This window comes from Mesoplodon densirostris, chromosome 20, assembly GCF_025265405.1.
Source record: "Mesoplodon densirostris isolate mMesDen1 chromosome 20, mMesDen1 primary haplotype, whole genome shotgun sequence".
NCBI lineage: Eukaryota > Metazoa > Chordata > Mammalia > Artiodactyla > Ziphiidae > Mesoplodon > Mesoplodon densirostris.
The window spans coordinates 20,095,090-20,239,268 of record NC_082680.1 but is presented as its reverse complement, the minus strand read 5'-3'; the positions used below and the strand labels follow the sequence as shown (position 1 = coordinate 20,239,268).

Sequence of the window (144,179 nt, the reverse complement as noted above, 5' to 3'; positions counted from 1 at the left end):
GAGGTGATGGATACGTTTATGGCATGGTTGTGGTGATGGTTTCATGGGTGTATACATATCTCCAAACTGATCAAGTTGTATACATTAAATATGTACAACTTTTTGTAAGTCAACTATATTTCAAAAAAGTGGTTTTAAAAAATGTTAAGTTTGAGTTTTAAAATCTTAATTAAATTTACTAATTTGTTGATGTTTTGGTAATAGAGGTATTTTGCTTGGGGTCATTTAGGAATAAACCAGGGTTTAGAGAAAGAAGTGGGTAAACTCTTTCAAAGGAGTTTTACTGTTTTCCTTCTTCCAAACTTTGTTTACCTAAAGAAGTAAAAGTAGGTAGGAAAGCCTAGGTTGTATGGGGCAAGGAGAGGTGAGGAACGGAGTGTGGAGTGAAAACCCTGGGGAAGTCCATTGGGTCTTTATCGGCCATTGGCTCACTTGACATTATAGAAGAATAGAGCCCTTCAGGAAGTACAGATAAAGACATGTGTAGTCTAAACCAGAATCTGGACCACAGACTGATGAAGAGAGGGCAGAGGTGACCTTCAAGGGGCTTTTCTTTTGAAGTGGCCAGTGAAGCTGCTTCGTCTGGGGATGGCTCTCTTGAGCTTCTTATTTGTTTTGGGGGGGCATGGTTTAGCAGTATAAAGGGATTTCTAGAAGCATTGACTTCTGTCCTAACCTACATGTTTATGAGAATTTTCTCTGGGAAGTCTTAGCCCTCGATGTATACTTACCCTTGCTTTAATGAAGCATCAGTTGCAGAATATATTTATACTTCCTAAGCTTCATCACTTACATTCACATATAGACTCAGTAGAGAACATTAGGCAACACTGTTATCAAACAGGTAAGATGGCGTTGATTTGTTATACATCTAATCAACAACGATGTAAAAAAGAATTTGAGAATATTTTTCTTGGTGGTGGTGGATGGATTAGCAATGAACGTTCACTGTTGTCAGGATTAAGTGCAAACCCTTCCTCCAAAAGGTCCTACCATAGATGCTTTAGATCTTTGTCTCAGATCAATAACTATGCGATTGTAGCATACATCTAAATGAGACCTTTACGTTTGTAAGAGAATCACCAATTTTACAGGGAACTTTAAAAAATACCTTAAGTTTGTAGTCATTCAGTTGATTGAATGCACAAACTATTTGCCAAGAGGGTTTGGGGTCTTGCTTATATAGAAGCGAGCAAGCAAATTCCCTGCGCTCATGGAACTTACCACTGACTGCTTAGTAATACAACTACACTGGTGGAAAAGCGCACCTTTTCAGTTTTCCTCAGGAAACTTGTACCTCAAGGGTGCCCAACACAATTGGCACATACACAGAAAATTAGTCCTTCATTGCCCAAACAATAGTGCAGAACTGCCTCCTGTTGAAAAGTCTAAACTTGTTTCTAATTGGCATTGGATGTAGGAAAAGTTTTTCTTTGTTGATCTCACATCCCTCTTTGGAAGTCTTTTCCTTAGAATCTGGAATCTATCCTGAACTTAAGTATCAACTGTAATTCCATAAAAGCTTCAGGGACAGATCCTTCTGGAGCTATTACATTTTTAAAGTGATTTTTCAGACAACGACAACAAAAATTTTTTAAACCTATGTATCAAAATCACAAGAAATAAAGTAAGACAATCTTTTTTTTTTTTTTTTTTTTTCCGGTACGTGGGCCTCTCGCTGTTGTGGCCTCTCCCATTGCGGAGCACAGGCTCCGGACGCGCAGGCTCAGCGGCCATGGCTCACGGGCCCAGCCACTCTGCGGCATGTGGGATCCTCCCGGACCGGGGCACGAACCCGTGTCTCCTGCATCGGCAGGTGGACTCTCAACCACTGTGCCACCAGGGAAGCCCTAAGACAATCTTTTGATGGGCAGTTTGTGGTTGATATTTTTGGTTTAAGGACCTGCCTTAGTTAATTTATCATCAAATAGCTCCAAATTAGCAGGAACCTTCTCCAATGTTCACTTTGTTTTGATGTTCCTGAGTCTATAACATCAAATCAATAAATTTTTTGTACCCGTGGCATGTTTGAATGCCCTTAAAGTGCCCTTCGCATTTTTCAAAGGCTGGTAGAAACTCCAGCCAGGTAACAAAAATAAGCTAATGACATTTCATTCTAATTAACAATGAACGTGTTCTTTAATGTTCAAATGGCTGGAAATCAGCTGGGTGTCTCTAAGCAGCTCTGTGTATAAAGGCTGGGCTTATGTGTCTGGGGGTGAACTGGCAGATCTGCTCATCGGGACTGGCCTCCGCTGATGTGCCTCAGGTACTCCTCATCGACCCTTCCCTCTCCTCAAGTTTGCCCTTAGAAACTTCATTGAATATTAGGATTTAATAAAAACTTTGGGTAAAAAACATTCTAAGCAGGATGTCTCTTTAGCATTTCAATTCAAGATTATTTATCAACAGTAATTTCTATTTTTGTAAATGTGAGATCATGTGAGTTTATAAGACAGAGTTGTCTATTTATTACAGTGAGATTCTTCGTGTTCTCCCATGACAAGAAGAGGCAAAAGGCTAATAATTTATTTGTTCACTCCCTGTATTTACTTTGAGAACAGTAATGCTTCCAGCACTGATTCATGTGTGTCAAAGTGATTTCTGTTAAATATTTACGTGTTATGTACACAGAAGCGTCAATTTTCAGAGTACGAGTAATCTACTAAAATAAAGATATATTGATATTTTTATAATGCAAATCCCATGAATCCACATTAATTAAAACAAAAACCAGACTGAATTAAGATGTTTCAGTTTTAGGAAAAGTTTAAATGAAGCCAGCCTCATTACTGCCACACATATATGCCTTAGAGAAATACAACTATTACTGGTCAAAGTCTTGAGATTATGTAGTTAAATAAACAGGTAGGAATGAGCTAGAGTCAAAATCCATCCAGAATATGAAAATAATTCAAGAAAAATAATCTAAAATAAGGTGTTAGCATTTCAAATCCTGCTTTGAAAATGTATGTTCTCTCACAGTCAAAAATACATTTTATCAAAGCTATAGTAGCTTTAAGCTTGTGCACACCTCATCCCAGAAAATCATGCGTTGTAAAATGTAGAATCTTCAGATTTTTCGTAATTCAATGATTTTCAAGTGGATGGTATTTTTAACATTTATAAGTATTGTTTGGGACTCTTAAAACTTCACACAAAACCATTTTATTTCGTTGTTTGGATTCCTTGGAAGGCTTCATGAACTGAAATGTATGTGATACCTGGCACTGTATTAGGTTAGCACATCTCAAAGTTGTATTTATGCTAAATGTGAACTTGCATAGCTATTTATACATATTTCCCTATGTGGCAGAAGAAAAGACAGCATAGGCTTTAGATAAGTATTGATATCTTGACAGGAATAGAGTGTACTGCTCCATTCCCTTTGGATGTAAACCCTAGCAATTCCCTTGAATCAGCATATCTACAAATCCATGTTCGCCCGAATAAAATTGGTGGCTCAGGACTCACTTTCTACTCAGAGTACTTGCCTTTTCAGTACTAGAGGGTGGACTGCAATCACGGCCTCAAGTTTCCACCTTGCGCTGTCTCCCTGCCCTTTGTCAGGTTGCTTTGCAGTTCCTCCCACTAAAGGGTTAGAAAGTACTTTTTCAGCCTGTAATTCTGAGTTCAACTCTGTGACTTGCTTTGTCCGCTGGAGTCAGGTGGAAGTGGCAGCAGGTCTGTCCTGAGCCCAGGACTAGAGATCTAGAGTGCTTCTACTTGCTCTTCTGCTTCTGCCATCACTTTAGGGACCCGTCTGGGCTGGTCTGCTGGAGGCTGAGAAGTACCTGAGGCACATCAGTGGAGGCCAGTCCCGATGAGCAGATCTACCAGCTCACCCCCAGACACATAATCCCAGCCTTTATACACAGAGCTGCTTAGAGACACCCAGCTGATTTCCAGCCATTTGAACATTAAATGCTCATTGTTATATGCTACTGAGATTTTGCGTTTTGTTGTTTCACTGCAAAAATTAACTACTACAGCCTGATAGGAAAATTCATTCCATTGGAAGCAGGAAATGCAGTGGTTTTTCAAAACAGAGCCCTTCCACCTCTTGTCAGAATCATTTTAGTGTGCATTTTGGAATGTAGATGCCTAGGTTACATCTCAGACCCACTGAGTCAGAATCCTTGGGAAGAGGTATATGAAAATAGAAATATAACCCACTAATGGTCATATAAAAGTCATGATGTCTTCTTACAACCATAGACAGATTTACTGGCAAAAACACATAAGGCAGATGAATTAGGTCCTGGGCTAAAATTTGCAGTGATCTAAGTTTCTTGATACCTTTATATTATAAGAAAGTTATTTTCAGTCTTTTTTTTCCTGCATAAAAAGGGTGTGGTGAGTTCTAGCTTTTATAACCATACATATAACCTGAAGATAGTCTTAGATAAATTTACGTTTTGTTTTCTTTTTTCTTCTGGGATCCATAAAAACCATTTGGATCAAGTAACTGAAGAGTCTAGAAATAGATCTACAGGTATACAGCAAAATCCAAATGATTAAACAATATCTTTAGAAATATATCTCTATCAGCTGTATTTTTTTTCTCTCTGTGGTCTTTCACTTTTAGGTCAGTTATTTCCAATCAATTTTGAAAATAGTCTCCAACATCTCTGGGCTTATATCCTGCTTGTTTAGTAATCTCAGTAAATATATGGATCTTCTTTTCCTATTTCACCAAAAGTTGTAGGGATAATGCTTACTGTTCAAATTTAAATCAAATGATCATTCCTTATACCTGCTGGCTAAAAGGATGGAATAACTTATTGGCCAGGCATGCATCACATTCCCACTCTTTGGAGATATGGGATAGGTTGGATCCCATCAATACCGTATGGATTAAAAGTGAGGTGGATGAGGTTAACCAAAAGAAAATCAAGCTGTTATACCAGAAACTGAGGGAATACATAAAAGGAGATGAAAAACAACAGGTGTCAACCATAATTTAATGAATTCATTATTCATAGCTTTCTCAATAAACTTTAAGGGCATATGTTTTTTTAAAGCCTCATATATGATTACTTTGGGGGAGGGCATAAGGAAAAGCACAAAAATATTATGAAGTTGAGTCAAGCCCTAGGGATACTCACTATCAATACAAAATTTGATTCAGTTAAAAACTGACACAATATTCCTAACCTCAAAGGAAGCTTATCAAGCATGTATTAGAGAAAATTCTCTTTTTTAAGACACAATGAAAATAACCTATTTGGAATATAAAACTATCCTGGTACATGAATACTCTGAATTTGTAACATGGACTTAAAATACAATAATCTATACCACCAAAATATCAATTTTAGCGAAAACAAAATAAGGATGTATTTAAGGATTAGATTTAAATTTGTTCCTGTGGTTACATATTACAGATGTTTACATTTATTACTTACTTGTTTATAAATACAGATTTGTAATTAACTGAGAAATTTGTTCTTTACATTTCACTCTATATTTATGGCTATGTGTGCCAAACTTGCCTTCCTAGAATACTATGTAATTCTTTTGTTCCACAAGGCAGTAACATCCACCAGATGGTATAAGTACATAAAGCCCAGATGTCAATATTTTCAAAACTTCATTTTTAATGAGTGGAGATGAACATGAACATGCATTACATGATGGTTAGTGTTCAATATTATTCACATTCTGGGTGGAAAGCTGAGAATGTTCTCTACTATTACACTTGCTGTCCATTTAAAATCATGGAAAATGAGGTAGGATAGTATATAGGTAAAATCTTTTTGCCTGAAATGTATTAAGGATCATTGTAAATATTGAATTAAGGTATAAAAAGTCATCTGCAGAAGTGCAACAGTAAGATGACATTAGTTAACAGAAACATGTGGAAACATTTGGGAGCCTCAACATAAGACTTCACGGGATGCCACTTGAAAAAATAAAAGTTAATGTGATGACGAGGAAGATAAATTCAGGAGATGACAGTCTTGTTCTAGTATGCCCTAACATGAAAACAAACGGGGAATTTTGTGAAGTTCTAGGCAATAAGCACTACATGGAAAAATGACAAATAGGAATTCACCCAGAAAATAGCAGCTGTGTCATATGGGGAATGCTTATTACAAATGGAAATATTTAAGTTGGAGCAAAGAAGATTTAGAAGAGACAAAGCACTGTCACAAGCCTGCCATATGGAAGAATCTGTGAAAATAATGGAAGGCAAATTTCCCATTAACATAAACTATAACATCTTAACATTCATGTTGATTCAAAATGGAACTTTTCTTGGAGGGTTGTAAGTTTCCAGCACTAGGGATGTTCATGCAGACCTGGAACTGTAAAGTCAGATAGCAGGTGTTCTTTAATATTTTTGGAATGAATAAGTGAAGAGAGGGAAGATAATTTAAATTTATTGAGCACCTACTTTTTTTTCCTGTCTAAAAAACGGTCATATAATTTATTCAGTAATCCCTTCCACTGCAAATATAACCTTCATTTTACTGATTAGAAAATTGATGCCCATTGGCTAACTTAACAAAGATCACAAATAAATGGAGACCCAGAATTCCTCCAGTGATCTTTCTGGCTCTAATCTATGCATGCTCTATCTAGTTTTTTTTTTGTTTGTTTTTTTAAGAATCAAGGTTGTATAATCCATTGGTTCATATCAATAATATTGGGGTAGAGGCTGATGCAATGCAGATACATGAGCATGTTACAAAATATTTGATACGTGTGAATAGACAAAACTACCTATCATGAAGCTTTTTTTCTGCTGAGGCAAGACAGAAAACAAAGCAAGATTATTTTAGATAGTGCTAAGCACTATAAAGAAAATGTAAATGTAGATTGGTAAATGGAGGATACCTTTACATAGGTGGTCAGGTAAGACCTCTTTGAAGAGGTGAAATATACCTGAAACCTAAGTGATGAAAAAGAGTCTGGTGTGCAGGCAGCCACAGAGAAAGAGTTCCAGGTTGAAGTAACAGAAAGCCATGAGGCGGGCATGAGCTGCAAAAAAATCTCTATTATTAAAACTTGGCAAATAAGAGAGGTAATTCATGGCATGATGTCACAGAGAAAGTCAGACACCAGATAGACCTTCTGGTCTATGCCAAGGTGTCTGAATACTATTCTGTGTCCAGTGGAAAGCCTTACCTGATGTGGGTCACATGCTAAAATTTGGGGAGGATATTTTTGAGATTGACAAGAGTAGAAACAAAGAAATCAACAAAAATATTTCAGAAGAATGAGAAAATAGTGGAGGCTAACAGTGGAAATGGAGATAAATGGATGGTTTCCAGCTTATAAAGCCAACTTTACTGAAGTATAAGTTACATAAAATAAAATACACACATTTGAAGTTTTCTGAGTTTTGACACATATATGTACTCTCAGCTACATTTTTGAGGGAACAAAATCAGGAAATAGTAAAATCTCTTGTGTAATAAAAAATACAATTTTTAAAATAAAAATGAAGTCTTAGAAAATAAATTGAGGTTAAACTTCCAGAGTGTAGGACAAATAGACTAGATATATTGACTGAAAAGATGAGGCAAAGAGGATCATTGTGCTTTAAAATATTTTAAAAAGTGAAGAATATAACTGATATAAAATGATATTCCATACGGTTTTAGATAACTTTGAAAGGAAGAAAATCCAGGCAACATTAGTCTCATCTGCAGCACTAATTATTCACAGACAATGCAACAGTGCCTTGAAAACTCTGAGGAGAAAATTTATTCCAGCCTGGAATTCTATACCCAACCAAACAACTAATCAAATATGAGAGTAAAATAAAGTCATTTTCAGATATGCGTAATCTCATAAAATTTCCTTTCTACATACCATTTCTTTTTGAGAATGACCTTTAGAAAAACATGGAAAAAAATATGGGATTCAGGGAATAGTAGATCCAACCCAAAGTAATAACAAAGGGACTTTTGAGATGGTCAGTTAGGTTGTAGGCCCGGAAAACCAGAATGAGAAGAGTTAATGGAGTTATTTGGGACTGGCCTCTCTGGGAGAAAATGGGTAGTCTAAAATACGATTGAAATTTTAGAAAAACTTGAGAATATGATTAAGATGAGTACAGATTTAAAATATTTTTTGTTGTTGTTAAACTCCACTAATCGACCCATTTCAGAGATTAACTAGACACAACAGAATATAATTATTACCAACTCTGCTGATATAACAGTTAAATGCATAGTTGACATTATATGTGGAAGGGATAGGAGAGTGGAAGGAAAGGTAGGAGTGAGAAGTTCTTTATTTCACAAAGCGAGAAGTGACACTGTCACTAATGGATCAAGAATAAATGGGACCAAGCTCTTAGATAGCCTCATCCACCAGAGGGCAGACAGTGGAAGCAAGAAGAACTACAATCCTGTAGCCTGCGGAACAAAAACCACATTCACAGAAAGATAGACAAGATGAAAAGGCAGAGGGCTATGTACCAGATGAAGGAACAAGATAAAACCCCAGGAAAAAACTAAATGAAGTGGAGATAGGCAACCTTCCATAAAAAGAATTCAGAATAATGATAGTGAAGATGATCCAGGACCTTGGAAAAAGAATGAAGGCAAAGATCGAGAAGATGCAAGAAATATTTAACAAAGGCCTAGACGAATTAAAGAACAAACAAACAGAGATGAACAATACAATAACTGAAATGAAAAATACACTAGAGGGAATCAATAGCAGAATAACCGAGGCAGAAGAACGGATAAGTGACCTGGAAGACAGAATGGTGGAATTCACTGCTGTGGAACAGAATTAAGAAAAAAGAATGAAAAGAAATGAAGACAGCCTAAGAGACCTCTGGGACAACATTAAATGCAACAACATTTGCATTATAGGTGTCCCAAAAGGAGAAGAGAGAGAGAGAAAGGACCCGAGAAAATATTTGAAGAGATTATAGTCAAGAACTTCCCTAACATGGGAAAGGAAATAGCCACCCAAGTTCAGGAAGCACAGAGAGTCCCATACAGGATAAACCCAAGGAGAAACACGCTTAGACACATAGTAATCAAATTGGCAAAAATTAAAGACAAAGAAAAATTATTGAAAGCAGCTAGGGAAAAATGACAAATAACATACAAGGGGACTCCCATAAGGTTAACAACTGATTTCTCAGCAGAAACTCTACAAGTCAAAAGGGAGTGGCATGACATATTTAAAGTGATGACAGGGAAGAACCTACAACCAAGATTACTCTACCTGGAAAGGATCTCATTCAGATTCTATGGAGAAATCAAAAGCTTTACAGACAAGCAAAAGCTAAGAGAATTCATCACCTCCAAACCAGCTCTACAACAAATGCTAAAGGAACTTCTCTAAGTGGGAAACACAAGAGAAGAAAATGACCTACAAAAACAAACCCAAAACAATTAAGAAAATTGTCATAGGAACATACAGATCGATAATTACCTTAACCATGAATGGATTAAATGTTCCAAGCAAAACACACAGGCTCGCTGAATGGATACGAAAACAAGACCCATCTATATGCTGTCTACAAGAGACCCATTTCAGACCTAAGGACACATACAGACTGAAACTGAGGGGATGGAAAAAAATATTCCATTCAAATGGAAATCAAAAGAAAGTTGGAGTAGCAATACTCATATCAGATAAAATAGATTTTAATCTTTTTTTTTTTTTTTTTTTTTTTTTTTGCGGTATGCGGGCCTCTCACTGTTGTGGCCTCCCCCGTTGCGGAGCACAGGCTCCGGACGCGCAGGCTCCGGACGCGCAGGCTCAGTGGCCATGGCTCACGGGCCCAGCCGCTCCGCGGCATATGGGATCCTCCCAGACCGGGGCACGAACCCGTATCCCCTGCATCGGCAGGCGGACTCTCAACCACTTGCGCCACCAGGGAGGCCCAAAATAGATTTTAAAATAAAGAATGTTACAAGAGACAAGGAAGAACACAACATAATGATCAAAGGATCAATCCAAGAAGATATAACAATTATAAATATATATGCACCCAACATAGGAGCACCACAATACATAAGGCAACTTCTAACAGCTATAAAAGAGGAAATAGACAGTAACACAGTAATAGTGGGGGACTATTGTAACACCTCACTTACACCAATGGACAGATCAGCCAAACAGGAAATTAATAAGGAAACACAAGCTTTAAATGACACAATAGACCAGATAGATTTAATTGATATTTATAGGACATTCCATCCAAAGACAGCAGATTAACCTTTCTTCTCAAGTGCACATGGAACATTCTCCAGGATAGATCACACCTTGGGTCATAAATCAAACCTCAGTAAATTTAAGAACACTGAAATCATATCAAGCATCTTTTCTGACCACAATGCTATGAGATTAGAAATGAATTACAGTAAAAAAAAAAACGTAAAAAACACAAACACATGGAGGCTAAATAATACATTACTAAATAACCAAGAGATCACTGAATAAATCAAAGAGGAAATCAAAAAATACCTAGAGACAAATGACAATGAAAACACGATGATCCAAAACTTATGGGAAGCAGCAAAAGCAGTTCTAAGAGGGAAGTTTATAGCAATACAGTCCTACTTCAAGAAGCAACAAACATCTCAAATAAACAAGCTAACCTTACACCTAAAGGAACTAGAGAAGGAAGAACAAACAAAACCCAAAGTTAGGAGAAGGACAGAAATCATAAAGATCAGAGCAGAAATAAATGAAATAGAAACAAAGAAAACAATAGCAAAGATCAATAAAACTAAAAGCTGGTTCTTTGAGAAGATAAACAAAATTGATAAACCACTAGCCAGACTCATCAAGAAAAAGAGGGAGAGGATTCAAATCAATAAAATTAGAAATGAAAAAGGAGAAGTTACAACAGACACCGCAGAAATATAAAGCATCCTAAGAGACTACTACAAGCAACTCTATGCCAGTAAAATGGACAACCTGGAAGAAATGGACAAATTCTTAGAAAGGTATAACCTTCCAAGACTGAACCAGGAAGAAATAGAAAATATGAACAGACTGATCACAGTAATGAAATTTAAACTGTGATTAAAAATCTTCCAACAAACAAAATCCAGGACCAGATGGCTTCAGAGGTGAATTCTATCGAACACTTAGAGAAGAGCTAACACCCACCCTTATCAAACTCTTCCAAAACATTGCAGAGGAAGGAACACTCCCAAACTCATTCTATGAGGCCATCACCCTGATACCAAAACCAGAGATACTACAAAAAAAGAAAATTACAGACCAATATCACTGTTGAATATAGATGCAAAAATCCTCAAGAAAATACTAGCAAACAGAATCCGACAATACATTAAAAGGATCATACACCATGATCAAGTGGGATTTATCCCAGGGATGCAAGGATTCTTCAGTATACACAAATCAATCAATGTGATACACCATATTAACAAATCGAAGGATAAAAACCATATGATCAGCTCAATAGATGCAGAAAAAGCTTTTGACAAAATTCAACACCCATTTATGATAAAAACTCTCCAGAAAGTGGGCATAGAGGGAACCTACCTTGACATAATAAAGGCCATATATGACAAACCCACAGCAAACATCATTCTCAATGGTGAAAAACTGGAAACATATCCTCTAAGATCAGGAACAAGAGAAGGATGTCCACTCTCACCACTATAGTTCAACATAGTTTTGGAAGTCCTAGCCACGGCAATCAGAGAAGAAAAAGAAATAATAGGAATACAAATAGGAAAAGAAGAAGTAAAACTGTCACTGTTTGCAGGTGACATGATACTATACATAGAGAATCCTAAAGATGCTACCAGAAAACTACTAGAGCTAATCAATGAATTTGGTAAAGGTGCAGGATACAAAATTAATGCACAGAAATCTCTGGCATTCCTATACACTAATGATGAAAAATCTGAAAGAGAAATTAAGGAAACACTCCTATTTACCACTGCAACAAAAAGAATAAAAAACCTAGGGATAAACGTACCAAGGGAGACAAAAGATCTGTATGCAGAAAACTATAAAGACACTGCTGAAAGAAATTAAAGATGATACAAACAGATGGAGAGATATACCATGTTCTTGGATTGGAAGAATCGATATTTTGAAAATGATTATACTACCCAAAGCAATCTACAGATTCAGTGCAATCCCTATCGAATTACCAATGACATTTTTTACAGAACTAGAACAAAAAAATCTTAAAATTTGTATGGAGACAGAAAAAAACCCTAATAGCTAAAGTGGTCTTGGGGGAAAAAAACGGAGCTGGAGGAATCAGACTCCCTGACTACAGAGTGTACTACAAAGCTACAGTAATAAAGACAGTATGGTACTGGCACAAAAACAGAAATATAGATCAATGGAACAGGATAGAAAGCCCAGAGATAAATCCACGCACCTATGGTAAACTAATATATGACAAAGGAGGCAAGGATATACAATGGAGAAAAGACAGTCTGTTCAATAAGTGGTGCTGGGAAAACTGGACAGCTACATGTAAAAGAATGAAATTAGAACACTCCCTAACACCATACACAAAAATAAACTCAAAATGGACTAGAGACCTAAATGTAACACCAGACACTATAAAACTCTTAGAGGAAAACATAGGAAGAACACTCTTTGACATAAATCACGGCAAGATCTTTTTTGATCCACCTCCTAGAGTAAGGGAAATAAAAACAAAAACAAACAAATGGGACCTAATAAAACTGAAAAGCTTTTGCACAGCAAAGGAAACTACAAACAAGACGAAAAGACAACCCTCAGAATGGGAGAAAATATTTGCAAATGAATCAATGGACAAAGGATTAATCTCCAAAATATATAAACAGCTCATGCAGCTCAATATTAAAAAAACAAACAACCTAATCCAAAAATGGGCAGAAGACCTAAATAGACATTTCTCCAAAGAAGACATACAGATGGCCAAGAAGCACATGAAAAGCTGCTCAACATCACTAATAGAGAAATGCAAATCAAAACTACAATGAGGTATCACCTCACAGCAGTTAGAATGGGCATCATCAGAAAATCTACAAACAACAAATGCTGGAGAGGGTGTGGAGAAAAGGGAACCCTCTTGCACTGTTGGTGGGAATGTAAATTGATACAGCCACTATGGAGAACAGTATGGAGGTTCCTCAAAAACCTAAAAAATAGAATTACCATATGACCTAGCAATCCCACTACTGGGCATATACCCAGAAAAAAACATAATTCAAAAAGGCACATGCACCCCAATGTTCATTGCAGCACTGTTTACAATAGCCAGGACATGGAAGCAACCTAAATACCCATCAACAGACGAATGGATAAAGAAGATGTGGTATATATATACAATGGAATATTACTCAGCCATAAAAAGAAATGAAATTGGGTCATTTGTAGAGACATGGATCGATCTAGAGACTGTCATACAGAGTGAAGTAAGTCAGAAAGAGAAAAAAACAAATATATATTAACACATATATGTGGAACCTAGAAAAATGGTACAGATGAACCGGTTTGCAGGGCAGAAATTGAGACACAGATGTAGAGAACAAACGTATGGACACCAAGGGGTGAAAGTGGCGGGGGAGGGGTGGTGGTGTGATGAATTGGGAGATTGGGATTGACATATATACACTAATATGTATAAAATGGATAACTAATAAGAACCTGTTGTATAAAAAAATAAATTAAATAAAATTCAAAAATAAAACACACACAAAATAAATAAAAAGAATAATTGGTTTAAATTGATTATTTAAAGTGGAAACAGTAACCAGGGAAGCATCTATAAGCAATGAAATCACTATTGGAAGGAAAGAGCAGGAAAAATAAAGGTTAAGTGAGTTGAATTCTCCCCTCTCCTGTCAGAAATTCAATAAACAATGTCTATAGTCAATAAATTAAAAACATCAATATAAATACATGATTCAGAAATGAAGAGATAATCACCAGAAGAATTGAGAACAGCAAATGATTTTTTTCTCTGAAAGCAGAAACAGAGAAAAATAGTGATTAGGATGATAATGGTTGTTTTTAATCCTAAATTTTTCAGAAATATTTGAGTTTTTAAACTATGTGTATGTTTCATGGATTTCTTGGGTAAACATTAAAAAGGTCTGTTATTGCTAATTAGTAATAGAATTTCTGAAACATTAGATATGTTGAAAAACTTTTAATTGTTATGATACTGCTTTTCTTAATATATCTACCAAATATGTCCATCCAGTAACTACTTCTCAGTAATATTAAAAAAATGAATGTGATAAAAAATATATCTGTATCCCAATAGGTAGAAATGGATACATTTCATTACCTTTGAAGTAAAAAGCAATAGATTTAGAATTGATAAAAGAAAAACACTGTGATAATTTTCTGGAGTATGCCTCAGTTGATAATTATTTATCTTATTTGTGTACCTTCTTTCTCATTGCTAGGCAATTGAGATATTTATACAGTTACATCACAGCTTTTTATTATTATGTGCTGGAAACTGATAATAAAATGAGAGCTCATCTTGCTCACTAAACTCAATTGAGAACAATTTTAGTAAAAAAAAAAATTGGAAGAATTAAGGAAGCAACCAGCCAAGTACTAATAAAAATCAGATGCACTATAAATTGCACAAGATCTGAATATAATCTGTTCTTTGTTAACATCAAATAATTATTCAGTAGCATGAGGTTTCAATTCACTATATATTAGGGATATTCAATAGTTGTTAGTGATAAATCACATAGCAGCATAAATTAAGGGTACTAATCAATTATGTTTGATGTGTTGCCATTTCTTGATGTCAGATTATCTATTAACCTCTGAATGGTTTTTAATTGAAATAACTTGTACAAATGTTAAAAGAATATCATCTTTATTATTCCGGGTTATTTGTAGCAATATGTTCATAAGGTTGGCAGTCTTTATATTCTGGAGCACTAATATTGCACAAACTGGATTGTCATGTTCTTATTTCTTGGCTAATTATAGCTTCCATTGCATGTGACTGTGAAGCATGAGCTTGAAAGCAATCCAAGAACTTATACATCTCCGAGGGACCACAGAAAGGAAAAAGCAGACTCTGACAAGAGATATTCACTTTTTTTTTAAAAAAAGTAGATTTTTGTTAAATTTTTACTTTGATCCAGTTTCCAGACATTTAAAACAAGCCCTGGAATCAGGATGCTAAACTTTGAAATTGATTTTGGTTACTTTGCCTTGGGTATGAAATTGATTTTGGTTACTTTGCCTTGGGTAGGTCCTTATGAAATCCAGAATCCTAAGGTTGATTTCTTCTTTATTGTATCTCCCTTGTTTATTTCTCTGACTTGTCACACAATTTCCATTTTTGATCTACACAGTTATACAGATCTGGAATAATTTTCTTAATGGCCAACTACAAAATACATACCACCCAGTATTCACTCAAAGGTACTTTCTGATTAAGTTATCCTTTTGGTTTATTGTCCCATGTTTAATATAACCCACTTGTATTACGTAGGAGATAATTGTATATGACCCCCCCCAAATTTGCAAATGTCACATAACCATCTGGTGATGGTTGGGGTGTGGAGAAAGGAATGGAGAATTCTAGGAAGTTGGCTTAGACCAAATTTATTAACTGCCTTCTGTGTCTCTTTCAGTTAAGTTGTTTCAAATTCCCAATTTGTGTGTGTTGGGGAGAAGCACAATTTGGAGTAATACCCATTAGAGCCGATTTTTGTGGATGATGTTGCCTTTCCCACATAGCTACATACTAGTAACCTCCAAATCAGAAGATATGTAGAAGAAGAAAACATTGAGAATTGGGAAAGAAGAAGGAAGAGGAGGGGGAGGGGAAATGATATATGTGAATGAAGATAACCTGCTTAAATTATCAAAGCAGGTTAAAGCAACCACCTGAGAGTGCATTTAGTTCCTGAAATCCTTAGAGATTATCCTTAGAAGTTAATTCTTTGCCTGAAGATCAAGCTGTTCCTTCACACGATTTTCCCCCATGTATGACACGCATGATTGTAACTTAGAATGTGTTGCCAGTATGTGGGTTAATGGGGAGGTGTGCCCAAAGCACTTGGACTCAATTTTTAAAATGTTTAGAACCTAGTCTTTAAAAGGTTAAATTACTGCTCCTATGGGGCATCCTTTTGCTGGCACCACCTGAGAGAGTTGCTGGATTTTCCCAGGTCTTGCAGGAGGACGTGCTCCCTGGCTTTGTCTAGGCCGAGAAGATCTGCAGTCAGCTACCCTTCCCAGCAGAAACCAAGCTGGTCACCAACACCTGTATACCTGTAACACTTTATGTACTTGGGAGATCTTACTATGTTATTCTTAAAATTTCATTTCCACTTGGTAATTAATCTCAATTTTTGAAACTTCCTGGAATGAATTATTTTTTCAAGCCTTTTGGACATAGGAGATTCCTGTGAAACTACTATACTGTTAAATTTTGGCAAAGATGGACTATGTATGGTATGACCCTTTCCACTAAGTAATGGATTTGGATTTCATCTAGAAGAGGAATGAGGTACAGGAGATAATTACCATCTCAGTCAGTTAAAAAGGTGTGACTAGAGATCTTATTTGAACACAGGAAAATAGATGGCACTTCTCTACTTAGCCAAATGATTGAACTTTATCAGGCAAGCACACAACTTCCAGTTGAAAGGTGGGTGAAAGAAAAACCCCAAATGAAACAGTCAACTAATCTGTTCTTTAGTCTCCAAAATGCTTTGACTCTGCCATAATTTTTTAAATACATTATTGGCCTGATTATTTTTGGTAGAGTAGAAAATAGGTTTTAACATAGCAGTGGGACTTTTTTCAACCACAGCAGTTCTTTTCTCTGTTTTTTAATTGTAAAAATTAAATCATACCATAAAAAGCTCAATTATCCATAATGCCAGAATTCTAACAAGGCTATTCCAATTTTGCCTATTCATTTCTTATCTTTGGCAGGAGCTTTTAGTGGGCACAGAAACAGGGCTTAAATCCTTTTCAGCCTGATACAACAAAGGGTGTTTGAAAAGGGAAATCAAGAGGAAAAAAGAGTGAAAGGTTTGCTGTTTCCAGCAGGGCAATCTTCCCCAAAATAATTCCTTCTGGCCTCATATCAAAGGGACTAGATAAGCAATTCCTCCCACCATCCTGGGAAAAGTACAGAGCAGACCGATTTTGCAATCCACTCAGAAAAGGCTATGGGAAATATGAGATTTGAAATGTGGTCAAGGTGAGTCTGTGAAGGGTCATTCATTAATTCATTCATTCACTGATGCAAACTTTTACCGAGAACCTGCTATGTGGTGTACTTTGTACTATGCACCGGGAATACAGAGGTGAATAAAACACTGTTTCTGGCCACGCAGAGTTCATAGTTATTTGGAAGATTCTGATGTGTGCAAAGAGGTAAGTAACAAAACCACGTGGTGAGGTTGTAACACAAGTATGAACAAGTTTGGTGGGAGCCAGGAAAGTGGACAACTCAGTTCGATTATGGAACTTAGGAAATTAAACAGAAAAACTGGTACCTAGCTCCTGAAGAATGAATGGAGATTGCACAGTCACAGGTAAGATGATGGAGGATGTTATTCAGGAAGATTAGATCCTGGGTGGCAACTTGGCAGGGCTCACAATGAAAATGAGAAAGAGACACAATAACAGCTACCATTTAGTTTCTACTGTATCAAACCCCATGTGTGTATTACTTTACATGCATTAATTTTCACCACAACTGTTTCAAGTTAGATATTATTATCCCCATTTTACTAATAAGGAAACCAAACTCAGAAAGGTTAAGTAACTAGCTTAAGGTCAAAAAGGATTCAAATACACATTTGTCTGGTGCTCTGTGACCACTGAACTCATTCAGTCCAGCTATGCAGTTTTTAGACTGTCAGAAAACCTAAAATCTGTCTTGGGTAGCCAAATTGAAAAATAACCTTGAGAATGGACATACAGCTTTTATTGAAAAGAAGAGAATGCAAACACAAAAATACAACTCAGAGCTGAGTGAGTCCAAGAGTGGTCAAATCAGTGACTTTCAGAATCCATTGAAGTCAGGTAAACTATCCACAGCTGGTCAATGTGGGCTCAAAGTCAGCCTTCCATTTTGAACTTGCTGGTTAGGTCGAATCTACCCTTTTTGTTTGTTTGTTTTTCAGTCTGCTGAGAGATAAGTTATATAGACAGAGGTTGTATACCTGGCATTTTAATTCAATAGGATTTGCTTGACAGGGTCTATTGTAAATAGAGCCTATAGTGCCTACGATTATAATTTTAATGAAACGTTGCCATCTAGAGGCAACTTAGCTGATGTAGCATTGCCAAAGCAAGATTTGGACTTGGGGTAGATATTTCGAAGTCAGATGTTAAATAAAATAAATTAAAAATATATACTTTAAGGACATTATTGTTCTTAACATACACCAGACAAATTGCCTGTAGACATTGCTAATCACTCTTTAAATTCACTATTAGCAAAAGGATTAAATATATTTAAAATATTTAAAATTTATTAACTTGTTTTCTTTCTTTTTAAAAATATTCATTTTATGACTTGTGTTGTCTTTTTCCTAAGATTAGTACTCCACATGTTTAGGAGAATCAATTCTGTATTTGTTAAGCAAAGGAAAATATTTATAGAACATTTTTCAATTACCCAGTTAGTGGCTGTGTTCCAAAGATTGTTTAAGCGCTTATAGGCACAGACTTCTTTTTGCAGAGACGGCTATTCTAAATGGGAAGTCAGAGGCCAATTTATTTACCATACAATTGTGTGGAAATACTGGATATTTCTCATGGGGAGAAAGGAATACCATCTTGATGCATAGATAGTATACAAAAGGGCGTGGGGGAGGCACTGAATGAGAAATGGGTTTTAATTTTAACATCAAATCTAGTATTTGACCTTGTATTTGTCCAAAACGTCATTCTCCTTTCTCTCACCGCTTTGAGGCTAAAGTTAGATTTTCTTTTCTTGCTTTATATCCAGTCCTCATTGCTTATCTAGAACCTTGGCTCCAGGGGACTTGAGATCCAACTCCCCACTCTCATCTTCTTCCACCTTAGTAATTTTGAGCTCATCATTTCTCCATACTCTCTCCCTAACATCTCTCAAGGTGATTCTTTTTTTTTTTTTTTTTTTTGCGGTACGCGGGCCTCTCACTGTTGTGGCCTCTCCCGTTGCGGAGCACAGGCTCCGGACGTGCAGGCTCAGCGGCTATGGCTCACGGGCCCATCCGCTCCTCGGCATGTGGGATCTTCCCGGACCGGGGCACGAACCCGTGTCCCCTGCATCGGCAGGCGGACTCTCAACCACTGCGCCACCAGGGAAGCCCTCTCAAGGTGATTCTTGAAGAATGATTCTTACAAGGAGTAGCGCTGTGCAGGAGGACAGGGCACATATCCAAATCTTTGAGTGAGGATCTTCAGTTGAATGTGAATAGTTCCATCTCCTTCTGCCAAGTTGATATGATAACCAGAAAGCTAAAATTCATTGTCATCACTAATTAATTCATTTATCCCTTCATCCATTCACTCACACAGCACTCATGCATTCAGCATCTATTACATGCCAGACATTATCTGAGTACTAAATATGACAGCAGGGATTCTTACCCTCATTAATCTTACAATTTAGTATTACTGATCACTAGTGAAATATCTTCCCCTCCCAATGTCCCTCTAATGTCTTCCTTGTTCTTTCATCTAATTAATCTCTTTTTCCTTGAACATGTGAGACCATGAGTGGAGATCTCCAGTCTATTCAAAAGATTCAGTCTACGCAAGAGGGAAGAGATATGGAGATATATGTATATGTATAGCTGATTCACTTTGTTATAAAGCAGAAACTAACACACCATTGTAATGCAATTATACTTTAGTAAAGATGTTAAAAAAAAAAAGCTTCAGTCTAGGCCCATAAGATTTGGCTAGACACCTTTTAGTGAGGATGTGTGGGAAACCTGGAGCGTCTTTTTAAAATGGCAGCTCTATCCCAGTCTACTCTGCCAGCATCTTTACAAGATCTGGACCGTTTCCCTTAGTCACTTCAGTTTGTAGTCAAATGCTTGGATTCTTCAGGAAACGACAACCTTGTATTCCTAAATTCTCAGCTGCTTGTTCCATGTCCTTATTAAATATCTGACTCAAGACTGGTTTTCCTGGTATGAATAGCTCTTCCAAGAAGTAAGAGAATAGCCACCTCAGTTTTGATAACGCTGTGATTCTCACTACCTGACCTCCTGCCTCAGCGATTTTAGGGGATAAATACCAGAAAAATTGATGGGATTTCCATCTGCCCCACAATTCTCTACAGCTTGCAGTCAGATTTAATTATTTGCTCCATGACAAATATGACATGCCTTTATCAGGAAAACTTGACACATGGGAGGAAAGGCTTTTGGTTCCCAAGCTACACGAATGTCATTTAATGAATATAAGAACTGAGTGGGAAAAAATATCCCTCAGAGAAAATGATCACTAAACTCTTAGATCTCTACCACCCCAAACTCTCCAAAGCAGGAAAGAGAGGCAAGAGGTTCTTTGGAATGAAATGAGCACACAAGCAATCTGAGATTTGACAAGAGTAGAATGCTCTTGTTGAGGGTACTACTTATCTTGCAGGGAATGAATAGAACTTCATGGAAGTTCTACTATCTATATAGTAGAGAGGGGAAGAAAGGGAGGGTGGAGTAAAGTAACAGCCTAATGGGGGTGTTTCACTTTGCTGGGCTGCTTTTTTCTACCCAGTAATTCAGGGAACTGATTCATTCCATTTATGGGTCCCCCAATGCCTCCGTTCCAGTAGACTTTTGTTTTCTAGTGGAAGAAGGGGAAAAACAGAATGGAGAAATCTCACCATCTTCCTAACGGCCTTAGCCTGGAAGTGACCAACATCACTTCTGCTCATAATCTATCAGTGAGTACTTGTCAGTTGGCTACACCTGGTTCCAAGGCCTCTGGAAGGGAAAGCACACATTTTTAGAGAACAGCTAGTTGAGTCTTTGAGGCAGGAGAAACTATATACTACTACACAATGTTAATGCTTTAAGAAATAATTTCAGTGTTTTCATGGTGGTCTGAAAATCATTCCCTTATAAGCAACTCTTAAATTATGTTGCAGTCACAGGATCAAGTGTTTGTTCTTCTCAGATATTCAGAAAGTACAATGTCATTGATTGTAAACAAGTACCAGTTTGGGAATTATTAAACAATATAACTGAGCAAAGTAGCCATCATTTATTGTTTACAACACGTTTGTGACTCTGAAACACACATGAAATAATAGTCACTCTGCAGCTTAAAACCTCAGAGATATTTCATCTCAGCAAAACATCTAAGCTACTTTCAGGGACTAACACCACATGATCTAGTCCTTACCCACAGTTCCAACTTTTCTCACTCCGTGTCCCACTGACTCACCGCATGTTTGTCATGCTAGCTTTCTTTTCTGCCTTCAGTCAGTTCAGGAGAATTACAATGTCAGGACCTTTGCTGCTCCTTGTTCTTGTCCATTTCTCCTCCCAGATTTGAGCAAGGCTCTCTTTTTCTCAACATTATGGTTTACCTCAAATATCACTTATTCAGGAAGCCTACTTGGCTGCTTTATACTATCTCATTGGTTCCCTCACTACCTCATCTTCTCTAGTTACATATTTACCTTCTGATTTCTTTAGGGAAGACATTGTTCTCTGTTCACTGCTATTTCTTAAGCATATAGGATATAGGTAGCTGGCATATAGTGGGCACTTGATAAATATTAGACTAAATATGATATAAAGTTTCTTAATATCTTAAATATGATATGATTTTTCCTTGGTTTAATAATTCAAAGAAAAGGTTTGGGGTTAAAAAGGCATACACAAATTATTAGATAATTTTCATTTCTGAGACTAAGAAGAAATCATTATGAAGTCTAGACAAGTTAGGCACAGGTTGGCTTTTAAGGGTATATGTATGTGCAGGAGGGGCACCTTTCTAAAAGACTATTATGTTCAGTGCTTATGTACATGATCTCATTTAATAATCAAAGCAACTACCTGAGGAATGTACAATGATGGTCATTTTCTAGAGGAGGAAATTCAGACTCATTTAGTTTAGCAGGTTTTCAGTTTATTCAGGGCATAAATCAATTGAGCTGGAATCCAAACCCAAATCTTCTGGTTCTACAGCCCCTGCTCTTTCTACTGAGGCACTTCTTTAATCAGCAACCTCCATATTCAGAAACACCTCTTCACAATAGCATCACTTCCATGAAACACATTTATTAAATTTTATGGTAAGAAAAATTGGGTCACTTAAGAATGAATGAGTCAGCTAATCTACCAAAACACCAAGCTAATGGAATTATTGGAGATATGGAAAATACAGTGAATCTTCCAGTTCCAGGTTGGAAGTCTAATACCATCAGCATAATCTAGATTTTTAAAAAGGTTAGCATTAAGAAAGAGTGCCACCCTGTGCTAATTTTTACACCAGGGGCGCTGCTGCCTTCTCAGAAAGGATTTATGAAAGTGTGCTGATGCAATTGCATTTTGTCCGTTGAATATCTTTGAAATTTGTAGACCCACAAAATAACATTCTATTGAAGATGAAGAAAACCACAGTCTTGGAGTATTAGTCATAATTAGGATTCCCTCAGATTTCAGGGCAATAGAAACCTGAACTGTACCTCAGTATGTATTCATTATTTTCTGCTTTAACTTACGGGAAGGTAAAGCAGATAAGTTTTACATCTATGTCTTATCTACTGTTTGAAAATGTTGGAATACAGGTGGAAACTTTAGGAAGAGTGTTGGGATGAAAAAGAGAATGACAGTCGACATGGAGGCCTCATCCCCACTGCTGATTCTCTTTCTTTCCCAGATCAAGAACCATGGCATGAGCCTCATATTGAATAGAAATAAAATCTAATCACAAAATGACATTCTCATTTATTAAAGCAAGCTTCAGGATTTTTCTCAAATCCAACCAAGAATTAGTGTTCAAGTTTTTTTTTTTTTTTGCGGTATGCGGGCCTCTCACTGTTGTGGCCTCCCCCGCTGCGGAGCACAGGCTCCGGACGCGCAGGCTCCGGACGCGCAGGCTCCGGACGCGCAGGCTCAGCGGCCATGGCTCACGGGCCCAGCCGCTCCGCGGCATATGGGATCCTCCCAGACCGGGGCACGAACCCGTATCCCCTGCATCGGCAGGCGGACTCTCAACCACTTGCACCACCAGGGAGGCCCTAGTGTTCAAGTTTGAAATGAGTTATTAGATGCTTAGGCTAATCTCCCCTTATAGAAATGAACACTGGCATTTATCCAGTAATACTCTTTCTTTTGTCGTGGAAAAGTTGGAATTATCTAATTATGACTGTTGTCCATTATTAAATAAGATGTGCTCAGATCTGTGAACATCATTTCCAGGATTGTAAATAATGTTGGGAAGGGGAAATCAGTATACTTAAGAAGCTCCTGCTCTAAGCTTCTTTGTCTGCAAATTATTTCGGCTTGTTTTATGGCTGTCTAAAGAAAATTCTACCTACTAAGTGCCTCAAATTAGTGTGTGATTAGATGTCTCCATTTAACCTGCCTTAAGGTGAGAGTAATGGATGACACCTTGTACTTCATATTTCTGCTTTAGAGAAGGTAATAAAAGGAACCAGAAAAATTTCTCTTTGAAGCAGTTACCTTATTTCACACAAAAAACTTAGCTGTTGTCTATACCAACTCTTTTTACCAGCTCCCATGACTAAGTCAGCCTTGGAAACATGGGGGTCCTCAAGAAAGAAGAGCCCCACCCTAGGTGGAGTCCTGGAGGCTGTGTAGGCAACACCAGCATCCCTCCTGACATTACATTGACAGAGATTAACTGATCACTTTCCTGGTGTCCTGAAATTTCCAACCCATTGTGATGCAAACAAGCTAAGTTAGACCTGGTCTATTACAAAGACATGGTACCCAGTTTTGGTTGGCCCTAGGTTGGAAGAAAAATTGATTTCCTCATTAGCAATTAGAGATGCTGCCATACTAATTTGCCTGAAGTAATGAACTTCACATAATTTAATTGAATTTCTGCTTTGTGCTCTGAGCTGCGTGCCTCACGATGGGGGTGAACCAAGCATGATCCCCACCTTGCTATTTACAGTCTAGCGGGCATATGAGACCAAAAAAAAAAAAAAGATAAAAAGAAGTTTAAAGAGGAAAAGAGTAAAGTGAAGTAAACACACACCTACACACACACAAATAAACAAAACCCCGGAAGGAAGGATACTGTCCTCGCTGTGATTGAAGAGAAACCTGGGACAAGATAAGGCTGGAGAAATAAACATGGGTCAGATCACACAGGCTTAGGGCTCTAATGCCAAAACATACAGGCACTGTGTATCATCCAAATAAAATGAACATTTGTACACCTGCTGTGTGACAATCTCATTAAAGACTCACAATAACTCTATTTTCTAATGCTCAGTTTTGTAGATGAGAAGTAGGATTTAAGAGGCTTAAATCCTACTTAAGAGGATTAAATGCTCAACTTTCACCAGAAAATGTGTGGTAAAAGGTGGTGAAGAATCCAGTTCTCCGTGCTCCTTTTTAGGTGACTTTAACATAAAATAGTAAAATATTTATCTGCCAAACATTTTACACACACACATCAAATAAATACGTTTAAGAATCAAAGCAGTTAAAATATTTCTGTGGGCTGTGGATAACAAGTTCAAATGTGAGCAGTAGAGTGCGTAATCAGTGTTTAGGACTGAATCTAACACCAAGTGAAAGTCTGTCCAATTGTATATGCATCTCCTTTTCGTGTTCCTCAGTCCTTCAGCATTTCTTGCCTCCTCCATCTTCATTGCCTTTTCCCTGTGCTCCCTTCTAATTTGCCTTTATCCTTCCTTTATTCTTTTCTTTCCTGTCCTCTCAACTAGGTGAGAATATTGGTGGTACGCATTGCTTACTAATGCATTATTTAAAAAACATTATAATCTACAGCTCTCGTGCACAAACAAGTAAGCAAAACTACTGGAATAGATCCAGCAAATGAATGGGTGGATTGGGAATAGCTCAGTGTTTTGGAGTCAGAAGACCAACCTTTGAGCCCAGTTTCTGGACTGAACTTTTGCAAAGCATGAGAAATTCAGCTTTCCTACCTGTATGATGAAGATAACTTTTGACCTTTTAAACTCGTAGGGTCATTGTAAGGACCAATTTGGATATTGGAAGTGGAAGTGATGTGTCACTAGTGATAAGCTATTAAAAAATACTACTACTTTCACTGTAGGTGCTTAGATGCTTTGTCTGACCCATTTCCTATTGTTACTACTCTTTTGCAAGGCTTTTAAATGAACATTTAAGACATTGAAGCACATAATACCTAATGATATATTGGCCAAAATCGTCCTTATATCATGAAAGACTGACGTTTGTGAAGTGGATTTTTCATTTGGGAAGGAGACAGTCCTTTGCTGACTTTAAACAGCTTGGCACCGTTAGGCAGTTCACTTTTCCTGGAGTGTTGTTATTGCGCCATCTGCTGGAACTTGAGGAGGTTGACACTAAAGACTTAAAGGAGCCTATCAAAGATGAACATAGACAAACATGATTAAATTCCTGTGAGCTACGAATAACTATAAGCTTTGTTTGAAATAATAACTCATTTCCTTCGTATACTATGGTATACCCATGTAACAAAATACTATGTGGTATTTAAAACAATGAAATGACTCTGAAATGAAAGTAGTTCTAAGATTTATTAGAAAATCTAAGAGAAAAGTGCAGAACAGTGTGTTTTATTGTATTATTGCTTTAATTCAAATATAGATTTTGTATGTAAATGAATATACTTGAATAATTTTGATAGAAGGTATTATACATGTTGACATTTTAACTCTTAACAGTGTTTACTTTGGAGGAAACTTCTGGGTGGAGGTATGGCTTCATTACTTTTAAAACAATCCCTGTCTATATTGTTTGAATCTCTATCTTGTACATATATTACTTTCCTCTTATTTTACTTTTTTTTTTTTTTTTTTTTTTTTTTTTGGCGGTACGGGTGCCTCTCACTGTGGTGGCCTCTCCCGTTGCGGAGCACAGGCTCCGGACGCGCAGGCTCAGCGGCTATGGCTCATGGGCCCAGCCGCTCCGCGGCATGTGGGATCTTCCCAAACCGGGGCACGAACCCATGTCCCCTGCATCGGCAGGCAGACTCTCAACCACTGCGCCACCAGGGAAGCCCCCTCTTATTTTACTTTATTTCTAATAAAATAATTGGGGTTATCTGTATAGTGAGAGTTTAGAGCCATTTGTTTCATTTTTATGTTTGCCTATGCCTGAAAATTGAGTTAATAGAAGTGTTCTTTTTTAACTCCTTGCTTTATGCCTCTATAACATTTTGTCTATATTTGTTTTATAGCAATTATATTAATTTGGTTCTAGCATAGTTACTATAACAATACATCCTAACATTTTCAGAACAAACATGGTTTCAAATATTCTGGCCTTTTGTCTCCAGTAATTACTCTTGTACTTTTTAGACTGTGAAGTCTCTTTTTTTAAATTGTAGTAAATAGCTCATTGTAACAGACTTTGCTACTAGTTGTGTGAACTTTAGAAAAATTACTTAATGTCTAGGTGTCTTGATTTCTTATCTGTATAAGGAAGATAATGCCATCTATCTTAAAGGTGTTTATGAAGCTTATAGAGCAGGAAACAGGTAGAAAATACCCAATATTCACGGTTGTTGAGACTGCATATATGTGTAAGTGTTATGTGTGTGTATGTTGTGTGTATCTGTCAACCTCACTACTAGTTTGAAAACTCTTGGAAGGCTCAGATGTCTTATTTATCCTCAAATCCTCAGAAGCTAGCAGAGTGAGTGCCTTATGTATTAGTAATAACAACTCTTTTTAAATTCACTTCCTAAGAGTTTATGAGAGAATTACCAAAAAAAAAAAAAAATCTAAGCATAAAGAGAAACTAGGATGTGAACCTGACCCTTCACAAAATTTGAATTTTTGACTCTGGGTATTTTTCTACCTAGGTCATCTTTCAACCTAAAGTTTTATTTGTTTGTTTATTTATTTATCTAAATGATTGTTATAATCCTTCCAATGTGATTTATTGGAAGGTTTTATCGTGTGTGTATATTATTACCTTCCCTACCTATAAACAACAGGGCTTTGCATGCATGAACTTTGTATTTGAATGCAAAAGTTCCCACCAGTTATTGATGTTGCAATGTAACTAGGTGTTGTCTTTCAGGACAGGGCCTGGTTTACTTACCTTTACATCTCCAGCATCTAGCATAGTGATCAGAATTGAAGTACTCCATTAGTGGGTAATTATAAGTACAACCACTTGTACTTTCAGTAAGTTTTATAAAACTCCCATTTTCAAAGAGAAATCAAATCAACTTGGAAGGAGGGGGCATAAAAGAGGTCATGAGAAAATAAAGCAAGAACGGAGTCAGCAATAGCCTATGAATCAGGGAACAAAATGCTAAAAGTAAAAGAGGAAAAATCTTTGTATCAAACACATTAAAAATATATATGTGGGCTGTAACTTGAAATATATTTAGGCATTATTATGATACAATCAGTGGCTCTGGGAAGTAATGTTAAGAGTGCACTTACCAAATAAACAAAAAACACTTTAAACAGTGTTTTTGAGATAGCTGACATATAATGTGCTACACACTTTTGAGGTATACAATCTGATACATTTTGACATACCCGTACACCCAGGAAATCACCATCAAAATCAAGATGGTGAACATATCATCATCTCCAAAAGTTCCCTCATGCTTTTGTGTAATCTTTCCCTCGTCCCCCTCCCCAAACCCTCCCATTGCCCCAGGCAACCATGGTAGGGTTTTCGTCACTATAGCTTAGCTTGCATGGCCTAGGTTTATATATTGTATATATATGGAACTATTCAATGTGGACTCTTTTTTTTTTGTCTTCCTTCTTTCATTCAAAGTGCTTATTTTTAAATGCATCCATGTTGTTATATATATCAATAGTTCGTTCCTTTTGATTGCTGATGAATAGTGCATTGTGTGGACATACCATTTTGCTCATCCATTCCCCCCTCCATGGACTTTTGGGTAGTTTCCAGTTTTTAACTATGGCATATAAGAACATTCATAGATGATCACACTCTTTTTGTATTAAATGAATAATTATCTTTGGCTCCAATAGAAACATGTATCTATAAAATTACTTTAGATTATTTACTTGCAAATGATAAATTATCTTTGATTCTCAATGTAAGAGTTATCCTTTCTCATTTATGCCATCCCTGCTACCAGATTAATCATCCTTAAAATGCTACTGACTTGCTTAAAAAGCTTTGATGGCTCCACACCACCTGGGTGTGACTCGATAACATTTTAGGTAGTAAGATATGTTTTCTTCTCTCTGCTCTGTGTAATTTTCCTCCCCACTACCAATTCCCTCATTGCAAGAAGGTAACCAAAGCTTCCTTTGCCCTCTGCTTTAGGAGATTTTATGTTGTGGAATCAAAAAGAGAAGTTGCTAGGCAAACTAAATACAGTATCCAAGTTTTCCAAACTTCTGCATATTGAGGGAATTTTATGGACAATAATTCCAGAAGGGATGGGTTGGAGGCAAGGATTGTTTGGTTGGAGATCTGAGATAGTTGGACCTGGAGATATTTGGAGACCTTACTTAGCCTAGACATCAGATGAGACTTCTGTGGGTCTTGTGAATATCTGAGTACAACTACCTGATTTCCTGCAGAGTCTTTCATGACTATCCTTCTAGTGTTGCTGAAAGACACCAAAGAAGACTGATGAAGACCTGGGGCCTTGGGAACAACAGCAGAAGGCTTCAAGGCCAAGGTTGCCAAAGAAGCATGAACAAGAGGCATATTATGGACGACTATTGAAGAAAGATGTATGGGGTTATTTCCTCTAACGTTTATGACCAGTTAAAACACCTAAAAGTAGAAGTTGGAATTCCACAAGCACGACTGACATCGGATTTTCCACTAGTCAGGCAAATGGAAAACTGAAGCAGGTTATATTCCATTTGGAAAAATAAAGGGGAAGTGACATTTCTTTCCCACTAGTGTTGCAAAATTAAGTCATACTTCCTACATCCACAAAGTCGAAGTTAGGAATGCATCTGGCTACAAATAGCAGAAAACTCAACCAAAGGTGGTTTAAACATAAGGGTGTATTTTTCTCATGAAACACCAAGCTCAGAGGTCACCTGAACCAGAGGCACTGGTTCAGCTGATCGCTAGTGTCCACCTGCCCAAATTAGCATGTTGACCCTATTCTTCTGTTAATTTTTTAAATCATAGGGTCACAAGGTGAGCCATGAGAGATACAGGCTTGTGTCCATGTTCAGGGCAAGAAGAAGGGGGAATGGGACTGTGCTGATCCCAGTTGTTCCTTCCATGGGAAAGCAACAGATGTACTTGAAACCTCCCAGCAATTTCCCTTTGCCAAGAACTCTTTCTCCTGACCACATCTAACTGTGATGCTGGGAAGTGAGTATTTTTGCATAGCCTAGAGTGGCAGTAAACAAGGAATAGGGAGTTGGTATGGGGTATTGTTCAGCTAATCCACAGGATCTGCCATGCACTGAAATTCCAAAATGATCTGGCTCGTACATAATGCCCTCCAAGTCTAGCCCCGACTGATCTTGAAACGGAGCAGGACCTTATGGTCCTTCCCTGCCATGTCCTCTGCCTGCCTTTTGTCTGTGGAAAAACTTTAGCCAAAGGATAAGTTTAATCAGAGAAGTGAAAAAATACAAAAGCAAAGGAAAACAGTCAAACAATACCAAACACTAATAGTTTAGTCACTAAACAAAGTCAAGGACCTTTAGTTCCTCCTCAAGGGCTATAGATCATATTCTGAGCCGTATCCTGTGAGCTGTCTTATAGATACTGAAACCCTCACCAGGTGGAAGAAGTTAACTACATGATGACCAGGCTGTAGCATCACATAAGCTGCCACAATTCTGAGAACTGGCCTCAAAGAAATGGGAACAAACCGACCCTGGAACTGAACACTAACTGTACTTAAACAATCAAGATGACGCTGATCAGACCACTGCATGACCATTTGAATATGACTGTCAGAGCTGACTGTGCTGTTTCTGCATGTAGCCCCCTCCCTTCGTCTGTAAAAGCTCTTGCCCACTGATTATCAGTGGTGGGGGGGTGGAAGAGTTGGCCTTTGGACAGGAGTCTGCCCTCCCGCTGTTGCCACATCCAAAATAAAGCAAACTTTCCTTTCCACCAACCTTGCCTCTTTACAGTAAGTCCCCTACATACGAACGAGTTCAGTTCCAAGAGCTCGTTCTTCAGTCCAATTTGTTCGTAAGTCCAAAAAAGTTAGCCTACTCCAAAGAAGATATACAGGTTGCCAACAAACACATGAAAGAATGCTCAACATCATTAATCATTACAGAAATGCAAATCGAAACTACAATGAGCTATCACCTCCCATGGGTCAGAATGGCCATCATCAAAAAATCTACAAACAATAAATGCTGGAGAGGGTGTGAAGAAAAGGGAACCCTCTTGCACTGTTGGTGGGAATGTAAATTGTTACAGCCACTATGGAGAACAGTATGGAGATTCCTTAAAAAACTAAAAATAGAACTACCATACGACCCAGCAATCCCACTACTGGGCATATACCCTGAGAAAACCAGAATTCAAAAAGAGTCATGTACCACAATGTTCACTGCAGCTCTATTTACAATAGCCAGGACATGGAAGCAACCTAAGTGTCCATCAACAGATGAATGGATAAAGAAGATGTGGCACATATATACAATGGAATATTATTCAGCCATAAAAGGAATGAAACTGAGTTATTTGTAGTGAGGTGGATGGACCTAGAGGCTGTCATACAGAGTGAAGTAAGTCAGAAAGAGAAAAACAAATACTGTATGCTAACATATATATATGGAACCTAGAAAAAGAAAATGGTCAGAAGAACCTAAGGGCAAGACGGGAATAAAGACGCAGACCTACTAGAGAATGGACTTGAGGATATGGGGAGGGGGAAGGGTAAGCTGGGACAAAGTGGGAGAGTGGCATGGACATATATACACTACCAAATGTAAAAGATAGCTAGTGGGAAGCAGCCGCATAGCACAGGGAGATCAGCTCGGTGCTTTGTGACCACCTAGAGGGGTGGGATAGGGAGGGTGGGAGGGGGAGGGAGGGAGATGCAAGAGGGAAGAGATATGGGGATGTATGTATATGTGTAACTGATTCACTTTGTTATAAAGCAGAAACTGACACACCATTGTAAAGCAATTATACTCTAATAAAGATGTTAAAAAAAAAAAAAAAAGGTAGCCTAGGTACCCAACTAACACATTCGGCTATATAGTACTGTACTGTAATAGGTTTATAAAACTTTTCACACAAATAACACATAGAAACAAATAAACAGAAAATAAAGAAACCATTTTTAATCTTACAGTACAGTACCTTGAAAAGTACAGTAGTACAACAGCTGGCATACAGGGACTGGCATTGAGTGAACAGGCAAGAAGAGTGACTGACTGGAAGAGGGAGAGGAGGTGGGAGATGGTAGAGCTGAAGGACCGTCAGCAATAGGAGACGGAGGGCAAGCTGCAGTTTCACTTCGCCAGACGTTGATGGCACAACATCAGGTTGTGGTTCCTTCCTGGATTCAATTCTATCTACCCTCTTGAAAAAAGAATCCAGTGATATCTGGGTAGTAGCTCTTCTTTTTCTCATCATAGATGACACGGTAGCACTGGATTGCATTCTGAACGGCTGCTGCAACCTTCGTGAACCGTTCTACGTTCGGGTCATGTCCCTTAAAAACTAACAGTGCCTCCTGAAATAAAGAAAATCCCCTTGCCTTTTCCTGCATCGTGAATCTCTTCAGTTCTTCAGTTACTTCTTCTTCCTCTTATCTCTCTTTGTCCTTTCTCTGGGCCTCCAATTCCATCAGGTCTTCACTAGTAAAGCTCCTTGTATTGCACAGCAAGGAGTTCAATGAAGTCGTCCTCTTGCAAATCTAGCTTGAAATAAAGATACTGTGCTACTTTATTCTTTACTGTACTCTGTACAGTAAAGTACACAAAAGCACAACCACTTGTAGAGGATGCACGCATGTGACAGTGTACACCAGACATGTGAACTAACTTACATGATTGGACATGTGAATGCACGTTCGCATCTTTGAAAGTTCACAACTTGAAGGTTCATATGTAGGGGACTTACTGTATTGGCTTTTGAGCGGCGAGCAGCCGGTTACAATCTGACTTATCTTCTATTTAAACTAACAGGGACCCTTTACTCCTTCGCAGGGATCCCTCACTCTTCTTCAGATGCTGCATTAGTATTCTTGCTTCTACTGCACATGTCTGATCCCTGTCCTTGATATTCTTTCTTTAAGTCCTACTTGCTTAATGAAATCTTCTCCACAGATCTACATTACATTGATTTTCACATTTTTAAAATGTACTGGTAGGTACCATTTAAAATAAGTGATATATTTGTAGCTTTTAAATTGTAGGGTGTGAATAATATCCATATGCATTATAGAAAAAATAAAAGAATGCATTGGGAACCTCTCTTACTGAGATGTTTAATCATTTTAAACAAAGAAGTCACAGGACTCTGAGAACTTCCTACTTTCTATAGAAAGTCATGATTATTTCCACCTAACAATATTTCAACTCCTTTCCAAGGGACCTAGTAGGAAAGAGAATGAAGGTGCTTGCACAAAATTCTTATTTTATAGCTCAGTGACTTTTCTTGATCATAGAGAGACTAAATTAGTATGAAGATTTCTGGACCTATTCCTAAGCATAATGATCCTTATGAGCTTTTAGGGTCCTAAATCTGCATTTTATAAAGGTTTCAGGTGATTTTGAATGAGGTGATCTCCCGATCACATTTGGAAAGTCACCTCCGCAGAGAAGGTGGAGCCATTAAAAAAGCTATGCCACAGACACTAAGCGAAATCAAGAGAGCTGCAGTGTTCTTGTTGCTGGGGCTAATGAGCAATGACATGACTCTGATAGTCTGTGAGTCTTTGTCTGGATGGTCTAACACTGTGACTATCCAACAGGTTGACATGTATGGACAACAAGCCATGCCCTCTGCTTTTGGTTGGAGCCCTGGCAGAGGATTAGAGGGAGGAAGATGAATGGTGTAAGGATAGTCAATCTTCTGTCACCCTGCAAGTTGCCTTAGTCTAGCTTTATCCTTTCACAGAATGTCATTGCTTATCACAAGGTGGCCTGCCACTCACAGGTCTGTCTTTCTGAGTTCTGGTAACCACTCCACCTCTTGTTCCTTAGGATCTGGGATGTTAACAGAGTCACTGCTGCTGGATTTGGTTGCTGCATGTGTCATAGTTCCCCTTCATCTCTTCAACTTTTATTTATTTATTCACTTTTAATTTTATTGAAGTCTAGTTGATTTACAAGGTTGTGTTAATTTCTTCTGTACAGCAAAATGACTCAGTTATACATATATATATTCTTTTTCATATTCTTTTCCATTCTGGTTTATCGCAGGATATTGAATATAGTTGCCTGTGCTATACAGTAGGACCTTGTTGTTATCCATCCTGTATATACTCGTTTGCATCTGCTGATCCCAAACTCCCAGTCCATCCCTCCCCCACCTCCCTCTTGGCAACCACAGGTCTGTTCTCTATGTCTGAGTCTGTTTCTGTTTCGTAGATATGTTCATTTGTGTTGTACTTTAGATTCCTCAGCTTTTAAATAGACATTTTATATACAACCTCTTTCTCTTTGAATTTTTCTAATATGAGTGTGTTGCTATTTCTTGCTGTCCATCGGTGTAAAGAGAACTGGAAGACAGAGTGGGACAGTCTAATATGGCTATAATCTGAATTCTATGAGTAAATGAGAGGATAAACACAATGAAAAAAATATATATAAATATAAAAATATAAATATTAAATATAAAAATACAAATCAATGAAAATGAATAAATATCCAGCATGGATTAAAGATAATAATCTTGATATAGAGGAAGCAAAATATTTACCAAATAATATAAATTAAGATACATTAAATTTATGTATAACAGATACTGCAGAAAAAGAAAGAAAAATAAAAGACTGTCAGAATAAAAACTGGGTTACACATAAATGAATGGTAGTTAAACTGATGCCTTTCTTCTCAGTTGCAACAAAGGAAGCCAGACGACTGTGGAATAATAGATTTAAAAGAGTGAGAGAAAATAGCTATCAAGCTAGAATTGTAGACTTGGGAAAAATGTTTCAAGGATGAGGGTGAAATAAAGGTAGCTCCAGACAAATAGAAACTGAGAGAGTTTATTTGCAGCAGACTATACTAAAGGAATTTTTAATGAATGTGATTTAGGAAGAACAAAAATGATCCCCGAGGAAAATCTGAGGAGCAAGAAGTGAGTCAGCTCTGAAAATGGAAGACCTGTGGGTAAGTCTAAAGAAATATCAACTATATAATTTGGTAATGATACATCTAATTTCTGAGGTTTAAAAAAAAAGATAGACTTAAAATCTTGAACAGCATTGTCATATAATTTGAGAGGTACATATTGCAGGGTATTAAATAAAGCTCCCCGGGCTTCCCTGGTGGCGCAGTGGTTGGGAGTCCACCTGCCGATGCAGGGGACACGGGTTCGTGCCCCGGTCCGGGAAGATCCCACATGCCGCAGAGTGGCTGGGCCCGTGAGCCGTGGCTGCTGAGCCTGCGCGTCCTGTGCTCCGCAACGGCAGAGGCCACAACGGTGAGAGGCCCACGTACTGCAAATAAATAAATAAATAAATAAAGCTCCCCTATTTTAAGAATGACAGTCAGTGTTTAGGGGGTTGTACACAGAGGCCAGGCTTGTATTTCCGTAGAAGAGATTTAAGGCAATTATCTGGGAGTAATTCAGGGGGAAAACTCTAATGCAATTTGCTGTATCCAAAGAAGTGCTTGACATTTTGCAGGGTTTCCTCTTCCTAGCATTTCTAAAGCAAAGTGAAACTGTTTTGCCTTCAGACAGGAAGATGCAAGACGGTGATGGGCTGAAATACTGAGGAGATTCCTTTTCCTGATTATTTAGGAGGGGTCTCAAGAGGGGTTTCTATTCCCAATTACTCACCCTTTCATTCCAGAGAGGCAGCTGGTAGGAGAGCCAACGTCTAAACTAGAGACGGGGTTCACATGCTGAATGGCTGACATGATAATAACTCAGAATGGTGACTACCAGCCAGAACAAGGATTCCCTTCCTCTGCCTCAGGGTTTTCTTTAACTGAAATAGATTTCTCTTCATGTTTTATGCAGTTCTGTACCAGAGCAAACTACGTTTTATGGGCAAAAAAAAAAAGGTCATGGAATCTCTTCTTTGATTTACTGCTTTAGTTGGGGTCTGCACTAGAAAGGACAATGAATTCTCCTTCTTTGCAATGCTGGGCCAGTCCAGGTAGTCAATTTGGTTTCATTTTGGTTTGAATGCTTCCTGCAGACAGGATCTTATTTCTTCTAATGACCACCTTGGCACACACTCGTGGAAAGGCAGGCTCTTCACTTACCAAGTTATTTGTTAATGTTCTATTAAGCCCTGAATTCAAAGCCCAGACTTTTACTGTCTGTCCAACAGCAGTACCTGACTTTGGGCACCATGTTTCAAGGGCAATATAAGCAGTTTAATAACCTAGAAAGGTTTTCATAATTTCTCTCACTCTACATTTTACCATTACTCATGGGTTATAAAAGATAAAGAGATTGATTTTCTTTGCACAGAACAGAATTCTGTCTCTGGTTTTACTTCAGAGATGAGGATAGGTCCCAGAGCATCCAATTGCCCTTCTGGAAGTCTAACAGCTTTCAATTCACCTTACAAGTAGCTTCAGAGGCACTTTGAGGTACTTTGGAGGACTTGGATTCATCTGCTAAGTAAAACCTTTCAGGCTGACTATATGCTGCTTATCAGCATCATGCTCTGATATGAAAATAATTTAGCCCCTAAAAATATTAATTTGTATTTCTCAAGGCAATTTGACTTTGCCTAAGACCTTTTTTTTTTTTTTTTTTTTTTTTGCAGAGCAGGATTTCCATCAAACAATGCAAGGGAAAAATAATTTTCCAAATAAAAATTTCCCAAAACAATGCCACTTTGACTTTGAACTCTTTCAAGGTCCTTCATTTTTTGTTTTTGTTTTTCAAATTAACAGGCTTCACAGAATTAAACAAATTTCTATGAAGAAGAAAGAAGGGTAAGGGCTTAGACAACCTCCAATTAGCATGCAATTATTTTTCTCTGTTTCATTGATAAGACATACTTATCCTTAGTTTTTAACCAATGAAATTCAGTTGATAGAACTCTGTTTTGTGTGTTGGCGTGGGATTCTATATTCCACATCAGGCACTGAAGGAGCATCTATATTTTGTAAGTCTGAAATCTCTGCCTGTTCAGGTAACAGAAGTTCCACTTCATTTGGAAATAGGAGGATCCATATTTATTTTAAAAACATAGTTATTAAATTTTAGACAAATTGTAAAGAATATCAATGTATACATGAAATATAAATGTACAGCTCAGTAAATTCTTGCAAAGTGAGAACCTATTTGACCACTGCCCAAGTCAAAATAAAATGTTGACAGCAGTTCAGAAGCACCTCTTTGTCCCCTCCCAAATATTAAACCCGAATGTGGCCACTAGCTTAACTTCTAATATAATAGTTTAGTTTTCCCTACCTTGGAAATATATTTAATTAGAATCATTATTTATATACATTAATCTATATAATATCTATAATAGATGATCAATAGATGGATAGCTAGATATAGAGATAAAGATGTAAATGTGTATACTTTTTAAAAAATTTATGTTTTAATTTATTTATTTTTGGCTGTGTTGAGTCTTCGTTGCTGTGTGCAGGTTTTCTCTAGTTGCGGCAGGCGGGAGCTACTCTTTGTTGTGGTGCACAGACTTCTCATTGCAGTTGCTTCTCTTGTTGTGGCGCTCAGGCTCTAGGCGCGGGGGCTTCAGTAGTTGTGGCACACAGGCTCAGTAGTTGTGGCACACAGGTTTAATTGCTCCGCAGCATGTGGGATCTTCCTGTACCAGAGATCAAACCCGTGACCCCGGCGTTGGCAGGTGGATTCTTAACCACTGTGCTACCAGGGAAGTCCTAGATGTGTATACTTCTGTTGGCAGTATACCGAGGAGTAGATTGTGGGATCTTTGTGTTACATGTCTGTTCATATCAATAGTGAGTAAAATGCTGTTTCCAAATAGTCATACCATGTACTCTCCTAATGAATAGTACTGAGTTCCTCTTGCCCCATGTTAGTAGTGATTGGTGGTGCCATTCTCTCCAGTTTTAGCCACTCTGCTGCATAAGTAATAATGCCTCACTGAAGTTTTAATTGGACTTTTACTGATGACTAATGGAGTTTGAGTATATTTTCAATTGTTAGTCTCTTCTTTGTAATTCTTGCCCATTTTCCCACTGTGTTGGCTGTACATTTTCTTATTGATTCATGAGGGTTTTTTTTTAAACATTCTGGATATGAGGCTTTTCTTGGCTAGATGTATTACATATTGTACTCTGTATGATATATTTTGATGAACAGACATTCTAAATTCTAAAGTGATTTGTATTATTGATCTCTTCCTTTAAGGTTAATGCTTTTTATATATGGTTTAAAAAAATCTCTCCCTATAGCAAGACTATAAAGATATATTCCTCTTTACCTTCTGGAAGTTTTATTGTTTTGCTTTTCCTACTGAGAACTACAGTTCATCTGGAATTACTTTTTGCATGATTGGATGTGTAAGTTTTATCTCCTTGCATATGGATATACTGATTACAGAAGTCCCAGGGTTTCCTCTCAATGTTCTCAGACATTGACACTACACATCCATCTTTATATTATCTCCCCTGCATTAAAATACAGCACTTGTGTATTTTATGAGTTAGCATTTAGTACCCATTTATGATTCAATTGGTCAGACTTTAAAACTTTTGCTTTATAGAGGAGATGGCAATGAAAAAAGGACTGAGGAATAGCTAAAATTCTCTCTGCTCCACCAGATGTTTTCAGAGAAAACCCTACATGGCTGTCTTACCTCAAGGAAGTTTCTCTGTTAACATGCTCGTCCACTGGTTAGTTGCTTGTCCCAAACTAGTTGGTACCTTAGGCTGGCAGATCCATTGGGCCTTCTTGTTCACATGTTTCTGAGATTGCTATTTTAACAGGTAACATTCTAAATTAAGTTAGGTCTCTCTGCAAAGGTAGCAGAGGTAAAGCAAAGGTAGCAGGTTATGGTTTCCATAACCTGCCCTGTTCTGATTAAAACCGCTGCCCTGACAGAATTTGGGGGTGAGAGGCTTGGGAACCATAGGTAAGAACTCCACAGACTAATCATTGTTATGTGAAGCTCAATATTTTTTAAGAATAGATGATTCTGTTTGGGAAAGTTTGTTTCTTGAATGCTGAAATGTGTGTTTTGGACACTCATTTAACTTCATAGTTGCTTTCTTGGGGAAAGGATTTGTTGACTGCTTACTCCATCATGTGAGAAGTCAGAGTTCATAATGATATTTTAAGTCACAAAACATCATGCTTTAAAAAAAATTGTCTAATTAGAATGTGTGTGTGTGTTGTACAATATATTAATCAAATATTCTACCATCATTCAAAGGTGAGAGTTCTGCATTGTAAAAAACAATATGGGAGGGACTTCCCTGGTGGTCCAGTGGCTAAGACTGTGCGCTCCCAATACAGGGGGCCCAGGTTCGATCCCTGATCAGGGAACTAGATCCCACATGCTGCAACTAAGAGTTTGCATGCCACAACTAAAGACCCTGCCTGCTGCAACTAAAGATCCCTGAGGAGATGAGTATATAACACTGCAACTAAGACCTAGTGCAGCCAAATAAATAAATATTAAAGAAAAAACAATATGGGAGATGTTAGTATACTGCTAGCATTTAAGGCCATGAAACTAAGTAGGACCACATAGGAGGTGATTTACATTAAAAAATTATCCTAGAACTAAGACCTGGGACATTTAAATATTTAGTGGTTGATGAGTTGATGTGGAAACAGCAAAGGAGACAGAGAAAGTGATGACTGAGATATGGAAAGAACCAGGAGGAATGCCCCATAAACCAAGTGGGGAAAAAAGTGTTGTTGTTTTTTTTTTTCAACTGGGTTTATTCAACTGGGTCAGATCTTGCTATAGTCACATGAAATGAGGACTGAGATTAATACATGAGATTTGGTCGCATAATGGTCACTGGAGATCTTGTTAAATGTTTCGGTGGGGTGGGATCAACAGAAGTTTTATTGGAGTGAATTCTATAAATATGAAACGAGAAAAGTTGGTTCTAGGCAATAATGTTGAAGAGATTTTTCTATAAAAGAAGAAAAAAATGACAGGGGAATAGCAGGAGCAGTCCATGGGTTCAAAGGAGATACTATTTAAAATGAAGATGGGAGAGAATAAAACAGGATTATAGGTACAATCTAGCAGAGAGAGGATAATTGTTGTTACAGAAGAGATGGGAGCCAACTGTCTACCTTTATATAAGAATATTAGAAGAATGAGCTCTTGATAACGAGGAAGATATAGAGGAAATTTGCAGAAGGAATGTAGAAATATAGGGGAAATTGGAGGACATGAACTCGGATAGGAGTTCATCCATAGTAATAGAAGAGAAGGCAAAGTACTGGGCACAGATTCAGAGGGAGATAAGATGCCATAGTGAGACCTCATGGAAATGGAAGTTTTCTTCTGGTTTCAATAGGTAGTAAGGCCATCATTTGAGAGTGAAGATAGCAGACAAGGTGTTGGATGTTTGAGGAGAGAGAGGAAGTCTAAGTAGAGTGGAATATTTGATTGATTCCCTCAAATAGACAAACCTGTGTTCCTAAAACAACTACATCATTTTTGTTCATTTGATACTGAAAGAACAGATTTCAGTGAATCATTGGCTTTTAACTCACTAATTCTTTATGTTTTCAGGTAAATTTAAGCATTTAGATTCACTAGGCTTTATAATTTCCCATCTGGCATTATCTACACCTGCCTAGCATTAGAGCAGGGAATAATTACTGTTTCTGCATCACACTTTGCACTGTCTGGGTTTCACAGTGGGTTGTAAAAGCCAGTAGGAGTTGTTCTCAGCATCATAATGTTATGTTTCATAGGTATAGAAATTTTTTGAAATGAAGGTTGATAATTCCAGGTTAACTAAGACTTTGAGGTTAAAAGTAGTGCCACCATGTTACTAATGCACCATTTTGTTTATTACTATTTATAACCCATCCATTCCCATTTGCAAGTCAAAATCAAATAACAAAGAAAAATATATTGAAGAAAACCACAAAAGTTCATCTAAAGGAAACATCAGTAATAGGTTATTCAAAGCAATCAAATGAATAAACTACTGCAAGTGGCTACGTACATGAAATGTCTCTTTCCGGCGCTACTCAGACAATTTCCAAATAGTTAATCCTTTTCTTTAGAAGTATGTTAATTTTACCTTTTCTTTTTGACTATTTAATACAAGACAATCTAATGAACAAGGAACATGCATTGTACTGTTTCTTCACTATTTGTTGTTGCCTCTGTTTGAACTAATGAGCAATACACTACTAAGTAAGCAGATATATAAATTGTGAATCTGATAAAAATGAAATGATAAATTTGGCAAATAGAAACTGATTGCCGGAGACTATATAAAATCACTTCTTATGCATATGTGATATATATATCACTTCATACACACACACACACACACACACACACAAACATTTGGTGATACATATATATCACCAAAAAGTTTACTGGGTTAAAAACCACCCTTTATTTCACAGGTCTGGGGTTGGAATTTGAGGTTGAGGTCATCGGGTCTGGGTACTTCTGGCCTCTGTTGAGCTCGTTCGCTTGTCTGCAGAAAGCTGCCAGTTTGGCTGGGTGCTGGCTGCCGAACTTGTTTCTGCTTCTTCTGGTTTTGATTCATCACTGAGCCAGAGCTGAACACGTGGCAGTGGAGGGTTCATGAGAGAGAACACAAAAGTGCATGTCTCTTGAGGGCTAAGCTCGCAACTGGCACCAGCACGTCTGAAACATTCTACTGGTCAAAGCAAGTCACAAGGCCAGTGGACATTTAATAAACCCTAACTCTTGGTGTGAGGACCTGAAAAATCACATTGCACAGGAGTTTGTATTCAGGCAGATGAATCATTTCTATTATTTTTGCAAAACTACTATAGTGAAAAATTAATCCAATGAACAATTATAGTGTAATCATTAGAAATGGGCATGAATAAAAACACTGAAAAAAAAAGATAGAAGGGGAATTATTGAATAAAGAAAAAATAATTTTAACTTTTAAAAACCACATTATGTGATTTACTGAAAAAAAAACCTTTATGATCAGGAATCAGCTTGGGCTTTATTACTCAGTGGCAGCAAGGGAAACACAAACCATGGGGAACCGTATGGGCGTCTCAGTCAGAGGATGTTAGAAAGATGTATAATAGAATTTGGGTTTGTGTTAGGTGATTTGGGGGACAGTTTAAAGAAGGAAAGCTTATCAGGGAACAGGGTGTCTTAATAAACCTTATCTAGAAGAAGGAACAACTAAAGTATGCCAGAGCGTACAGCTGTCGTTGATAAAGAAATGGAAGTCACTCACGTTAGCCAGGATTGGGAGGATGTTTGATGTTTTGGTGGTTTGCACAGAACCTCAGTTTGTACCTAGACAAATGTAGTATGCATAATAGACTTGATTTATTATAATTTTATATTAGGCTCCAGGTCATGGTAACATTTTTACATACCCAAGGAAATACTTTCTTATCATCCCTCTTCAAATTATTTGCTATTTATCTTGTATAGCTGTATTTGTTTCATCCACTGCCTCTCGATCTCCTTGGTTAAAACATTTAGCAATGTTATTAAAATTAAGATTTTTCACTGTTTACAAGAATACATTGCATTAAATTAGGATCACTTTATATGTGGTGTTATATCGTGGTCCTAAAATGCGCTTTTAAGCATTTTATCATGAAAAAGAATGATTAGTCCAAATCTCAACAAGACGCTAAATCAATGTACACGTAGAGCTTCAAGAGTGATCATTTAAATTTTCTTGGGAACAGTTTGTCAGTGGAAGAAACAACTTTATTTACAAGTCTCTTTTTTTCCTCCAAATTTTATAAAATTTTTAGAGGTTTAGTCATATTGGTCATTTGGGAATGGAAGACAACAAGACTAAAAATAGCCCTGTAGGTGGCAGCCAAACTCTAAATATTTAAATTTTCTGCTTGTTACAGTTGATTGCTATCCTTGGAAAGCACTTTTGAAAAAGCCAACATACTTTATAATATTCTCTTTACCACTATTTTGCAATATGTCTGAATTAAATCTTTTGTACAGTCATTTAAGATGCACTGTATAAAACCTTTCAAAAACTAAAAATAAGAGAATTATGAAGTGTAATAGGATAGTACATCTAAATCAATTGGATTAGAAATATGTTTGTTACAATTCTCATCTATGAGTTATGAGTACTTAATGTAATAAGTGCAGTGGAAAAATAATCTATTTTACTTAATATTTATCAAGTAAAGAATATATTAAATGCAATTTCTTTTCAGAGTGGTAAGTATAGGTTACCACTTAGAATGTTGCTTTAATGAGGCATTGACTTAATTTTTAACATGTCTGTGAGAGGATAATTATTGATTTCACATACTCAGAAATATGACTCCTTCTTTTTTTTTTTTCTTTTTTTTCTTTTTTTTTTTGCTGTATGCGGGCCTCTCACTGTTGTGGCCTCTCCCGTTGCGGAGCACAGGCTCCGGATGTGCAGGCCCAGCGGCCATGGCTCTCGGGCCCAGCCGCTCCGCGGCATATGGGATCCTCCCAGACCGGGGCACGAACCCGTATCCCCTGCATCGGCAGGCGGACTCTTAACCACTGCGCCACCAGGGAGGCCCAGAGTAAAATATTTTACTTGTAAATGTTGGTCTTCTAAATCTGTGTTCACAAATTCCAAAACCCATAACATTCTATATACTTCAAAAAATTCAATTTTTGCCAACATTAGCTACTATTATACAGAAGAGAAAACAAAACAAAAATTCAGTAAACAAATACTGATAGGATGTCAGAATATTGTACAAGAGAAGAAAAGTTCAAGAAACAAATTTTACAGAGTTATCAAGAGTGACTCAAAGGAGGGAATAAATTATTGAAACTTTGCAGACACTCTGCTTAATTCTTAAAAATATCCTATATTATAGGTACCATAGGATTATTAAAAATATTTAATGATGTAAATGACATGAGCGCTGACCAGTTAGAAGTGATGCTGGCTGAAAACAACATGTGTGGACATACTAGCATGGACCAGCCTATGATCACCCAGTTATTATGATACCTGTTGGAGATTCTGAAAATAAGACTCACAGAGTCTAGCCTATTATCCAAATAACCATTAAAACTAGAAACTAGGCTGATATGATTTCACTTTTGTTGTCTTTCTATGAAAATTTAGATTTGTATATGATACCATATACATATGTGCAACAGAGGACTTTTTGTTGTTATTGTGGTTGCAAAAGCAGAATTAAATTAACCAAAGGAATTTAAAAACAAATGAATCACAGGACTCGCTCTAATTTCTTATGGCCCTCGTCTATTTTCCTCAGGTCCACTTGAGACAACTTCCGAAATTACACAGTATTTTAATTTAATTGCTCAGAACCCAGTATCGTTCAAATGGAAGACCTTATGTCGGCTTTTGGTCTCAGGTAAGATGCATGAAATGCAAATACTATTTGCCATAGTGATGTGGATTGTGGTGAAGCAACTGAAAAAAAATCATAGAATTTCAGAAAAGAAGAAAGTGAACTAGACTTATTTTCATATGAATAGTAATAATAATATGAAAGTGATCCAATTTATATGGTGATGCTGGTGAGGAAGTGGGTGGATTATTCCATCGTTATTACAGGATGCGTCAGAGCATATTAGATGCCTGCCTAATGTTCATTGCATCCTTATTTGCTAACTGAACTCCATTTTTAGCAGGAGTTAATCTGCAACTATAACACATTTCAAGCCTTCTTTGCAGCTAATCGGGGCCTTCTATTCCTTCAAAACAGAAACAAGAATAATTCTGCCCAGCCCTGGACTTCATTTAATATTTATTGAACCTCTAATACATCCTAGTCATTATCTATGTAGAGTATGGTGTACCAGGCTAAATTTAAAAAATGAAAATAGATTCCAGTCGATTTTCAGGAAAACTTTATACCTTCAAGGGATAACTGAGTGGGTAGGAAAATTCATCCTGAGGTGTATGTAGTAAGTGACATTTTTGACATCTGCCTTTCAGTGCTTAAAGAATTCCTCATTTTAATTATTGCATGTAAGTAGCTCTTCTGGGAAAAGTAACCACAGTCTGATTCCTACTATTGAGGTTACTTTTGTATATTATCTAGGGGGAAATAATAGTTTAGACTGTAGGGTTTTTTGAGAGCATAAAATAATGTAATATTCCTGGCTACACATGTGTACCTGCATGCGTTTCTTGTTTTTGTCTTTTTAAACTATTTTCTTTCCATAAAACGTAAAACATACATGATACTTAAAACATAGTTTTGCAAAACTATTTTAATTGTTGCCATAATATACTGATGATAGAGGTGGAAAAAGTAAGCTTTTTAATAAACGCTTCTTATAGATTCTCTGTATCTTCTATTCTCTCGTGAATAACTATTCTGTTGTGTTTTCTTTGATAGTAAAGAGATACTAATTCATCCTCTGCGTAGAAACCTGTTAACCCGAAACAAATAGACTGCTAGATATTTCTCCAGCAAAGATGGGTTCATTTGGGATCAGCAGAGAATTACAGTTTGAGTTCTGCAACCCTGCAAATTGCCACAAGGCATAGGGAGGAGAATGCTTTTCAAGAGAGGAAAAGGAAGTTGGCCTTGTGGGGTGGGTGGGCCGGGGAGGGAGCTACAGTAAACAGAGTGCATGGCTCTTCATTGGTGGAGTCCTTGCCAGGAAAGAAGAGGAGTCTTTCTCCTTCCTGTTGGGCTCCGCTGTCATCACAGGGTCTGAGAGCTCCCCCTTCTGGTCTCCCAACTCTCTTTAATTGAGGTTTCTGTTTGCTAATTTTTTACAAACCCTTTATAAAATTGAAGACTGCTTTTCCTTTATTTAAGTTGAATAATCTCCATAGATTTATCCATCTTAGTAGGTATGATTTTATGGTGTTTGTTAACTTTTCAGATTCTTCATCGGCCTCTTCAATTTTAGCTGTCAGAAATAAATATTGTATTTATCATTGTCAATTTTTTAAAAAGTTATTAAAAACGAATCCAGCTTCTTTAGTGGATATTTTCTTGTACTACCAATGCATGCCATATCAAAAATATTGATAAAATGCAATATTTTTACATTTATCAATTAATCATTTCCCAAAGTAATATCTTTTCTAATCTATAGAAATCTGTGTTTATAGTCACCATAAACATCTAAAAAACGGCACTTCATTTTTTCTTTTAGTATTTGGGATATATCTACAAAGTAATACGTATTTAAATTTAGCTTTAAGTATACTTTAAAATTTTTGTGTTCACCCTTTAATTTTTTAAAAAAGTTATTACTCTTCTTAAAACTGTAAGTTCAGAAGAATCTCAAAGAATGTATCTGGGGAAGTACCTTTTTAGGCTACAATTTTTTTATCTGGAATACTAAGAAGTTGGATTAGATGAGCTCTCAGATTCCTTCCAGCTTTTGGTTAGAAAGTGTCAAAAATGAAGGAAACTCATTTTGTTTTTTCTGATATATTAAATTTGTTCCTCTTTTTTGTCTTTCTAGATTATACTACATTTACTTCTTTGGCTTTTTAGGTTTTCTTTTGTAGTCTTCCTCACCACTCTTTTCTAATTTAGAGGCATTCCCATTTATATTTCAGCTCCTTGTGTAGGTTCATTGTAACCTTGCTACCGTAACAAGAGTAGGATGGCTTTGTGTATGGCCCCAGGGCTATGGTGAGAGAAAATCAGAGGGTCTCACTTGAAAGAATTGGGATGTTACATTTTATTTCTGGGAGGCAGTGATTTTGCCAGAGGGAAGGAGTCATTCTACTTTAGCAGGTTTTTTTTTTAAATATTTCTTTGCATCTTTACCCTTGGACTCTAGTGCCTGAACCTACAAGTCTGCTAAATCCTTCCATGATTTTTTTATAGCACTACATACAACATTCTTTCAAATGCAAAGTCAGAGTATGTCTCTTTTGATATCATGGTTGTAAAATGAGAAGTGGTGCTTATTTCAGATAAAACCTCTTTTTACCTTCACAAAAGCTTTATTCTGTCACACATAATATCTGATATTTACATGTCAGTAAAAAAAAAGAATAGAACTGAGGAGATGGAGTAATAATGTTTGTAACTATTGAAATCACAGAAATGTATGGCTGGATGATACATTGACAGGTCATTTATTTCACCGTCAGATACATTTGCTGTTAAATCAGCCAGGGAAATGAGTCTAAAATTTTTTATGCTGCTATGTGGCATCAAGGCCTAATGCTTCCTTTTCAACATTGTTAAGTCATCAATTTAGGCTTTTAAATATATTTCAGTCATCAGACCTTCAGCATATAGGACTTTTTAAAAAAGACTGGTAAATATTAACCGAGCACGACTCCGTAACACATTCAAATTGAAAGTTCCTTCATGCTTTGAGGGCAGTTGGAGGAGACCCTTGCACATTTTCTTTTGAATCCTCACCTCTCGAGTTAGTCCTGCTTAATGAAGATCTCTAGGTGTGAAGTCCCAACTCCTGACTCAAAGTTCAAGGTTTATACAAAAAACGATTTCATTCTTGAAGTTTGGAGAACTATGAAATTGATAAAGCCCTTATTTCCTCTTCTCTTAACTGATTACAAAATAAATTGTATAAAACAATATAATTGTATATAATTGTACTGTTTGGCCCATAACATATAGAAATGTTATTTGCCAACACCAGCACGAAGGAGGTGAGTGGGAGCAAAGTTGTACTGGGCTAAGGAAGTGATACCAGATGGTAACTCAAATCCACAGGCACAAGTGAAGAGAACCAGAAATGGTACATAAGAAGATATAAATACATATATGTGTTGTAAATATATACCTGCTCTCCTTTCTTTCCTCAGCTCCTTTAAAATAAATGAAATTATATAAAGTAATAACTATAACGATTTATTGTTGGATTTGTATGATATATAGATGCAACTGAATAACAATAATACCACAAAAAATCAAGCTCTTCAGAATTAATGCTTCTATATCTCAATGGAATTAAACCAGTATAAATCTAGAGTAGATTCTAAATTAAGATATATATAAAAATCCCCAGAGCAACAACTAAGAAAATCCTTTTTTCAAAAGTGAAAAAATATTAAAGAAATTAGAATGTTACATTAAAAATATTCACTTAGTGCAAAAATACTCAATGTAAAGGAGGAAGACAGAAAACAGAAGGTATGTGGCAGATGTAATCTAACTCTATCAATAAAAACTTAAATGTGAATAAATGAAACAATCCCATATATATATATATAAATTTGCTTAGTTAGATACCAAACTGGTATAATGACCTATACAGGATAATAAAACCATAAAATTTGGGTTTATCTTCTTTACCATACAGAAGTCATTTCCATGAGACAGTCATCATTTGCATCTCATCAGTTTGTTTTTTCAATATCTAGCCTAATATTAATAGGATATAGAATGTTTCCATTAGAGATTCAGATGACTCAAGTAGCTTTGTTAAACAGTGTTCTAGTATCACATGAAAAGAGTTTGCGATCATTATTTTACCTTGATTTTTAACATTTAATATTACCTACTGTTATTTATTGATATGCAGCTTCATCTAAGAAATGAGGTGGCCAGAAGCAAGCGTTCCTTGATACTAATCCACCCCCATCACCACGACACAGACTCAGACTCCAAAATATTTACATATAGATGATAGATGGACATGCAGAGTTTTGAAACAAATGCTGGTCTTCCTTTATGGCTGAAGGATTATAGTTGAAGTTATTTGGAAGTACAGTGTGTCTGTTCTCAACATATAACCTCAGCCCCTAGACCATCCTCCTCTGTCCTGCTTTGTAATATTGGAGCTGGACCTTGTAATCAGCCCTCCTTTAACACTTGGCATAATGTTAAACATTATAGTAGAAGGCTCTGGAAGGATGCCACAGGGGAGAAGACCCCCTCTTCCAGAAACCAGTGGTTTTCCCCTTTTGCTACAGTGATATGCAGCTGAGCTGCCATTCTCGTGTGGGTCACTCAATAGTGTGTCCCCTGTGGAGTGGCTTCTTAGCACTTTTTGCCAGAACTCCAGATGCAGCTTTCTCGTGAGATTCACACCTCAGAGGTAGCCACTCCCAGCAAGTTTCAGTGCCCTGCTCCCATCCTCTTCAGCTGGTGGCTTCCTAGTAGTGTTGCTGGAATCCCTTTGTGCAGTTAGTTTCTGCTGGCCAGGGGTGGGGTGCAACACCTCGGTGAAATGCTCTGCCCTCCAGTGGGAGACAGTCACACCTTCGGCAACTGGTTCTGAACATCAGTCTACGTGGCTTTCTTCCAAGTTTCTCTTCCTTGAATACTCTCTTTAAGTCCTAGAGGTAGTGACTGCCACTTACACCTGTCTTTTCTGTATTCTTTAGATTCTCTTTACCATTCTGGTGACAGGCAGCTGAGGAGGGCAAGGACTACCCCTTCGCCAGGTTCCATAAGACTGTGCAGGTGCCAGTGTATTCAGAGCAGGGGTACTAGCTCTATCTTCACGACAACTCTTGAACAAAGGCAGAAACGACCACTTCTTTGACCTCAGCCGCCGCTTTGACCTCCGTTTTGTCATTAGCCATGATCGGGATGACCACCAGCAGTTTAAGAAGAGGTCTGTGGAGGACTTGAAGGAACGGTATTACCATATCTGTGCCTAGCTGGCCAACATGCACGCCATGCCAAACACAGACCTCTAGATACCAGGGTTTGATGCTGTGCACCTGCAATGGCGGAAGGAACAGCTGAAGCGCTGCGGCTCACAAGCCTCAGAGCAGGTGGCGGCGGAGAAATACCCGCTACGTAAGCTGCGCCAGATCTAGTCCCGGCAGAAGGGGCGCGAGGAGCTAATGAGGGCTCGCTGAAGCGTCTCACAGCCGCATACTCCGCTGCGGAGCAAGACATCCGAGAAGCAGCCGCCCCAGGAAAAGGAGGCCGAGAAGCCAGCTGTTCTTGAGACTGCAGGCATCAAGTTTCCAGACTTCAAGCCTCCAGGCCTCACCCCGCGTCACCCCGCGGAGCCGGCAGATGAAGCTGCCAAGGTGCGGGCCAGAATATCGAGGCCCTGGAACGGGTGCTGGGTGTGGAGCTGAGCCTGACACCCGCGGAGGAGCTGGTTCGCATGCTCTACGAGCTGAGGACCGAACTGGTGCGGCTGAACGAGCCCAGGCAAGCCTGCGCCAACTGCGAGGGTGAGCTGCAGGTGCTGCGGGTCCCTGCACGAGGCTCTGGTCCGGGCTGGGTGCTGGGAGGCCGCCACGCCAGCGTCCTCCCGCCCGCGGCGCCGAACCCAGCGTCGACCCTGACCCCAGCAAGGACACCGACATCGACCATCGTCGTGTGGCGGGCACACCCTTTACGCCCACGAGGAAGCGACGGGAATCGTCTCCAGCTCCTCTAATGTGAAGGAGGCGGAGAAGCCATGTGAGGCCACAGGTGGTGTGGGATGCTGCTGCGTAGAGCTGGTGAGTTGGGGAAAAACCAACCCCAAAATCTTTTTACCTAAATGAAGACTGTAAGGGAAGTAACTTTGCACATCAAAGTATGCAGTGCTTCTTCATACTTATGTAAATATCCTATGTTTATGTAAATATTTGTTTTTTTCAGTAATTAGCTTATAATAGTTCATCTATGCAAACTCATTTTTAAAAAGTTTTTTTTTTTTCCCCCTGAAAATTTAGAGTACCGGAAAGATTCACAATGAATTGCACATGTTAATGTGTAGTGGTGTTTATTACATTTCCTACTGAAGTATCTTATTCTCAGAGCGGAGGGAGCTAAAGCCCTAGGGCAGAGTTGGAGGGAATCTTTTGAGTTTGAGTTTGAAGGTAATGGCCATAATATTTAGTATTTTAGTTTATATTCTATTCCATAAAAGAGTCTATTCTGTTTTCATATGTAAAAATTATGCTTCAAGTTGCCATTGAATTTCTTAATATTTTCCTTAAAATTCCTAACACAGTATTTAAGTTCCACGAAGATATACATGTTCAGCAGTGATTTTTTAACTGTGACTTTTCTACCTCCTGGTTGGTGGCCAAGTTCCCCCGGAAGTGCAAATTCCCTCGTATGATATGTAATGACTGTACCCTTAGAGAGTCTAAACACAGTCGTAAGCTGGTTCAATTCAGTTTTTCCAGCCTTACCTGCCTACTAGATAGCTTACCACCTGTTTCTTCTTGGGCTTAAAAGGATCCTTAAGCTTTTAAAAAAAAATTATTGGAGTATAGTTGATTTACAACGTTGTATTAGTTTCAGGTGAAGAACTCTTAAGCTTTGAGAGGAGACATGTTATCAGGAAGAAATTCAGGTGGGGCATATGCAGTTTTGCAACACAGGCAGCTCTCCTTCTGGGTGGCTATTGAGCAAGGTGTTAGCTGGTGATAAATTGAAATCTCCTGTAGATGATATCAGAAATGGTAATGGTTGTTCCATGAGCCAAACTTGATCGTGTGAAGTTTGGGTAGTTAGTTTGTGCGGCTCTACCCTCTGTAGTCCTGTGGGGCGACTTGGTCCTTGAACAAGAGCAACGGTCTCTCTTGGTTGTCTTTCTTGGTGTGTACCTGTTAACCATTTCCTCTGGACATTCTTGCTGTCTATGATTGTGATCTATCATTCTAATTTTCCTTCTTTTCTTTTGTTTTTATCTCTACCTCACCTTCCCTTCTCCCACCAAAAAAAAAAAAAAAAAAAAGGCCAGGACAATTATTTTATTCTCTGGAAAAATCTTTTCCTTGAACCTACTCCCTTTAGTGGAAACCAACATTCTTTGAGTTCCCCCAAAGTCTTAGGATTTTAGAGTAAATAGCTAGAAATGGAAATATTTGGAAGCCATCTTTGTTTTTCTATCCTGCCATAGACCTCACCTTAAGAAATAAAGACTCAATTTCCCTTTTGCATTGTCAGAAAGAAAATGGGAAGATATGAGGAGAACAGAACAACCCAGTTTCATAACTCTAAATTGCAACCCGCTATAGCTTGGTATTTCAGATATTGTTTGTATGTTTCCAGTTGGATTGCAAATTCCATGAAGGGAGACAGAATGCAAAATAAAGGTTTTTTTTTATTATTTGGTAGAATTTTGCCAAAAACAATGTTACTAATTTCTGGGGGGGTGGTATGTGCCCCCTTTTAATAACTCATTGATTCTGAAAGATTATTTTAGAAACAAGGGCATCTAATCCAATGTTGGGAGACCTTAAAGTCTGCTTTTCCTTGGAGACGTAAAGACTTTTCCACGGCTGTCAGTGCATGATAGCAAATGTTATCAGGCCACGCTAGAATCATACAGTTAATTTTTACCTTGCTTTCATTGTGATTTTACTTAGAAACCTCTCATGTAATAACTGTTTGCGATAGCTGCTATGTAATCAGAAATGTAGCCTCTTAAGCTTTTCAAGTGCTATAGAGCTTTAATTTGTAGTTTGTGAAATAGTGCTTGTAATGATCATTAATGTTTTATAACTTGAGGAGAAATCACAAACTAGAAATGGCAAGATTAAGTAAAAAAAATTAAGACCTCAAGCTCTTCTCACTTCATGGGGTTAAAGATTGTAAAGAAATCTTATGTCTATAAGAAACATTCTGCAAATAATAAATTTACCAAAATTTAGTATTTCCATTTTACAGGTTGTCTAATGAGTTGACAACGTTAACATAATACTTCTAAAAATAATTTATGTTTTCTTGCTAGCTTTTGATTTACATTATTATTGTATCATTTCTTGAATCTTGAAACATATTGCTTTGATAACTCTACAGAATTTTCAGCCTTGTGACTATTTAAACAAATCTTAGGCAGTGGGGTGTAAGTGAAGAAGTGATGCCATTATTTAGATGGTTTATTCTAAAATTTGTACCATTCAAGACAAAAAGCAAATAAAATCTCCTCAAGAAATAAACACTTGCCCAAGAGATATCAACACTAATACTCTTGTCCCGTCTCCCGATCATAGTCACAGTCTGAAAATGATATAGACTCTCATAGCATAACTAGATTCAGACTTTTGTTCTAATTTGGACAATTTCTATCATTAGAAAAAATATATAGACAACATTCCTTTAGAGACAACGTTTATCATTGATAAGGGAATGTGAAATAGAGTCATTTGAATGAAGCTGAATATTTTTCAGTGATGTACATCTATTCACTTTTCTTAAGTACAATGACTTAGTCTCCTCACTCAGATTACCTTTAGACTCTATGTGTTTGAAATACCATGTCTGCCTTAGGTAATTTGAAAAGGAGCATGCATCAGGAGTGTAAACAGTTCAGTGATAGTCCTTCATTTCAGTATCAAACAGCTGTTTCCACAGTATGAGTGTATTTGTGTGTGTGTGTGTATACGTGTGTGTATATATATATTTCAAGGTAACCGTTTTGAAAGTAGTTTTCTTGGGGACTGAGAAAAGTTGAAATAAATTTTAAAAACATATTTTAATGACATTTAAGAGTATTTGTGGAAATTCTTCCTTCTAGGAGAAAAAATAAAAGCACCTTGAGAGCTTCATACACATTGAAGTTACTATAGCATTTGAATACAAATTTCTCGTTACATAAAATATGGCTTTATATAACTGCTAAATTTAGGAGTTTCTAATAAATATAAAAAGCATTGCAAAAGAAGGTCCAGAAGACCATGTATGAACTTCTGGATTCTGATAGTTGAAAATCACTAGAATCCACTCATATTAAGTTGTTTTGAGTCTGGTTAGAAAAAAAAAATGTACCATTTAAATATTTGAATTATAGAGAAGTGCTTCTTTTTTGAGCCATAGTAAGCAGATTAAAATTTATCCATTTTTTAAAAAAGGGAATATATTTGGTTAATTTCTTTTTAAAGGAAAGAGATGTTTAAACTTTCAGTTTATGTCTTTACTCCTTAGAAAAAATTCTGAAATGGGAAGTAAGCACAGAATGTATATGTCAATTATAGTTCAGTAAAGCTGGGTAAAAATCCCACAATACTATCCACTTGAAAAGATTTTCAGAGGACATTTCATTACTTCTCTGGCCAATCTGAACAAGCAGAGATGGAGCAGCCCTGAGTAGACTGCCCCCTTTAGAGATTGTTCATGCTCTCTATGGCTGTGGCTACTGGGTTCTATTAGAAAAAAAGCTGCCCAAAAGAGGCCTGACCAGGCCAGGTCCTTTATGCTTTTTAGACTCTGTTTAAAGAGTAAATAAAGCAAATATAATGGTCCCTGGCTGGGATAGCCCTGGGCAGAACTGTGACATAGAGGAGCTCCCCTCTGCTTCCCTTTCTGAAATGCTTCCTGCCTTTGAAGTCTCTGTGGCCTCATTTGGCGGCCCAGTTGCCCAGCTCTCTCTCCACTCTATTTCTTTCCCAAACTTTTCATTCTGAAACTTCTCATTGTCCTTAGCCTTGAATGCCTTCCTAGGTAGCTTAGTATTTAACCAAGAAACCAATAAAGGCAGCAGTGGTTAATCAGTGGTTTCTTGTGACTTTCCCTTTTGAGAGTAAAAGTACTTTTAATTGTGGCATTCAAATTCTAAATTAACTAAAGTGGAAGATTACTGACATTGGTCAGCAAACCAGAGGACACAACATTTTGGGGCAGAAGAACTTTTTCTGGCAGTTGTCCCATTATACCACATGTCTGCTCAGGTCAGTGTGGGATACACAAAGCCTCACACCTGCAAATACTTGCAAAGTTTTGGTTTTTTTTTTAAGAGTATAGGTTATAAACAGAGAAGAGGGGAATCATTTTCTTATCCTTAAGAGGATGCTCACATTTTTCTACAAATCTATAACTTTATATATTTGGCAAGTATTCACATTAAGCAAACTTTGATAGAGGTCTATGATGTACCTGGCTTTGTGCTAGGCACTTTGATATTTTTATATTATGCATAAAGAAGATACATGTCACATCTTTACCTTATAATATACTAGTGACTATAGGCTCAGATAATAGTACAGTGCAAAAGAAAGAACTTTTTTCTTATAGTGATATTCACGTCTTTACGTTACAGTTGACCCTTGAACAGTGGGGGGGTTAGTGGCAACAACACTTCTCCCCCTCCCCCGCACAGTGGGACATCTGTATATCGCTTTTGACTGCCCAGAAAGTAACTATCAATAGCCTGCTGTTGACTGGAAGCCTTACCGATAACGTAAACATTTGATTAACAAATATTTTGTATGTGATATGTATTACATACTATATCTTTACAATAAAGTAAGCCAGAGAAAAGAGAATGTTATTAAGACAATCATAAGGAAGAGAAGATACATTTACAGTTCTATACTGTATTTATCGATAACCTAAGTTTATTTTGTCTGGTTACAAAATGAATCCTTTATGTGTCAGTACCTGCATCAGTGTTGTCTTATATGATACAAAACACTGTGGATGTTATATGTATTACTAACACTAGGCATCAAAAATGAAAAGATAATGTGAAAGAGAAATTCATATTTATTTACAGGTATAATGATTTATACATTGATAATTAAAGAAGCTGCAGTACGATTGCTTTCTGGTGGTAGCCTAGTGCAATCTATAAGATTGCTTCATGGTAGCCACCTATAAAGTAATGAATCTTTATACAATTTTTATGGCACATAGTATTACAATCATATTCATAATATAGTATTAAAACATTGTTACATTAAAAACACTTACATTTGATGATAGACTGATACACAGTTTCTCCATTTATAAGGGAGGCATACTGTATGATAATGTAATTCTTTGAAAGTAAAGTTATAAAACATGCAAATACTATGCCATTTTATAGAAGGGTCTTGAATGTCCAGGGATTTTGGTATCTGCAGGGGATCCTGGAACCAATCCTCTGATACCGAGGGATGACTGTACAGGATGCAAAATTAAAGGTGTAGAAAGAAAAACAGTTACTGAATTAAAAATTAGAGGCAACAACTGATGACACAGGAGGAAGTAGAGGACTTCGGGAGGTGGAAAAGCAAATGCGTGACAAAGGTGGGAGACTGAAAGCCTTCGAAATGGTTGTAGCAGACAGCAAACTAGAAAAGAGAGAGGTGAACCTGGGCAGGTCATCAGGAGCCGGATTAGAAAATATTTAATGAACTGTGAAAAGGTTTCGGACTTTATCAGAAACACTTAGGGTTTTAAGTAGGAGAGTAACATGATTTTTAAATTTGTTTTTTAAAAATATTATTGTTGTAGTGATGATAATGGATTGAGCTGGAACAATTCTGGATGCAAAGAAACAATTTGGAAGGCTGTTGAAGTAACGTAAATTATAGCTTATGGCTATAGAACAACAAAAGAAAAGAAGTTTGTGAATTTGAGAAATACTTAGGTGGTAGAATACACTTGCAATGAAGGAAGGTCGAAGAGTCGAGGATAATACCCAATTTTCTTGTTTGAGCAACTGAGTCACTTACTGAAAAATGGCAGAAGGCACCCATCTTTTGGAAGAAACAACATGAGCTCAATTTCGGAAATATTAAGTTTGACGTGTACATGAGAAAATTTAAATGGAGAGAAACAAGGAGAATTTGGGTAGATTTATGGAGCGAGTGTTGGGCTGGTGGCATATGTGAGAATTCTCAATACGTTGGTGATGTTTGAATTTCTGAGAATGAAAAGAAGGATAAAAAGTTAGTGTGTTTACAGTAGCATCTGAGAAATGCTGAGAAATGGCATTTGGGGGATTGTAGAAGAAGACAAACAGCAGTGTGCAGATAAATAAAAAAAGTAACAAAGCTGATTCATAGATTTGTAGCATTTGCCAATTTCCATGGGTAAGCATTCCTACTGTTACTTATTTTTGAGCTACCAGTGTTAACATCCCCTTGAAGCTGGGAAAAGGTGCACACAATTAGCTCTCATGAATTGGTGCAAGCTGGTTTCTTTATATCCTGGAGAAACCTAGAAGGAGAAGCAGAGTAGGGAAGCGTGAGCTGTGAGGAATTAACAATCAGTGCATGTAGAAAAATCCTTTAGAGAGAGATGGGGAGGGCAGGATACGTTTTGTTTTGTTTTTTGATTGGAGGAAGATCTGAGTAGATTTAAATGCTGATGAAAAGAAGCCAACAGAGAGAAGAGGGAATGCCTGCTTGAAAAGTGAAGTCCCTAGGAGCTGAATACGTGTATGTGGAGTTGGAGAAAACGGGATCATTAGCACAAGATGAAGGTTTTGGATGGGAAGAGAGTAAAGCTCTTCTCTTAAAAAGCAGAGAGGCAGGAGGGGATACGTGCAGATGCAGATGGGTTTGCATGTTTATTGTAAGAACTATAGAGGTTATTTTCTGACATATTGCATATTTTGCAGTGAAATAAGTCAGATAAAATTTGGGGCTGATGAAAAGGTGATGAGGGCTGGAACTTAAAAGAGATTCCAAGTTGGAAATGAGTTGCTGGGAAGTGTTCCTTTGTTGAGGTCAGTGACCATAAATTAATAGAGGCACAAATCTATATGGTAAGGAGAAGGATATAATGAGAGGGTTGACCATGTGAGTAGGTGACTGAATGGAGTACAGTTGAAGGTTAGAGAATCACAGGAGTATAAGGTTAGGCTTATGTATCACTAATGAATTTGGATATTGAAGTCACTGATGATGATGCTGGAAATTAGTTAAAGAGAAAGCCCATTAGTTTTCAATAAAAGGGTGATATTGCTAAGGAGGATGAAGGGCGTTGTGTGAGTAATATGAGTCTAAAAGTAGCAGCTTGGGGTGGAATAACTCTGGGTGTAACTGGCTGATGAGAGGCAGTTGGTGTTCCTGCTGTGTACAGGTAATGCAGAAACTTCAAGGCAGTTGATATTTTGGGGATGGGAGTGAGCATGGGAATCAGATTCTGGTTACATCTACAAATCAAAGGTAATGTTCAGTGAAGTAGGACCCTAACTGCTATTTTCTGAAATTCAAATCATAGAGTTGTTAGAATTTTCTTGGAATTTTTCTCCTAGTCTGAAGACTTATCTTATAGTTTTGGGTTTGGAACAGTCTCAATGGATTTGTTTTTATAAAACTAAAAAATGTGGACACCCTGTATGAGGGCAGAATCCATACACACTATGTTCTCTCTTTTTTTTAATCCTTTGAATAAATACATTAATCTGTTGCTTTTGTGATGAGAGGCTTTGGGTGGGGGTGGGGAAGAGCAGAACTAGGATTTCAAAGGCTTTAGGCACCTTGTGGGGAAGGATGGGTCTGAGAGGGCACGGTGCTACAGGAGGCCTAGGAATCGCCAAAGAACACACGTAGGTGTGATGTAATTTACTTCTAAACTTTAGAGCTGTGTAAGCCTTAGGTTTGAGAGAATGAGCAGAGATTTTCAAAGACTGGCCAGTCTCTCTTTCGTAGGTATTTCTAAATTTTAGCCTCTGTGCCTTGTATTATAGCATTGAGTATCTCCACTTTAGTGAGCTGCTAAATGGATACATAGTTTTTATTAAAGCTATAATCTGTTTGTCTCTTCAAAAGTATACCTCCTCATTTTCTTATTGCCTTTTGTCACAGCCCTCCAGAAAAACTGGCACCTGTGCATTAACACCAAATGAATTCATAATGCGTCAACTATTACAGAAGTTAATAAGTTAATAGTATTGATTACAAAAGGTGTTGCCTTTAAAAAGCATTCGTTTGAGAAGACTGTCAATGCACTTATGCATTTATTTAAAGTTTATGAGCTGCTTTATTTAATACACCATAGTGGAGAACAAATGAACAATTAAGTAAAATCAATTATGTAAAGAAGCTCTTTCACCTGGTGAAAATGATTTTTAGAATGCAGATGGCACTTTAGATCATTCTTACTTAAGGTAGTTTATGTCCTCTGCATTTTGTGATAATGCATACAATTTCTCTAATGATGGAGACAGCTCAGAGATACAGGGGAGCATGCCATAGGGTCATATGTGCAGTGATGGATATCCAGAATACCATGTCTGTGAAGGGGAAAGAAGCCTTTGATCGTCCATAGAAGAGAAAAAGTGTGGAACGTATTCAGGAAATGGGAACACAAGAAAGGAGAAATACATTTAAAAAACATTATATTTTAGGGCTTACCTGGTGGCGCAGTGGTTGAGAGTCCGCCTGCCAATACAGGGGACACGGGTTCGTGCCCCGGTCTGGGAGGATCCCACATGCCGCAGAGCGGCTAGGCCCGTGAGCCATGGCCGCTGAGCCTGCACGTCTGGAGCCTGTGCTCTGCAACGGGAGAGGCCACAGCAGTGAGAGGCCCGCATACTGCAAAAAAAAAAAAAAAAAAAAAAAAAAAGAAATTATAAAAAACATTATATTTTAAGTAATTTTTAAAAGTGAAATTTGAAAACCATAAGAAATATAACTTTATTTACCCCTGATAAATTTTACTCCCGTAAGTTTGGGTTGTATTTATTTAATGATTCATTGATTTTCATTTTTTAAGGTTGAAAGCTAGCTGAAGGTTCAACGTAATCTCAGTTCATAAATTCAAGTATATGCAGCACCCAGAAGAGTGTCTAGCACAAAAGAAGCCGTTAATGTTAGTTGTTATTCTTGTTATTATTCCTTATAACTCAAAAAAAACATTTATAGAACTTTGTTCCTAATGGCATAACTGAATGTTGAACAATGGGAAAGTTAATAATATATATTTTTTTTAATTTCAATATTTAATATACTTAGAACAGTCCTGTCACCTTTGCATATTGACCTTTGAGGTGTGCAACTTACCTTTTTAATGTATGTGTCTTTCTGCCCAAATAACACAGTAAATCCCTTGAAGGCAAGAATGTAGGCCTTATTTCTATTTCTGGACTCAGTATCTGCTTTAACATATGACACATAAGTGAAACTTTACATTTAGTAGTATTATCAATATTTGGTTGGATGGAGGCCCTCCAAATGGAAATTTGGAAGGGGTAGACACTGAAGTATTTGCTACCATTTAAAAATAAATATGAAGTGAAATTGTAATATTATTTGAGTCTTAGAGACATAACATAATAATCACAAGACTCTTGTTATTCTTTTATGTATTTCTTTATTTTAGGGCAGTTCTGCAGTGTGGCTTCTAGGCCTTTGAAATCTCTTTTAAAACAATCCCTTTCATCCTCCTTTTATAAAGATTGGAGTTCTTAGTTGCAAATAACAGGATCCATTCTGACTACTTTAAGTAGAAAAGGAATTTATTAACAGCATGTTATATACCTCACAGAAGTGACATGCCTAATGTACTTAATATTTCTCTACAGCATGATATATTTTCAATAATAATTATGAAATGAAATACATAATAATGATGGCCAGAAAAATATGCAGTGAAAATTTTCTTTTACTGACTTTTCAATATACAATAAAATTTTTTTAATTACAATTAAAAATTAAATCTTCATTACAGATTAAAAAAGGAAAAAGTGATAGATTGATACTTTAAAATATGTTAATATTCTTCTGTAGAAATTGAAAATTTACACCTATATATTAATCTGTCATAATAATGTATAATAATATTACAGTTTCTGTTTTCAAGCCTTAACTTTGGAAAATTTGTCAGTGACCTCATAAAAATGGATTTTCATTGCATATTTATGTTCAACAAGTAGTGTATGAGACTTAATCAATGTAACTTCACTTACAAATGACTGAAAACCAATTTTTATTAATTTTAGTTTTGAAATTTTCATGAGACAACAGGTGTACAAATAATATGTATAAATAGTGTTTATTTTTAAGTATGAAGTTTTAGAGCCTTGGCATCTGAAACAGATCAGGCTATTTAAGGTCATTTTTACCTCTGACAGAGAAACTACAAAATGCTGAATTTTTATAGAGAAGAATTAAATTGGAGTTCATGGACCTAGGAAGACTTAAGCAAGTAAACTGTTTCATATTTAAATAAAATGCAGTATTGATAACACTTTATTCAGAGATTTTTTCCATAAGTTTTGTTGATAGGAGAAAAAAGGATTTCACTGTGTTGATTATTGAATATTAAAATTATTTTGTAGTTTAATCTGACACTGAGATCAGAAGAAACCAGGTGTAAATCCTTCTTTTGTTTGCATGCCATCATTGTTATATAACCAGAACACATCATCACTTGATCTCAGTGAGCCTCAGTTTCCTCATCTGCAAAATCGGTGTTTTTCAGGATTGACTGAGCTTTATCCAAAGTACTTAGCCCCAAAAGAAGAACAAACAAAACCTGAAGTCAGCCGAAGGAAGGAGATAATAAAGATCACAGAGGAAATAAAGTACTTAGTCCACCCAGTATCAGTATAGCACACAGGTGGTACTAAGTAAGTAACAGTTGACATGACTGTGTGTTTTTCTGGTTTCTATACTTAATTTCTGCTCATGAAGGAAAACAAAATACTAGAAATGTTTGCTTCTCGTTATCATGTTCATACTAAGCAGGTAACACATTGAAAGGAGAATTCATGGGACTGCACTGATGTTTGTTTAAACACACAGACACACACACACTCACTGACTCACTCACTCACAGGAGCCTGAAAAGTCCAGCCTGCACTCTTGCCGGCTGTGAATTGATGTATAGCTTTGGGCATTGACTACCTCTACTGCAGATGACTCTGTTGTACTGGCAGACCCTGGCTTCTCAGTTCTGTGCTTAGAATCACTAGAAAACTGTTTACACCAATCCCAAAGAAGCAAAGTGTTTAGCATCTAGATTTGTTACAAATGCCTTTATAAAAAATTATGAATGCAACAATCAATGTACCTTAAAGAGAGATTTGGTAGGACGTTTGGATAATGAAAAGAATAAAACAGTTGGTTAGACAGACAGAGGAAAGGTGTTTTCAATTATAACTGACTAGCATCTACTTAACTTCAAGGAGAATAATTTTATTTTATTCTTTTTGGAACTTTGGCCTCCTAAAGAAAGACAGAGTGCATATAAGCAATAAGCATAAATTTGGAAGTTTAAAAAGCATGGACCAAGTTCCAAATATTTTTTCTCATAATTTTAGGGTAGCAACAATTTGCTTATTCCAACATTCTATTCTCATTAAGCATTAAAAATAAAATCTGTACAGTATTTTTTTAACTACCTAGTTTTAACTGGTATGGGAAAGTGGGATGGTTACCTCTTTCTGTTTATCTTCTTTTTTTAAAAAATATCAGTCAACTTACAGCTGTTCAGATATAATAATTCCCACAAGAGGCTTTCCTTGGTGAATTGCTAAACACCTAGAAGTGCAAATGACTGTATTAATAATATGTGTCAAAGAGTGTTAAACAAAAAATGTCCCTTTGGTCTCTGATCCTTTCTAGATAAAGATATATATTTAGCATTAAACAAACTACACAGTAGCGTATCAGTTTTTTAAAAGATTTATGTTTGGATTCTTCAAATTTTCTTCTGGAGGGTGTTGAAGGTCCCTGGCCAGTATTTTATATCAGATTGTGTTTTGTTAACACCTCTGAACTCTGCTACCAATAATCAGCCGTGTTGGAATTTTAGAAATATTGTCTTTTTGTTTTCAACTATTTTTCCTGATAAAATCTCAGAAAATTCATTGATCAACAGGGGAAGAACGTAAGAACACAGGGCAAAGCTCTGTGACCCTAAAGTAAAATTTGATGCACAGAAGTTAATGTGAATAAATTTAGTGACTAGATCTTTCAACCAGAGCACTTACCCATGGTTTCTCTGGTGGATTGGGCTTCCTTGCAGCATGGTGGCATCGGAGTGGTCCTTCTTATATGGTGGCTCATGGCTCCAAACATGAGTGCTCCAGTGAGCAAAGAAGAAGCAACAGCATCTTTTATGATCCAGCTTTTGAAGTCACATAGCGTCACTTCTGCTGTATTCTGTTGATTCCGTTGAGTCACTAAGGCCAGCCTAGATTCAAAGGGAGAGGATATAGATACCACTTCTTAATGGAATGAGTTGTCAAAAAAATTGTGGATGTGTCTTAAAACTGTTACAAGCAAAATATATGTCAGCAAATGGTCATGAGGCATAATAAATTAACTTGCATTAACAATGCTGTAATTTGAGTAAGAAGCCAAACATGGCTTGGCAGCATAGATATACAGATGGATACATGCAGAGGTAGCCTTCCAGTTAATTCAATTCTGATCAGATTCTTATTGATGGAAATAACTGTAGGTAAGAAAATAGTTCAGAGAAGAGGTTAAGAAACTCTGAATATGGATAAATTATAGGACCTGTCAACAGAGTTTTAAGGGATATTGAGATTTTCAACATGAAACAAAATTTCGCAGGAGTTTTAATAGGGTAGGTAATGTGGAAGAATTGAGTCCTTACCCAGCTCACGGTGGGATAGACCAGCTGCCTTCCCCAGAACAGTATCATATTTAAGTTACAATCAGCAATTTAGTGACTATTGTGAAATTAATTTTCTTAATTTGAAGTAGTTTTGTGGGTTCTCATTTTAAAAAACTACTTTAGGTGTTATAAATGTGTAAAAACTTAAACTTAGGCTTATATTTATATCTCTTAAATTGTTATTATATTATAATAACAATAATTTACATTAAAAAAAGAAAGGTTGAGATAGAGATTTCTTTGGATTAATGAAATTTCCCTAGACTGTATCAGGTTCTTCTTGATACTCAACTTCAATCATTGATGTTTTCTATAATTTCTTAAAAAACAGTTAACTCTTAAATCCAGTATTCTGCCTATCCCTCTATAATTTTTCTTATTAAAATGATCAAGACTGATGGATTTGCATTAGTGGGAAAAAAAGTCATGTGTTAAAAATTTTAATCTCTTCCAGGTTGGGATATTTAAATTAATACGAAAATGTTATGGAAACATTAAGAATAGAGCTGAAACTAAGCTAGACATACACTTGAGCAAAGATGGTAATGATGATGTAAAGCAAGGTTGTCATATGGGTCCTTAAAAGTAACCGTGTAACTTTGGCCAGATATTTAAGAAAACAACATTTATGAAAACACTGATCTAATTCAGTGCTTTTTCAAAATTCAGCTGGGCAAATGTTTAAATGACAGCAAAACTAAAGTCTTGTGAAGGTCTCCCAAGTCAGTTAAAGAGTTCCCCAAATGAATCTTTTTATAAGCACACAAATTTTTAAAGACTGTGGTTTTATAAAGTAGAGATATTTAGTTTCTCAGAATCAAATGTCAGGGTATAATTGCTTATATCTAATGATTCCCTTAATTATTAATACAGATTGATAATATTTTCTAAAGGACTGTGGTACAGAATTTTTGGTACACATTTCCTTTAGTAATGGCTCTGTTAAGGCAGTGGCCACCAGAGGGCAGTAAATATGCCTATAATAGGAACTAATCAACTAGGGTGTCTTGCTTTTTTATTGTGTAGTTTTTGCATTGCTTGTATTTCTAATTAATTTGAAATATTTCACACTATCCAATAATTTTAAATGTAAATACAATTATTAAAGATTATGGTAAAATTGTATGTGATTTAATAATAAACAGAAGAAGAAATATTTACAGAGCAATCTCTTACACGTTGGCTATGATGCTAAACACTTTCCATATATCGTTGCTTCTTTTAAACCTCACAACACATTTATAAGATGGACCATTATTATATTCATTTCATCGTGGCAAAAACCGAGACTTAGTGAGGTTAATAAAAGCCAAATGTCTTTAAGCCAACATTTTAACTGTTTCTTTTTGGAGTGGGAAGGAGGTGGGAGATGACAGTTGGCATAATATTAGGCTTATTATATGCTTAGAAGCTGTCTGCTTGAAAAGGTTATGAGAGAATCAAACTAGCTGATCCTGAGTTGGTACAGAAAGTAAAACTTGGAAAAATGGACTCTTTAGTTTGTAAAGACAATGAAGGATGTGATATAATAGCTTATGCAAAGGAAGAAAGATAAGATAGTGGTACGTTTGGTTCAAGATTGTTTTGGGTGATAATCTCAAAAAGTTACGATCTGAAGAGTCTAATCAGTCTCACTAAAATGACTGCTATTTTTCTATTTGTTGTGGGCCGAGTTGTATCCCCTAAAGCCCTCATAGGTTGAAGTCTGAACCCTCAGTACCTCAAAATGTAACTATATTTGGAAATAGGGATTTTATCGAGGTAATTAATTTGAAACAAAGTCGTTAGGGTGGACTTTAATCCAAACTGACCATAAGAAGTGGAAATTTGGACACAGATAGGGACACAGGAAAGACCATTGAAGACACAGGGAGAAGTAACATGCCTATAGCATATTGAGCTCAAGAGATGAATTGTTCATTTAAGGTTCATTTAAAGGCGTCAGACAGTACAGTAATTTGGCATTTTTTCTTCCTGACTGCCAACTGTGACTTGGCACCACGCATTTGGCTGAATGACACAGGTTTTTGGCGATTGCAGTTTGGTTTCTGCATCTCATGGGCGTGAATAACAACTTTTCAAGAGCACTGGTACCCCCAGAGCGTTTATACAAAAGTGTCTAATTTGAATTGCTTTCAAAAAATAGCCTATCACGAATATTTCTTATTTATTCTACCTGTTCATTTAGTTACTATTAGCCGTAGCCAATCAGAGCTGTTGACTGCTCCCATTCATTTTTTAATTGGTAATACTGAACATTAATCAAGAAGCAGGTTTTCATTGTATGGTCAGCAATCAGTTTTAGAGCTAGAGAGCGTTTAAAAAGCAGAGGACAAAGAAATAAAAGTAATGATTTCCGTGGAGAAAAACTTGCACGTATAAAGAAAAATCAAAACCTCCAACAATACCCCAAGTGTGAGTGTTGTGTCTAAAAATCTACAATTTATTGAGCCCTAGTGATATGTTAGGCATAAAGCTGATATTATTATTTTCAGTTTACCCATGGAAACATTTGGCTGTGGGGATTAAATAATCAGTCATAAGGGGAGCATGTGCCAGAGGACTTAATTTTAAGGTTGTCTAATGACAAAGCTTAGGCACCCAGAGACAGCACAACTCTGCATCTCTAGATGTGCTTTCTACTTAGAATCTCAATCTCTGTATGACGGTGGGACAGAAGTTAAAAGATAATAACAGTAAGTTACCAGCAATTCTGGAAGTTACGTAATTTTCCTTCTAATACTTGAATTATAATAAAGGTTTGGCTGCTGTAACAGAGACCCTAAATAACAAAGGTTTAAACTAAATTGAATTTTAATTATTTTCCATCTGACCGTCTAGGACAGTGCTGTCCAGTGTTGCTTAGTTAACTCTGCAGTATGAGACACAAAGCTTCTTCCGTCTCACTCTCCGCTTAGTGAGTTGCCTTCCTCTACATATCTGAGACAGTCCCTACCAGCACATCTGCATTCCAGCCAGGGAGCTGAAGGAAAGAAAGAGAGGACACACCTCTTTTTTATATGACCTGGGAATTGCTTGTATTACTTTTTTTATTGAGGTAAAATTCACAAAACATAAAATTCACACTCAAAAATTTTAGAATGTATAATTTGGTGTTTTTTAATATATTCCCAGAGTTGTACAATAATCACCACTGTCTAATTCCAAAATTTTTCTATCACTCCAAAAAGAAACCCCTACCTCCCAATTCCCCACTTCTTCTCCATTTTCTGGCAACCATCCATCTACTTTCTTTTTTCTATGGATTTGTCTATTTTGGACATTTCCCATAAACGGAGTCATACAATATGTGGCCTTTTGTGATTTCCTTCTTTCACTTAGAATGTTTTCAAGGTGAATCTGTGTTATAGCATATATATGTATCTTATACTTTTTAATTGCAGAATGCTGTTCCATCATATGGATGTATTCATTTTATTTATCCATTGAACAGTTGATGGATATTTGTATTGATTTCACTTTTTGGCAGTTACGAATAATGTTGTTATGAGCAAACATGTACAAGTCTATGTGTGGACGTATGTTTTAAATTCTCTCAGGTACATACGTTGGAGTGGAATTGCTGGGCCATATGGTAATTTAATGTTTAACTTTTTGAGGAGTTCATATGACTTTTTTCTCATACATCATTGGCCAAGGCTTTGTTATATGGATTTTGGGAATATTGAGAAATTTGAGGAATATAGTCTGTATTCTGGCAACCCTAGGCCAGCTAAAAATCTATTAATAAATCTCAGTATCTGTTATTCTTAGATAAGGGAAGAATGGGTATTTGGAAACGAATAGTCTTTACCATATGCATCCTCTTGGTCACACAAATACCAATGCATTCTCTTCTTCCCATGTATAGAACACAGTCACTCCTTCTCAAGAAAGACAATCCAAATTTCTGTACCAGGACCATCTTCAACTAAAAGATTTAGATGTTTGAGATATGCTTCTCCATGTATATCACCTCTGAATTACACAACAAGTTGTCTGTCCCCCCAGTACATGTAATGGACAATAATGATGGCATGGCCATATTACAATCTACTATTTGAAAAGGCAAGAATGGGAAACATCAGAAGTCAGCGATCTGTATAAAATATCACGGGCAGCTGGGCAGGAAAAGAGTCCTAAACTGGTAGATGAGTAAGTTCCTTGGTTAGGGCATCTCCTGATTTGCTCTCTGGAAGAATCTTTTTTGTTCATCGTTCTCTATGATTCCAGATATTGCTGTCTGGAAGGTTCCTCATTGTCCATTAATCTGCACAAGTCACATCTGTAGTGAGTTCAGAGATACATTCTTGGAGAGAATCTGCCACTTGAAAATAAGCTGAGGATAAGGCAGTAATCGCAATCTGATTTTTAGCTGCTCAACTGGCTCACATTGTCTGGTCTTTAAGGGAGAAAGCTTTGGGGCCACAGAGTTATCTCTCACTGAAACTACCTTTTGAGATTCACATCTTAAAATTATTTCAGTTGGCTTGATCAATTTTGCAAAGCCCCAAGTTACCAGATTCTTAGTCACCTTAAATTTCAGACGTTGGGCTGCGAAAGTCTACCTTAAAAAAAGAGCCAAATTCCTTTCAATTTCAGCATAGAACTTTGCTCACATTGCTTTTAGTAGCTCTTGTTCAACTTTGCTGAAAGTGACAAGAAACAACCAATACATATCAGTTTTGTGATTTTCCCTCAAGCTCAGGGTCACATGGTCTGCCTCCCAGGATTGCAGATAATTTCCCCAAATGCTTTCTCAGGCATCATAAGGGCACTAGTTTTCCTTTTTTGCACTTTCTGTGTTGCTGCAACTGACTTCTAAATGATTTGATTGCTAGTTATTCTGGATCTTGTTATAACCAAATTTTGTATTTGTTAGGTTATTCAGGTACTGTAACACAGACCTAAATTTACACTGGCCTAAGCAAGATATGTGTTATCTCTTTCATATGTGGTCTGGCCATAACTAGGCCAGGGTGGATGATATGAGGACGGCCTGGTGCCAGGGACCCAGGTTCATTCCACATCATTTCTGCAGCATCCCTAGGGCATTGCCTGTTACTGTGTAGTTCAAGATGGCCCATCACCTTGTCTGCACTCCAGCTAATAAGATGGTGCAGAGATAAAGAGGAGAGTGCACTTAGTTTTAATGTCAAGGCTCAAAAGTTGCACAAATCACTTCTGATCACATCCCATTGACCAGAAGTTTGCCGCATGGCCACACCAGGATTCAAGGTTAACTTGGGAAAAGAAGCCTTTATTCTAAGCAGTGATGCACTCAGATACAAAGCAGGGCTTTTTTTTTTTTTTTTAATGAGGAAGAAATAAATATTGGAGGCAACCTAGCAGTCTCTTTCTTATTTTTCACCTGTTAATGTGAGAAATTATAGTAAGAATCAGCAGTAGCTTAAAAATTGTTTATATTGCAAGTCAAATTATATATTTTTATTATACTCTTTATCTCTGAAACCTGATTTTTCTTATTCCAAATTAACTTAATTTGCACCCTAAGCCTGTAGTATCATGCAGATGCAATACCTAATATAATGACACTAATTTCAGGTGTAATGCTTAAAATTAGATATGACACTTGTTGTCATTCTTGATTTCTCTTATTCTTTAAACTTTACTTTCATGCTCCTTTTAAAGAGATGGTCCAAGAACAAAAAATAAACATCCTACACCTACATATTTCTCTTTGACTTATCAGGCATGTAAGAAATAGATGAAGAGGGTAAATACAACACCCCCCTGCAAAAAAAAAGACCCAAATTAAAAAAACTGTTTCTCACAGAGTTGTTTCTAATTCATACACTGATTAATAAAACGTTTCAGATCCAGAAATGCCATTCCAACTAAAATCTAAAATAATATCTATAAGTAAGTGTTTTATATTCTAGCCACAGAAATTTTGTTCACTCAAGGTTTGTGCTTTTTGGCTGGTAATATTAACTTAAATCCTTTTCCTCTCCTTGCCCATTAGCTTATGAAATCTAAAATCAAAAATAGAATAATTGTGTCATTGTGAACATAGGTTTCTCATATTATGATTTCATTCTATTTGACTATTTGGTAATTTGTGATGGCCAATGTTTTGTTTTGAGATTCAGTGTCCTTAAGATATTGCCTGGTTGCTTTTAGTAGACTGCTAATTTTGCTTAAAAATCTAAATTATCCAAATTTTTTGTGGAAGTAAAAATTGAAATTAGGTATCAGGTGATGGGATGATTATAGGTGTCAGACCACTCTTTGAACAAATTCCAGTGATGAATCATGCAAAAATTCATCTTGCTTTCATTTTCATAATAGTTCTGGGGAACCGTGAATCCTATAAAACCCCACGGCGTATAAGGCTACTTATCATAAGATCTATTAAAAAAGGAAACAGATCCTCTTAACATATTCTGGCCTGGAATAAATTTATTTTTATATTAGAAGCTAGAATTTGGACCAGGATACAACTTCCCAATTGGCGGCCATTTGCCACAATTGGCTTGTAGATATATTTTGTTTGGTCAGTATGGTATTTTAAAAATAAAACTGAACTGTTGTCTTAAAAATTAAATATTTTACATAAAAATTCATATTTTCAGCTTTTCTTTAAAAAAATAAATGTTAAGTTTTGGCCGTGAGGAGTCCACATTGCAACATGAGCTGAGTAGTGGCTGCCCTCTTAGTGGGGGTACTCTGGCTTCAGCTCAGTTCACCGATATTAGTCCCTTATTGATTTTGTTCTTGTTTTTTAAAATTTTATTTATTTTTTAATTTTTATTTTATTTGGAGTATAGTTGATTAACAATGTGTTAGTTTCATGTGTGTAGCAAAGTGATTTAGTTATATATGTATCTCTTCTTTTTCAAATTCTTTTCCCAAGCAGAGTTTCCTGTGCTATACAGTAGGTCCTTGATGGTTATCTATTTTAAATATAGTAGTGTGTATATGTCAATCCCAAACTCCCAATCTGTCCCTCCCCCCAACCTTTCCTCCTTTGGCAACCATAAATTTGTTTTCTAAGTCTGTGAGTCTGTTTCTGTTTTGCAGATAAGTTCATTTGTGTTATTATTTTTTAGATTCCGCATATAGGTGATATCATATGATATTTGTCTTTGTCTGACTTACTTCACTTAGTATGATAATCTCCAGGTCCATCCATGTTGCTGCAAATGGCATTATTTCATTCTTTTTAATGGCTGAGTAATATTCCATTGTATATACGTACCACATCTTCTTTATCCATTCATCTGTCGATGGACATCTAGGTTGCTTCCATGTCTTGGCTATTGTAAACAGTGCTGCAGTGAATATTGGGATGCATGGATCCTTTCAAACCATGGTTTTCTCCAGATATATGCCCAGGAATGAGATTGCTGGATTATATGATAGCTCTGTTTTTGGTTTTTAAGGAACCTCCATACTGTTCTCCATAGTGGCTGTATCAATTTGCATTCCCAACAACAGTGTAGGAGGGTTCCCTTTTCTCCACACCCTCTTCAGCATTTATTATTTGTAGTCTTTTGACGATGGCCACTCTGACTGGTGTGAGGTGATACCTCATTGTAGTTTTGATTTGCATTTCTCTAATTAGTGATGTTGAGCATCTTTTCATGTACTTCTTGGCCCATCTGTATGTCTTCTTTGGGGAAATGTTGGTTTAGGTCTTCTGCCCATTTTTTGATTGGATTGTTTGTTTTATTGATACTGAGCTGCATGAGCTATTTGTAAATTTTGCAGATTAATCCCTTGTCGGTTGCATCGTTTGTAAACATTTTCTCTCATTTTGTGGGTTGTCTTTTTGTTTTGTTTATGGTTTCCTTTGCTGTGCAAAAGCTTTTGCATTTAATTAGGTCCCATTTGTTTAATTTTGGTTAGATGTAAGACCATTGATGGAATTTCAGTAGAACTGGAAGGAAGAGGAGTAAGTGGAGGGTAAGCCACATCAGCAGCTAAGACTCCTCTTTACTGAGATTCCAGCAATGCCCAGTCTCATCTTCCAGCCCATTCTTCTCTGAAGCTCTTCCAGGAGCTTCCACTTCCCATCGCCCTTTCACCCAAAATGCCTCTTTAGGAGGTGTGCTGCTGCAGGGGGTTTGGTAGGGCTTCTGTTCTCTCAGTGCCCTTGGAGTCTTCTACATCTCAAATCACCTCCAGGGATTGCTGTCCTTTTCCTCACTGACAGTCACAAAATATGATTTTCTTTCTATTTAGCAGAAGTAGCTTTGGCACCGAGATGGGATTAGATGTTAGCATGGCTGCAGAGTGCCATAATAAATTGTAAGGAATTTTGGAATTATAGCAAGTAGTGAAATCTTGGGGAAGCTATTAAATCTGGCATTTCTAATTCCAGTTGAAATGTTAATTTCACTCACCAAATACAAGTACACTAGTATTGTTCATTATAGCTAAGAGTGTAGACATATAACATTTATGTTATAGACATTTGGTATAAATTTAAGTATCCCTGTACTTATAGGGATCAGACATCCATAGCGTAGAAGGTATCCCCTTGTTCCTGCCTTGTAGGACTAGGTTATTGTCCTATACAGACACGTGCAATGAGATTCATGTACTCTTGAAAGTTTCAGAGATTGATAGGATGAACAAGCCATCTCCTAAATTTACAGAAAATTAATATAGAGTCTCAGTCTCCTCCACCTGTAAAACAAAAGCTGTTGGACTCAGTAAATTCTAATTTCCTTAGGTCGTAAATACCTGCAATTTTTATAAAATAAAAAATAATTTAGGGCTTCCCTGGTGGCGCGGTGGTTGAGAGTCCGCCTGCTGATGCAGGGGACGTGGGTTCGTGCCCCGGTCTGGGAGGATCCCGCATGCCGCGGAGCGGCTTGGTCCGTGAGCCATGGCCGCTGAGCCTGCGCTCCGCAACGGGAGAGGCCACAACAGTGGGGGGCCCGTGTACCACAGGGGGAAAAAAAAATATTTACATGTGAAAGGTGAGAGCAGGCAAAAACTAAAATCTAAAAAATAAAACGAGGAACCTGTGGAATATACAACGGAGTTACAGAACCATGACACTATTTATGCTGCATCCCAAAGATTCAGCATTGATGCATCAGAGCTGCTCCTCATGGGCAGTGGTCCATTGCCCGAATTATTCCATTTTTGGGTACTCGAAAACCTCAGTAGGATACAGATTCTGCTCATTATTGCTGTGTCTTGCTGGTTTTGCTATATTCGTCACTAGACTTACTATTTCATATTTATTTACTCATGCTGAGTTACATTAGTCAGTAAATTATTTCCCTGGACTCCAATTCTGTCAAAGTTATACTGAATTCAGTTATGTTCTCCTAACTTATCCTGTCTTCAGGATTTTCTTTCCCAGCATTTGCAAGCTTCAGCATTCTTACTCCTTGCTTCCTCCCCAGACTTAAAAATAAAAGGTGAGCCATCGTAGTTTCCATATTGATTCCCATGGCACCTTGCTTGTCACTGCTCTCAGCGTTGAAACCCTTCCTTTCTCTGAGTCATTTGTCTCTGGACTAGCTCTCCTATGTTGCAGACAGTGCTTGTTGACCTTGGGGATTAATCTTTGGTTGGTGATGTATTTTTAAAAACTCATTGAAGTTCAGGTACTGTAATTTATGACTGTGGTTTACTTCAGTCAGATCTGAGATACTGTTCCTTTATTAAAATGCTGGCATTTATGTGTTGCAAACTTGTCTGTCCGAACAAAATTATTTTCTTCTTAAGCACCTTTTGCTTCTCCAAGATGACTCCATTTTGGTTCACAGCATCAAGGTCTTTTTTTCCCCCCATCACTCACTGTTCTTTCTGGGGCAATAAAAAGCATTTTACTGTGCTTTTTTTTTTGGTCACAGCGTCCTAAATTAGAATAAAAAGTCTTGGATTCTAGCTTTGGTTCAGCCATTGATTATTCAGTATTGGACAGATCCCTTGCCCTCACTGTAGCTCATTTTCCTCATCAGGGAAATGGGCATACTATTGATTGGTTATCCTCTTGCACAGGATTTTTCCAAGGAAACTACCAGATGTACAGGAAAGGAATTTAAAAGTTATAATGCCATATATAAATAGGTTAATAGTGTATTGTCATAGGCTAGCAGAGTAACTGGCACAGAGTATAGGCATGAGGTAAATATTAAGTAAGTCACATATCCAAGTTACTACTACTTTTCATAGATTCATAGAGTCAAAGGCAGTCTTATACTATCCCCTTTCATGTAAGGCCCAGCTAGTGTCCCTCTGCTTATTAAAGGCAAATCTGGAGTAGCATTTAAGACTCCTGGCCTGGCTTTTATATAGCACAGTTTTGGACCACTGCTTCTCATTGGAGTGTACACAGAGTGGATGTGTTTGACTTTATAAATCATCGCTGCCAATTTGAATGCTCTTCAGTGGGAGAAGAGAAACGTTTTTGCTCCCGTATGTTGATTCTGGGAATGAAAAATGTGGAGAAAGTAAAATTATTCTACTCATGTATCTTTCAAAGTAATCTAGAGGTTTTCTTGAAGTGTAGTTTTATTTAGTTTTAATCTTCTCTCCTTCCAGATTTCATCATTCGTTCTTCAATCTAAAGCTTTCACCCAATTGTTTGCTGATTTTTTGGGTTGAGGTGTAATTTTGTTCTGACCTCTCTGCCTCTTGGGCTCTGGCTTCTCCATGTGGAGCTTAGCTTCTGTACCACCTCCGCACTAAGGCGGAACTCATTTATAAAAATAAATCTCTGATACCAAGCATTCATCCGGTTAGGGGACTTTATTGAACATACATTTTTGGGGTGTGGGCTGTTTATCGTAAGGGGTCAGTTCCATAACTCACAGCTTTCTGCAGTTTTGCCAGCCTCTATTTTTTTTAATGTTCTATTTCTTTTTGTTATCTCTATCTCAGATTGTCTCAAGAACTCTAAATACTTTCCTCTGTAATTGACAAAGTCTTTTAGTTCTCCTATAAGAAAACTTTGCAAGAGCCAACACAGAGACACAGGTTAAGAGTAGAGGATGAGAGGTATGAACTACCAGTCTATAAATAAATAAGTTACAGGGATGTAATGTGCAGCACAGGGAATATAGTCAATATTTTATGATAATTTTGTATTTTGTGTAATCTATAAAAATATCAAATCACTATGTTTTATACCTGAAACTAATATACTATTTGAAGTAAGCTATATTTCAATAAATAAGAAAATAAATCAAAGGCTATGCCAATATGACAAAAAAAGGAGTAGGGGATTGGTTAATTTTATCAAATTATATTGTAATGCAATGCTAAGAGAAATTCTGGTGCCACTTCTTTGTAAGTAGTAGTCCTCTATTTTGATTTATAAACCCTACTTTCTTATGATTATACTGATGAAAGTGTCTGAAGCCTTATGAGTCAAATTGTTCATTTTGGATTTTATTTTGTCAGTAACAGAATGTCAGCATAAACTGTATTAAATGATAAAACTCCAAGGTTGATTTAATCTAGCAGTTGAACAGTGTCAAAAATGGTAATCTTCATGTGTGGGTGGCCCCTCTCAAAGTGGTGGGTGCTAACATTTGCCAAGGCTACATCTTTCTTGTCTGTACTCAGAGAGTATTGTCTCTCTCTCAACTTTAAAATTAAAATTCTGGATTCAGTGCTGACTGGATGATTTATGTTACATACTTACTTCTGTTTCAAATCACTGTGATCAAGTGGATAAGATTATGTTGATTGATTTAGACCAGTAAATGTTGACCATTGCATCTGATTAAGAACTCAGTTCGTCCATATGGTTCAGTATGGGTTGGGGGGTTATTTCCCAACGAAAATCTTAGGGTTGATAGCGTTTGAGTAACAGACCAACAGTTATCAACTATCCCACATGGAAAGTTTTCTCTCCTCAAATTGTGTGAATCCTAAAATGAGAAAGCCTATTATTTGTATCTACCTTAAATTACATTGATTGCCCTCTTTCCGATGCAGGGAGAGCCATTGTTGAATATTGTCAGTTATAAACCAAATCCGTTCTTCACTGTTTCTAGACTATAGTAACCATTATTGCTGCTCACTGAATATTGGCAGCTTTCCATCTTCTGGGTGCCAAGTAGCCTTGACCTTCATGGCCCCCTATGGTTGGATGAGACCCTGTGACTAGGTCTGGCATATATATATATATATATACATACACACACATATATATATATACACACACATATATATATATATATATACACACATATATATACACACACACATATTTATTTATTTATTTATTTATTTATTTTTTCAGTGAACTTTTTTCTCTTTGTATTTCATTTATTTATTTTTATTTATTTTTCTTATTAGTCATCCATTTTATACACATCAGTATATACATGTCAGTCCCAATCGCCCAATTCATCACACCACCACCCACATCCCCCAACACTTTCCCCCCTTGGTGTCCATACGTTTTTTTCTCTACTTCTCTGTCTCAATTTCTGCCCTGCAAACCAGTTCATCTGTACCATTTTCTAGGTTCCACATATATGCGTTAATATACGATATTTGTTTTTCTCTTTCTGACTTACTTCACTCTGTATGACAGTCTCTAGATCCATCCACATCTCTACAAATGACCCAATTTCGTTCCTTTCTATGGCTGAGTAATATTCCATTGTATATATGTACCACATCTTCTTTATCCATTTGTCTGTTGATGGGCATTTAGGTTGCTTCCAACACCTGGCTATTGTAAATAGTGCTGCAGTGAACATTGGGGTGCATGTGTCTTTTTTTTTTTTTTTTTTAAGGTATGAGGGCCTCTCACTGTTGTGGCCTCTCCCATTGTGGAGCACAGGCTCTGGACATGCAGGCTCAGCGGCCATGGCTCCCAGGCCCAGCCACTCCACGGCATGTGGGACCTTCCCGGACCGGGGCACGAACCCGTGTCCCCTGCGTCGGAAGGTGGACTCTCAACCACTGCGCCATCAGGGAAGCCCCATGTGTCTTTTTGAATTATGGTTTTCTCTGGGTATATGTCCACTAGTGGGATTGCTGGGTCATATGGTAATTCTGTTTTTAGTTTTTTGAGGAACCTCCATACTGTTCTCCATAGTGGCTGTATCAGTTTACATTCCCACCAACAGTGCAAGAGGGTTCCCTTTGCTCCACACCCTCTCCAGCATTTGTTGTTTGTAGATTTTCTGATGATGCCCATTCTCACTGCTGTGAGGTGATACCTCATTGTAGTTTTGATTTGCATTTCTCTAATAATTAGTGATGTTGAGCAGCTTTTCATGTGCTTCTTGGCCATCTGTATGTCTTCTTTGGAGAAATGTCTATTTAGGTCTTCTGCCCATTTTTGGATTGGGTTGTTTGTTTTTTTAATATTGAGCTGCCTGAGCTTTTTATATATTATGGAGATTAATCCTTTGTCCATCGATTCGTTTGCAAATATTTTCTCCCATTCTGAGGGTTGTCTTTTCGTCTTGTTTATGGTTCCTTTGCTGTGCAAAAGCTTTGAAATTTTATTAGGTCCCAATTGTTTATTTTTGTTTTTATTTCCATTACTCTAGGAGGTGGATCAAAAAAGATCTTGCTATGATTTATGTCAAAGAGTGTTCTTCCTATGTTTTCCTCTAAGAGTTTTATAGTGTCTGGTCTTAAATTCAGGTCTCTAAACCATTTTGAGTTTATTTTTGTGAATGGTGTTATGGAGTGTGCTAATTTCATTCTTTTAGATGTAGCTGTCCACTTTTCCTAGCACCACTTATTGAAGAGACTGTCTTTTCTCCATTGAATATCCTTGCCTCCTTTGTCAGAGATTAGTTGACCATAGGTGCGTGGGTTTATCTCTGGGCTTTCTATCTTGTTCCATTGATCTATCTTTCTGTTTTAGTGCCAGTACCATATTGTCTTGATTACTGTAGCTTTGTAGTATAGTCTGAAGTCAGGGAGTCTGATTCCTCCAGCTCTGTTTTTTTCCCTCAAGACTGCTTAAGCTACTTGGGGTCTTTTGTGTCTCCATACAAATTTTAAGATTTTTTGTTCTAGTTCCGTAAAAACTGCCATTGGTAATTTGATAGGGATTGCATTGAATCTGTAGATTGCTTTGGGTAGTATAGTCATTTTCACAATATTGATTCTTCCCATCCAAGAATGTGGTATATCTCTCCATCTGTTGGTATCATCTTTAATTTCTTTCATCAGTGTCTTATAGTTTTCTGCATACAGGTCTTTTGTCTCCCTCGGTAAGTTTATCCCTAGGTATTTTATTCTTTTTGTTGCGGTGGTAAATGGGGGTGTTTCCTTAATTTCTCTTTCAGATTTTTCATTATTGGTGTATAGGAATGCAAGAGATTTCTGTGCATTAATTTTGTATCCTGCAACTTTACAAAATTCATTGATTAGCTCTAGTAATTTTTTTTTTTTTTTTTTTTTTTGCAGTACGTGGGCCTCTCACTGTTGTGGCCTCTAACGTTGCAGAGCACAGGCTCCGGACACACAGGCTCAGCGACCATGGCTCACGGGCCCAGCCGCTCTGCGGCATGTGGGATCTTCCCGGACCGGGGCACGAACCCGTGTCTCCTGCATCAGCAGGTGGACTCTCAACCACTGTGCCACCAGGGAAGTCCAGCTCTAGTAGTTTTCTGGTGGCATCTTTAGGATTCTCTATGTGTAGTATCATGTCATCTGCAAACCGTGACAGTTTTACTTCTTTTTCTTCTCTGATTGCCGTGGCTAGGACTTCCAAAACTGTTGAATAATAGTGGTGAGAGTGGATATCCTTGTCTTGTTCCTGATCTTAGAGGAAATGCTTTCAGTTTTTCACCATTGAGAATGATATTTGCTGTGGGTTTGTCATATATGGCCTTTATTATGTTGAAGTAGGTTCCCTCTGTGCCCAGTTTCTGGAGAGTTTTTATCATAAATGGGTGTTGAATTTTGTCAGAAGCTTTTCCTGCCTGTGTTGAGATGATCATATGGTTTTCATTCTTCAGTTTGTTAATATGGTGTATCCCACTGATTTGCGTATATTGAAGAATTCTTTTTTTTTTTTTTTTTTTTTTTTTTTTTTTTTGCGGTATGCGGGCCTCTCACTGCTGTGGCCTCCCCCGTTGCGGAGCACAGGCTCCGGACGCGCAGGCTCAGCGGCCATGGCTCACGGGCCCAGCCGCTCCGCGGCATATGGGATCCTCCCAGACCGGGGCACGAACCCGTATCCCCTGCATCGGCAGGCGGACTCTCAACCACTTGCGCCACCAGGGAGGCCCAAGAATTCTTTTTTTTTTATAGTGTTTATTTTTACTTGTTGACAGTTTGCTTTATTTATTTATTTTTGGCTGTGTTGGGTCTTCGTTTCTGTGCGAGGGCTTTCTCTAGTTGTGGAGAGCGGGGGCCACTCTTCATCGCGGTGCGCGGGCCTTTCACTATTGCGGCCTCTCTTGTTGCGGAGCACAGGCTCCAGACGTGCAGGCTCAGTAATTTTGGCTCACGGGCCCAGTTGCTCCACGGCATGTGGGATCTTCCCAGACCGGGGCACAAACCCGTGTCCCCTGCATTGGCAGGCAGACTCTCAACCACTGCGCCACCAGGGAAGCCCCTATTGAAGAATTCTTGCGTCTTTGGGAGAAATTCCACTTGATCATGGTGTATGATCCTTTTAATGTATTGACGGATTCTGTTTGCTAGTACTTTCTTGAGGATTTTTGCATCTATATTCAGCAGTGATATTGGTCTGTAATTTTCTTTTTTTGTAGTATCTTTGTCTGGTTTTGGTATCAGGGTGATTGTGGCCTCATAGAATGAGTTTGGGAGTTTTCCTTCCTCTGCAATTTTTTGGAAGAGTTTGAGAAGGATGGGTGTTAGCTCTTCTCTAAATGTTTGATAGAATTCACTTATGAAGCCATCTGGTCCTGGACTTTTGTTTTTTGGAAGATTTTTAATCACAGTTTCAATTTCATTACTTGTGATTGGTCTGTTCATATTTTCTATTTCTTCCTGGTTCAGTCTTGGAAGGTTATACCTTTCTAAGAATTTGTCCATTTCTTCCAGGTTGTCCATTTTATTGGTATAGGGCTGCTTGTAGTAGTTCCTTAGGATGCTTTGTATTTCTGTGGAGTCTGTTGTAACTTCTTTTTCATTTCTAATTTTACTGATTTGAGTCCTTTCCCTCTTTTTCTTGATGAGTCTGGCTAATGGTTTATCAATTTTGTTTATCTTCTCAAAGAACCAGCTTTTAGTTTTATTGATCTTTGCTATTGTTTTCTTTGTTTCTATTTCACTTATTTCTGCTCTGATCTTTATGATTTCTTTCCTTCTACTAACTTGGGTTGTTTTGTTTTTTTTTTTTTTTGCGGTACGCGGACCTCTCACTGCCATGGTCTCTCCCGTTGCAGAGCACAGGCTCCGGACACACAGGCTCAGCAGCCATGGCTCACGGGTCCAGCTGCTCCGTGGCATGTGGGATCTTCCCGGACCGGGGCACAAACCCGTGTCCCCTGCATTGGCAGGCAGACCCTCAACCACTGCGCCACCAGGGAAGCCCCCAGTGAACTTTTAAATGGAAGTGACATGTATCACTATTGGACCAGACCATATAAATGCCAGGGCAGAGCCAGACCTTATAAATGCTAATGAAAGACTCTTAAGATTTTTTTTTTTCCCACAGCATCTGGCATAGATCCAGGGAGGATCTCAGAGTAAGGACAAAGAGGAAATATTGATCAGAGTTCCCAGCTGACTGCTGATGGACACAGAGAATGGGTAAGAAATAAAACTTTGTTCTTTTAAGCCACTGAGAGTTGAGGATTGACTGTTGAGTTGAGCCTATCCTACCCTACATAGTAATCTAATTTTGGTCTAGCATATTGTCATCCAGAGGGCCAACGGCTACATTTTCCAGTCCACTTTTGGGGTCATGTGACTGTGTTTTCCCCAACAGAATAGGAAAGAAACTGATATATTCAACTTCCATATTACTTGTTTGAAAGGATATCTGTTTCCCTGGGCTACAGTGCTGACTGGGAATGACAACCTCTGCAGTTGTGAAAGTGTCATGTTGAGGATGGCAGAGCTCACCCCATGTCTTTGGTCCATGGATGACTTAGTTGATCAAAGACAGCTACTAGCTCAGTACTTTATATAAGAGAGAAATAAGCATCTATATTCTTTAAATCCCTGCATTTGGAGTGTTTACCGGAGTAGTCTGTTTTTTACCGTGACAAATATATCAGTTGGGTAGGACAGCGTTCAAGGTGAAGAAGAGGGACGTTAAGATTACAGTGCATGGTACTTCCTGTGAATGTGCTTATGAAGGTAGTCAGACACAAAGTGAGATCTGAGTTTAGACTCCGTTACCTGCTAATTATATGATGTTGGGCAAGTGATTATAAAATGTACAATGATTATTTTGTAGGGTTGATGTAATTATTATCATCCTATAAGTTGTCTAGGGAAGTTCATGACAAATAATGGATATTCAATTGATGTAGATATTGTTAGTGTTAATTCAAAGTAGTTTGCATAAGCAATTACATTTCAAAGAAAGGATACATTTGCAAGGGGCAGCAAAATTAGAGAATGTTTTGTGTAGATAATGGGAAGAAAACTGAAATTTGAAAGCTCTAAAGGATTTGCCCTAAGAGAGAAGGTAGGTGAGTTGAGGCAGAGTTAAACAGATGTGTAGGAGCCCAGGGTGAAATGTGCAGAGGGTAGATGGGGCAGGGAGGAGATCAGATAAAGTACAGCAGGAAAGGTAATTAGAAGAGAGTTAAGAGAGAAGGATGGGAATGCATCGTAATTCTTCTCTCACCGCTAGCATATAGCAAAGTCAAGGATAGATCCATTTGGTGAGACTTGAAAGATACCATTTCAGGACCCCCTTTGTTGGGAGAAAGAATCTGAGATTACAAATACAAGTTTAGGCACTGCAGAGTAAATGGCAGCAGGTCTGTGATCCATTCTGTTCCCTTACCAGGGAAGGGGGATGCTTCTAGGAGAGAAAGAAGGTGACTTCATCAGATTTCAGTGTAAACTTCCTAGTAACAGATCTCTTAATAAGTGAGCCAATGGTATTTGCTATCAGAAAAGTTACTGTCTTTGGAATATTTTTCCAGTGGAAAAACTTAGTTCTCTAGGATTGCTTGTGGAAGTTAAACGTTTATGGGATGGCTCTGGGGAAAATGTCACATTAACTATGTAGCTATCTAAAAATAAAATGGAGATGTTTTAATGACAGGAATGCCTTCTTCTAAGTAAGGGGTGTGACTGTACATATCATTTAGAGATTTCACATATTAATCTAGGCCCAGAACTCATCTAGGGAGCTTCAGTGGAGGCCCTGGATCTTTCCCTGCTTTGCCTAAGCCTCGTGATTACTTGAATTCTTTAAATTACTAGTAATGCTTGATCTAGTCTGATTAGAGAATTGATCTCTGATTTGTGTGAGTCTAATTTAACAATATGATTTTTCATGTCATTTCACATTGGTGCATTGAGCAGGGTTGTATTTCAGATCCACAAATCCCAATAGCTAAGACATTTATTATTATTATTATTATTATTATTTTGGCTAAAAAATGAGGAGATGGGGAAATATGATGAAGACTTGATGTCAAGTTAGTGGCCTGTCATCTTTGAAATCATGAAAACCCAATGCGTTTTTACTGAAATAAGTCTTATCAGTGGAATTTGTAGAAAAATCCACCTATATATGGGGGAAATGGCTAAATGGATAGACAAAGAGTGGTTGAAAAGGGGGCAGATTAATTAAAAATTCTATTCACTGGTCGTTGTTAGCAGCCTTGATAAAAGATAGACTTCTAAAAGAAGAGTAGATGGCAGTGGGAAAAGATGAAATCATTAAAGTCAGATTTTTCCAGTCCTGGAAAGCTTCTCATGTCTCTTCGATAACCAGGAGAGGTGTTACTTTCATTAGCGAAGTAACTGAACTACAACAGTTGGTTACTCAGAAGTTTATATAAGCATCTGGAGACCCAGTCAGGTAACTTTGGAATGCCTAGAGATCCTTTCTGTTCAAGCATTAGGACACTTAAAAGCAAATCATCAGAAAAGCCTGGAGAATTATTATTGGCATAATCTCTTAGAAATAGCAATCAGGGAGGTATACAGTTGACACTATATATCGCTGAATGGAAGTGATTATTTGGGTTGATGGCTGATCCCCAAGTTGCTGAGAGCTTTGATGAGCCAAGGCATCTGGATGGTCTGCAGCAAACAAGCTGCAGTGGACAAGGGTGGGAGTGAGTCTCAGCCTCACTCTTACCTCTTAAAGGGCCACGGAAAATTTCCTCTAACTGTCCTGTCTGAAGAAATTTACTCCCTCAGCTAAAGGCTAAGCCATAAAATCCAAAAAAGATGACTGTGAAAGGCCAAGATCTGCTTGCTTAATCTCTGCCAAGGGGTCTTAGACTGTATGCCATGATTAGCGCAAGTGGCCTGGTAAGCAAAACCTTCTTAGGAATGTTAGCTATAGGTATTCAGTGTAAAATTATGCCTGTGGGTGTGGGAAAGTAGGGAGTGTGCTTTGAGTGGCGTGGCGGTAGACCTGGGAGGAGGGTTAGAGGTGCTCCTGAGGGAACCAGGGTAGGAGTAGCGTTAGGATTTGGAAATCGTGACTGGAAAGGATAGTCCCCTCCCTTTTTTCAAGAGTGCATGCTTCGGATGGGTATTATGTGCAAATAGGGCGTATATTACCGTTTATAAGGAGGATATCTGCTAAATCCACCTTTCATGCAATTTTAATTGGCCGTAATAAATGGGAACCTTTGGAACCAAGCCTTCCTCAGTAATAAACTTAAGCTACAGAGAATTCCAAGAGGGAAATGAAGTTGCTGCTCTCATTAAGAAGTGGTTGCTCTCTCTCTCTCTCTTTAATAGTTCTGTCTGGATAGTACTTATGGAAGACAGTATTTAGAGGTTAATACTAGACTATGGAGGGTTAACCAAGGTAGTTTATTTGGTTGCTGCAGCTGTGTTTGACACAATGGATTCCACACAGGAAGTACAGAAGACCAGTGGGGGCTGGTATGATGTTACCTCCTTGGCTGACCCATTCTTTTCAATAGCAGATTTGGAGCCCAGCCAGGTACAGTTTGCAGTCTTGTGGAATGGAAATCAGTATGCGTTCATTGTTTTGATACAGAGAAATTTGAATTCTCAGGCATATGTCCACAATCTAATGAGGGAGGTCTTGAACTTGATAACCATTAGAGCAAGGTAGTGTACTGCATTCGTGACATGATTGTCACTGAGTCCTCAGAGGAGGAAGCTCTGGAGGACAAAAAGAGGCTGGCTGACACATCCAGCTAAAATTCAGGGCCTGGCTCAGTTTGAAATTCCTGAGAATTATGTGGATTGGAACAATCCAGGTCATTCCCCTGAGAAATACATTCTCAGAGACCCTGGCAAGAGGAAAGACACTAGAAGCCATCAGGACTGTTCACATGTTGGAGAAATTACACTCCTCTTCTAGGACCCCTCATGGCCCCTATTCACAAAGTCACTAGAAACATTTGAATGTGTAGAAGGCTATGAGCAGAGAAATAATGGTTAAAAGAATTAGAGACGTTGGTGGTGCAGGCAGCCACACTTGGTTGCTGTGAAGCATAACTGACTACACATAGACCAGAGCTTTTGGCAGAAATGGAAAAAAGTGAAGACATCTTGGATTTTGGATTTATAAACTGTCTGAAGCAGCTGCTCCATATAGACCATTAGAAAGCAGCTGTCAGTTTGTTACGAGGCAGTGGTGAAAACAACCCACGGCAGAGACATCGCAGGCGGGAAAAACCAATCATTGTCTTGGGTGATATCAAAGCAATTTGAATGGGGATGGAGAAACCAGCCAAATTCAGTCATAAAGTGGCAGTGCCATATTCAAAAGCATGGCCAAGGGTGGGATTCAGGAGGGATTCACCACATACACAAGGAGGTGGACTTTATAGAACTTTTATAAGTAAACCTGGAATCTACTAATGTATTGGAAAACATCATATGAACTGTGTATCTATGTATAAAATGGAGATGTGTCAGGATCCGCATGGCTCCCACTGTGAGGTGACTGTACACTTTGCATAGAGATGTCTTGTGTTAATTTGGGCTCAGATATGAGAAGAAAGTCCCAGGGGGAGCTGCATTTGAGGCCCTGGCTCTTTCCCACTTTGTCTCTGCCTCATAACTGCTTTATATCTATGAAATTATTGGTGATAAAAGATGTCTAGGGCCTCCCTGGTGGCGCAAGTGGTTGAGAGTCCGCCTGCCGATGCAGGGGATACGGGTTCGTGCCCCGGTCTGGGAGGATCCCATATGCCGCGGAGCGGCTGGGCCCGTGAGCCATGGCCGCTGAGCCTGCGCGTCCGGAGCCTGCGCGTCCGGAGCCTGTGCTCTGCAACGGGGGAGGCCACGACAGTGAGAGGCCTGCGTATCGCAAAAAAAAAAAAAAAAAAAAAAAAAAAAAGATGTCTAATTGTAGGAGTCTGATTTGACAGTAGGATTGGACGTTATCTCAGTTATGGAAGGAAATATTTACTTGGATGAATAAAAGTAATCACAACAAATCACAAATCTGAAAAATGAATGAATATCCAGAAAAATGATATTTTTATTACTTAGTAGCAGACTTCTCTAGGACACTCTTCTACACGATTTGGCTGCATCCTTTATAATCACCTCTTCCTATGATAATCATCTTGAAGTATCATATTGTGTAGGAAGAGTTGAAAGATAGTTCTGTCTTTCCTCTAACATGAATACTTTATTTTTCATTATTGATGAGTTAGGCTAGGGGTCTAGGAGAACTAAATCCTCTGCTTGGAGTTTACATGAGTGAGGATGGAAAATCCTTCATGAAGTGTTCTTTGGTACAGTTCAGACCTTGTTTCTCCTCCACTACACCCATATTTTAGAAACATCTACATATCACCTGGCCCTGCAATTCTTGTCAGGACACTGGGTGAGTTGGTCAGTGGGTGGCAGAAGTATTCCTGAAAGCCATTTCTGTTAGGGTGGCTAGAAGTAAGTATGCATGATAGTGACTGTGAACAGCCCAGGTAATCCCCAAGCACAAACTAAATGTTCTGTCTGCTCCTTCAACTGGATCCTTCAAATCACTACAGTCATTTCAATATCACTTGACATGAGGGCAAGTCTGACAAATGGAAGGCATGAGTGGAAAGGGCAGTGATCCTAAGTAATTTAAAAAAAAGTTTTGATTTTGTCAATTTCACATATGATGCTGTGAACACAGTGCTGGGGGTCCTTCCCAGGGCCTTGGAAGAGACCTGTGCCAATGAGGAGCCCTGAATATTAAGCTTCATTATCTTCTTACTAAATCTCCCTCTGAGTGGGACCAGATCGTGAAAGGATTTGAAAATGGCATAGGAAGCTGGGTTTGATGTAGTCTGCATCTCATATACGCAAAGAACATTATTATGACCAGATAGCTTAGAAATTCAGAGTGAGTTAAAGATATGTGAGATGGGTAAGTGGTCTTCATATGCTAAAAGTATCGCGTCAGTACTCATCAAATTATCTTGTTATAATATCAAAGCTCTTCAGAGAAAAATGTTTCATCTTTGCTGAAGTTTTTCTAATAATGGGATACTGGGGGATGGAAGAATTGTATTAAAGAAGTAGGATTGGTTTCACCAGAGCTAAATGCGTTAGCAGTGCACTAAATCATCCTCTGGCTACATCAGTTGGTTATCAGTTTCCTAAAACACCACCAAAAACATTCTAGCTGAATCTTTTATCAAGGCCATCACACATTTTAGACTTGGAAAATCCAGTGCCCTCATTCTGACTTATTTTTTATCCTGCCTAAACAAACCTTCAACCGTGAACGTGCTTCTTCATTTGAAAAACAGGGAGTGTTCACATTATTAAAATACTTGCCCTTTAGTTGGCATTATCAGAAAAAGAAAGCTCTAGTGGTTGCCAAAACTGAAAGAATAATGCTGCAGTGGAGGAAGCAGATTTAGAGACTGATTTGACTGATGATTTAAGACAGAGACATTTTTCACTGCTGAAGAAGTGGAAACATCTGAGGCTCAGTCAGTGGACTGCTGGCCTCTCTAGTGGCAGCAGTAATCTTCCCCCCCTTGAAATGGAGACATGGCCAGAAATAGCCTCCTTATTACAGCTGTTCCCACACCCAGCCTAGTGACAGTATGTTAAACATGGGCCAGTGCGCAGTTGGGTTGAGGTGGTGAATATTCCCTGTTCTGATTATAGACCTGCATATTCAATTGTGTATCATGCCTTTTCTTTTAGGTTAGCATTAGCACTTTAAATTAACATGTCTACCACAAAACCCCACGTTTTGTTTACTGATCTGATGCTCTAAAATCTGCTCCCCAGGATATATTTCCTACATTAGTAATTGCTCGTCTCTCAAGTTGAGCACCCAGTTTTGTGAACACTGTCCTCTCTGCCTCTGTCTTATTGTAATTCTTTATTATTGTTCATGTGTTTACCATGGTAGCTTCCTTACAGCCTTCTCTGCCTTCAGTTTTTCTTTCTCAAATCCACATTTCCAAATAAAATACAACTGTAATATTCTTTTTTTTTTTTTTTTTTTTTTTTTTTTTGTGCCGTACGCGGGCCTCTCACTGCCGCGGCCTCTCCCATCGCGGAGCACAGGCTCCGGACGTGCAGGCTCAGCGGCCATGGCTCACGGGCCCAGCCGCTCCGTGGCATATGGGATCCTCCCAGACCGGGGCACGAACCCGTATCCCCTGCATCGGCAGGCGGACTCTCAACCACTTGCGCCACCAGGGAGGCCCCAACTGTAATATTCTTAAAAAGCAAAACAAAATAAATCCTACGATGCCAGTCATTAACTTAAAACTATTCAGTGGTTCTGTCTTGCCATCAGTGTAACATCCATTTTCCACCATGACATACAGGGGTTTCTGTGTCTGGTCTTTGCCAGTTTTTCCAGTTTTACTGACTGCCCTGGTAAAGCTCTTCCAGCCCCATTCCAGCTATACCAAAGTCCTTCTAATTTGTTCTTTAGTCTCTTTGCCTTTGCATAAGCTATTTTCCTCTACCTGGAATGTTTTTCCCCCACTTCTGTCTACAAGGCTAAGTAAGATTTCCTCATCCTATAACCTGTCTCTTCTCTATGCTTTAAGTACCCTATTTTCTAAGTATTTTTAATATTTTTCCATATGTAAGTTATTACTCTATATTAAAGCTATGTGTTTCATTGTCTATGAGGACAGGAGCTATCTTAATCACTTTGTATTCCTGGTACCCAGATCACTCTTGAAATATGTTAACTATTCAAGAAATAGATGTGTTTTTGATGAATGAATAAATGTAGGCTGTAACTAACAGCAGACCACTCATTCACCCACCAGGAAACATGCTATTTTTGAGAAGTCCATTAGATATTTGTAAAGCAGGTAAAGCTTGCTGAAAAACATTCTATATACCCAGAGTAAAATATGATTGGTCCTAATCATCAAGACAGAAGATAATCATACCAAATATTAAATACCCTGTGTTTGATGTTTTACTGACTATAGAGGAACACTATGTTCGATTCATCTAGGAATATTTGATGAGACTGTCAGGTCAAATTGATGGTATGAGTGTGTTATATGAGACAAGTACCGTTCATACGTGAAATATATAGAGGGTCTGTGTTAGGGGAGAGCCAGTAGAAATGGAACATGAGACATGGATTTGAGAGACATTTGGAACTGGTGCCAAGCAATCATGGAAGAGTAAATGAGTTTATTAACATGGTCATGCACCTGTGGAAGAAGATGATACTACAACCCAGTCTTACTATGATGCACCCTTATTTGAGATTATATGATTCAGAATGGTTGACTTAGAGTGGATGCAACTCCCTTTATAAAAATTAAAAGAAAACTTAACCCTCCGCTTGATGGTAATTGCACTTTAAGACTGAAAATAAATTCTGAAAATTCATAGTGCAGTAGAGAAGTAGTACTAACACAGACGTGTATAGCACAAGTGGAAAGGATAGGAAGGAATGAAAACTAGCCTTTACTGGGAGATAAGTTACATAACATACAGAGGACAGGCGATGCATATGAAGCAGAGGCCAGTAGTGATCAAGAGCATTGGCTTATAACCCTCGTGCTGTAGTCTCCTCACTGTGTGACCTTGGGCACATCACTTAACTTCTCTGTTCCTTGTATCATATTCAACAATAGAGTTATTCTGAATCTTAAAATAAATATGTGCAAAGTGCGTGGCACGGAGCATGGCATGTTTTATATGCTGAATAAATATATGCCACTTTTTGTCAAGCCCCGTTGCAGGTATTTTGCATTTATAATCTCATTAAGTCTTCAAAAACATTCTTTTAAAACTGTTTTTTTCAGACAATCAATTTATTAAAACTACTCAGTATTTAAAATGTTTAAAATATTTTATTAATTTTGTATTACTATAGATAATTTAAAAAATTGTGTAAGATACAATGGCTCGGGCCTCCCTGGTGGCGCAGTGGTTGAGAGTCCGCCTGCCGATGCAGGGGATACGGGTTCGTGCCCCGGTCTGGGAGGATCCCATATGCCGCGGAGCGGCTGGGCCCGTGGGCCGTGGCCGCTGGGCCTGCGCGTCCGGAGCCTGTGCTCCGCAATGGGAGAGGCCACAACAGCGAGAGGCCCGCATACCGCAAAAAAAAAAAAAAAAGATACAATGGCTCATATCGAGGACAATGTTTGGTACTCACATGGATTCATAGTTCCCTTGCAAGGTCCAAAGGGTCCTTGTATTAGAGACTGGAAAGCTATTTCCTTCTCACAAGTAATTGCTTTGGAAACCCTTGAGACAAGCAATATTAGTCCACTTCTGTAGCATATAATGGTTTCTTCAGCAGCATTATAATTTGCCATGTAAATATATATTTTGATATGTTTTGAAACAAATTATAAAATAGGTCATATATTTAGCTATTAATCTGCCTCCTCCAAACCTTAGAGATTTATTATGTAAAGGATTCTATAAACAGACTTTAAAGGAAGAATGTAAAATAGGCTTTATTTTATGTAAAGGAAACACTAATATGTGTGGATCATTGACCTGTTAAATGTCTAAAATAACTTTTATTTTATCATCTTTGAGTTAAGTACATCTGTAGTTCTTACGTATGTGCCCAGGTTTCTTTTTACAAGCTACGGACTAACATGGGACCAGAAATATAAATGGATTTTACTAGTCACTTAAGCAGTGTTTCTGCCTCTGCATCAAGTTGCATCCAAGAGATAACTGAGGGTGAAACTTCCTTAGTTAATCACATATTGATAGGTTGAGGATCTAAATGTACTAGTAGACTGATTATCCTAATTTAATCAAACATATTCCATAAAGCCAAAACTATTAGCTAGTAATCTTGATTTTTCTGTATTTTAAATCATACAAGTTTAGACCAATGCAGGAAGGAAGCAGAACCTAATCTTAAATTGATTGTGTTTGCAAAAGCTTTGCCTCAGGTGTTTTCATAAACCTGAGTCTGCAAAATTTTTAATTGGAAGAATATAACCTAGGAGAATACGTAAGAGCAGTGCTCTTAGAGTGACAGTAATCTACAGTGTCTCCTTATTACTAATCTTGTGAAATCCAAATACCCGTGTCAAGTAATAATTATCTTCCATAAACCATCCCATATTTTTAGTATCATCTCTCTTTATTTTCAGTAAATCTTTCTATTCAACCAGAACAATAAGTTTGCTTACTTGAACATTAATTTTTACATTTTTCAGTTTAAATTTCTGTTCTAATTTAAAGGTTTTATGTACAAGAAGTAAAAAAAAAAAATCATTAAAGTTTGTGAAAGTCTCCCTCTTTCTGTACATTGGATTCATACTTAAGAACTTGGCTCCTGAAATTGCCCTTCCTTTCACTTTCATTTCTGCATCATTAACTTTTCCCTTTTTTTTTTGGATTTAAACAACAAATCCCAAATTTTCAAAAAATTTCCAAGTAACTTAATGGCAACGCAGAACAAAATTCAATAATATTTATAAAAATACAGAAATATCTACCATCCCACAAGTTAAAGTTCAAAATATTTTTGACATCAAATAAAAATGACCATACATACATATAAGCAGGAAAATACAAACCATAAAGAGGAGAAAAAATCAATTAAAAGTGACTCAGTGATTAAAAGTGAGACAAAAATTCAACTGGATGAAGACATAGCAGTGGAAACTATCCCAAGTGAAATAATTAGATAAATGATCAGAGCAACATAATATATGTGTAATTTGAGTACACAAGAGAAGTGGGGAGGTGTACAGAAAATGCATTTGAAGAAGTAATGACTGAAATGTTTCTGAATTTGTTGGAAAGTATACACCCACAAATACAGGAGGCTCCATGAAGTCCAAGCACAAGAACCATGAGGAAGATGACACCAGTCCATATAATAATCACATTGCTCAAAACCTGTGATAAAGAGAAATCTTAAAAGCAAACAGAGAAAAATGACACATTATGTACAGAAGGAAAGAGCTGAGAATGTGGCACGATTTTCATCAGAAACAATGCAAGTGAGAAGAAAGTTGAGTAATATCATAGAATACTGTAATTAAAAACAAACAAAAAAACCCCTGTCATCATAGAATTCTATCTTTAGCGAAATACCTTACAAAAGGAAAGCAAAATAAAGATGTTCTTCAGAAATTCAAAAGCAGAAATGATTCATCATCAGCAGACCCACACTGTGATAAATGTTAAAGGAAATTATTCCAGCAGAAGGAAAATAATACCAGGTTGAAATTTGGATCTATACAAAAGAAGGATGGTCACTGGAAAATGGCAATTAAATGAATAAACACGTGTGTTAGTTTGCTAGGGCTGCCATAGTCAAGTACCACAACCTGAGTGGCTTAAAATAGCGCAGATTTATTATCTCACAGTTCTGGAGGCTAGATGTCCCAAATTGAGGTGTATCAGTGTTATACTCTCTCTGAAACTGGTAGAGAAGAGTACTTCCCTTGCCTCTCCCTACCTTCTGGTGGTTTGCTGGCAATCCTTGGTGTTCCTTGGTTTATAGATGGATCACTCCAGTCTCTGCTGTTGTCTTTATTATGGTCTTTTCCCCTGGGTATCTGTGTCCCTGCATCTCTGCATCTGCCTCTCGTCCCTCTCTAATAAACACATTAGTCATACTGGATTAAGGGCTCACTCTACTCAAGTATGACCTCATCTTAGCAAATTACATCTTCAGTGACTGTGTTTCCAAATAAGGTCACATTCTAGGGTTTAGGAATTCAATGTATCATTTTGGGGACACAATTCAACCTATAATAATGTGTTTTTTTTTAATTTTTAATTTTTTTATTTATTTTTTCTTTCCGGTATGCGGGCCTCTCACTGTTGTGGCCTCTCCCGTTGCGGAGCACAGGCTCCAGATGCACAGGCTCAGCGGCCATGGCTCATGGGCCCAGCCGCTCTGCGGCATGTGGGATCTTCCTGGACCGGGGCACGAACCTGTGTCCCCTGCATTGGCAGGCGGACTCTCAACCACTGCACCACCAGGGAAGCCCTTTTTTCTTATTATTTAAATTTCTTTAAAAAATAACTGTTAAAGAATAAAAAATGCAGGGTGAGTTTAGTCTGCTTAAAAACTCCAGGCATCCTATTAAATGAAAATAATTGTTTCCAGGTTTAAGTTATTTCAGTAGAAAAAGTATGTATTTACGGATGCTATTATTTTCGTATAAGTTAGTTTGATTTGCGATATGGAGAAAATCTCCTAACAAGTACATACGTCATCTATGTGGATCCCTGCTTATTTAATATGAATACATTATGGTCACTGTATTTTTAAATTCTTTGAAAAATAAGTTGATAAGTCAAAGATATGTGGCTAAACAGTAGGTAGTATTAGATAAAATTGAGAATCTCAGAAGCATAATAAATTCCATTGACAATAAAGTGTTTCTGGCTCAATGATTTGCTTCAGTTTTCAGGGGAGAAGCTCTGTAATATATACACAAATAGTGAATGAGCCATCTCAAAGACTCCCAGGAAAAAAATTATAAAGTCAGAATCCTTAAATAAAAATATCAAGACAGAACTTTTCTTTTCTTCCAACAGTTCCTACCCCAAACTGATTTATATCTCAGAGTGACTACATTTCATTAATCAGAACAGGAGACAGAGGGGTGAAGTGGCTGTTTTTCAATTTTATCATTTCAAAATCATCTGCCTTGCAATGATGCACCTGCGTGCTCTGTTTTTTTTTGCTTTACTGCCTTCTGGTCTAGGCATTACCACTCTTGAGTTGGCTCTCAAATCCTTAGATGGAGAAACCGTGTCACTCCACTTTTTTAGTTTAACCATCCAGCCTAGGTAGTTGTGATTTCAAGGGTGAAATACAGTTTAAATCAAAAGCAATCAGCAGCACCATAGACGCGGCCTGTGTGCTGGCCCTTGTAAGAGGTCTCCCTGGTCTGGGTCAGAATATGCATATTTCATGCTCCATGGTCATCTCTAAACCTATTTCCCAACACCTTGAAATGCCATAAAATAGTCTATGAAGAACTAGAGACCATTTTAGCTTGTTATAATCTCACAAAGGAGATCTCAGATCTGGAAAGAGAGGACCACTCTCCACTGACCTGATCTCAGAACCAGTTAGGTCAAAGCTGCCTAGACAGTTTACCACAAGGCAAAAATAAAGCAAGTTTATGATTAAAATAATTTGGTTTTGATAATGCTTTGGAAAATATTTTTGAAGCAGCAGTGGCTGTTTGGATTACTGTTCACGGCTTAAGGCTCAAGAATAATTATGATCCATTTACATAATTTGGCAGAAAAAACCCATTAACTGAAGTTAATACTGTACCTGACCCCAAAGTGCATGGATTGCCATGATAAGAAAAAGAAAGTAACAACACTAAATTCATAGCTTTATTAGCCAAATACTTGAGAGCACAGAAAGTTTATGAGGATAAACACAGGAGTAGGGAAGGAGGCCAGGGTCCAATAAGACTGGATGAGAATTTCACTAAAGGCCTAATGCTGAGACCCTTAATACTGAGGAAAGTCAGTGGAAAAAACTCTCATATTGACCTCGTATTCAGAATTACCTACTAGCCCAAATTCTGACAGACTGAATGCCCATTTGGACTCCCACTTTCTATTCTTGATTAGAACATTCTGGAGAATGGCAGTTTCATCTGCTCTATCAGTGTTGTTAGAATAATCTAGTTTGCACTCTTAGAAATCAAGATCTGGGCTTCCCCGGTGGCGCAGTGGTTGAGAGTCCGCCTGCCGATGCAGGGGACGCGGGTTCGTGCCCTGGTCTGGGAAGATCCCACATGCCACGGAGTGGCTGGGCCTGTGAGCCATGGCCGCTGAGCCTGCTCATCCGAAGCCTGTGCTCCTCAACGGGAGAGGCCACGGCAGTGAGAGGCCTGCGTACCACAAAAATAAAATAAAATAAAATAAAAAAACCAGAAATCAAGATCCTCTAGCCTTTCCTTGTTTTCTAAGGTGTGTTTTTTAATCTCAGACTTGTTTTTCATTGAGGTAACATCAGTTTATAACATTATGTAAGTTTTCTGTGTACAACCTTGTATTTCTACTTCTGATACCCTACAGCATGCTCACCACTGAAAATTTAGTTTCCATCTGTCACCATACGGTTGGCAGAAGTGGAAATTTAAGAAATAGAAACGTAATGTTGTATACATGAAACTTATATAATGTTATAAACTAATGTAATGCCACATACATTTCGTTCTTCACTCTGTAAGTGTTTCTTTTGGTCTTATCCTGATCAACGTGCATTTTACTAAGTACTTCCTCCCTGCTGTTACTCCCTATCCATTACAAGAGTGGTAGAGCCATTTTTAAAAGTTTGAGCACCATCTAGTAGTTGTGAGAAGGAATATATTAAAAGAGAATTATTGAACAAAAATTCTCAGTGCTGGCTGCCTTAACTGAGTCCCTACCCACAGTTTATTGCCCCAGTGACAACTTAAAAGAGACTCTTACTTTTCTGTCTCCTGGTAGTTTGTTTCATTGTGCTTATATAGTTGGGTTATGAGGCTGATCATTCAGTGACCGTCACACTCAACGGGATGACAGACTCGTTTCAAAAGTTACCTCAATATGCTTTGTGGTGAGAGGAACAGGAAAACATTCAACTAGTAAATCCAGTTTCTCTTGCAAAAAAGACAGTTCTGGTAAAGAGCCATTGCAATACTCCTATCACCAATTAGAAAACATGTTTCTATTTGTATAGCACTTTTGGGCACCAAATGCAGTAACATTGTCTTCTTTTCCATATTTGTCCCTGATCTGGCTGTTATATATTTTTTTATTAGTTTCTGCTTTATAACAAAGTGAACCAGTCATACATATACATCTGTTCCCACATCCCTTCCCTCATGCATCTTCCTCCCTCCCACCCTCCCCATCCCACCCCTCCAGGCGGTCACAAAGCACCGAACTGATCTCCCTGTGCTCTGCAGCTGCTTCCCACTAGCTATCTACCTTACGTTTGGTAGTGTATATATGTCCATGCCTCTCTTTCGCTTTGTCACAGCCTACCCTTCCCCCTCCCCATATCCTCAAGTCCATTTTCAAGTAGGTCTGTGTCTTTATTCCCGTTTTACCCCTAGGTTCTTCATGACATTTTTTTTTAAATTCCATATATATGTGTTAGCATATGGTATTTGTCTTTCTCTTTCTGACTTACTTCACTCTGTATGACAGACTCTAGGTCTATCCACCTCATTACAAATAGCTCAGTTTCGTTTCTTTTTATGGCTGAGTAATATTCCATTGTATATATGTGCGACATCTTCTTTATCCATTCATCCGATGATGGACACTTAGGTTGTTTCCAGCTCCAGGCTATTGTGAATAGAGCTGCAATGAACATTTTGGTACATGACTCTTTTTGAATTATGGTTTTCTCAGGGTATATGCCCAGTAGTGGGATTGCTGGGTCGTATGGTAGTTCTATTTTTAGTTTTTTAAGGAACCTCCATACTGTTCTCCATAGTGGCTGTACCAATTCACATTCCCACCAGCAGTGCAAGAGTGTTCCCTTTTCTACACACCCTCTCCAGCATTTATTGTTTCTAGATTTCTTGATGATGGCCATTCTGACTGGTGTGAGATGATATCTCATTGTAGTTTTGATCTGCATTTCTCTAATGATTAATGATGTTGAGCATTCTTTCATGTGTTTGTTGGCAGTCTGTATATCTTCTTTGGAGAAATGCCTATTTAAGTCTTCTGCCCATTTTTGGATTAGGTTGTTTGTTCTTTTGCTATTGAGCTGCATGAGCTGTTTATAAATTTTGGAGATTAATCCTTTGTCAGTTGCTTCATTTGCAAATATTTTCTCCCATTCTGAGGGTTGTCTTTTGGTCTTGTTTATGGTTTCCTTTGCTGTGCAAAAGTTTTGAAGTTTCATTAGGTCCCATTTGTTTATCTTTGTTTTTATTTCCATTTCTCTAGGAGGTGGGTCCAAAAGGATCTTGCTGTGATTTATGTCATAGAGTGTTCTGCCTATGTTTTCCTCCAAGAGTTTGATGGTGTCTGGCCTTACATTTAGGTCTTTAATCCATTTTGAGCTTATTTTTGTGTATGGTGTTAGGGAATGATCTAATCTCATACTTTTACATGTCCCTGTCCAATTTTCCCAGCACCACTTATTGAAGAGGCTGTCCTTTTTCCACTGTACATTCCTGCCTCCTTTATCAAAGATAAGTTGACCATATGTCCGTGGGTTTATCTCTCGGCTTTCTATCCTGTTCCATTGATCTATCTTTCTGTTTTTATGCCAGTACCACACTGTCTTGATTACTGTAGCTTTGTAGTATAGTCTGAAGTCAGGGAGCCTGATTCCTCCAGCTCCGTTTTTCGTTCTCAAGATTGCTTTGGCTATTCAGGGTCTTTTGTTTTTCCAAACAAATTTTGAAATTTTTTGTTCTAGTTCTGTGAAAAATGCCAGTGGTAGTTTGGTAGGGATTGCATTGAATCTGTAGATTGCTTTGGGTAGTAGAGTCATTTTCACAATATTGATTCTTCCAATCCAGGAGCATGGTATATCTCTCCATCTATTTGTATCATCTTTAATTTCTTTCATCAGTGTCTTATAATTTTCTGCATACAGGTTTTTTGTCTCCTTAGGTAGGTTTATTCCTAGATATTTTATTCTTTTTGTTGCAATGGTAAATGGGAGTGTTTTCTTGATTTCATTTTCAGATTTTTCATCATTAGTGTACAGGAATGCCAGAGATTTCTGTGCATTAATTTTGTATCCTACTTTACCAAATTCATTGATTAGCTCTAGTAGTTTTCTGGTAGCATCTTTAGGATTCTCTATGTATAGTATCATGTCATCTGCAAACAGTGACAGCTTTACTTCTTCTTTTCCAATTTGGATTCCTTTTATTTCCTTTTCTTCTCTGATTGCTGTGGCTAAAACTTCCAAAACTAGGTTGAATAAGAGTGGTGAGAGTGGGCAACCTTGTCTTGTTCCTGATCTTAGTGGAAATGGTTTCAGTTTTTCACCATTGAGGACAGTGTTGGCTGTGGGTTTGTCATATATGGCCTTTATTATGTTGAGGAAAGTTCCCTCTATGCTTACTTCCTGCAGGGTTTTTATCATAAATGGGTGTTGAATTTTGTGGAAAGCTTTCTCTGCATCTATTGAGATGATCATATGGTTTTTCTCCTTCAACTTGTTAATATGGTGTATCACATTGATTGATTTGGGTATATTGAAGAATCCTTGCATTCCTGGAATAAACCCCACTTGATCATGGTGTATGATCCTTTTAATGTGCTGTTGGATTCTGTTTGCTAGTATTTTGTTGAGGATTTTTGCATCTATGTTCATCAGTGATATTGGCCTGTAGTTTTCTTTCTTTGTGACATCCTTGTCTGGTTTTGGTATCAAGGTGATGGTGGCCTCGTAGAATGAGTTTGGGAGTGTTCCTTCCTCTGAAATTGTTTGGAAGAGTTTGAGAAGGATGGGTGTTAGCTCTTCTCTAAATGTTTGACAGAATTCGCCTGTGAAGCCATCTGGTCCTGGGCTTTTGTTTGTTGGAAGATTTTTAATCACAGTCTCAATTTCAGTGCTTGTGATTGGTCTATTCATATTTTCTATTTCTTCCTGATTCAGTCTTGGCAGGTTGTGCATTTCTAAGAATTTGTCCATTTCTTCCAGGTTGTCCATTTTATTGGCATAGAGTTTCTTGTAGTAATCTCTCATGATCTTTTGTATTTCTGCAGTGTCAGTTGTTACTTCTCCTTTTTCATTTCTAATTCTATTGATTTGAGTCTTCTCCCTTTTTTTCTTGATGAGTCTGGCTAATGGTTTGTCAATTTTGTTTATCTTCTCAAAGAACCAGCTTTTAGTTTTATTGATCTTTGCTATCATTTCCTTCATTTCTTTTCCATTTATTTCTGATCTGATCTTTATGATTTCTTTCCTTCTGCTAACTTTGGGGGATTTTTGTTCTTCTTTCTCTAATTGCTTTAGGTGCAGGGTCAGGTTGTTTACTCGAGATGTTTCCTGTTTCTTAAGGTGGGATTGTATTGCTATAAACTTCCCCCTTAGAACTGCTTTTGCTGCGTCCCATAGGTTTTGGGTCGTCGTGTCTCCATTGTCATTTGTTTCTAGGTATTTTTTTATTTCCTCTTTGATTTCTTCAGTGATCACTTCGTTATTGAGTAGTGTATTGTTTAGCCTCCATGTGTTTGTATTTTTTACAGATCTTTTCCTGTAATTGATGTCTAGTCTCATAGCATTGTGGTCGGAAAAGATACCTGATACAATTTCAATTTTCTTAAATTTACCAAGGCTTGATTTGTGACCCAAGATATGATCTATCCTGGAGAATGTTCCATGAACACTTGAGAAAAATGTGTATTCTGTTGTTTTTGGATGGAATGTCCTATAAATATCAATTAAGTCCATCTTGTTTAATGTATCATTTAAAGCTTGTGTTTCCTTATTTATTTTCATTTTGGATGATATGTCCATTGGTGAAAGTGGGGTGTTAAAGTCCCCTACTATAAGTGTGTTACTGTCGATTTCCCCTTTTATGGCTGTTAGTATTTGCCTTATGTATTGAGGTGCTCCTATGTTGGGTGCATAAATATTTACAGTTGTTATATCTTCTTCTTGGATCGATCCCTTTATCATTATGTAGTGTCCTTCTTTGTCTCTTCTAATAGTCTTTATTTTAAAGTCTATTTTGTCTGATATAAGAATTGCTACTCCAGCTTTCTTTTGATTTCCATTTGCATAGAATATCTTTTTCCATCCCCTTACTTTCAATCTGTATGTGTCTCTAGGTCTGAAGTGGGTCTCTTGTAGACAGCATATATATGGGTCTTGTTTTTGTATCCATTCAGCCAATCTGTGTCTTTTGGTGGGAGCATTTAGTCCATTTACATTTAAGGTAATTATCAATATATATGTTCCTATTCCCATTTCCTTAATTGCTTTGGGTTCGTTATTGTAGGTATATTCCTTCTGTTGTGTTTCTTGCCTAGAGAAGTTCCTTTAGCATTTGTTGTAAAGCTGGTTTGGTGGTGCTGAACTCTCTCAGCTTTTGCTTGTCTGTAAAGGTTTTAATTTCTCCATCAAATCTGAATGAGATCCTTGCTGGGTAGAGGAATCTTGGTTGCAGGTTTCTCTCCTTCATCACTTTAATTATGTCCTGCCACTCCCTTCTGGCTTGTAGAGTTTCTGCTGAGAGATCAGCTGTTAACCTGATGGGGATTCCCTTGTGTGTTATTTGTTGTTTTTGCCTTGTTGCTTTTAATATGATTTCTTTGTGTTTAATTTTTGACAGTTTGATTAATATGTGTCTTGGCGTATTTCTCCTTGGATTTATTCTGTATGGGACTCTCTGTGCCTCCTGGACTTGATTAACTATTTTCTTTCCCATATTAGGGAAGTTTTCAACTATAATCTCTTCAAATATTTTCTCAGTCCCTTTCTTTTTCTCTTCTTCTTCTGGAACCCCTATAATTCGAATGTTGGTGCGTTTAATGTTGTCCCAGAGGTCTCTGAGACTGTCCTCTGTTCTTTTCATTCTTTTTTCTTTATTTTGCTCTGCATCAGTTATTTCCATTATTTTATCTTCCACCTCACTTATCTATTCTTCTGCCTCAGTTATTCTGCTATTGATCCCATCTAGAGTATTTTTTATTTCATTTATTGTGTTTTTAATTGATGCTTGATTCATCTTTAGGTCTTCTAGGTCCTTGTTAACTGTTTCTTGCATTTTGTCTATTCTGTTTCCAAGATTTTGGATCTTGGAAATAGAATCTTGGATCATCTTTACTATCATTATTCTGAATTCTTTTTCAGGTAGACTGCCTGTTACCTCTTCACTTGTTAGGTCTGGTAGGTTTTTATCTTGCTCCTTCACCTGCTGTGTGTTTTTCTGTCTTCTCATTTTGCTTATCTTACTGTGTTTGGGGTCTCCTTTTTTGCAGGCTGCAGATTCGTAGTTCCCGTTGTTTTTGGTGTCTGTCCCCAGTGGCTAAGGTTGTTTCAGTAGGTTGTGTAGGCTTCCTGGTGGGGGGGACTAGTGCCTGTGTTCTGGTGGTTGAGGCTCAATCTTGTCTTTCTGGTGGACAGGTCCACGTCTGGTGGTGTGTTTTGGGGTGCCTGTGGCCTTATTATGTTTTTAGGCAGCTTCTCTGCTAATGGGTGGGGTTGTGTTCCTGCCTTGCTAGTTGCTTGGCATAGGGTGTCCAGCACTGTAACTTGCTGGTCGTTGACTGAAGCTGGGTGCTGGTGTTGAGATGGAGATCTCTGGGAGATTTTCACCATTTGATATTATGTGGAGCTGGGAGGTCTCTTGTGGACCAGTGTCCTGAAGTTGGCTCTCCCACTTCAGAGGCACAGCACTGACTCCTGGCTGCAGCACCAAGAGCCTTTCATCTACCCGGCTCAGAATAAAAGGGAGAAAAAGTAGAAAGAAAGAATTAGTAGAAGAAAGAGAGAGAGAAAGAAAGGAAGAAGGAAAGAAAGGAAGGAAGAAATAAAGGAGGGAGGGAGGAAGGATGGAAAGAAAGAAAGAAAGGAGGGAGGGAGAAAGGAAAGAAAAAGAGTGAAAGGAAGAAGGGAGGGAGGAAGGAAAGAAAGAAAAAGAAAGGAGGGAGGGAGGAAGGAAAGAAAAAGAAAGAGTGAAAGGAAGAAGGGAGGGAGGAGGGAGGAAGGAAAGAAAGAGAAAGAAGGAAAGGAGGGGTGGAGGGAGGGAGGGAGGAAGGGAAGGTAGGAAAAAAAGAAAGAGCAGGTAAAGTAAAATAGAATAAAGTATAAAATATAGTAGCGTTATTAAAATTAAAAAGTAATTATTGAAAAAAAACGGACAGATAGAACCCTGGGACATATGGTGGAAGCAAAGCTATACAGAGAAAATCTCACATAGAAGGATACACATACACATTCACAAAAAGAGAGCAGGGGGAAAAATCAAAATTCTTGCTCTCCAAGTCCACCTCCTAAATTTGGGATAATTCGTTGTAAAAAGAGGAAAAGGGGGGAAAGTCTGAAATCTTGCTCTCTAAGTCCACCTCCTTAATTTGGGATAATTCGTTGTAAAAAGAGGAAAAGGGGGGAAAGTCTTAAATCTTGTCCTCAAAGTCCACTTCCTCAATTTGGGATGATTCGCTGTCCATTCATGCACTCCACAGACGCAGGGCACATCAAGTGGACCGTGGAGCTTTAATCCGCTGCCTCCAAGGCTGCACAGAGAGATTTCCCTGTCTCTTCTCTGCTCTCACAGCTCCCGGGTCTCAGCCTTGGACTTGGCCCCGCCTCTGCGCGTAGGTCGCCGGAGGGCGTCCGTTCTTTGCTCAGACAGGGCGGGTTTAAAGGAGCCGCTGATTCGGGGGCTCTGGCTCACTCAGGCAGAGGGGAGGAATGGGCACGCAGTGTGGGGCGGGCCTGCGGTGGCAGAGGCCGGCGTGACGTTGCAGTAGCCCGAGGCGCTCCGTGCGCTTTCCCGGGGAAGCCATCCTTGGGTCCCGGGACCCCGGCAGTGGCGGGGTGCACAGGCTCCCCGGAAGGCGGGGTGGACAGTGACCACAGGCCTTGTGGCGGCGGCAGCAGCAGCCCCAGCGTCCCGCGCCTGTCTCCGGGGTCCGCGCCTTTAGCCGCGGCTCGCGCCCGTCTCTGGTGCTTTTTTAGGCAGCTCTCTTAATGCCCTCTCCTCGAGCACCAGGAAACAAAAGGGAAGAAAAAGTCTCTTGCCTCTTCGGCAGCTCCAGACTTTTTTCCCGGACTCCCTCCGGGCTAGCCGTGGTGCACTAACCCCTTCAGGCTCTCTTCCTGCCGCCAGCCCCAGTCCTCTCCCTGCGCTCCGACTGAAACCCGATACCCGAGCCTCAGCTCCCAGCCCCGCCCGCCCCGGCGGCTGAGCAGACAAGCCTCTCGGGCTGGTGTGTGTGCCTGAGGGCACCGATCCTCTGTGCCGGAATCTCTCTGCTTTGCCCTCCACACCCCTGTTGCTGTGCTCTCCTCCGCTACTCCGAAGCTTTCCCCCTCCGCTACTCCGAAGCTTTCCCCCTCCGCCACCTGCAGTCTCCGCCCGCGAAGGGGCTTGTAGTGTGTGGAAACCTTTCCTCCTTCACGGCTCCCTCCCACTGGTGCAGGTCCCGTCCCTATCCTTTTGTCTCCGTTTATTCTTTGTTCTTTTGCCCTACCCAGGTATGTGGGGAGTTTCTTGCCTTTTGGGGGGTCTGAGGTCTTCTGTCAGCGTTCAGTAGGTGTTCTGTAGGAGTTGTTCCACGTGTAGATGAATTTCTGATGTATCTGTGGGGAGGAAGGTGATCTCCGCATCTTACTCTTCCGCCATCTTCCTCCGGATGTCTGTTATATTTTTATATATATTCCACATGCTGCTATTTCACAACTGTAGGTTTATGCTCTGTCTTTTATTCTGTCTCATCTCATCCTGCTGGCAAATTTTTGTTTTATTTTATTTTTTCATATCAAAAGCTTCCAAGATATTTGCATTACAAGGCCAGATGGAAGGTCCTTTATTCTCTTAAATCCTCAAAGAGATGTGGATGATGCTGTGTTTTCCAGCTATTCAGTCCTTATATATTAATTATTCTTCCATTAGCCTTCTTTCAAAAGAGGCTTATAAACAAGATGCCTTTATTTCACTTTTTTTCTGTATCCCAAAATGATCATAAAGATTCTAAAGTAAATGCTATACTTTAAAAAAAATCCCGAGTTTGCTTCTTATGGCACAAAATTACTTTTGTCTTCCAAAGTAATGTCACAAGCCAACTGCAAGTTCAAAAATGCACCCCATTCTGGGCATGGATAGCTATCGTCATTGGCAGATCTTGAGACATGCATCATTTGTTAAGTCTCTTTTACTTGAATTGAGACTGTCCCTCCAGAGCAAATATCTTGTTCCTAAGAAAATGAAGAAATTATCTTTTTCTTTCCCTGAAAGCTCAGGCCCCATGCTTAGAGAGTTTCTCAGAGACCGAAAGAACCCTTTTGTACCAAGTCACTTTTATGATCCCCTAAAAGACTGTGTGAAGTCACCTAAGGATACTCCTTCTCCTTAGTCCTAGAAGCCATTGGATGGCATACAAGAGCAAAGGAGAGATGATGGAAATAGTGAAATGTAATTAGGATGCTTCCAATTTTCCAACCTGGCTCAACAGAATTTGATTCAGCCCAATTTGCCAAGCCCATGCTGTAGGTTATTTTGTAAAGAAAAGCAGATCAACTTCTACTGTAATTGCATATTGTAAGTATACAACTTGATTTCATACAGAGGAGGAAGGGTTGTTCATATGAATCTCTTTTCATAACTATGTGAACGTTGTCAAAAGGAACAGTGTTTAGTTTATCCAGGAGCAAAAACTAACATGGTCACTGTCAAAAAAATGTTTAGATCCCCATGTGCACTCAGTTTAAAGGTCAATTTCCAAAAGAAACGTGTCACTCCTTAGAGAGCCCACCACACATTCCCTACACACATCAGTCAGAATCAGCTGGGACAGTGGGATGACAAGTTATGATTTTGAAAAATGAACTTTTGTGACTTCCACTTTCAAGAATGGCCATATAGGTTATTTGGACCCAGTGTCCTGCTGAAAATAACTAAAATCTTTGGTTAAAATACATTTTAAATGCCTCTTTGGAAGAAACAAGACCTGACAAGACTGAATGGAATTATCAGATGAAATTGAAGGGAAAATCAGAACTCCGAGAAATAGGTAAACAAAGAAGCTGCTTTTCCCAAAGAGTGCTGATTCAGGCAAATTTGAACTTTTGTTTTCATTATTCACAGACCTCCATTACTTCTGACCTCACTTCTCACCACTTTCCCCTTGTTTTTCCTCTGTTCTAAATACACTGGTCTTCTTGAATATCTTGTGATTGTACTGGAAATCACTAGGCCAGAAAAGGATTTATTGACCATTTCCCATCATATTAATAACCTTCCAGCATAAAGATGGGATAATCATGTTAGGAGTCAGCTCTGTCAAAAAAAAAAAATCTACCAAATAATAAAACTGAGGTCATGTCATGAGACATTCATTGCCCTAGTGGATGCTAACGGCTGGCAGATACCTTATGCCATCAGGAGTTGCCCTCAGCCAAAGAAAGCTTCATTCAAGTTCATGCCCTTTTCCCCAGGGCAGTTCATATCGAATGACTGGTTGATGCAGTGGGTACAAAAACTTGCTGAAATCTGAAGGGCCACACCAGATCCAAATTCCCGCATGGAATCTTCTCAGGCCTCTGTTGTAACTATAGCATAGTTCAGATTCTCCCATTGCTCCAGTCCTGCTATCATTGCTTTCTTATGTATGCTGTTCCTTAATGCACTTCCTAATTAACTTCTTGCAGACAAATATCATAATAGAATCTCTTTCCAGAAAAACTTTTCTAAGATAGCTGGTATTAGAAGTTGTCCTAAGAAGTGGGTATAAAGTGAGGGTTGGTAAAATGGATCACCCACTGGTTAGATGGCAATAAAGGTCTGAACTCTGGTCTTCCCCTGGCTTGCTTTAGTGTGCAGTTGTTAAAATGTTCATTAGTTGTTAACTAAATGGAATGCACTTGCTCTCGTTTGTTTGAGAAGTATGGGGGAAGAAACAGTGCTAAGGACTAAGGAGCCAGATGGCTGCTGCTGGGTAAAGTCAAAGCATTGGGCAAAGACAACGAAAAATATAGGTAATCATCAATTTAAGTCAGAGTGTGAAAATCAAAGGGCCTTTTGGCAATATATAAAGAAAATCTGATCTTTTTCAATCAGAGGACAGAAAACAACTCAGGATAAGGCTCAGGGCTTGATTTTAAAGCTGGATGATCTCTAGAAAAGAATTAATTTTCAACCCCATGCAGTCTGTTATACCAAGGTCATGGCCTTAATTTGGATTCAGTAGGAAACTGAAATTTGGGATTGGGATATCTAGGTCAGTGCACTTGAAACAGACCGTTGGGCCTGCAGAAGTAGCACCTTTTTCATATGAAAGGTTAACACACGTGTTGCTTGAAAACAACGTGGAAACCTCTGCATTATAAACCATTGTGCCTTCATACCTGGATCCCACCCCTAGCTTTCCTCCTGGTAACTAGAATGGTAATTAGGGTCAAGTCACAGCTTAACCTGGATAAGGAAATACTATTGGCAAAGAAAAGAAAGGAGCTGTAGGACCTAGCCAACGTGTATCAGCAGGAATTGGGAGACTGTGTAAGACATTGGAATGGGAGGATGCTAGTCAAGGGGGATTCATTATATAGTTGGATAAGAGTTTATTGATATGAAAACACTCAACTGGAACATAACATTTAATACTTTGGGAAGGATCTTTAGACAGAAGTGATAACATGTTGTTAGGAGGCTCTCAGAAGCTTGGAAAAAACAATGGCACTTAATGAAGTAGAAACGTGAGGATTACCATGGTAGATGGTAGAATAAGACATCGAAATCTCAGAGAAATAGACAGACTAGAAAATCACCCATCAACTAACTTCCATATGAAGGAAGGTCTAGAAAAGCCTACAATTACTAGTTTTAAATTATATGATGGTGAGAGCTGTACCAGGATCGTTAAGCAGTTTGTTCAGTGGTGACTATCCTTTTTAGACTGGAACTGGTGGTAGGAGATGTTATTACAGAACTGTGGATGATATAATCTCAAAATAATAAAGTCTAGACAGTGATACTTCACCATAAGTAATGAGGCAGACAAAAATGTCATATGAATGTCAAAGCCATAGTCCAGGAGACTTGAGCTGCAGGAAGCTCTGGAGATATGTTTCAGATCACAGTGTTCCTGGGAGGAAGAGGGCTGGGAAAAAAATGTGAGAGCTGCTGAAACTGCATAGTAAAAAAAAAAAAAAATCTAGGACGAAAAATAAATCAAGGTCAGGAATCTTGAGGCCACTGCTCCACTAGGAAGTCAGAAGCCATTGCTTAATTTCTGGACCTGAACCAGTTCTCAGACCCAGAACCATTGCCCTGAGGAGAGACCCAGTAATACCACAGCAAATGCATCCCAAAATGATTCTCCCAGTACATCGTCAAAGGAAATACATCATCAACTTGGGTAACTTTATGCTGGGAAAGGGGAATTCCCAAACATTTTAAAGACTTTTGGATACAGGGTGTGAGGTATAATCTGGGGGACTCAAAGCATTAACATAGCCTCCTTGTTAGAGGGAAATTATGGGGACCAGACAGCAAATGGAAACCTGATAAAGTCTGTTTCACAGGGGCTCTGTTGGGTCCACACACCCATGAATTGGACATTTCTTTGGTCCAAATGCATAATTAGAACAGATATATTGTATACTTGGTGGAGCATCACAGCTGTTTTTTTGGCCTGTGGACTAAGAGCTGTTACAGTGGTATAGTAAGTGTGACCAAACTAGTAAATCAGAAACAGTATTGCATCCCAGGCAGAATGGCAGTGTCTCTTTTTAATGATCTCAATGATGTAGGGATGATGGTCCTCATTATATGCTCACTTAATTCACCAGTGTGACTTGTGGATTCTGGGTGATGCCAGTGAACTGATGCAGACCTAACCAAGTAGTAGCCCCATGTGAGGCTGTGGTGACAGACGTGGCATCTTTGCTTGATTGGAGAATAAGGCCTTGAGTGGATGGTACGCGACCAAGACTCTGACAGAGTGTATTCCACTCCCATCAGGAGGGGGGGTTTAAAGAGTTTCTATACTATGACAGCATTAAGCATTTATGGCCTTGCTCAGAACTGTGTTGATTTTCCTGCTCTCTTTTATAATATAGTCTGGAAGGATCTGGCTCAATGAGATATTCTGTACAGCTGTGCATTAGTTCAGTTTATCAGTGACATGCTGTTAGTCCTGGGTCAGTGAGAAGCTGGAAAGTGTGTTGGAGGCTTTGTGAAGATACACACATTCCAGAGGTTGTCAAATAAACCCTGTGAAAATTTGGGTGCCTGCCACATCACTGTATCCCTTGGTGGGTCACACAGAACTTGACTTCTCCCTCTAGTCAATCTGTTTTCCTTACTGCCTTATAGTAACTCCCCAGTGAAGTTCCTGCAGGAAATCTCTGTTTCCTTAAGAGAGAATCCAGGGCTTCCCTGGTGGCGCAGTGGTTGAGAGTCCGCCTGCTGATGCAGGGGACACGGGTTCGTGCCCCGGTCTGGGAAGATCCCACATACCGTGGAGCGGCTGGGCCCGTGAGCCATGGCCGCTGAGCCTGCATGTTCGGAGCCTGTGCTTTGCAACGGGAGAGGCCACAACACTGAGAGGCATACCGCAAAAAAAAAAAGAGAATCCAGACTCTTAAATGTTTGTAAATGATGCTTACTCTCATATACATACATCAAAGCTCTAAATTTGAAATTTCCAGGATTCAGAATTTTCCCATAGTTGTTCGTAACAAAATGGAACACAACCAATATGGCATCACTGTGTTTGGTCAGTTTGTGTCTATAACTCTCCCAACATATAAAGCGACCCCATTAGTAATTTCAGAAATTAGACACTTGGCTAACATTTTGGAACCAGTTAAGATGAGCACAATCAATACTCTGTTATAGATTACAAGGTAGATTTGACCAACAGAAAAATAGTTTTACAGAACTAATGAATTCTTGATTTTATTCTGATCAGAGAAAAATGGATGTGGAGTCACGTTGGAAATAAATGCTACACATGCATTGGAAAAAAATGCTACAGTATATTCCAGATAATTTAAAATCTAACTATGATGTGATTAGTCATTAGAAATAAAAATCCTGTAATGCATATGATCATGATGGACCTATAATCATGGAGCAGTAGCACACTAGCATATAAGTGGCTGTGAGGCTGGTAAGATGCTGCTTAAGCTACATTGTTAATAATATGCAAAGAGGCTTATCTCCCTGAGTCTGGACAAGTATCACATAACATGTACTTGGAAAGAATTGAAAAGAGGGTCAAAGTAGAAAGAACTTATTTATCCCCCACAGATTTAATTCTGAAGAAGGGTGGTGCTGAAAAATCATCCAAGGAGGATTGTGGAACAAGAGAGTTTGCCTTCCTTGTGTTAAGACAAGAGTAAAATAAAAATCAAATACAGTGTTTTCCCCCAAATCTCCTCAATTGTGATTAAAAGCAAAGAGTAGACAAAAGCCTTGCATAAAAAAAAAGAAATTTTCTGAGAACCTAAATATTTTACAGCTGGTATACTCTGAAAGGTCCACTATGAGCTATTAAGAAATCTGTGGTTACATAAAGGAGTTTGCTTAGTTGATGAATAAACTTGAAATAAGTTCCCAGCCAAGATTAAATTTACCTATGCCGTACTTTATTACACAATTTAAGATTATCTTGAGAAAAAAAATGAAGACTCATTTGATTTAGGAAGGCTATCTCAAGTGTTTGCAATTTAATCTTCTGTTTTGTTTTTTGGCTTTCTAAAATATACTTATGTATTATAATAAAAATTGTGCAATTTTACATATCTAATGGATATAACATATTCATTTATACAAATTGGTATTACTCATATTGAAACAAAACAATGGAATTGGCAGTGAGAAACTTCCATGAGCCTTATCTATACAGCTAATGTTCTCTGTAGACCCTGACAAAGCCAATCTACTCTTTCTCCCCAGAGGGAATGCTTAAGTTAAAATTTGTGTTCTTCATCATTTTGCTTTACTTTATGGTTTCCCTCAAATGGATATACCCTTAAATAAAACATCATGTATTTTATTTGCGTTTACTTTATAGAAGTGGTGTCATACTCTACTCTTCTGCAGTTGTTTTTCATTCATCATCTGACATTATGTTCTAAGACTCACCCGTGGTTATTTGTGTGGCTGTAATTAAATCATTTTATTTACTCTATAATATTTAATCATATGGACTCTTAAAAGTAGTCTATTTTTGAGAGCAGTTTTAGATTTACAGCAAAACTGAAAACAAGACAGAGAATTCCCGTAGACTCCTGCCTCCATACCTGCATAGTTTCCCTCCTTACCAGTATCCCACACCAGAGTGGGATGTTTGTTACTACTGATGAACTTACACTGATGCATCATTATCACCCAAGTCTATAGTTTACATTACTATTCACTTTTGGTGTAATTCTAAGAACGTGAACAAATGTATGATGCTATGTATCCACCATTATAGTTGTTTTACTGGCCTAAAAATTCATCTGAGCTCTGTCTATTCATCCTACCTCCCCCACCCCCAGTTCCTGGCAGCCACTGATCCTTTATTGTCTCAACTGCTTTGCGTTTTCTAGAATGTCATATTGTTGGAATCATACAGTATGTAGCCTTTACAGCTTGACTTCTCACACAGTAATATATATATAAGTTTCCTCCACGTCTTTTCATGACTTGGTAGCTTGTTTCTTTTTCATGCTGAATAATATTCCATTGTATGGATGTACCACAGTCTATTTATCCATTTACCTATTGAAGGATATCTTAGTTGCTTCTAACTTTTTGCAGTTATGAGTAGAGATGATGTAAATATACACGTGTAGGTGTTTGTGTGACATAGGTGTTCAGTTCCTTTGGATAAATACCAAGTAGTGAAATTGTTGATCATATGGGAAGAGTATGTTTAGTTTTGTAAGAAACGGTCTTCCAGACTGGCTGGACCATACTTCATCCCGACCAGCAGTGCATGAGAGTTCCTCTTGCTCCACATTCCTGTCAGCTTTGGGTGTTGTCAGTGTTCTAGAATTTGACTATTCTAATACGTGTGTAGTAGTGCAGTTAATTTGATACAGCAGCACCATGTATTTTAAATTGAAAAATATGCAAAACGTTTATTCTCTAACTTTTAACAAGAAAGAAGGTGTGTTTAAAAGTGGGAATGACTTGTAGGAATGACTTCAGAGCGGTGGTGGAATAGGAAGCCCTGGACCTCACTCCCCCACAGCGACCCTGATCTAACAGTACTATACAGTCCAAAAAACCTTCATGAGAACTCCAGAAATTAGTTTGACAGTTGTAGCACCACAGGCAATTGCAAAGCCACGAACAACTGCTTTGAAGTAAGTTAAAAAGAAAAAAAAAAAAGCTCCTCCCCCAAGCCAGCACCACTTAGCTTAACATTAACATAAAACTATGCTAGTGGGTACAGACGTAAAAAGATATAAATCTGTGACGTGACAAAAGTGGGGAGGGAAACGTAAAGGAGTACAGTTTTTGTTTGTGGTTGAGGTTAACAGTTTAAAATCGCTTTGGGAAGGTTTATCCGTAAGGATTTTAAAGTCATTAGATAAGCTGTTATGTCTAAAAGGAGTTCATTTCCAAGGGCCAGTGCAGTTTACTAAGAGATTAGGAGGAATAGCTGAAAAGAAGCTGTGCAGAATTTAAGAAAAAAAAAAATCTATTTGAGATTGCCTCAAGGAATGTTAAATATGACTCAAGGCAGAAAAATGAAAGGGCACTTCTGAGAAAAGGTTAAGGCTGGAGTAAAATTCCCTAATCAGAGAGGGATGTTTCTAGAGAAGAGGAGGAGTATTGGGAACAGGAGAGGGAGTGGGGGATTGTGTCAGAGTTAGAGGCAGAGAGTCCAGGGGCTCATAGATGCCCAAAGAGGGTAGATTTCCAGTGCGGCCTGAGGGAAAGAGTTTTGGGAACCGTGATAAGCCATCTCTGAGATGACGATGGAGTAGACTTACGTATACATATATATGTACGTATACATAACTGCCCATTCCACTTCCAAAATATTTCTAATATCCATTTAATTCTCAGCTGCTAGCGACCTAATTCAAACTACCATTTTCTCCTGCCAGATCAGACTCAACCTTTTGCTCTCTACAAATCCATTGTGACTGACATTTTAGCCATTGTGGTATTTTAAAAATTAAAATTTGATCATTTTGTTCACCTGATTAAAACCATGCAATAGCTTCCCAATGCTCTTAGAATAAAATCCAAAATCTTAAGGTGGCTTACAAGGCAATTCTTGAGATCATTCTGCAGAATCATCACCTTTACCCAGTCTTCCCTTCCCATTCTGTGCTCCAGCTACACTGGCCTCTTACCTTCTCAGAATTGCCATGTGTGTTGCACTCAGGATATTCATACATTTCCTTCCCTGTTCTTGGAAGATACTTCCTTTTCTTCTTTAGTGAGGTTGCCAGATTTAGGAAAAATATGTAGGATGTCCAGTTGAATTTGTATTTCAGATACACAGCAGATAACCTTTTAGTCTAAGTATGTCCCATGCAATATTTGGGTGGCTTGTTTTATCTGGTAACCCTATTCCTTAGTCTACCTAATTCCTTACCTTTCAAATTTCAGCTTAAGTGTTACCTCCTCTCTAATTTTCTCAGACTAGTTTAGATTTCATTTCTTACACATTCTCATAACATGCAGTACTGATATTATTTAGTATCTGTCTTCCCCATTAGATCACAGGCTCCGTGATTTAAAAATGTTTGGCAAGTATCTAGCACAATATTGACACACAATAGGAACTCAATAAATACTTTTGAATGAACATCTTAGCAAATAATAATGAAGCCCAGGGCAGTGTGGAGTATCGTGCACGCATATTGTAAAATACGTTAAGCCTGTGCTTAAATTCCAGCATTAAAATACACCAGCTGAGTTATCTTGGGTAAATCTGTGTTTGCTCAGCAGAAAATGGGAGTGACAATACTCTAAATTATAAGACTTGTCAGAATTACATGTGAAAGTACATAATAAATGTTCAAAAATGTATTACATTTTTCCCTCCTCCGTGAATTTGGTAAAGAACTGTGAGGCAGCCTCATCTTCCTGCATCTTTTGTGAATCAATCAAAAGTCCCCTCGATGTGAGTCCCTTCCACATGGCATCCGTTCACATCAGTCTGCTAAGTACATACTCTCCCTCCCTCTTTAATTCTGTTCACTCACAGACTGGGGCTCTCCTAACTCACAGATGTCCTCTAGGCCACAAGTTTGCTGTGATAAGCACCTGCATGGAAAAGAAGATTTCTGGTTCTTTGGGGTCTCCATGCACAAAATTGCTTTATTATTATGATTATTATTTTGCTTTATTTTTGGTCACTCTCCGTGCCCAGTTGTGGTAGAGCTGCAGCTTTCCAAAAACTTTGCTCTAGGACATGGAATGAAATCTACTCTACTCTTGAATCTGGAAATTCCCTCCTTTGCCAGGTTTAGATCGTAGGTAATGGACATCGGAGTACAGCTTTGTCGACTGAAAAAAAAACATGCACAGCCTAAAAGTTGAGAGTTATGTTTTATTTGGTGTACATTCTTAGGATTTCAAGCCCAGGAGAGAGCATCTCATGTAATGCTGAGAGACTGCTCTGAAGAGGAAGTGGGGAAGCCAGGATATATAGGAGTTTTTGCAACAAAACCAGGTGGTCGGAACATCAAAAGGTTACTGTTAATTAAAGAAAACCAGATATCTCAAGTGAAGGAATTCAGTACTTTTCTGTGTATGGGGAGATGCAAGAGCCTGGGCTCATTGCTTTGATATGTACCTCAGCTATCTGGGGCCAGTATCCTGTGTTTTCTCATCCTGAGTTTCCTCAGGGTGCACCGTCCAGGTGGCTGTACATTAATGTGCTGGCTTGATGACTGCAGCATCCTTTGTTTACTGACAGGGCAGGCAATATTTTAGTTCTCAGCTTGTTACTCATCGATCTTTTGTTTCCTCCCCTCCACTCCAGATCTTCTGTTAGTCCAGGGAACAGTGTGTGGGGCAGGTGGAGTGAGAACAGAATCCATTGTGTGATTCTTCCTTGTACAGATTCTTTGCCTCATGGAATGATAGAGTACCTGTCCGTACAGGTAGTCACAGAGGAAAAGAACACAGCACCTGAATTATTAGTTTAACAGAAATTAATTCTTCACAAATTTCCTGCCATACTCTCTCTTTAATCTCCATTCTGTTCTTTTCCCTCCTTCCTTCCCTGCTTTTCTTTTTTTTTTTTTTTTTTTGTGGTACGCGGGCCTCTCACTGCTGTGGCCTCTCCCGTTGCGGAGCACAGGCTCCGGACGCGCAGGCTCAGCGGCCATGGCTCACGGGCCCAGCCGCTCCGCGGCAAGTGGGATCTTCCTGGACCAGCGCACGAACCCGTGTCCCCTGCATCGGCAGGCGGACTGTCAACCACTGCGCCACCAGGGAAGCCCCTTCCTTCCCTGCTTTTTACAACTATCTCCTTTGTTAGGTCTTCCTTTCTTCTTATCTTCCTATCATTTTCTACATTTCATCTTTCTCCCTTTCTCTCTTCCTGTATCTTCTTCCCTTTTTTCTCTTCTTCTAGATTATAAGCAAATCTGTGTCTTTATTTGAGGTCTGTAATTGTATTTCTATAAAATATCAAATGCAAAAATCCATTTATTTCTAGATCTATCATAACTTGAGAGCTTCTCAGCCTAAAACTAGGCTGAGCCCAGGCCTGAAAGTCACAGAGAAGCCTACACTCCCTTCCCTCCCACTGTATCCCAGCTTTCTGCTTTTTGTCTGTGCTTATGTAGTCTGTGAGCTGTTATCCTAACATTACTGCACTTGAAATCATGCCAAATAATGTAACTAGCTAAAGACTAGGTTAATTCAGTCTAAAATGTGAGATTGAAAAGTAGCACCAAAAAAAACTAAAAATCTTATTCAGCAATTCCCAGTCCCTTTCTCCCAAATACTATTCTAAAAAATCTCTTTGCATACTGTCAAACACATGATAGGATAGAATAGGTGAAAATTGAACTTATGTGAAAGGAATATACCATGTATATGTGTGTGTGTGTGTGTGTGTGTCTCCCAGTGATTATTGTACTGCCTTTGGCTTTACACAATTTCAGATTTCCTAGTAGTACTTCCTCACTGTGGCAGGTAGAGGCTGGTGCTTTCTTAATCTACATCTCAAATCTTGAGTGGCTGGGGATAACACACGCATTTGTTTTGACTGCAAAAGCAAACCTGGTGAGGGCAGCGGTTTTCTGAGGCTGGGATATCATCGCTGAATGCCCACTAGCACTGCATGGATCAGCCTGTGTGTGCAGTAGACAACCACCTCTATACAAAATGGAATGATGCCAGTGATAAGCAGACAGATGAATAAATCCCCTTTACAACAGAAACACAGGAACACGGGAAGGGAGGTCACCATTTCAGTGCCCTAAAGATAAGCTGAAAATGAGAAAAACAGCAAGTAATTTCATAGGCCCTAATCATGGAAATCAGATATGACCAAGGAATGGTTCATGGTCCCAGATGGATTCCACTTCATTTCTTCTTCCTTTATTGGAGTCTTCTATTTAAACTTCCATTTAAAAAAGAAAAAGACAGTGTTGTGGTTATATGAAAGTATCTTTTAAAATCATTTGGAGGGGGCCTCCCTGGTGGCGCAAGTGGTTGAGAGTCCGCCTGCCGATGCAGGGGATACGGGTTCGTGCCCCGGTCTGGGAGGATCCCATATGCCGCGGAGCGGCTGGGCCCGTGAGCCGTGGCCGCTGGGCCTGCGCGTCCGGAGCCTGCGCCTCCGGAGCCTGTGCTCCGCAACGGGGGAGGCCACAACAGTGAGAGGCCCGCATACCGCAAAAAAAAAAAAAAAAAAAAATCATTTGGAGGGTTTTCAGGGTTGATACCTGGTTTGGAATGTGCAAATACAGGTATTATAAGTGCTATATTCAGGCAAGAAGAATGGACATACCTTCCCCAATATCACAGACTAGGGATGTTCTCATAGCTTTACAAGTTTGTCATCAGAATCTATTTGTTTTCCTCAGAAACTTAAAAAAAAAATTAATCTGAAGGAGTTCCATTCCTGAAATTGTTCCTACTATTTAAGCTGTTCTGCTTTTTATAAGTCAAGGTTCAGTGCAAGGAACAGCAAACATGCTAAGACTTTTTTTTTTTTTTTTTTTCTTCTTTTTGCGGTATGCGGGCCTCTCACTGTTGTGGCCTCTCCCGTTGCGGAGCACAGGCTCCGGACGCGCAGGCCCAGAGGCCATGGCTCACGGGCCCAGCCGCTCCGCGGCATATGGGATCCTCCCAGACCGGGGCACGAACCCGTGTCCCCTGCATCAGCAGGCGGACTCTCAACCACTGCGCCACCAGGGAGGCCCTATGCTAAGACTTTTAAACAAGAAGGAATAAGAAATATAATAAAGATAAGTGGGTGTTTACCAAATAGGAAAAAGGACTGAAGGAAGAGATTCTAAGCAGGACCCGTGGTAATGACTCCCAGAACAATACAGGACCAACCCAGGAGGAGAGCCCCTTAGGAGGTTGTTACCGGAGCTATGCCAGAATCTGGAACCCACTCCCATGGCCTCTGGACAGCCCGAGAGCTGGAGAACCAATGGCCATAGCTGCCAGCCTGGGATTGGATGGATGGGTAGAGAAGCCCCATAACTACTTCACCCTATAGCTTTCTTTCCACACACAGGAAGCTGGAGCAGTGCTGTCTAGTAGACATATAATGAGAGATACATTTGTAATTTCAAATTTCCTAGTAGCCTTATTTTTAAAAAAAAGTAAAACGGGGCCTCCCTGGTGGCGCAGTGGTTGAGAGTCCGCCTGCCGATGCAGGGGATACGGGTTCGTGCCCCGATCTGGGAGGATCCCATATGCCGCGGAGCGGCTGGGCCCGTGAGCCATGGCCGCTGGGCCTGCGCATCCGGAGCCTGTGCTCCGCAACGGGAGAGGCCACAACAGTGAGAGGCCCGCATACCGCAAAAAAAAAAAAAAAAAAAAGTAAAACGAAACAGGTAAACATTTCTTTTAATTTAACCAAAATAGAAGATAAAAGCACTTCAAAAGCACTTCCATGATAAATTGAAGGAATACATTTTTTTGGTACAAAGACTTCAAAATCCACTGTGTATTTTACACTTACTGAACATCTTCATTTGGACAAGCCACATTTCAGGTGCTCAGTAACTGCATGGGACTAGAGACTGTATATTAGGTGGCGCAGGGACAGGAAAGGATGCTGCTTCACTGCTGCTGAGAAATCTTTGTTTCCCCCACACGTTTCCAAGCAGAAACAGATAAAACATGACAGGAAGGTGGCTTCTGCCTCAATGTTGCCTGCCATATTTCATAACTATGCATATGATTGGAGGATCTAACTTGCCTCCCAGAGCCCTTGATTCAAAAGAATCTGGAAATTATGTTCTTTTTGTTTTGCTTTGATTTCTTAATTCCTCAGAAGAAAGGTATAATTCAGGTTAAATAAACCAATCTATAGTATCCAGTAGTTCTTTTTAAAAAGAAGGATAATTGTCATGGGAATCTATCCATTGCATTTCTGTCATCCTACAAACACTTTAATATATGCTCCTTTAAGAAAAATGACCAGTTTACTTTCCTTCTATTTTGGAGCACTTGTGGTTAACCAAGGTTCCATTTGACAAAGTTTATCATGTTTTGTAAGCGTGAACACGATGGTGTATCTCTAAAATGGTTTCCTGTCACTTACTCTGTCTTAAAGCTATCTCCACCATACAATTTCTGAGACTTTGATCACAGCTCAGGATAAGGGCTTTCCTCAGTTGTTTCTAAGGATTCCTACACAAAAAGGCATCAGTGTGAAAAGTAAATTTCCTTTTTAAATGTTTGGATCATTTCCAGCATTCTTGGAAATTGCATGAGTCCGACTGGGTAATTCAGCCTGACTCTGTAGAGGCTTGACTCAATGAGCATGAATCCTTACAACGCAGAGCAGCAATGGAGAAATGAGGAAATAAGATAACAGGCTTCTGGTCAAGATTCGTATCGTGAGAAGAGAGGAGCTTTTAGAGATTATTTATAACAAAAGTAATGAAATGTTAGTGAAGTTTAGGGCACATTTTCTGAGAGAACCATAGTCAAGGAGTCTACAGTTCCATCTGCCTAAGATCCACTCAATGAGACATTCGTTACACCTTGTCTCCACTCCACACTCAATGCTTCCATTTATCACCTCAGCTCAGTACAAGAATGAGCTGGTAGCTCGCAAACCTGTGTAACTTCTTCCTCTTAGACACCTAGAGTTTAGTAAAAATCTAGACCTGTCTCCAAGGAACAAATAGTAACGTGATATCATCTAGCTCTGCCTTGTACATGGTAGGTGTGCTGGGTACACATATTGGGTAAATGCTCAAATTCATATATGATTGGTTAGAGTGACCACATACTGGTTAAAAAGAAACCTGAAACTTAATGACAAGTGAATATCATGCGACATGTGAGAAGACCACATGCTAGGCTGGTGCTTTCGGCGGTGGGGGGGGGGGGATTCATTAGCGCCTCTTCTTCTCCCTCATAAAATTGACACCTCCAAGATTTCTTCATCCTGCTGATTTATGGTTCCTGCTGAGTGTGACCTTTTCTATGACTACCACTGCAGTTAGCACTTATAAACAGGTGGACTTTAAAATCTATGTCTTTACCTTGCTCTTTTAAAACTCCCTTTTACATTCCAGATCCATATTTTCAGCCAATTGGTGATGCTCTCTAGAGCTTTTTCTGGCAGGCAGATATGTTAAGTCCAAAATTATCATTTTCCTCATATTTAATGAAACCCTCTCTCTGAGTTCACTATTTTTTTTTTTTAATTAACAGCACCAGAAACACTTATCCTTCTGCCTAGGTTTAAACCTCTAAATAATCTTGATTTCTTTCTCTCTCCCTTTTCCGTTAGGTGAAACTATTAGTTTAATCCAGTAAATTATTTTTAAATACTGTATTCATGTCTACTTTTCTTTATGGAAGTTACTAGCTTAATTCACAATTTAAATTTTTTTTTTTTTTTTTTTTTTTTTGCGGTACGCGGGCCTCTCACTGTTGTGGCCTCTCCCGTTGTGGAGCACAGGCTCTGGACATGCAGGCTCAGCGGCCATGGCTCACAGGCCCAGCCGCCCCGCAGCATGTTGGATCTTCCCGGACCGGGGCACGAACCCGTGTCCCCTGCATCGGCAGGCGGACTCTCAACCACTGCGCCACCAGGGAAGCCCCACAATTTTAATTTTATTTTTAAAAATACAATACGACAGACTTTTTTTTCCTCTTAGTATACATTTCTACAAAATTTAACATATGTATAGATTTATGTAAAAACCATCATAATCAGGATTCAGAACAATTTCGTCACCCCCCAGAAATCCTTTCTGTGATCTCCTTGTAGTCACACCCTTCTCCCATTTCTGACTCAGAACTGCTGATCTGTTTTCTGTCCAAAGTCTGTCTAAAGTTGTCTCATCTTTATTTTTTATTTTATTTTATTTTTTTTTGCGGTACGCGGGCTTCTCACTGCTGTGGCCTCTCCCGTTGCGGAGCACAGGCTCTGGAAGCGCAGGCTCAGCGGCCATGGCTCACGGGCCCAGCCGCTCCGCGGCATGTGGGATCTTCCCAGACCGGGCATGAACCCACGTCCCCAGCATCGGCAGGCAGACTTGCAACCACTGTGCCACCAGGGAAGCCCCTAAAGTTGTCTCATCTTTAGAGTGTCATATAGAGGAATACTACAGTATGCAATCTTTTACACTGGCTTCTTCCACTCATCGTAATGTCTGACATTCATCCAAGTTGTAGTATACATTAGTAGTTTATTTTTCATGCTGAGTAGTGTTTCATGGAATGGATGTACCACCATTTGCTTTATTATCTTCCAAAACGCGTGAAATTTTCTTAGGCTGCTGTTCAAGGGCCCTTATGATATGTCTTCCACTTCAAGCCTGGTTCCCTTGTTTCTCTTCCATGTATAATTTCACTGAGGAAGACTGTGCTCAGTTACATCATTATAGTCAAAACTTTTTGTTTTATGATGTTTCTTCCAGTTTAAAATAACTTGCCCCTAAATATCCATTCTATTAAACTCTTAACCCATTCTTCAAGACCATTTTCTAGGAATCTTTTTCTGAAACTTCTGAATAGAGTTTGCCTCTCTGAAAACTTTATGGAGTGCTTTGATTTTATGAGACTTATGTTGATTTATAGCCATGCTTGTCTTAGAGATTGTATATGGATATAAGATGAATCATATAATTTAAAATGGTGTCTGCGAGTAAATATTGGAAATCAAGACATAGTGGATCATCAGAAATATGCGAAATCCCTTTAACTAGAATTTCTTAAAGGTTTTCACAAAGTAGGGTGAATGTAACTGCAGAGTATGTGCTTATTCTTCAGAAAACCCCATTTTTTTAAGGAATTCTACTTGAAGGCCCATTCAAATACCTTCTGACAAGATAAGTTCTCTGCCTTTGCAGTGAGATCAGTCCCATGTTAGGTTTGAGGGTCAAGTATATCCTCACTAGAGAAGTGTCTCAAACTCTTAGAACTTGAGTTCACTAAAATTTTGATTTATATGCCTAGTTACATTTTTTCTTTTTTTCCTTTCTGTGTTAGTTTGCTAGGGCTGGTATAACAAAATACAACAGACTGGGTGACTTAAACAATAGAAATTAATTTTCTTACAGTTGTGGAGGCTAGAAGTCCAAGACCAAGGTGGTAGCAGGTTTGGTTTTTCTGAGCCTCTCCTCTTGGCTTGCAGATGGCCAACTTCTTGCTGTGTCCTCACATATCCTTTCCTCTGTGTCCTCATATTCCTGGTGTCTCTCTGTGTGTCCATCCCTCTTCATATAAGGACACCAGTCAGATTGGATTGCAACAGTAATTTTATATATCAATAAGAAAGAAAAAGTCAGTAAACCATGAAATATCATCTGTTATTTCATACATCCAAATTAATAATGTGGTAAAATGTGGGAAATGTTTATCTTATTATCACCCACCCTGATGTCTCATTTTACCTTAATTATATCTTTAAAGGCTCTCTGTCCAAATACAGCCACATTCATAGGTACTGGAAGTTAGGACTTCAGCATGTGAATTTAGCCCATAATACTTGCTTAACAAGGAACTTCTTGAAAACTTGTCTTCCTATATAACTTACTTATAAACAAATTGGTCAGGTTCACCCATTAGAATGTCTTGGCAGATAGATTTCTCATGACAGATTAATAAATTGACCTTCTAGAAAGTCTCTTGTGAGAGTTTAGTTTACATAAATTGGCATTTACTTGCCAATCAACTCTGGAACATCAATAAAATAAAAATTTTGAATTATTATGGCAGATGCTGGGTCAGAATTGTGGTAAATCTGGAAGATAAATGCCTGATCTGGGCAACTGTTTTGGAAGACAGCCCACCTTCTCCAGCTGTAGTCCTTTGCATTGTCTGGTCCTGCATCACCTTCCATTTGCGACTTCTGCAGTCTTAGTCACCCTTGATATTTAACCTTGAACAAGCTACTTTATTTCATTCATAACAAGATAAACATTTCCCACATTTTACCACATTATTAATTTGGATGCATGAAATAGATGATATTTCATGGTGTACTGACTTTTTTTCCTTACTGATATATAAAATTAATGTTGCAATTTAAAACTTACAGCAAGTTCAACTTAAGACTTAAGTTGAAATAGGATACTTCTCTAGCTGCCTTTCCAGAATTGAGAAAATAAAAGTACAGGCCTCATTATGTTCTGAGGATTAAATAAGTAATCTATTGCTTGATACAGGTCTTGGTACATGATATACACTCAAGTATTGCTATTGTCATTATTTTAATGTAAAATTTTTTTGCTTGTACAAAGCCTCATGTACAGGAAATGAATAATAAATATTTTACTGAAGAGGAATTAAGATTTTGGGGAGGAATTAATGCTTATGACTCTTACTTTAATGATGGCAACCTATAAACACAGAGAAAAAGGTTATGAAAGTCCATTTCCTCAGAGCCAGAGTTTGTCAGCCAGAGAGATGGGAATGAGAGTATTGTACCATAATCCCAGATTTAATCTGGACCTGAAAAACACATGAGTATATAGTGTCTTTGAAAGCAATATAAAATAACATTTATCTTATTGAAAACTTTGCTATTGATCTCAATACTAATAAGATTCTCCTAAGAGGGTGTTTAAAAGTCTGTGACAGTTACTACAACATTCCTCTGTTTCAGCCACATCCTTTTCCTGGTTTCCTGGCCTTTCAGTGAGGAGGAAAACCTAACTGACTATTAGGTTCCTGACCAGTTCTACTCAGAAATTTTACTTTTCTCCCGTGCCCCCGTCTGTCTCATTGTCCCTTGGACATTATTGTCAGCAAACCCTGCTGTATATTCATTTGGAGTGGTGATAAGCAATAGGAAAATGTGTAGCCCTTTCTCAAAGAAAAACTAGGGACCCACGATCTCAAGGATAATTCAGGAATGTTATTCTTTCTTCAACATATTAGTTTTATCCTGTTTTCCTAATTGTGGGAAGAATGGAATTCACTTTTTGTAATCAAATATTACTTTCTACCGGTTAGGAATCTTATCTAGGGAACAAGAAAGCAAGAAGAAATTGTGGTCACATTTATGTCCTTAGGGTTAACATATGTCCTTAGAATCACTTGGAAATTTTCCTCTCCTAAATTGTATCTTCCATGATCCAGAAACTCCGCTGTGTTCCACACACTGTGGGGCACAAACATCTTCCTGACGTCTGTGTTTTGGATTTACTAAAAGGTGATTTTCAGGCTGGGTCAGAATTTCCAGTTTATAGTTGTGCAGCACTCTATTTTTGATCTCATCAAAATTATACTCAAGTCATTATTTGTGGGCCTTATGAAAGAAAGACAACTATTTTCCTTGAGATTTTATTAATATTAAGCAATAAGGCATTGAGCTGCCAAACAAGTCACTTATTTGGACACTGTAAAGGATAAATGGCATTTACTTCCCCATCTGAAGTTAATTTCGTAATTGACAGATTTTTCCATATATTTTTATGGTTTTATTAGCATTTTATAGCATGTTTTATATTTGAGAGAACTGCTTTACACTCACTTTAATTAGTTATTTCTCGTATGTATCAATTAGTTTCAGTAATAGAAAGAGTAAAGTCAAAAAGATTTTGAAAAGCAAGATGTCACATATGCATACAAATTAAGCTTTAATGACTTCCATCTGGGGATTATTACCCAGAATCACAAGTGGTTTGAGAAAAAAATGGTATGAATGACAGGTAGGCCTTGCTAGTTTTCTCATCTCATCCAGAAGAGGGTGAAATGACTCAGTCTTTAAACATCTTTTAAGTTGCTTAAGAAAATGGGCACACTGAATGACTATAGTAGGTGAGAAGAAGAAATAATATGAAGTGCAAGGTACAATACATGCACATGATCAGTAGCCAACGTCATAATAACGCAACCATTTAATGCTCAAGAATATAGGCTTCTGGAGCCTCCGACCTAGGCTTGATCTAGGTTTTACCACTTAAACTAGTATGTGACAAGTAAATTAGTTAATGTCTTTTAACCATGCTTTCCCCACATGCACAGTGGATCTATCAGTACCCATTTGGGTTTAAATAAATTCTTCTACAAAGTGCTAAACTCAGTACCTGATACCTGGTGAGCCCTAAATAATGTTCACTAGCATTATTTGTGTGAGCCATTTAAAGATTTTTTTTTCTTGTACTACGATATTATTGATATCCGTTTCTACCCTGTCCTTCAGCTTTGATTTTGGCCAAAATTTTATGAAACTGCACTGTTTTTAAGTGACAGATCATACTGTGACTTGATCATCATGGATTAAAATCTAAAATCATTCAGTCTATGACTGATAAGGGTAATGTATCCTTTATCTGGAAGGAAACTTTGGCCATTATCCTAAGCTTTCCTTGTGTCCCAAATGATCTATGTAACCAAACTATTCCCTTTGAGGAGTATAAATATGACAGACATATCTAAATAGATATAGATGGGTCTATGGAAAAGCTCCTAAACTTTCCCGCCTCCTAAAGTGAGCAGATGCTTCCTCTTGTAATGGGGAGTGCTGTATGGGGCTTGTGAGGGCCATCATCATTTAATGTGCAGTTGATGGCATTCTGCTGCTGCAGTAAGCCAGGTTTTATGTGGATGTCAAATAACCAATTCATAGTTACTTCAGACTTCTTCTAATTTCAGATTTTTTTTATGTTTTGAAATTCAACCAATGATTAAAAACCAGCATCAAATTAAGAACAGCAAGCACATTATTGTCAGTCTGAAATATATTCTGGGCTAGACAGCATCACATCAGTGTTGATTTCAGTTTTATTTTGAACATTTTTGCACATTTCCCAGCCCTGTGAAAGAGCTGAAGTAACCAGTGCTCATTATATTTTGCCTAGGTAAGTCAGATGTTTGTATCAGTTTCCTCAACATATCATAAAGGATTGTCATTTTTCTTTCATGTAATGTCAACAATTACCAGAGTAATACGTAGAGATGAGCCAAACTAGATAAGCAGATATATTCTTTTAAATGTATTGTTAGCAATGGATATGTGTTTAGTACACATGATTGTTTAGTTTCTACATACTGTTCAACTAGCCTTTGTATTTTAGACAAAGCACAGAGATAATGCATTAAAGTTCTTATGTGAATTATTGTTGCAATATAAATTGCAGCTGTCATTGAAAATAATGTGTAGAAATAGCATATAGTGAGAACCCAGATAGTAACATTAGTACACTGATAGCCAGTGTTTATTTAATTCATGAGCATTGTGCAGGGTTCAGTGGAATCTAAAGAAGAATAAATGACTGCAGAAAAGTGTATCTTTAAAACTGATGTAAATGTGGACACTAGACCTTCTAATGTTCTCCATGATGACTAGTGAACATTCACGTGAGTTAGTGTCCATCATTTACAGGCCTGCTTTAGGCCCTGCCTTATCATTTTGTAGTTCTGGCTGGTGCTGATGTCAGATTTGTCCATGAACTTTCAGTCTCCTCCTTGCCTAATTTGCATTTGGCATCTCCTTTTCTGTTATTCTATTATCTGGCTATTGCATGCCCAGCTCTACACCTGTCTTGTGAAGTTGATTTTCCTAGCTTGCCAAGTCTCTTTTGCTGTCCAGTCCCTAGCTGGCCTCTGCTTTTCACTTCATTGCCCTCATCTTTACGACTAATGACATGTCAAACTACTAAGGAGTTGAGAATTTAAATGGACTTACATATACCAGTTTGAAAGTGTAAATAATGCATAAATAAGTGTTAAATTGCGTGGCACAAATACTGTTGTAGGAATTGAAAGAGACTGTCAATGTTTATATGTATGTATGTATGCATTCATTTATGCACCATAGGCAGGTTCAGTGAATTCACATGCAAACACACACACACACACACACACACACACACACACACACACACACACACAGGAAGACATACACACACATAGCTTTGGATCTTTGTGACATAAGATGGGCACATATATTACATAGCAATGGATATATATTCAATAAGGTTCATGGTTTAAGCATAGTTAAACTACTACTAGGTCAGCCACACTTACTCCCCTGCTTTTTCTTTTGCTCCAGAAAGGTACATTTTCAAATATGCTTCTGGAAAATGAGGCTACTAGAATTTATCTCATGCTGCTCCTCTCTGTAATTTTTCTTCTTCTGTTAGTGACATTAATAGATTATTCTGCCCCATCAGCCTCCCCCAGGAGAAGGGGAAATGCCTGAATGCTCTGAAAAGAGGTCTGTAAAAAGTGGGCATGTAGTAGAATTATATAAATGTGATGTCCTTAGGATATTTGAGTGAGAGCTTGCTAAGAATTCTTTAAGGATATTATCACATGTATGGAGAAATAAGTGAATTTCCTTTTAAGCCTGGTGTCTTAGTTCAGGCTGCAGTAACAGAATACCATAGACCGAGTGGTTTAAACAACAAACATTGATTTCTCACAGTTCTGAAGAGTGGAATTCTGAGATCAGGGTACCAGCATGGTCGGGTTCTTGGTGAAGGTCTTCTTCCTGGTTTACAGACAGCCGTCTACTCCTTGTATCCTCACGTGGCAGAGAGCAGAGAGAGATCTCCCGTCTCCTCCTCTTTTCTTAAGGGCACTAATCTCATCATGAGGGTCCTTCATGACCTTATCTAACCTTAATTATCTCCCCAAAAGCCTGTCTCCAAATACCATCACATTGGAGGTACAGATGTCATCATATGAATTTTGAAAGGGCATCAGCATTGAGTCCATCACACCTGGGCAAGAGTAACCAAATCTTTGAGAAACAGAACGCTGATCAAGAGAAAAGTTACAGGGAACAATGTAACTTGTCCCACTTTGAAGACTGGAGAAGTTCTTCTACTTAGGCTTTTATATGTGAGATCTCTCTGGCATAACTTTTCCAGGGATAGTTGCAGGAACTTGAAAGTACAGAGATTTATAATTTGGCAGTTCCTTGGATGAAAATTGCTAGGGACTCTGAATGAAAGTCTATACCCATTGTTCATAAAAATGATCAGATATGTAGGGTTGACAGATAAAAGATATAATGCTCACTTAAACTCAAATTTCAGATAAATAATAATGTTTGTAGTATAAGTATGTCCTGTGCAATATTTTTATTTGCTAAATTTGGAACTCCTACAAGTAAGTAATTAACACATTTACAGACCATTGTATTCTGGAGGCAAACTGTTATGAAAGGGGTGGATTTCCACTGCAGACGATTTGCAAGTTAAAAACTACTGACCTGGGCTTCCCTGGTAGCGCAGTGGTTAAGAATCCGCCTGCCAATGCAGGGGGACACAGGTTTGAGCCCTGGTCCGGGAAGATCCCACATGCCACACAACAACTAAGCCCGTGCACTACAACTACTGAGCCTGTGCTTTAGAGCCCGCGTGCCACAATTACTGAAGCCCATGCACCTGGAGCCCATGCTCCACAACAAGAGAAGCCACCACAGTGAGAAGCCCGAGCACCACAAGGAAGAGTAGCCCCTGCTCGCCACAACTAGAGAAAGCCTGCACGCAGCGACGAAGACCCAGTGCAGCCAAAAATAAATAAATAAATAAATAAATAAATAAATAAATTTATACAAAAACAAAAACCAAAAAAAAACTACTGACCTAGTAAAGTAAGCATTTTCATGGGAAGCCCTTGAGATAATTGGCCAAAATAGTCAACTGAGAAATATTATGGAACAAGGACACTGTGGATGTGGTAATTATAAAGAAATTTATAAATAGTAATAACCAGTTTATAATTGACTAGAAAAAATAAATGTGGGCATGGTTCCATAAATGTTGATAATAAGTAAGTGCATTTCTTCCCAATGAAGGCTTCATGCAAATAAAGTTTGCTTAAGTAAGACATAGATTAACATGATATGAGTACTTACATTTTGGTCTGAGCTCAAAAGATCATATTCAGCAAAATCCTTACAGAGGAGAAAACCTTTTTTTGTGAGCCACTGGGTTTGTGACCTACAGAAGCTATGCTGAGACCACTGAAGTACATACATATTGATGCTGAATTTTACAAAATTACTAGTAGATTTCTACAGGCTAGTGATTTTATTAGTATGCTCTTCATCTTTAATCAGGTTGAAAATATGGAAGAACTCAAAAATGCAGAGACCAATAAGGAGTTTTATGACTTATTAAGAGTATGGTTGAAAGCATTCATCATGGCCATAGGTTTCGGACATGAATATTTTGGCACTCAGTGAATAAGAGAGAAAAGTTTATTATATTCTTCCTTCTCAACTTGGAAAATATTTAATACATGGACTTGTTAATAATGTCTAGTTGTATTTTTAAAACAAAGTTTTAGATGTAATTGTATTAAATTTCTGTGATAAAGTAGAATTAATTTATTAAAAAATGAGAGATTAAATTAGAGACAGAACAGTTGTAAGTGAAAAAGAAGCATATATTAAGCTTTGGTAACTTACGTTGAATTATTTTAGACTATATTCTTGAACTGGGATAATCTAATGAGAAAAATCCTAACTGTATTTCATCATATATATTAAATAATTAGAATGTAAAATAATGTTTTAATAGCACTACGTTTATCGGATTAGTTTGGGGTGCTATGAATTCACACTCAGGTTTTTGATTGTTAAAATTATTTTAGGTCCAAAGGTCATTTTTTTTTTTTTTTTTTTTAGCTCTTGAACATGGCCCTGTGCTAGCCAGTATTACTCTAAGAAAAATAACACGTGGTTATTGCACTTGAACATTGCATTCTGTTTTTCCTTTTGATGTCAGTAGCTTCCATGGTTCCCTTAAGAAGTGGAGAACAATTATGGTTCAATGAGAGTGAGTGCGGATAAATGACACCTGGAACAGAACTGATTTACAGGGTGATACAGTGTTGGGGCTCTGGGTTTACCCCTCCTTTGGCCTGCTTGTTACATTTCAACTTTAGTTCTCACTCTTATTTACATGGTTTTCAGACCCTGTTGTTGACACCTGGAACAGAATTGATTTACAAGGTGATACAGTGTTGGGGCTCTGGGTTTACCCCTCCTTTGGCCTGCTTGTTACATTTCAACTTTAATTCTCACTCTTATTTACATGGCTTTCAGACCCTGTTGTCTAAGTCATTGGTTCACCTCCACTCTTCCCACCCTGACTTCTTTATTGGACTCACATTTCATGGTCCTCCTATTACAGCCACTGGTCTTTACCCTTGCATTTAACCTTAGTAAAAGTTATTGCATCACTCTGATATTCTTCCATAGCACCTCTTAGAAGCCATTGCAAGGAGATCTACACATTTCCTCCTCAGCCTGCCACATCTGTCCTATGTGAATTTAGTTCCAAACCGGCTGTTCACCTTGGAGGGTGCTTTATGGAGATTCGGTACTGGATACATACACTGGGCCATGCATTGTGGAAGATTGTCTTTAAGAATAATTATAAGCCAGGTTTTAGCATCTGTGTTTTGTCTGTCCGTCCTTTTCGCACCATCCTAGCCTCAGCCTCTCAAGGTCGGGACTGCCTCCTGCCACCTGGAAGCCTACAATTTAGTAGGATTCCAGGAACCTCCATGACCTGAAACTTTTATACTTCTTCCCTGATTTGAATTTTTTGGTAATATCTGTTAAAGATTTAATCAGATAAGCTAATTGATCTTAATGTGAAGTCAATGCTTGTGCTTTATTTGAAGTATTATCCTAATTGAAAGACGTATTTTCCCAGAAACGTTACAGGAATTGACTCAAATGGTAGGAAATACAGGATGAGTTTAAGCTCCTTCAATGAGATATTTTTAGGCAGGCAGCTCTTCCCCTGCTCTTCACATCATACCTTGGAACCTAATATGTCCATGACAAATGTCTAAGCCAGGCTGGTGAAAACTCAGATGGATTAGTTAGGAAGAGGTAAAATCATCCGGAAGTGAATGAGAGAGTCCCCCAGTCCTATAACTTTCCTCTACACTCTCCAATGAACTTTCTCCTACTTTGCAGAGTAAATAGAATACTCCAAAGAGCAATTACCCTAATTGTTTTTACCACCAAATCTACAAATCGACTACTATTCATACATATATGTTTGTTTTTTCCTTTGGTTATGACGTTATCTAAGATCAGTCCTTCCCACCATGCTGTACTTTCAGCTTCTTCCTCTCCACTCTCTTTTTGTCATTTGAATATTCTAAAGTTGATTCAACTTAAAAGCAACCCTTTTCCAATCTCATACTCCCTTCCAGAGTCTGCTCTTTTTCACTCTTCTACTTCGGAGGCAAACTTCTTGAACAAGTTATGTAGAATGACCAGTTTCATTCTTCAGTCTACTAAACTGTGACATTTTTGCCACAATCCATTTGTACTGTCCAATATGTAGCCACGTGTCATGTGTGACTGTTTATGCTAATTAAATTTCAAAAAATTAACTATTGAGTTCCTCAGCTTCACTACCCACATTCTAGGTGCTCAATAGCCCCATATGGACAAAGCAAATACAAAATGTTTCATCTCAAAACATTGTATTGGGCAGTGTCGCTCCATAGAAACTATTCTGGTTAAAGTCACCATAATCTTCATACTGCTAGCCAAGTGGACATTTTTTAGTTATTCTGCTTGATCTGTTAGCAGGGTTCAACGTATTAACCATTTATAGCTTTTTAAAACACATCCCTTCCTTAGCTTTCCTGCCTCTATTCTTTTTTTAAGGTTTTTTTTTTTTTTTTTATGCGGTACGCAGGCCTCTCACCGTCGTGGCCTCTCCCGCTGTGGAGCACAGGCTTCGGATGCGCAGGCCCAGCGGCCATGGCTCACAGGCCCAGCCGGTCCGCGGCATGTGGGATCTTCCTGGACCGGGGCACGAACCCGCGTCCCCTGCATTGGCAGGCGGACTCTCAACCACTGTGCCACCAGGGAAGCCCCCTGCCTCTATTCTTAAATAAACTTTTAAAAAATCTCTCAGCAACTTCTCAGTCTCCTTTGGCATTTTTCCTTCTCTATACTCACTTAGTACTCCCTTGGATTCTATTCCTTTGGATTAAATTTCCATTTATATACTGAGAAGTCCTAAATTCATTTTTTTTTGGCTTAAATTCTCATGGTTCAAACAAACATTTCTAAAACTGAACATGGATTTTTTTTACCCTCCCCTCCCCCAAGCATACAAACAATCTTCTTACCCTCTAGTCTCCCCTAAGTCACTAGCACCATCATCTATTTAGTTTTACAACACAAAAGTTGGTGTTTACCCTGTCATTATGCTTACACCTAAGCAGTCTCCAATTCAAGTCAATCTTAAAATTATTGCAATAACCCTTAATTAATTTTCAGCTTCTACTTTTGATCTCTTCTAATCTTTCTTCAGACTGATTCAAAGCTAGTTTTCGAAAATCAATTTGATAGTATTATTCCTTTCACTGGAAATATTTCAATGGATTCTCATTGCTCTTAAATAAAAAACAAAACCTCAGCAGTGGTTGAAGGACAGTCCACACTGGACTCATCTCATCTTCTTTTGGTTCCTCTTAAGTACCCTCCTCTTTTCCAGCTGAGGATCTTCAAACATGCTGTTACCAAACCTGAAATATTAGCAGCTCTCTCTCACCCATCTATTTCCCACTGATCCTTCTGGTCTCAGTTTATGTGATACTTTCTCAAAGAGACCTTTCCTAACTACATCCCTGGTTAGTTTAGATCTCCATGTTCAGAGCTCTCCCACATTCTCTATTCATCTTTCTTATAATTTACAATTTGTTCAACATTTGTCTGTGATGGTAAATACCAAACATATTTTGGCAAATGAAAACGTAAGTGGAATGGACCTTACTTTTATTTCACAGGTAAATCAGATGATTTCCCCGTGGTCATATGCTGTTACATGACAGAGCCATGCCCTTTCCCTCTGCTCCAGAGGAGGGAATTGAAGTCTTGGAGTCCTGTGACTTCTGAATAGACATGATGAAAGAAACATAAACATGCTGGTAGGACTTCCTGTTCCACTGCCAGAATTTCCAATGTGCTGTCCTTTGGATTCACTTACCCATGAATCCTTGTGTTAAATTAATCATTTTTGTGATGTTATCATGCCCCCCTCACTTCTGTTTGTTGGCATCTTATGTTCAGTTTGCGTCCATTTCAAGGGTTACTATCCTTAATAAATATTGGGAATATTTGTTTGAGAGGAGAAGAAACATGAACAAAATTTAATCTTTAGTATAACAGAATGCAAGATTAGCAAATAGTTTTCAAAACAACCTTGGATCATCGTTAAAATGCCGACTATAACAAAATACTGAATGTAAAACAATTATAATCTTTGCAAAAATGGAGCAATTGTCTGCTATGCCTTTGTTGAGTTCCCTTGTGGATTAGGATATGTGGAGACTATAGATTGTGTGGAAACTGGGTTATGTGGATACATTGACTGTGGATTCAGAACCCAAAGCTTCTTGATTAGGGTTCATGTGACCCCATCAATAGTAACTGGAAATCTAATCACCAAACACAGAGGGCCAAAGCAATATTTTCTCTTCTACTTTTAAAAGTCTCTCTAGCCAGAGACTCCAGTACTTGACTGCAGCACGATTACTTATACTTTGATAATCACTCTGGGGAAACAATTTGCATTTCTTTTCCAAAATGCTTTTCTCCTTTTCTGAGGCCTTGCTGTTGCTTCCTCTGTGCTCTCATTCTCTGTACTGTGTGTTGATGCTGAAAACAATCGCACAACAAAACCTCTTTCTTATTAAAGACAAGGTCTTATTTCAAACTGAGGAAATAATTAGAAAGCTGACAGGAATTCCTTTGGATACAGTCATGTTTGTAATGAGAAAATTGTACATCATTGAAGTCAAAGGGCTTGGCCTTGGGAGCTGAAAAATGCTCAGTTTTTGTCTCAGGGGCTGAACCCAGATGCCTATCACCTCTCTACTGGAAGCTGGTTGTTCCTTTTCCTGCACAAATATGCCAATCAGCACCTTTCTGATGCCTTGCTGCAACGCTTATTAGGTAAATCCTGAAGTAGTTACCCATTTCATTATGTCTGGAAAAAATCCAGATACTGGTGCATGAATTAAATTACTTACTTGTGCTACACTTGAAGCATGAAGTTCAAACTCATTGGAAGCCACAAATTATATGCTTGAGAGACTTCTGCAATTTCAAAAAGGACTGTACTTGACTGCTGGAAGAAAGAAAGGACACACAAGTGCTCAGTTCACTTCTGTCTACTGGCATCTTGCTGATAGTTTACTTAGCATCCCAAGGATAATTCCAAAGGTCAGAAGAAGAAGCAGGGAAAATAGTGCTGTGACCTTATTCCCACACTCTTATTTGAATAACTAGAAAAAAATTGGAAGAAGTAGTACAGAGGTTCTTCTATTAGTAATAATAATAATTTATTAGTAGTCCTAGAACACTCGTGTTACTGGAATGTAGCACAATGTATTAATAAATAGAAGGTACCTTTTAAAAGATAAGGACTGCACTTCATCAATAATAATAAATATTTAAGTTACCGACTGTAGCACTGTTTTTCACAAGTATCCAGTACCTTCTGACTGATGGAAATGTGAATCCTTAAAGAACAAAATTATTCTAGTCACATATTTACTAGTCACATGGTTACTGTCATGAATAATAGCGGCAAAACAAAAATAAACTTGTAAATGTTGTAGTTTAGTATAATTGGAGAACCACAAGAGTTTTAAATGTTGTAGTAAGCAGTTCAGTTTTCTCTCTCCTAGACCATTTTCTTTTTTTTTTTTTTTACGTTACGCGGGTCTCTCACTGTTGTGGCCTCTCCTGTTGCGGAGCACAGGCTCCGGACGCACAGGCTCAGCGGCCATGGCTCACGGGCCCAGCCGCTCCGCGGCATGTGGGATCCTCCCGGACCAGAGCACGAACCCATGTCCCCGGCATCGGCAGGCAGACTCTTAACCACTGCGCCACCAGGGAAGCCCTCCTAGACCATTTTATAAAAAAATACCTAGGTATTTTATTCTTTTTGTTGCAGTGGTAAATGGGAGTGTTGCCGTAATTTCTCTTTCAGATTTTTCATCATTAGTTTATAGGAATGCAAGAGATTTCTGTGCATTAATTTTGTATCCTGCTACTCTACCAAATTCTTTGATTAGCTCTAGTAGTTTTCTGGTAGCATCTTTAGGATTCTCCATGTAGAGTATCATGTCATCTGCAGACAGTGACAGCTTTACTTCTTCTTTTCCGATTTGGATTCCTTTTATTTCTTTTTCTTCTCTGATTGTTGTGGCTAAAACTTCCAAAACTGTGGAATAATAGTGGTGAGAGTGGACAACCTTGTCTTGTTCCTGATCTTAGAGGAAATGTTTTCAGTTTTTCACCATTGAGAATGATGTTGGCTGTGGGTTTGTCATATATGGCCTTTATTATGCTGACGTAGGTTCCCCCTATGCCTACTTTCTAGAGGGTTTTTATCATAAATGGATGTTGAATTTTGTGGAAAGCTTTCTCTGCATCTATTGAGATGATCATATGGTTTTTCTCCTTCAATTTGTTAATATGGTGTATCGCATTGATTGATTTGTGAATGTTGAAGAATCCTTGCATTCCTGGAATAAACCCCACTTGATCATGGTGTATGATCCTTTTAATGTGCTGTTGGATTCTGTTTGCACGAATTTGTTGAGGATTTTTGCATCTATGTTCATCAGTGATACTGGCCTGTAGTTTTCTTTTTTTGTGACATCTTTGTCTGGTTTTGGTATCAGGGTGATGGTGGCCTCGTAGAATGAGTTTTGGAGTGTTCCTTCCTCTGTTATATTTTGGAAGAGTTGGAGAAGTATAGTTGTTAGCTTTTCTCTAAATGTTTGATAGAATTTGCCTGTGAAGCCATCTGGTCCTGGACTTTTGTTTGTTGGAAGATTTTAAATCACAGTCTCAATTTCAGTGCTTGTGATTGGTCTGTTTATATTTTCTATTCCTGGTACAGTCTTGGAAGGTTGTGCTTTTCTAAGAATTTGTCCATTTCTTCCAGGTTGAGGCAGGTAAGTTTTCAGTCTAAAAGATACATGTAGTATACAAAATATTTAAAGTGTTGGATAATTTTTCACTTTTACTTGAATAACCATATTTTAGGAATTTTAAGCAGTTAAAAGCCTTATCAAATTAAACACTCTATATATAATCCATATATTATTTGACATGTAGTCCAGGTTACAGTTTCCTGGCTATTATTTTTTATGTGAAGGTTAATACAGATATTAATGTATAACTATAATTTACTAATTATCTACAGTAAGTATAAAACAAATATATTAAGCTGTCTGCCTCTGAAACTTTTGAAATATAGATAAAAATACAACTTATGGTTGAGTTCTTGGTTAACAAAATAATTGCCTTCCAAACTCCCAAATGTCTTGGGGCACCAACAGTGCAGCACAGATTATCTGGACAGGTGGTACCTCTTAAATCCAGTCACTCAGAGATTTATGTGATCTAACTGAGGAACATCATGAATCTGGAATTAACAGCCATACACAATAATTTGATCTGGCACTGATTTGTTTCTTGTGTGTAGTATGAAACCCACCAAAAAAAAATCTCTTAAAATAACTTCAGTGTAATTCTCTAAAGTAGAGTAGGTGAAATTGCTATATACAGTTTTGTTTAGAGATACCAGGGTAATGTGTAAAACATCAAGACAAGGATTCTCAAAGTATAGGACTCAAAACACCTCCCCCAAACAAAACAAAAAAACTCCTTGACAAGAGCCTGCTGCTAAATGCCATAGGATTAGAGGGCACACTTTTGCTTCACTGCAAACTTGCTCTCTGACCTTGGCCACTCTTCTAGCCTACTTTCATGGTTCTGCTGATGAGGCTGGGGATTAATACCATTCCACTGCCCACAGGAAGATAAATAAAATATCAAAAATGTATTGAAGGGGACCCTGACGCCTAAGGAGACGGGAGAAACCCCCAAGTGAACGGGTAGCATGTGGGGGGACTGAGGGGGGAGGAGAAGTGGAGGCCAGACAGGATCAGCACCCCTGAGGCTGGGGAGATCAGGAGAGGCAGGCGGGAGAAGTAAGTCAGAAAGAGAAAAACAAATACCATATGCTAACGCGTATATATGGATCTAAAAAAACAAAAAAAGTGGTACTGATGAACCTAGTGGCAGGGCAGGAATAAAGATGTAGACATAAAGGATGGACTTGAGGACACACGGGGTGGGAGGGGGAAGCTAAGGCGAAGTGAGAGTAGCGTTGACATATATACACTACCGAATGTAAAATAGCTAGTGGGAAGCAGCCGCATAGCACAGGGAGATCAGCTCGGTGCTTTGCAATGACCTAGAGGGGTGGGATAGGGAGGGTGGGGAGGGAGGCTCAAGAGGGAGGGGATATGGGGACATATGTATGCATATGGCTGATTCACTTTGTTGTACAACAGAAACCAACACAGTATTGTGAAGCAATTATACTCCAATAAAGATCTATTAAAAATGTATTGAAATATTTCCCAAAAAAGATGGAGGGGAATTATGATCTTATAATGCACATTGTAAATATCAACTGTGCTAGAGAAAAGCATTTAGGGATTTGTTTACGGGAGTTAAGAAGCTATTAAATTTCCTTAAACTTTATAGCTGTATTGTCTTTATTTGGAATTACTGAATTACTGTATAGGAGTTTATCTGAGCTAGAAAGATAAAATCTTTATTTGGAAGATCAGAGAGGGTACTGTCAACTCAAAGTAGTTATCAGCTATCAAAGGAAGGCTAAGATATGAAATACTGCACAAGACAGTGAAAGCTGAAAATATATGTCTAGGAATATTATGTCAAGGATGGGGGCCTATTAACATCTGTAAAAGGAAAAGATTCTGACAGCTGAATACTCTATTTCACTCTCCATTATGATAACAGATATTTCTATTGCCCAGTTTTATTTAAACTTTTTAACTTTATTTATTTACCATTTTATTTTCTATCAGAATATGCATTGCATTTTTGAGAATTTTTTTCACTTGGAAGTGACTATACTTATTCAAAAATTTGAAAATATCTCTATTAAAAACTTTGGGATACATTTTACTTTAAAAGTATAAATATTCTGCTAAAATGCCTACTGTGTAATTTCTACATATACTTCTGAACCTCATATACTTCTAAAGTTTTAATTAAAACACTGAGTTTAAAATATTGTATTTTTAACTGTCATAGGATTTAGGTTAGGTATGTTGTTTGTGCTTCTCACCTACCTTCCAAGATAGAACTTTTTTTTCATCCATTTTCCTTTTGGATTTATTCTCTTCTTGCTATTGAGTCATTGGAATTATTAACATATTCTGATAACTAATTCTGTGTTGCAAATGTCTTCTCCCAGTGTGAGTGTCTTTTCCTTTTGATTTAAAAAGATTTGTATCATGTCTATGAAATCATATCCACTCCCTCCCTGCAAAAGCATAAAGATATTCTATATTCTCTTTTTAAAAATCTTAAGATTTTCTAATGACAGTTAAATCCTTTATCTGTCTGTAACTGACTTTTGCAGAAATAGGTCTCTGTTTTTCTCCCAAAGATGTTCAAATTTCCCAGCCTAGGTAACTGAAAATTCTATACTTTCTTTCTTGCACTATGATGCCATGTATCAGGTTGTGTAGTTCTGTAATGCATAGCAGAGTCAAAGCAGCAATCAGAGCAGTCTGATTCATGCAGACCTATGCTGTTGGCTAGTTGATTATGGTTTTACTAGAAGTGAAATTGTAGGAAGTCTACTCAATTCTTACTTGATCTATATAAGCAGAAAAGTTCTAGATCAAGTGAACAGAAGTCTAACCTGAATCATAAAAACAGAGGTTCAGTGAAACTCTTTTTGTGTTGTTCTGGTATAAGTGCAGCATACCCCAGGAAGCCAGATGTCTATTCCATCAGAGCCTCACATTTCAGGGACAGAGAACAGATTTCCCAAGAGGGTCACTAAGGAAGAAATTGAAAGGTCCATTCTACTTCTCCTTCTTACTTCCAAGACATATTCTACCTGTTTGGGAACACAGAGCCATTTAATGGCTTTAGTTTCAAGTATATAATTCAGTTTGAAGGGCAATACCCCACACTCAGAATCTATCATGCTCTTTGAAAAGTTTATTTCAGAAAATCCACGTTCAGACATGGAGTAAAGGCGGACTAGACTAGTCCCTGCTACTCTAAACAATTAGAAAAATGGGAAAAATGTATAAGCAAACAGTTTTACCCAGTGAACAATAAACAGAATGGGGCTGTGGTCCCTGAGAGGAAATCTTATGATCCTTTCAGATTTCTGCCCGGAAGAAGTTTTGTACTGTAGCATAAGAAGAGTATACTCGTGCAAAGCAGAATAGTCTTACTAAACTGGGGAGATTGAGATAAAAGATCACGGGAGCTAAGTGGAAAGGAGGTTGCTCTATAGATAAAGAGATCCTGAAATCTTACTAGAACCTCTAGTATCGGTTGCTGAATACTAAGCTGTACCTTTATTAGGATGAAATATCACAAGATTAAGCAAAGTATGACCATGAGTCGGTGAACAGCCCAATTCTCTGAGCTCATACAGTGTGGAGTTCCAACCAGCCAGGGGAGAGTCCTCATCACATTCACAAGGATACGTACAGTAAACTTTAGAGTCTTGGACATCCACTCAGTCACCCTGAGATGAAGGGGTTTTAGCAGGGCTGTCACTGACTGTCTTTCTCTTATCTCTCTGTTAAACTGTCAGAATCTATTGGTTTTAGACACAGCTGTTAGTTTTTACTAATTGCCTGCTGATTGCTCTGTTGTTTTTGACAGTGACCTGGGGATAAGTTGCCCCAAAATCTGATCTATTAAATTCAGACCACTTTGCATGGATGAACTACAAGACCAGGCTTTGAGGTTTGTTCGGATTCCAGGAGTACTCTTCTTAGCTGCCTCTGTCCCTGATTTTCTCTGCTAAACTACTAGCCTCTTCTAGAGAGCTTCTAGCCTCTCTCCACTTAAATGCTTACCACCAAAATCACCATTATTTTTAAAAGCACCCTTAGGGTCATATTTTCCCACATTCTGTTTTACATTAACATCAGTTTCCTGGGGAGAGCTTCAGAACTCTATTTTGATATGGCTGGCCTTTCCCCTAGGCAAAATCTGAGTTTTTCCTCCAGAGCTTGGATAGAAGCAATGGCCCACTTCTCTGGGAGCATCAGTCTGGCTTTATAAGCAGGGAACTGGGTAGGAATGCTATCTTACCGTCTTTTCAGCTTGCTGAAAAGATGTGGGGAAAGGACAGCTAGGTATCTAATATTCTTGGTGTGACATGACTGGGTTAGAACCTCTGCCTTCTGAGTAGGGACTTGGATGTGCAAGGGCGTCCTCGTCCTTTAAGCTGCTCTTGCTCGGAATTTAGACTCAACAACACATTGCTGGAAGGATATGGGAAAAGCTGGTTATATTTTCTAATTCTTGAGTGGAAGCTTGGGGTACAGGGGGGTGCGGGGAGAGGAAGCCCCATTTCTTGACCACACCCATCCTGGGTTTATATAATGCTAAACTGATTCAAGGGGGGATGTGGGGATGAAGTGGCTCATGACTTAAGTGCCATGGACTCTCACTGTTCTTATTCTTACCGAGGCTTAGTAGATTTCCTTGAATGAATGTTTTTTCTTTCATTTGCTTGGTGCCTAAGGAGCTTCCTCACACTGCCATTCCAAAGGTCATACTCCTCTTAGATATTGTTAAATTTTTTCACTACATTAGAATAATTATTTTTTCTCTGCCATTTAAAAATATATTAAAAATGGAATCTAGAAAACTTCATATTGTTAATAGTACTTCCTATAAAAATGATAGAGACTGAAAAATATTTCACACTGTTAAATAAAATTATTGTTATTAGAAATATGGAAAAATCATATTTTCCCTGAAACAGCATGATGTGTGTTTTTATATAAACAGCAATAGAAATAAACATTTTGATTTGTATTCTTTGAAACAGATCTTTTGTTGAACACGAGGCACCAGGAGCTTTCTTTTTTTTTTTTTTTTTTTTTCTTTTTGCGGTATGCCGGCCTCTCACTGTTGTGGCCTCTCCCGTTGCGGAGCACAGGCTCCGGATGCGCAGGCCCAGCGGCCATGGCTCACGGGCCCAGCCGCTCCGCGGCATATGGGATCCTCCCAGATCGGGGCACGAACCCGTATCCCCTGCATCGGCAGGCGGACTCTCAACCGCTGCGCCACCAGGGAGGCCCAGGAGCTATCTTTTTTTAATGTTTCCTCTGCCAACACAAGAAGCAGTTTTATGGTATACATGATTTATAAGATTATTAAGACTATGATTTTCATAATATTTAGAATGGGTAATTTATATATGATGCTTTTGAAAGAATCAACTGACAGTTTACTCTAAGAAAACAAGACATTCTTTTCCTGATAGCCCTTTAGAAATGCAAAACTTCTTGCTGTTAACAGTTTAATGTACAATTACTTCTAGTTATTTAGTACCTGAATATCAGATTTCCTCACCCTGCAATGTTGCCTTTTATAGAGATACCAAATCTAATGTGCACATTTTCATTTTCTTTTACAGAGCCTGCTTGTGGGCTCATTAAGAGTATAAAAAATCTGCAGAAAGTTATCCATAAAGTCCCTGGATAAAAGCTAGACAAATAATAGCTGATACACCTTGTGAAGAAGTCTATTCAGTTTGAAGACATATAAAACTTAAATGCTGTAAGGAAGGTTTCCTTGTAAATAGAACAAATAGAAGCTACTTTGGAAGCCTGTTTAGTTAGGCCTTGGAATCTTTGCTTTAATAATTTTGAAGAGCAAAGAAAAAGTCATTTGATTTAATATGCATTAACATACATTAGTAGTTACTCAGACGTTTTGGCCATTTGTAGTTAATAATAAAAATAAACCTTATTATATCATACCCAGATTTTATATATTGGCTATAATGTGAATTAATGTTTAATTCGGCTCACCTGAAATAAACCTAAACAGGCCACAAGTTCAGTTTAGACTTAATCCTTTAAATTATTTACGTATTCATTCCACAAGTATGTGTATGAGTATCATGTATTACTTATGTATTATGAGTATCATGTGCATCATGTTTTAAGTAATATTTTTAACTCCTTGTTTAAAAAAAAAAATAAGCCTTTAGTATTTAAACTAATTCAACTTTTGAATGTACTTCACATGGCTATGTTTAAAATTTGGCCAGAACCTTCCAAATCCATATCGGCTGAATATAATAAATAATAGGGAGATTAATTATCTTAGTTAAGAATATTTGATACAGCTACTTAAATTGACAGAACTGGTCTTAATACTAAATTCCTAGGAAAGGACCTTAGATTTACCCAGGTTTTTTAAGGGCTCTCATGGAATCTGATGTGCCACCCAGATGCCCTCTCAGAAACACAGGACTTTTCTCCCTGGCTGTGGAGAGGGTTGCAAAGGATGGCCTTTAGCTTCAGCTCTTTTTCGGGATGGTCTGGGCTGAAGAACACTGCCTTGCCCCGAGTTGTGCCTCCTTTCAGGGCAGTCCACATCCAATGACTGATCAATGAGGGGATATTAAAGCCTGGCCCTCTTAGCTCCACCTCAGAACCACTCTGAGGCCATGCCGACCTCCAGGCTGAGTCCTCTGTTAGGAATGCATCATGGTTCAGTGTCACCCTCTGTCCAGCCATTTCTTCCTCCCTTCCCTACGTGCTAACCTCCATTGCAGAGTCCACTTCCTGGGAACCTAACCTGAGACCAGGTGCCAAATTCTATCCAATCAATTGGGACAGAGTTTGTGGCTACATTTTACATAAGGAGAGTGAGAAGTGAGACAAAGGGAAATAACTCTGGGAGACAAAGGGAAACAAACAAAGGGATGGCTGTGAACTAAGACACTTTGAAAGGTGTTTCCTCCTGGAAGTGCCTTTCAGAATGTTGGATATCACAAATGAGTAAAATTTCGTAAAATATTTGAGGTTAACTTTTTTTAAAAGAAAGAGTTTCTAAAAAGATATCATAATCTTCTACTATTGCCACTTTTCAGAAAATAAAGAAAATTTGAACGTCAGAAATGTTAGGAGTATATTACCTAAGATGATGTTAAAAATTAACTTCACAAAACAAATCACTATGTTGCATTTATTAAAGCTTTAATCCTTAAAAAAAATTAAATATAGGGCAGGAAACACTTTATTATGGAATTATACCACTTTGGAATATACTCCTGCCCAATATTTAATAATTGCTTCTATTTCTTCTTTGTTTTTGGCATTGTCATGGAAATTATGACATTAAAATTTTAAAAGATTATAACTGATCATACTTCCATACCCAAACAGTTGAAATCGGAAAGTAGAGTTGTTAGGATATTGTGGAAAATGCTGTTGTCTCTATAATCTTATGTATAGTTACATTATAAAAAGACCAAACAAAGGGCTTAGTTTGTCACTGCTTTTGCCTCAGTTGTCACCAAAAATATTATAAGGGCAATAATCCCAGGCTTTATCAAACTAGTGAAAACATCACATCATATTTGCCAACTCATTTTATTTTTGTTTATATTGTTTTCATAGAATGTAAGGGAAATTTTTTTGTCAGTAAAAAGATTTTGCTAATTAGGAAACAAATGATAAAAGTGTGGATTTTCATTTATATGTGTTTTATTTTTAGCTTCTTTGACAGCAGCTATACCAGCAAGATATTAAATTTTTTATTACTCCATGTGTGTTCACAGGCTGCCACTCACTGCCATTTCTAACTTCTTCAAAGAGTTTACCTTGCTTAAACATTTCTCTGACTTACTGAATACTCTAGGAGAAATATGTATGTTCTAATGATTTGCAACTCAAAGCAGCTTTTTATGTTCCAAGTGAGGCTGAAAGAGCAATGATTTTGGCCTAGCCACATTTTGAGGGAAACTTGACATATGCCACAAGGTAACTTGGAACATAAAAGATATCAAATCAGCTTTCTTATTTTACACCACTGAGAACATATCACAAGTCAAAAATAATTCTGACTGGACTTATTTGATATGTCATTTTTGGCTCAGTAAGAATGGAAATGTATACATTTTTTGAAATATTACTCTTTTGTAATGTGTAAAATCCTAAGTTGATAGGCTTGCTGTCAAATGTTTTTAAAGCAAAAACATAAAAATATGCATAGTGATGAATTGTCAGGGATTGCATAATCAAAGATACTTCTGCTTTGAAAAAGCCAGCATTATAATAGATTTAGAAAGCTAGTTAGACACTTATAATTTTTGAGAAAATATTATGTTATGGACCCTCAGAAAGCCAGGATGACAAATTTAAAACAATTATTTACCCTTAGAAGATTATATACATCTAAGTAAGAACAGGTTTTCTTAAAGAATGTATCCAGTTCCTCACCTTGAGTACTGAAATGCTGATTTCTAAAAAGAAATAGGAGGGTGAGTCATCACAGAAGCCACACACTTTACAGTGATACTTAGTCCAAGGTGTGGCCTATGAGACTTCCAAAATTTGAAAAGCAATTGTTTTATCCAACTCATCTGATTCTCTCAGTGTGATCTATATTTTTTAGTCATTTGCCATTTATGTTGCTGAATAATGAACAGTTTTTCTGGTTATCCTTGATGCTTTCATTATTCTGTTTCCCGAGGTTGAATCCATCATGATGTCTTATCAGTTTACCCCTAGACTTTTTCATTTATGTAAACTCCTCTCCATTTCAACTGCTAATATATGTTCAGAACTTCTTTAAGCATTTTTTTATCACACACCACCATCCCTAACTATTTTTATATTAAAATAGATATTGACACAGTTGTAAACTGGAGAAATAATAGCCCTCACAAAAGACAGTTATATATTTAATGAGCTCATTAACTAATAAAACCAGCACTGGTTAAACATATTATAATTAGAAGCCACCATGTAAGCAAATGTTGAGCTTTTTTAGATGAATAGAACACAGTTCCTATTTTTTAAGGCAACACACTGACAATTTAAGTAGTCTAAGATTGATATGAATATTTTGCTAACTTACTCCTCATTGCTCAGTTTATTCTACTAATAATTCGATAAGCATTTATTGAACATCTGTGTTCTGGGAATATAACAATAAGGCAGGTAATACCATTACTTTCCTAGGATTACACCTAACAGGAAAGTAGGTATGTGGTTCAGGAGAATAAATAAGTAAATGCCAAATAAAAATCACACTTCAGTGCTTTGCAGAGCAAGGACTCAAGATCCTCCCTAATGACGGTAAGACGACCACTCTCCTGTCCTGCACAGTGAAATAATCTCAAAAAGTTTGCTGATTTGCAAACTTCTCAGGTGTATGGAGATCCCTCAGTTGTTCCCGCTTTACCCAACAGGAAAGCTGCTTGCAGGGCCCAGGCTTTCCCTAGGAGCACCTTTGATTACTGCCTCAACTGCACTGGATCTAGTTGTTGCAGTCATGCTCATGTATTACTCTGTTCCATTGGATGAGGACTGAATAAACCTAATTCTCTACATATTAATTAAATTAGTTGTGTAGTAAGTTACAATAATTTGAAGGCTTCCTAGAAGTATGCTACTATATCTTTGGGAAAAAACATCTATCCACCACCACAGCAAACTTCTTTGCTTATTTGTTTACCATGGGAACCTGAGGACCACAGAAAGTAACAATCCAGGCACAATTTAGCAATGCAGTGGTCTTTTAAAAAAAAAAAAAATAGATCTCTATTGGAGTATAATTGCTTCAAAATACTGTGTTAGTTTCTGTTGTACAACAAAGTGAATCCGTCATATGCATACAAATATCCCCATATCCCCTCCCTCTTGAGTCTCCCTCCCACCCTCCCTATCCCACGTCTTTAGGTCGTTGCAAAGCACCGAGCTGATCTCCCTGTGCTATGCTGCTGCTTCCCACTAGCTAACTTAGTTTAGTTTAGTTTATATCAGTTTAGTTTAAACAACATAAGTTTATCTTATCACAATTCTGGGGTCCACGTTTCAGGCCTTTCATTCTTTTTTTTTTTAACTCACATACATTTTATTGATTGGAAATAACATTAACATTAATTATTTTCACAGTAATCCTGTTTTTAATAATCTTTATACACTTAAAGATTGTATATGTGCTAGAAAGATGATCAGTCACTTTGTCTTGGCTATTTCTTGGTCAGCTAAGTGAAGTTCATCTTAGCGGACATATTTTTACATTATCTGCCATTATTGTTCACATAAATTTTCATTTTTTTACAGTTATTATATACCAATTAAAAAAAAGACTCAGTGGTGAAGGGCAAAAGTAGAATGGAATGAGTCAGGTAAATACTAGCACTCATAATAATGTTAGAACTATAAATAGTGGACAGGATACTAGAACAAAGACAGAATGTGTATTTGTATAACTATTTTACATTTGGTAGTGTTTATATGTTGATGCTACTCTCACTTCGCCCCAGCTTCCCCCTCCCCTACCCCCGTGTCCTCAAGTCCATTCTCTACGTCTACATCTTTATTTCTGCCCTACCACTGGGTTCATCAGTACCACTTTTTTTTTTCAGATTCCATACATATGTATAGCATACGATATTTGTTTTTCTCTTTCTGACTTACTTCACTCTCTATGACAGACTCTAGGTCCATCCACCTCCCTACAAATAACTCAGTTTCATTTCTTTTTACGGCTGAGTAATATTCCATTGTATATATGTGCCACATCTTCTTTATCCATTCATCTGTCGATGGACACTTAGGTTGCTTCCATGTCCTGGCTATTGTAAATAGAGCTGCAGTGAACATTTTGGTACATGACTCTTTTTGAATTCTGGTTTTCTCAGGGTATATGCCCAGTAGTGGGATTGCTGGGTCATATGATAGTTCTATTTTTAGTTTTTTGAGGAACCTCCATACTGTTCTCCATTGTGGCTGTATCAGTTTACATTCCCACCAACAGTGCAAGAGGGTTCCCTTTTCACCACACCCTTTCCTGCATTTATTATTTCTAAATTTCTTGATAATGGCCATTCTGACTGGCGTGAGGTGATACCTCATTGTAGTTTTGATTTGCATTTCTCTGATAACTAGTGATGTTGAGCATCTTTTCATGTGCCTCTTGGCTATCTGTATGTCTTCCTTGGTGAAAGGTCTATTTAGGTCTTTTGACAGTTTTTAAACTGGGTTGTTTGTCTTTTTGGTACTGAGCTCCATGAGCTGTTTGTATATTTTGGAGATTAATCCATGTCTGTTGTTTCATTTGCAAATATTTCCCCCATTCTGAGAGTTGTCTTTTTGTCTTGTTTACGGTTTCCTTAGCTGTGCAGAAGCTTTGAAGTGTAATTTGGTACCATTTGTTTATTTTTGTTTTCATTTCTGTTACTCTAAGAAGTGGGTCAGAAAAGATCTTGCTGTGGTTTATGTCAAAGAGTGTTTTTCCTGTGTTTTCCTCTTAAGAGTTTTGCGGTGTCTGGTCTTACATTAAAAATTTTTTTTAAACATCTTTATTGGAGTATAATTGCTTTACAATGGTGTGTTAGTTTCTGCTTTATAACAAAGTGAATCAGCTCTACATATACAAATATCCCCATACATTGAATCTGTAGATTGCTTTGGGTAGTAGAGTCATTTTCACAATGTTGATTCTTCCAGTCCAAGAACATGGTATATCTCTCCATCTGTTTGTATCATCTTTAGTTTCTTTCATCAGTGTCTTATAGTTTTCTGCATACAGGTCTTTTGTCTCCCTCAGTAGGTTTATTCCTAGGTATTTTATTCTTTTTGTTGCAGTGGTAAATGGGAGTGTTTCCTTAATTTCTCTTTCAGATTTTTCATCATTAGTGTATAAGAATGCAAGAGATTTCTGTGCATTAATTTTGTATCTTGCTACTCTACCAAATTCACTGATTAGCTCTAGTAGTAGTTTTCTGGTAGCATCTTTAGGATTCTCTATGTATAGTATCATGTCATCTGCAAACAGTGACAGCTT

The 144,179-nt window shown here is 38.1% G+C and overlaps 1 long non-coding RNA gene and 1 pseudogene across 2 annotated transcripts; one reads left to right on the top strand and one right to left on the bottom strand.

The window, feature by feature from the left end:
- The first annotated feature begins 38,221 nt into the window (after nucleotides 1-38,221).
- LOC132481178 (DNA methyltransferase 1-associated protein 1-like) lies at nucleotides 38,222-49,783 on the top strand (annotated as a pseudogene).
- A 4,967-nt stretch (nucleotides 49,784-54,750) lies between these two features.
- LOC132481307 (uncharacterized) lies at nucleotides 54,751-90,608 on the bottom strand. Of its 2 annotated transcripts, none has more exons than XR_009530806.1 (4): nucleotides 90,484-90,608; nucleotides 61,882-62,084; nucleotides 58,301-58,480; nucleotides 54,751-56,156 (listed from the first exon to the last, which is right to left on the bottom strand). It is a non-coding gene; the product is annotated as an uncharacterized LOC132481307 (long non-coding RNA). The 2 variants fall into 2 exon arrangements; XR_009530805.1 differs by having other exon boundaries at nucleotides 54,751-55,112.
- Nucleotides 90,609-144,179: the final 53,571 nt, after the last annotated feature.